Genomic DNA, 112514 nt, shown 5'->3' on the forward strand with positions numbered 1-112514 from the left:
GGGCGGTAGCCGATGATCTGCAACAACAAAAACATCCATGCTGGTGTGAAATGCAGTGCCAAGCATGTGCTGCCTCCCTTCTCCAGAGCTTGAACCTTTCTGGGTGCCAGCCACATTGCTCAGGACAGGACTGTGTGTCCCTGCAGCCACCCCACACCGTGCAACCTGCCCATGGCTGAGGGCCAGATTGCTGCCTGACAGCAGGGGCAGAGCAGAGGACACAGAGAGGGTCCAGACCCCCTGGAGTAATACAGCCTCTCCCCCACACAGTTCACATCCCCCTATGCTTATTTTCCCAGCAGTGATCACTGAACCACCATGCTATTACACTTCAATTAAATTCTAAGAAAACTCCCATTATAAAACATCTGGGGTCTGGGGTGTTTCCCTAAATCTCAGCTCCTCATGAAGAAGGGCCTGGCAGAAGGCCCTCCAGGCACTAAGGCCTCAGCAAATCAAATGGAGCAAGTTTTATAGTGGGTTTTTTTACTATTTTCTAGCAGATTTGGCCTGCAGGTTTGGGGTTTCTAGTTCCCTTTTCCCCTGGGCCTAAGAAGTGAAGGAGTTTCAGCCCCTGTGTGTTCATCACACTGTGATGCCCCAAAGGAAGGAATGAAAAGAAGGAGCTTTCTCTGTACCCTGTTCATCTTCAGCAGGATGCAGGGCTGGCCTCTGGAGTAGCCAAAGGTTGGGTCCTGGATGCCAGAGCAGTTCTGCAGCAGCGAGCGCTTGAACTGGCACGCCTTCTTCTCCTCACTGTCACTCCCCCCTTGGATGAAGTACTGGCCTGGGACACACTCAATGTTCTTCTCCTCCTGAACTGTGTCATCATAAGCTGGAGGAGACCAACAGTGTTGTATTTGTGGGGTTCCCAGACAAAGGAAGGAATGATGAATCTGACTCCATGTTCTTAGAAGGTAATTATTTTAAGATACTATATTAAATAAAAGAATACTATACTAAACTGTACTAAAGAATAGACAAAGGATACTTACAGAAGGCTAAAAGATAATCATGAAAAACTCATGACTGTGTCTTCAGAGTCTGACACAGCTTGGCCATGATTGGCCATTAAGTAAAAACAATTCACATGAAACCAATGAAACAGCCACCTGCTGGTAAACAATGTCCCAACACATTCCAAAGCAGCCAAACACAGGAGAAGCAAATCAGATAATAATTGTTTTCATTTTTCTCTGAGGCTTCCCAGCTTCCCAGGAGAAAATCCTGGGCAAAGAAATTTTTCATAAAATTTGACAGTGACACAACAGACTTGTTAAACCCCCTGAGGCCTGCACACACTCAAACTCTCAGAGAACATCCTCATGTCAAGGGTGTTAGGAAGTCACACTTGGAAAGGCAAAGCTCCCATGACCTTGTGAGCCTCCCTTTCCAGATGTGGCTCATGAGGTGCCCAGGCGGAGCCCCCTGCACTGCATGCATGTGTCCAAGGACAAGAACCCCTCCCCATGGCTCCCAGGGGGACAGAGAGCTCACCTGCTAGGAAGTGGTGCATGCTGTCCACGTAGGGCTGCCACGTGCTGGGCTGGGACACGTTGAAGGCAATGGTGAAGCCATTCAAGTATGGTCTGATCATCACTCCTGAAGGAGACAGACCCTGGTAAGGCAGATGTAGGTGCAGCATTCATGGGCTTGGGCTCTGTGCTGCAGGACTGGTTCATGGGACTGGGCTGGGCTGGGCACAGGTGTGAGAGAGGCAGCACCAGCTCACAGATCAACTCTGTCCTCAACCTGCTGATCCCTCACCTTCATTTCGCCCCCAGAGAACACCATACACATCAAAAATATCCCAGGAAACCTGGGAGATATGGAGAGCCTCAGTAGTGTTGTGGGTTAGTGACTGGGGTTGCACAGAGAGGCTGCAGGTCCCCTGTGTCCCCAGCTGTGTGGGCAGTTCCAGACAAGAGCAGGGCAAGGGGCCCTTCTGTTCCCCACCAACACAAAAACATGGGGGAAATGCTGTGTCTGACACAGGGAGAGGATTTTCTGAACATTCTCTTGCCAGAACTCCCCCAAATAATAACGCATAAAAGTAACTCTTGATTTACATTTTATTTTGAAGGCATGCGGTATAAAGAGCCAGCAGTTGAAATGCATCAGCATCACCTATGAAATACCTAAACTTGGCTTTTGCCTTGAGAATAATGATAACAGTAAGCAGTGCAATGAGAATAGCAATTAGTATCATCAGGGTGATTGCTTCTCATGGGGCTTTTTAAGATGTCTGCTCCTGAGCAGAGAGCCTGCAGCTCTGCCAGTGCCCTGAGGTGAGAACACACTGTGCTAGGGAGGGCTGGGGGACTGTAGGAGGGCACAGCTCCTACAGGGCTTTGCCTGAGGCGCTGGCCATGCCATTTTGGTGGGACACTGGTGGCAGAGGTGCCTCTGGCTGGGTACATACCTGGTGGGGACACACGGTCCCGGTACCTGGGCGTGTAGGGGCTCAGCGTGAGCAGCATCACATACAGGCAGAAGGCAAACATTCCCGCCAGGCACGTGTAGAAGATGAAGTAAAACAGTAAGATCAAGCCTGCAAAACAGACAGGCACGTTGCTGTTAAGGCAAGCAGAGCACATCCCCTGGGATGTGTCCCACAGGGATGCACAGACGTGCTCAGCACGGCGTCCTCGGCAGCCCTGAGCCCGTGCTGGAGGTGGGAGCTGCAGCCCAGCCCTGCACACACACTCTGCTGTCTGTGCCTGCAGGAATTCCAGCTGCTCCAGAGCTGGGGTAGCTGCTCTTTGGGTCTGTGTCCCTTTTGCTGCATGGCCCTTCCCACAGCTGTGTCAGGAGCAGGTCTGTGTGCCCACCTGCCTCCAACAGATGGACCCAACATTCCCTCCTGCCCTTCCCACCCCCTCCTGGCATAGCAACATGCAAAGGTACCCCGTAGCTTCAGCCAAACTCCTGTTGGGGCTGTGGGGTGATGCTCCTGCCCTGATTCCTGTCCCCTGGTGCTGGCCTGAGCAGGCAGCCTGGCTCAGGGCTGCAGCACCACTGACTGTTTCATGGTCCAGACATTCAGGGAATGGGTTTGTTTTTCCTCTGGACCAGGCTGTTGGCTGAAGATGTCTCAAGAGGCCAGAGCCTATGAATAAAACCCAGCAGCTCAGAAAGCAAAGCGAAGCCCTAACCCAAATATTTCCCAGGAGAAACGTTCCGGCAGCTTGGAGGGAGCCCTGGGAACACAGATGTGCTCTCCTGCAGTGCCTCTGCCAGGGCCACCGTGCTGGGAGCTGCTGGGGCTGTGTCCTGCTGGGGCTGAGCTGGGCCAGATGGGCCAGCACTGTGCTGGTGGCACAGGGGGACAATGCCCAGCCCTGCCAGAGCGATGCTGGATGGTGCCTCTGCCCCAGCCTGGCTGCAGAGCTGGTGCTTGCTGGGACATCTTCCCACTGCTGCTCCCATTTTTGTGTTTCCTGCAGTGCAGCAGGGAGTGTTTCACCAGCAGAGAGGGGGTGCAGCCCTTCCCAGGGGCTGGGGCCTGCAGTGGTGACCTTGTGGCCATTATCTCCCTGCAGCCGGTGAGTGCAAGTCCCCTGAGGCCCCCATTCCAGGGGACACCTTTAGAGCCAGCACAGGGGGGCAAATTCCCTCCTCCCCACCCATGAGCTGAGAGTGGGAAAGTTCAGCTCCACTCACCTCCAAATGCTCTCACTTTAAAATAAGTGTTGATTTTGGTAGTAGCTTCTCCTGCCCCCATGTTGAGACAAGTGAGCACACGAGTGTGCACCAAGGGCACATGGGGGGTCACATAGCACAGCACAGTGACCCCAGGGGACAGGAGGATGCTGCACCCACCCCAGTGCTGCCAGCACTGCCAGGGTCGCATCCACACCACACTGAGCAAATCCTCTCACAAGGAGCTTCTCAGGACCTGGAGGAGCCTCCAGAAAACCAAACCTACATCACCAAGGACTCACCCTACTGCTCCCACACTTTGGTCTGTGCCTTCCCACCCAGCAAAGAAGCAGAAAAGCTGCTCTTCCTCTGTGGCCAGCAAAGGGCACAGGAGTGCAAACATGAATATTGAGGTCTGTCCCAGACTCATGCTGGCAGGTTTTCAGACTCCTCTGGTGCTGCTGGGCAGCTTCCTTTGTTCTCCCAGCTGCCACCACAGGCTTTGCATAAGACCCAGAGCTCTTGGCAGGGGCATGGGAGGGCTGTGGGGTTTGTGGTGCATTGCCAGTGCCAGCCAAGGGCTGCAAACACTTAGCAGCAGCCCCTGGTAGTTCAGCCTTACACTGATGGATGTGCAGGTGCCTCTGGATCAGGCTGGGATTTTCACTCTGCCAAGGGGGCTGGGTGCTGGCAGAACAGGGCTGCAAAGATGGGTGGCACCTCGTGTGCTTGTGGCACCTTGATATTGGGCCAAGCCTGCAGCAGCACTCACCTCACAGGCTGCTCTTAACCACCCTGGGCACCCCCAGACTCAGCAATAATTTTTGCAGGGCACAAGGGTGTGGATAAAGCAGCCAGGGCACTCAGAACCATCAGAGCTGGCACATCCCAGTGCACTGGCTCTGACACCCTGGGGGCCATGGGGTGACAGTGCTGACCAGCCCTTCCCTTCCCCTCCTTTCCAGAGCCAGGCTGGCTCAGGCAGGGAGGGCTGCTCTGCCCCAGGGTGTGCACCCTGCACACAACACCTGCCACAGCCTGGGCACCTTCCCCACCAACCTGATGGCACCAGAGCCACTGTCCCAGGGGTTACACAGGCAGGGCAGGAGTGCTGGTGGCAGCAGGGTGCACAGCTGCAGCACACTGACCTGCAGCTCCCATGCTTGCTCAGGCTCTACACTTCTGTCTGGGACACAGTCTGGGCAGCCTGAAATCTCTGCTTTCAAACTCGCCCTCAACATTAACCTCCTTCTGCATGGTTTTCTGCTTGTCCTCCTCACTGGTTATTATTGCACTAGTTAGAAACATTAACACTAAAGAAATGGGCAGGGGTGGTCAGTCCAGGCTGTCAAGGACAATCACAGGCAGGTGAATCTCTTGTGAAGCAGAAAAGGCAACAACCCCCAAAAGTGGGGCTTGAGCAAGGACCTACCCCAGCTCTTGGCTGTTCTCCCCAAGCATGTTCTCTCCTCCGGGTTCCACAAGAATATCTTCATCTCCCCAGCCAGGTCTGCCCAGGTTTTGCTCCCCATGTCTGCCTTGGGCTCGTGCTTCTCTCTGTCAGGATCCTGGACCTTCTCCTCATGCTTATTTTCCTGGAAGAGTTGCAGAACACAACCCCCACAGGCAAGCTGAACTTCTCATTGGCCAAAAATAAATGCAAAAGCACTTAATATCTGGAAAAGTTTCAAATTTCCATTTTCCCATCATCACTCTTGAGTTAAAGAGAGGCAGTTTTGGCTGTTCCAACTTAAGATCACTCAGAACCCAGCATCCATTTTTCCATTACATGTACGTCACTGCTGTCACACTGGGCACTGTCTCCTTGTGCTAGCACTTACAGAAACTCATCTTTTTCTACCTGCATGAACATGACCAGGGAAAACCTGTGGTCTGGGAAGGCTGGGACTGTTCCCACACTTCTGCAACATCTCTGAGTTCAAGTGCACATTCTCTGTGCTGCCACAGACGATAGCAGGCAGCAGTATTAAAGAGATCAACCAGCTTGTTTTCCTTGGCGTGTGAGCAAGAATTCAGCCTTTGAAGAAATCCCTGTGTTGTTACTCTTTTAATTACACCGAGTTCCAGGGAAAAGCATCTCCCCAGGTTGCAAGACTTTGTATTTTGCCTAGGGGGTGAAAACTTGTTTGTCCAGAACTCGGGAACACAAATCCTGTGCCTGGGCCAGAGCCGCTTGAGACACGGAAGCCGGGAAGCCGTCCCTAATTCCCCTGGATCCGGGCAGGTCTCCAAAGGCAGGCGGGTGGGAGAAGGTGCTGACCTTGCTCTCAGCCCGGGTCACGGCGGGCACCGCCGGGGCGATGCTGTCCCCGGGATGGCCTCGGCACCTCCGGCGTTCCAGTGCCTTCTGCGGCCAGCGGGGCTGAGCCCTCGGGCCGGTCCCGGCCGCGCCGGGGCTGCTGACCGGGCACGGAGCCGCCGCTCTGTGGGACCGGCACCGGGCACCTCCCGGAGCCGGGATCCACCGGTATGGGATATTTGCAAGCCGTGGGTCGCCCTGAGAGAGCCGGGATGTGGCCAGCAGCTTGGAAACTCCTTTGGATTGGGGACGAGAAATTGAACTCTGCTCAGACACACAAATAGTGCAGCACAGTGAGAATGGGGGACAATACTGACCCCAATAGGCTGAGCGTGTCCCCTGGGGAGCCTGGGCAGAGCAGGGGGTTGTAAACCCACCCCATGCCGCTGGCTGCCTTGATGGGCTGAGTGAAGCTCTGTGGGGCTCTCTGGGAGCGCTGCTGGCAGAAAATGCCCCCGGTGCCGGCAGGGCCGGGGCAGCGCCTGGCACAGACCCAGAGCCCGGGCTGGAGCCCGACCCGAGCAGCTCTGCCCGGCTGAGGGGCAGGGAACGCAGGGAACACAGGGCACAGGGCACAGAGCAGCTCCTGCCCGGCCTGAGGGGCAGGGAGCACGGGGTACAGGGCTGAGAGCAGTGGGGTTTGGAGCCGGGGAGCAGCAGCCCCAGCATGGTCACAGAGGGACTGGGACAGGAGCTGCGGGGGCTGTATCTGCCAGGACATGCACAAGGGGAAGAGTGACCAGCAAAGAGGGGGAAGAGGAGGTGTTCTTCTTCCCACTCTCCCCATTAGATAAAAGAGCTACCAGGACATGTTTTGGAAACATTTCCTCAGACTGCCAGGGCAGGGGACACTGCCCAGATGAAGCCCACACTGGGGCTTAGTGCTGCATTGGGGAAAGGCCTTTGAGTCTCATGCCAGCTTCTCCTGGAGGCAGCAAGAGCCCACACTCAGGAGCTGCTGCCAGTGCTCAGGGCTGTGGGGGGATTTGGGGACAGATTCCCCTGTCATGGGGCCTCAGCCCAGGAACTGAAGGAGGCTTCTGTAAGGAGAGAAGTTCCCAGCTCTCCTGGCTCTGTGCTGTGTGACCCTTCACCAAGTGAAGGGTTCTGTCCTGCTGGCTGGGAAAGGCCACGAGGGCTCCATGGCAGCCCAGGCAGGCTGAGGAAGCCCCAGGCTCACCCCATGGGTCTCTGTGGGGTGGCTGGGCAGGATGGGATGATCCCAGCACCAGATCCCTGGCAGATGTCTCTCATCTTGGGAGCTAGGTCAGGTCTGGCATGGAGCACAGGTGGTTTCTCTTTGCAACCCAGGACAGAGATGGTCTTGTTACAATCCATTGCACCTGAACAAGGGGCAGAAGGAGTGGCAGGAGCTGGGACAGGAGTGCAGTGGGGTAGGGAGAAGGCAGAGCCACAGCAAGCTGTGTTGGGACACTGGACAGCCCTGAGTCACTGCATGGTGTGACAGCTTGGGAAGCAAATCTGGGGCTCATCTCTGGCAAAATCGTTCTGTGCTGGCTGTTGTGGGTGGCCTGGGGGAGGCCAGGAGCTTTTCACGATTCTCAGTTCGGTCCAGGTCAGCTCTCAGTGTTGGATTCCTCCTGCTGAAATCCAGGTATGCAGAGGGTCACCCTGCCCAGGTGTTCCTTCTATTCCCCCTCACCACCCAGCACCACTGGCCAGACCTGGCACAGCCCTTTACCCCCCTCCCATACAAAGTGCTTTGCCTAAGAGACAAAGCAGCATTTCCTAAAGCAAAGTAGTTATAAATCTATCAGCCAAAAAGCAGGTCCTTGCAGCAGCTCCCACCTCAACAGGTGAAATGAGGCCCCAAAATACTCACCACCTTCTGGCTGGGGCTCCTGAGCTGGCCCTCCACATCACTGGTGCTGGCATTGCTGGCCATTCTTGGGTGGGAAACACAAAAAAATGTGAGTGTTAGCACAGCAGCACTGTGGGTGTGGGTGCTGTGTTGTGCTGGCTCTGAGAGGTTCACAGACAGAGAGAATCCCCTCCCCAGCCCTACAGCACCCCTAAAACAGCAGCTGTGCCGAGGCTGTGGGGAGCAACGCTGCTTTCCCTCCCTACCCTGCAGAACCTTGCTGTCCAGGAGTGGATCAAAAAATAACTTGTTTTCCTAAGGGGGGTAAGCTCCAGGCAGCAGGATCCTATCTTGAGTGCTCTGGCATCTGGTGCCCTTTGCAGCACCCTCACCGCATCCTGCCTCACATTTGAGCTCCCATCTCTGCCAGCTAGCGCCCTACATGGGGAAGCCAGGCTGTTCCCCCAGGAGACCGAGGAGCTGTGAATAAACATTAACAAATCGCTGGGGCTTCCGATGGGAAAAGCGTCAATGTGTGCCTGTCAGTCACAGCGGGGCCGGGGTTAAATTGCGAAATCTCTTTCGCGGTGGAAGGGGTATGAGAGGGGCAGGCGGGTCTATATTTATCCCCGAGAGCAGGCGGGAGTTCACAGCCCCAGGTTTGAGAGCTGCCCACAGCCTGTCAGACACAATCCGGAGGCACACCTTGCCGTGCCACGCTCGGGCCGGGGCTGGGGATGCTCAGGTTTTCCTCCATCAGTGAATTACGGGCAGGAGTTGATGCACTGGGGGTCGGGGTGGGCGCTGCGCTCCTGCTGCTGGAGCAGCTCCGGCGTGCGGGGCCGCCCGTCCCTGGCCGTGTCCACGCAGCTCTCGAGGAACGCTGGGGCTCGTTTTACACCTCTGTCCCAGCCTCAGCTCGGCACCATCCGCCTGCTGAATTTCCTGGCCCCTTTCCAATGGGAGCGGTGACCCTTCCTTTGCCAGAGAGCCAGGCCCTGTTCCAGGGAGGGGAGAGGCTGCCTTGCCCCGGGCTGGGACCGTGCCCGAAGGCTCGGGGACATGGGGACATGTGTGCAAGCCCCGCAGGGCTGCACGGTGGCAAGGCACCGTTCCTCCCTGTCCTCTCCCGAGCGTGGCCGAAAGCCGCTCACCGGCTGTGCTGATAAACGGGCGCAGCGGGACGCAGAGAGCTCTGGCAGCTGCCCCGGGCTGGCCGGGGCTGCCGCTCGGTGCCGGGGCCGGTGCCCGCAGCCAGCCCGCCGGCAGCAGGGCACGCCGCCAGCTGTGCCCACAGCTGTGCCCACAGCTGGATCTGCTGGCCAGGCTGACGCCCTGGGGCAAGGGTTGTCTTGCCGAAGCTCGGCAGGTGGAATGGGATGCAGGCGCTCGCATGGCTGTCAGTGTTCACTTTCCCTTCTCTCCTGGGAGAAGCTGGTCATTATCCAGTGAAAGTGTGGGGGGTTTAAAGCAGAGATAGTATTCGTTTCTTTTAAGTTGATGAAATATGCTTGAAATAATTACATTACTTGTACTTAGCACCTCTCAGCCCAGGGCATTAGAGTGATTTACAAGCAATTACGGAGCCTGCTGGGAAGATGCTTTTATCCCCATTTTGCGGATAGGATGTGGAAAACAGAGGTTGAGGGCCTGTTCTTGCTCCTTGGCCATGGACAGGAGATTGCAGATGATTGCTGCCCCCATGGAATAGGGCACAGGCAGCAACAGGCATTGCCCCCGGAGCGGAGATCCCGGAGTGCCGAGAAATGCAGCGCTGGGCCGGAGGGGTGTCGGGGCGGCTGCCCGGAACCGTCACTTGCACCCCAGGGAGGAGGGAGATGGGGACAACGGGGCAACAGAGAGGTGCCAGGGAGATTTTGGCGAAGGACAGAATGTGCTGGAGCAGCTGGACTGGAGGAGGGTGGGAGCTGCTGAAGGCAAAGGGATGGAGAGAGGTGGGAAGAGAGGTGGGGGGAGAGGTGGCGAGCGGCTCTGGCCGAGCTGCCGGTGCGTGTGCCGGATCTCCCAGAGGCGGGACGGGACCTCTGCCCTCCCGGAGCCGGGGCGGGAGCTCCGTCCGTCCCTCCCCGAGCCCCCTGGGGACCGGGCTCTGCGCTGGTCCCGGCAGCCGCTCCGGCCAGAGCCGCCCCTCGCTGCTCGCTCGCTCCCGGGGAGCCGGGGCGGCCGCGGGCGGAGCGGAGCGAGGCGCAGGCGCGGCGGGGCCGGTGCCGGTGCCGGGGCTGTGCCGCCGCCGTGGCCCGCGGGCTGCGGCGGGAGCGGCGGCAGCATGCGGCAGTCCCTGACTCAGCAGCGCCCGGCCGGCGTGGCCCTGCCCGACTCCGTGGGTGAGTGCGGGACCGGGGGGATCCCGGGGGACGCGGGGTTGGCCGCGGGGCCCTGCGGGGCTCCGGGGACGATCCGGGGCTGCGGCGGCCGGGCCGGCCCCCGTTCCCCCGCCCGCCCCGCCGTTCCCGCCGGGCGAGCGCGGCTCCGGCCGTGTCCCCGCAGCCCCGGGCGCTGCGGCGGGACCCGGACCCGCGGCGGGGCATCCCGCACGGAGCATCCTCCGGAGCGCCGCCGCTGCCCCAGCGGGGTCGGGGACCCCCCGGCCCTCCCCGCGATTTCCCCTCGCTCCCTCCCAGCGGCCCCGAGCCCGCAGCCCCCGCCCGGGCCAGCCGGGCCGCAGCCGGAGCCGGGGGTCACAGCGAGCCGAGGGACGCGTTTGTGGCAGAAAATGGGACGAAAGGAGAGGGGCTGGGAAGGGGGAGGCTCGGTGCCATCTGCCTCCGGCTCCCCTGGGGTAAAAGTTGGAGCTGGCTTCTTCCTTGAACTGCTACCGTGTGTCCATTCTTCGCTTCTGGTTTTTCCCCCAAAGAACAAGATGGAGAAGTCGGTCGTGTTTCTGTGCCATCTTGTCCATTTTCTTCTAATAATCGTGGAAAAAAAAATAAAAAAAGTGAATCAAGGGCAGTTCAAAGATATGCATTATTGCAAACTTTTAAAGTAATCTGGAAAAACCTGCTACAACCTTGTCTTTAGAGTGGCTTGTAGGGCAAATATAACAAGAGGATGTTTCTGATGCTTAAAAGAAAAACGATCATTCTAAAACCAGTGCCTGTTTGGAGTGCCATGTTAGCAAAAGCAATAGCCAGGCTATGGATGGCATAAATTTCTTTACAGCTCCCTAACTGAGTTCAGCACAGTGTTTTGGATCACCTTGTCTGCTTATGTTGTGGTGAGCACTGCAAGTTTTGGGGTATCTGTTTGGGATAAATCCCAGAGAAAAGGCTATTACTGTCTCTTAAAAGCAGAGATGGCAAAGCTGCTGTAGCTCGGCTTCTGTGCATAAACTGTACCAAGCTCAGGAGCACACAGGAAAATGACCTGATGGGGGATACTTTCAGCAGAAATTAACGTTGAGGGAGAGGATTTTGTCAGAGCAGCCCTTCAGCAGCTATTAGAGAGATACTGGGTATGAGTCTGTATGCTGGAGCAGCTGCAGGCATCCTTACAGAAGTACAAAACCACTTTCTCTCTACACGCATAGCAAGGTGTTTTCTGAGAAGGAAAAAATGTAACTAATATCCCAATTTAGTGCTGAAATGGAGGTAGTCACATTATCTGCTCACTTTCATATCTCTTTTCAATATCAGTTTAGAAGATTATGGCTGATTTTGTCTGAACTTGAAATAAAAGGTTTTAAATATTTTTTTTAATCTTATGAGGAATATTGAAAAGCTTTGAGAAAATTTCCAGTTGAAACCTTATGTTTATGTTCTCTATTGAATGTTGGTGTGTGGCAGTCCTAAGCTGGGAAACAGCATAGAAATTGAGTGAAAAACACGATGGTGCTGAAACAAATACAGCATCTGTACATGGTGTTTCAAGGAGCTCCTTTTAGAGTGGTTTTCGTGGTAACTTTTTGAAGCAGTTGTGATGGCAGTGCAGGAGCTCTGGCTGGGGTGTGTGAGTTCCCACAGCACCCCCAGCCATGCCCTGCAGACATCTGCACCCCCCAGAGCTGGGTGAGGAACACTGGCTGGGCTCATTTACCCTCTGCTCAATTGCCACCCAAACCACAGCAGTAATCACAAGTTTGGTGATTCTGTGGAAGCAAGATGGATTAGTCCTTTCTCACCTTTCAGAACTCATCTGTGTAATAAACAGCAAATTTTCTCCAGTTTTGGTCCCACTGTTACGGATTTTTAAGATGTTTATGGGACGCTTGCATTTAAATGGTTACATTGAAACTGAAGTGTGGCACAATGATGGTATCTGTGAGGCAGTACATAGAGAATGGCTTCATATCTTAATGATTTTTGAGTGATTTAGAAGCCTACATTTTCTATTATTAACTTATTTGGCAGGTGTAGGAGAGTAACCCCAAATGTGTCCTGCAGCAAACAGTCACGTACCTTTATCTCCAACCTGTAAATCATGGCTTGAAAGACTAAGGATCATTGATAAAATACCCAGCCTGAATCTTGGTGTTCTCTAGCAGTTATTTAATTTTTTTTTGTTTGAAATTAGCAACTATCTAGCTATTTAATTTAGCTATTAGCAACTATCTAGCTTTTTTTTTTTTGTTTGAAATTCGCAACTATCTAGCCAGTTGTCAGGCTCCTTGCTCTTAGGACCAGTGATGTCCCGGTGGTGCAGTCAGACCTGTGCTCTGGGATATGAGCAGAAGGGTTGTTGGTAGAGAGCTTTCCTTCCAGAGACAGCAGGTCAGTCAGAAAGGATGGTGCTTTATTTTGTTTTATAGACCTCTCTTGCCTTTCGTGTTGGAATAGATGACCTCCAGTGGTCTTTTCCAACCTTACCCTTCTGTGATTTTGTGCTCTCCATCTGCTGGGTTTTTAAGCCCCAGGTTTGGCCCTTGTCTGTGATTTCAAGCTCATCAGTGGGTGAAATGACCCAGTCCTGTGCCCATGGCAGCCCAGAGCACGGAGAGGGAGGCCTGCTGCCATCAGCACAGCCCCTGGAGCTGGAGCTGGAGCTGCTGTGGAGGAGCAGGGGAGCTGCAGGGCTTTCCCTGCCCAGAGCTGTCCCTGGGGAGGAAGGCAGATCATTGGTAGCAGCCTGTGTGGGTTGGTGTGGCCGCATCATCGCTGGGTGAAAGGATCTGCTGGGCACAAATACACAGATCCTACAGAAGGGCCTGGGGGCACCTGGGTGTGCTTCTGTGAGACAGAAAGCTGCCCAGCAGGGCCTGCTGTGCTCCTCTTTCTGGAGAGCTTGGACAAGGACGTTGTGCTTGGCTGGGCCAAGCTTTCCCCCAGGGCCTTTCTGCAGGGGTTTCACCTTCACCTCGATGTGCCCAGGCTGCCAGGGAGATTCCCAGGGTGGTTTCTTTAGGGAATGCACTCTGCAGCGGTGAAAGCTGCTTCTCGCCCTTGGGACACGTTCCTGCTCTTCTCTGAAACCCCCAGAGAATTGCTGGGAGCTGGGAATATCCTTCCCTGCTCCCAGGGCCTGCTGGAGAGCCCCAGGCTGTGGGAATGGGATTCAGGGTGGCCCAGCAGCCCACAGGGATTCAGGCAGGGACCCCTACAATCCATTATCCCCCCAGCCATTTTGCAGGTGCTGGGTTGTATCTATGTAATATATTAAATATGATCAAAAGAATTGTTCTACAAAGTGGCACAAAGATGGCAAAGCACATGCAGACCAAACACACCCTGAAGATGTTGCTGAGTGTAGTGTCACAGCCAGCTTTCCTCTTGGCTGGTGGAATCACTCTTTTATGTTTATGCTCATTTGGGAGATCTATAAATATAGAAAAGAAAAAAAAAATCCCTCATCATCAGGCAGCTGTAGATGAGTTTTACTAATCCACAAATTCATTATTCAAGCATCTAAAAATACCTGGTCCTTGCTGAAAGTAGAGAAGTGGCTGTTAGTGGTGATGTCTTATTTGCATGGAAAACTGTGGATGCCTTATGATTACAGTCAAAATTCCCCTCTCAGAACAAGCAGCATGCAGTGGGGTTATTTAGCCTGATGCAAGTAGACAGATCAGAAAGTATATAAATGTCTAATGTGAATATTTCTCATTAGCTCAATTGCTCCAGGCTAGAGGGGCTGGGAGACTCCAGCGTATCTAAATGAGCTTTGCAGAGCTGCAGCTCTTAAGGCTCTCTCCATCTACGTCAGAGCAATGTTAGTGAAGGTGAAAAGTGACAGGCAAACCCAAAAATATTCTCAAGCCAGTAGAAGGGAAATTCACCGTGGCGTGGTTGGCAGTGGGAGGAGAAATTTGTGGTGCTGTGACTCTCCCCAGATGGAATCAGCAAATTCTGTTGTGTGTGTGTGTGTTTTTAGGGTCGTTCAATAGAAGAAAAAGAAATTCCCTCTACGTAACTGTGACTCTCCTCATTGTGTCAGTGTTAATTCTAACGGTGGGCCTAGCTGCTACAACAAGAACCCAAAATGTGACTGTTGGAGGTTATTACCCAGGGGTTATTGTAAGTATAGAACTCCTAGGTAGGTCTAGAAAACTTATTGCCTACAAAGTCCCTTGTAAAGCCGAAAATGTTGTCAAGGGTGATTTTGTCCTGAATATTTTGCTCAGCTACTTCATTACCATCTGATTTATTTGTTTTGTTATTATTTTGCACCTGCTGCACATTCCCATGCAAAAAACCCATCAAAGTGCCAGCTTCCTCTGAGCTTAGGTAATGACTTGATTTTGAGCTAGTGGGGAGACAGATAAATATATTATGTCAGCTGAAGCAACTTTAGAACTTCTTTGTTTACATAGATCACACTAAGACCAGGCAGAAGTAAGGCAAAGAAGGACCTTACTGCCAAAAGCAGTTGAGAGAGCAGGTTTTGAAATACTGGCAACATGAACTTGTGGTCATAAACTTTCCTTGCAGAAGTGTTTAACAAATTGGAGTCCCTGGATGAGGAGCTGTGGCAGCTTGCCAGGGGAGCATGTACATCAAAGCCACGAGCACATCCATTTCTTCTTTTTTTGTTACCAGCAGCTGAAAATGGGAAAGAAACATCTTTTAGCTTCACATGGCTTAATTTAGAGAAGACCACAGGTGTCCAGCCTTCCTTCCTGCCATTAGATGTATGCTGTCTTACAGAAGCACGAGGGGCAGGTATGTCACAACCCTCCTGGCAGGAGCAGAGCTCTAACAGGAGCTGGACAGCAAGTCCTGCTCTGTTACTGTGCATGTCTGAGACATGCTGAAAAAGAAGCACCGAACTGCAGTCAAATTAGGTGTCTCAGCAGATTAAATGCAGCCAGTAGCCCCAGCCAGAGGCTCCTGGTCTAACAGCTGTAGGATGCTGCACATTTGATTTGGAGCCTTGAATTTGGAGGCTTGAAACCATTCCAGAAAAGCAGGTGGGGACTTGTTCTTGTCTTATTGCTGCTTGGTTTATTTGCCATGCATTGCTGGTCTCAGGGAGGTTTATACTTTCAGTGACCAAGTTTTTTCTAAAGCCCCTTTACAGCCATTGCAGTGTGGAACATGCTTACAGGTTATGTTGGGCCTCTTTGGTTTAGGTTTTCTGGCTTGTCCCAGTATCTCCTGCATTTAGGCCTGATCTCTTTTGAAGAGAAGTTTAGAAGGAAGGTGTTGGGAAGGATGACAGACTGGGTCCAGACTCTCCCCACCTACTCTGCACTGTGCCAGCCTGAGCTGAGCCTCGTGCTCCAGAGCAGGTCCTGCAGATGATGCAAATGGGCAGAGTCTGCTGCTCACATCCCCCTGACATCTCTGAGCTATTTATGGCCCAGGAACGTCAGCATCCCTTTCGCTTTTCTGAGGCTTTGTCTGCTCAAGGAATTAATGAAGTCCTGGGCTTGGGAAGGGCGATGAGTTTCTTTATTCAGAGGCACCCTGGCAATTTGTGTTTGTCACCAAATTCCCCACCTGGGTTCATTAATCTGCTCTGTGGAAATGTGTGATGACCTCACCTGTCTCGCTGCACAGGGAAACATTGCAGTGTGCTGCTGGGTGCTTCAGAAGGTGCTTAAAATAGCTGATGTTTCATAACAAGCTGGGATTTCTCCCTTTACTGGGGAAAAAGGGCTGGCTGCAGTGAGTGAGTGTTCCATGAGCTGTCCTCAAGCAGATAGAGCCAGAAGTCTCTTTGAAGGCTGGGTGACTTCTGTGTGTGGAGCAGTTCCATGGCTGGAATCATCTTGTGGAACACAGAATCATAAAGTCACATATACCCTGAGGTAAGACACCCACCAGAATCATCAATCCCAACTCCAGGACAGCTCCAGGAATCACACCATATGCTTGAGGCATTGTCCAAATTCTTCTTGAACTCAGACATCAGATGTCTCTTTGCTGCCATGCCTAAACCACCCTTCCTTCTTTCCTCCTTCAGCTTGTGTTTCTTGGGCAAGCACCTCTTGTGAGAGGAGGAAGATGCAAAGATGTTTGCTTCAATGCAGGGGATTATCTTCCCAGGCCTCTACTTCCAAGGAAGGGCAGAACCAGGCACTGGAGACCTCCCACACATCAGTAGGATTTTGTTTGATTGGGTTTTTTGAGGGTTTGAAGTTGTTTGGTTTTTTTCCTCTAGCAGCACAGTTCCTCATTGATAGAACTGGAGAAGCTGAAGCAGAGGGTTCAGTAACACCCTGTAGCCAGGGTGCCTTCACCCTCCTCCATGACCACCCAGACCTTCCCAGCTGCATCAGGGAATCCCTGAGCTGTGTCTGTGTGGGAAATGTCCTCACCTGTGCCTGGATGACCGAGCTGGACAGGGGAGCCCAGAGCACAACAGTGATGTTCAGCAGACGAGACCAATGCCCAGGTGCAGAAAACAAGGAGCCCTGTGGAAGTGAGACTGTGAGATCTGTTGCTGTCTCCAAGTTCCAGCAGCTGCCAGAATCTGTGTGAATTACTGACCTTTCTTGGGCTTGCACTGGCAAAGCTCTTCTGTGATGGTTCCTTGCCAAGGATGTTGGCTTGGGGCTTTACTCTGGAAAAGCACATTCACTTTGTGTCCTGTCCTCCTTTCAGACAGATATCCCAGGGGATCACATCTACCAGCAAATAAATGATGTATCTGAGGAACATTACTGAGATCTCTTTGTCCCATCCGTGGAAGAATGAGTAGTTCTTCCATTAGTGCAATGAGAATTCCTGTTGATGAGAATCCACCAATTTATTTGGTCTTCACCTGCTGGATGTACAGACTTGCTCTAATTTCTTCTTTTGAATTATCTTAAATTATCTAAAGCATTTCACTTTTTGTTTTGAGGCTGCTCTGAAACACCATGTTCTCTTAAAGCTCAAAGGACACAAAACATTTTTCTTGAGCATTTGCCTTAGGTGTGTGTTACCACACAAGTTCCTTCTGCTAAATATCACCAGATTGAAAAATACACCTGGATCCACATCACTGTTAATGCCTAGATCTCCCAATTTTTTTTTTTTTTTTTTTTTTTTTTTTTTTTTTTTTTTTTTTTTTTTTTTTTTGCTTGGACTTGAACTATAAATCTCTTACTTGAGGAAGGTGGGGGTGTTGTTTGCCTGAGCTAAATAATAATCCCAGGAGCACTGGCAGGTCAGTGTGGGGCAGTTCAGCAGTGCCCTGGGTCTCTGCCCTGCCTGTTTGCCCCCCCAGGGGTGAGCAGACCCTGGCTTCACTGTGCCAGGTGTGGGGACAGGGGTCTGCAGGGGCTAAGAGTGCCAGCCAGGCAGTGGGGGAGCAGCAGCCTCATCAGCTGCTCCACTTTAATCCCTGCTGCTCAGCCAGCTGCCTTCCCTGCCTGCAGCACTGCTCCAAAGGCTGCTGGGCTCCAGCAGGGCAAGGGGAGACTGAAGCCCAAGTTTACATCTTATCTGTGTCTGCTGATCTCTGCACGTGCCTCTGGCTGTTAGCACTGCATTCATCAAACCTTTGTCTTCTGTTCCTGCATCTCAAAGTACTGATTCCAGGTTAGTTGGCTCATTTTTGAATCACTACAGCTTGTCTCATGCCTTGTTTTCCTTCCTGGGGAGTTGGCCAGTTACTGGGCATTCTCTCATGGATCTTCACTGGCCCTTGCTCTGTTGTCTGGATTTGCCTCTCTTTAGTATGACAGATCCAGCTGTAGGACTTTTCCAGTGCTTCTCATTTTGCCAACCCATGGAAGTGGGGTTGAATGTGCTCTACACCAACCAAAGCCCTTTCTCAGTGTGACACAATTCTGTATTTGCATCTCCCCTCTTAGTCCATTGTTCCTGCTTGAAGCCCCTGTTTCTGTCCTGGCTGAGGTGTGCTCTGTCCTAGAAACTTCTTAGTGTGGATGAAGGCTGTGGAGAAGGGAGGTGGGGAATTGCTCTCCTGGCTGACTTCAGTGAGCTGAAATGAGTGTTGTGAGTTACAGAACAGATGATGCTTTAGCTGCAGAGCCTTATTCTGTTGGGCCAGTGTGAGCTCTTCTGGTAGAACACCCTGGCTGATGCATTCTCACGCCTGGAAATGAGGGAGGAGTAAGAGAAGACAGAAAACTGCTGAATCTTCCAAAGTACAAATTTCCTTTATTTCATGCTTCACATTGAGGAATTCTGAGTTGAAAACTGAGGTGGTTGCTCACAAGGTCAGTGAGGTCACAGAATCCTGGTCCTGCAGGTTTTAGTGCACTGGTCCTGCTAGGTTTGCATCTGGAGGCTCCTGGGTGTTTGTAGGGTTGCTCCAAGACACCAATGCACATCCTCATCCACCAGCCATTCCTCAGCACTGGGGGCATGGAATTCAGAACTCATCCTTTTGGTTTTACACACGCTTTTAATGTCATAAGTGGCTACACCTGATAGTTCCTGCTAGTGAGAGACTCCACTGATTTCTTGCTGAAGGAAAAGAGCTCACACATCAGCAGAATGTTCTTTTGCTGCTTCTGGATTTAATTGTGTTCTGTCTGTCTGAAAAATACGTTGAGTATCATCCTGAAGTAAATGCTAACACTACATTGTTTTTCAGCTTGGCTTTGGGTCGTTCCTTGGAATAATCGGATCAAACTTGATAGAAAACAAAAGACAAATGGTAAGTTCTTTATAAAAACTTTACTTAAAAAATGACAATAACTCAAATACCACGTGTAAAGAGTATTATTTTAGGTTTTCCTAACTCTTCCAGGGTAGTGTTGCATATCTCCTGAGAGCTGGGGCTGGTTCCTGGCAGCCCAGGAGCAGCTCCCTGGGCACTCTGGCTCCTGCCTCACTCAGGAGAGCAATCCCCCTGGCCCTGGCAGTGAGATCCCTCCAGCCTTGCTGCCCTGGGGCTGCAGAGGGCCCAGGGGCTGGGCTGTCCCTGCAGCCTGTCCTGCTGCCTGCTGGGGCAGGGCTGGAGGGGCTCAGGGCTCAGGTTAGCCCTGTGTGCTGCTGAACGAGGCCAAGGAAAAGGCAGATGGGAGAAATTCCTGTCCAAACCCAGAGTCTGCCTCGGTGCTGCTTTGCTTTGCACACAGCAGGCTCCCTGCATGGAGGAGAGGGTGAGGCAGACCCTGCAGGAGATGCCATTTGCCTGTCCCACAGTCAGACAGGGTGCAGGGCAGGTGGGTTTCCCAGTGGATATTTGTGTTGTTTTCACCCTGGCTCTGCAAGAGCAACATATCCCTGTTCTTTCTGTCCTAGCAGGGTTTCAGCCTCTTGCTCATCCATGTATTAGCAGTGTGTCAGTGTCTGTTTGAGCAATGACCATATTGTGATATTGTGCCAGTCCTGGGCTCTTCACAGGAGTGCCCACGAGTGACAGTGTGGCTCTGGCTTGTTTGATTATTCTGAAGAGCCCTGGGTGGCCTGAGCTTATTCTTTTCATCTCTCTGTCATTCTGTGTCCTAAAAAACATTCATGACCCAGCTTTGCCAGGATTGCATCACTGCTGCCTGGGCTGGCAGCGAGCTGTCTCCACTCTGATGGCAGAGAGGACACGCAGGAGCTGTCACTTATTGTCCCCGTGCTTTAGTCACATGTCCTCCTTACCCAGGAGCACTTCACAGTGGCAGCTTTGTCCATTGCATGTTTCCATGATACCACTGGCTGTGGAAGATTTATTTTTTTTCAACCTCTCTGCACTTCCCCTGTGTCCTGCTTTGCTAAAGGGCAGCCTTGGTCTGGCTTGTTGTGCAGCTGAAGGCAGAAAGGCTGCAAGCAGCTTGTGCAGCTGTGTTCTGGTACAGTTCCTGTCTGTGAGGTGACAGAACATCTGTCTGACCCTGGTGAGTGTGAGGGTGTGAGGAGTGGAGGGAGCCAGTGTGGCTGATGGGGAGAGCTCACCTGCAGGAGCATTTCTCACTCCCCCAAGGTGCTGACAGGAGCAGACCTCTCTGGGTTTCCCACCCAGGTGCACTGACTTCCATGCCATGCCCCAGAAGGGAAGGGAAGGGAGATCTTTTGTGCCCAGGCAGCTCTGGCACACACCCACTGCCCACTCAGCGCTTCCAAGTGAGGAGCCAGCAGTTTACACACCTTTATGGCAGTCAGCTGTGCCATGGAAGAGTAGGAACCAGCACCTTCACAGCCCATCTGGGGCTGTCCCATCACCTAAAGGGAACCTCAGCCCAGGACACTCCTGCTCTGTCCAAACCCAGTTTGTCTTTTGCTGTCTGGATGCTGCTGGGTGTTGCTGACTTCCTCTGGAGTCACACGAGTGAGGATCAGTCAATAATATCTCACAGCTTAGAGAGGGACTTCTGCTTGCTACAGTAACAGTGTTATCAACCCCAAATCAAAAATAATAATCTTGTTGGCAAGTTGAAAACTGGGATTTCTAAAATTAATTTTGTCAAGAAAATTAATCCACAAACAATAGAGATTTATGTCCAAAAGGAGACAGAGGAGTCCTGTAACTTTATTGAATAAAGGGAGAAGCCATGGGTAATTTCCCCTGGGGTGTCTCAAAATTTTTAGGGGACACAGCCTCTTTTGTATCCTCATTTCCCAGCCTCATTTCCCTCTCTCTTTCCCCATTGGCTGAGGAACATAACAGGTACAGACTTCCTGAAACACCTGATACATCCTTCTAATGAATACCCCCCCTGTTTTTCTTCTTCCTTGTGTCTCTGTTCTTTCTCTCTAAATCCAGAGATTTAGCACAGTCTCCAGTGAAGAACAGTCTGTGGCAATTAGTGGAATTCCTATGGAATTTATGGTTCCCCCGATTGCTTCTTTCTCCTCTCCATATCTGGCCTTATCTATCATCAGGCCCACAGTTTGTTTGTAAAGATATTCTTCTTAAAGACATTTCTTCTTTTTCATTCCTTTCCATTTGTATGTTTCTATTTGCTGTTTGATTTTTTTCCTCTACCATAAATTCACAGTGTTTGGTTCTCAGGCTTTTCTTTCTTCTTTCTACATCCGAGAGGGAGAAAACTGTGTGTAAATAAAGTGAGCATCAGATACTTACCTCTAGGTAGGGCTGTTATGAAAGTATCATTAACTTTGTATTTGTTTTAAACTACCATATTAGCTGCTCCTGTCCGTGAGCAGAGATGACTGACAAATTCCCTAATTGTGTATATTTAGTGTTTGGCTCACTTCCCATCTCTAAGGCTCATGCTATTTAGGGCAAATATCCTCTTTCATGTGTGTATGAAACAAAAGACAGTAAACCCTGTGTTTTCCACTAAAAGGGGACTTTCTGTGCCTGTGTGGTTTCCCTGGTTTGGTAGTGAGACAGTGACCCTGCAATGGATGGTGTGAGTTGGGAGCCAGGCATGCCAAGGGTGGGGCTGAGTGGGGCAGAAAGGCAGGAGTTCACAGCTGACAGAAACAGGGTCAGCGTGGGATCTGCTCCTGGAAAACTTGTCACCTGCTGCCATCTGCAAGCACTCTGTGGCACAGCATCCAATATTGCAGTGGCAGCCTGGTGTGGTCATGGCACCTTCACGTGGTGCCTGGGATCCTTCCACGGCCTGCTCTCTCTGCTGCTGCAGTCCAGTGAATGCTGTGCCTTGAATGCTTGCCTCATCTAGAAAACCACTTTATTTTCTCCCATTTTTAAGTAAACCATTTCCACTGCCTCAAGTGAACCCTCTGGGGTCTCCAGTCATTGTTTGAGCTGATCTGGTCTGTACATGAGGTTACTGGAACAAAATCTGTTCTCACCTAGGGAGATGTAGATAACACCAGGGTGATTAACCTAAAAATCCTGAGGTACTTTAAAAACACCGATAGAATCCTTCTGGATTGTATTTGTCTGGGGGGTTGGCTTGTCTCTCTGAGAGCTGGAGCCTTGGGCAGTGGCAGGAGCCAAGGTTTTCAAGCAAACTTAGTACCTGGATCTTTAAAACAAACATCCCCAAGTCAGGAGACCTGACGTATCTGTCAGTGCTGGCCAGACTAACTCTTAGCTTTGTATTTGGGGTGTAGAGATTTTTATTATTGCTTACAGCTCCCCCATGACCAGAGTCACCTTTGTACTCCTGGAGAAACAGTTCTTACAGCTGCCAGCAGCTGACACTTGAAGGTTTCAGTCACCAGAGTTGGAAAACCACTGGGGAGCTTCCCATTCTTTACACTGAAATACTGTCAATAGATTGAAATAATGTGTTTCAATAGATTCGAATTGATGTTGAAAGCTGTTCCCCAAGCTGCATTTGGTGACCCTGGCTGTGTGAATGCTGTGCTTGCCCTCCCCCTGCAGCCCTGCTGATATCCCCAGTGTGCTTTGGCAGAGGATTGGGATCAGTGCTGGGAGCAGCTGGGCTGAGCCCAGGTGTGGCAGGGGCTGTGTCAGCACTGCTGCAGGCTCCCCCAGCTGAGCAGGGCTCTTGGCAGAGGTGGTGTTTGGAGTGGCATGGTGGGAATAGACACTGCTTCTCGTACCTGGACTGGAGATTATTTCTGCTTTACCCGCTGAATGCTTTCACCCTAATTTTAATGGGCAGGATGGGGTCACTGGAAAAGGGTCGTGCCTGTGTGACTGCCCTTGTCAAGCTGCAGGTGGAGGGAAGGGTCTCTCCAGGAGCTGGATGGACTGTGCTTGGCACAGCCTGGCACCAGGAGCCCAGCCAGGCTGCAGTGAGGGTGTTCAGAGCCCATGGCATTGCCTGGGCACTGCCCTCTGCTCTCATGGCTCTGTGCCTGTGCCTGCAGCCAGGGGCTGCTCCCTGAGGGCACAGTTCCAGCAGAGAGGCTCACACTCTGCAGTCTCTGCATCCTCACAGCTCAGAAGTGCTCACAGAAGCAGCTCCCCACAGCCCTGCAGGGTGAGGAGAGGAGAAATCCTCTGTCTCTCATGGGGAGAGTTAAGGACAGCAGCAGCCAGAAGAGGAGGTGTATCCTCAGCCCAAGTTTAGCCTATTGGAGTGATGAAAAACCTGCATTACTCTATCAAGTCCCCAGAGAGCCAGTCTGGCACAATGCTCCTATTCCTGCCAGGGCAGCCACACACACCCAGTGCCTTCAGCCAGGGCAGCCAGGCCAGCATCTGGGTCACTGCTTGCTGCAGGGCTCATCACTCTGCTTTCCATAGCCCTGTGGAAGGGCACTGATCTCTCGGCTGTGGGAGGCAGGTGACTCTTTGCTTTGTTTTCCTTTCTCAGCTGGTTGCATCGATCGTGTTCATCAGCTTTGGTGTGATCGCCGCGTTCTGCTGTGCCATTGTGGACGGCGTCTTTGCTGCCAGACACATCGTAAGTGCTGCCAGGGAAACACGGCCCTGCAGTGCTTGCACTCTGAGAAAACAACTGATGGGTTTGCAAGCCTGGATCAGCCCACATCCAACCCTGTAAATGTGTATCATGTGCTGAGTGCTGCTTAAAATCACAAGCTTTAGAAAAAATGTATCATTTTAAAAAAAATATTTTTAAATGAGTGGAAAGCACTAAGATCTTAAAGCTTTGCTTTGGTTTGTTTTTTTTTTTTTGGCTTTATGTGTTTATTGAGTATGAGAACACTTCAAATGTAATGTGAATTACAGCTCTTGCCAAGGGACAAGATATGAGCAGTAGCATCTATTTTGTTTTAAATGTTGGCAGAGCTGGTTCTTAATGCAGAGGGAATCACTGGATGCTGTAGTAGAATGAAGAAATTTGATATGAAGCTCACTGAAGCATTACAGTATAAACAGGAAACATTTGCAGTAGGTTCTCAGTTTCCATTTGGTGACTTAAAAAATTATGAGCTACTGCTGTCATGACCAATCCCTAGTACAGTGGGCTGTGCAGAAGCTTTAGTTATTAGTATAGAAATAAAGACACAATTCCATTTCAGCTTTTTGATTGAAATTTGTGACTGCAAACGTTTTTTTGTCCTGCAGCTCTGCAGTTTGATGACTTTTTTTGAAATTTTTGGCTAAAAGGGATTGAAAAGACAGATTTAGAGTTTATTTGTATGAGAATGGAAAGGAATCTCAGAAGGTCAGAATTACCCATGAAATGGAAATTCCCTGTGTCAGCTGGCTGGCTATGCTCCTTGTGAAGCTGGCCCTTCTTTCCTGCCCCTGAGTATTCCAGTGTGGAAGGGTGGTTGGATGGCAGGATTTGCTGGCAGAGCAAAGGGCAGCTCCTCTCACGTGTGTGATGGGTGTCTGTCTGTCTGTCTGGACGAAACCAGCAAGTCTGGGCCATGTCTGGCCCCCTTTGGGAGGGTGTGACCTCGTGGGTTGGGCTGTGGCATGAGCTGGCATCTCCTCCTGGCTGGCACTGGGGGTGGCTGAGGCACCCAGAGCTGAGCAGAGCTGTGGTGACAGAGAGAGGCTTTGGTTTGTGCCTCTTGATGAACAGATGGGCTGTTGGCCTCACTTTACCACCTGACAGTCCTAAAATGTGACCACCTTGCTGAAACGTGCTCCTGCCATGCCAGCCCAAGGGGTTGTTCCTGTTGCCAGCTGCTGCCACTGCCCTGCCAGCCCAGGCTTTGGCTCAGACACCTGGAGAGCCGGTCTGGCTGCTCCTGGGAAGGGCTCGCTGATGTGGATACCGGTCTGGCATTGCTTTCCATGGGGCTTTGCCTTGGAGATACAGCTGCCACAAAGGGAGCCATTAATGCCTGCTTGCAGGCTGGAATGTTGATGATGATCCAGAGCCTTCCTGAAAGACACTGAAGAGCACAGAAAGGACAAATTTGTGGACAATTAATGGATTAAAATTGCTATGATTCAGCAAGAAGGGCCCTCAGAAATAGGTCAAGCAGACCTGGGATGTGTCTGTTCAGTTCAGGATGGCCACTGCCAACCAGAGAGCCCAGCTCAAGAGACTGCTCCTCCCGTGCTGGCTGTAAAGATTTCATGGCTCCAAGGACCAGGGTTAAACATCACCCAGGGCACTGGGGTGGGGGCTGCACAGCTCTGGCTGCACTGGGGTGCTGGTGTGAGATCAGGGTCTCTCTAAAGCCTGTTCCCTTGCCCAGCCCCTTTGGTGAGTTTGGTTTCTGCAGGGCTGAGCCTGGTGCTTTGTCTCTGCAGGACCTGCGGCCGCTGTACGCGGGGCGCTGCCAGTACTACTCCAAGAGCACCACCCCACCCGAGGTGAGAGCAGCTCCTGCTGTGCCCTGCCAAGGGCCCAGAGGCTTGGAGCAGGGGCAGGAACCTGCTCCGGTTCCTGGAGGGGGTGGGAGGCTGGGCCTGGGGTGGGAGCAGCGTGCTGGAGCACTCGGGAGGGGGGTTCTACATGTGCTGCCCAGTAGTGACAGAGCAGATGGACAGAAGGGGGTGTAGGACAGGAAAATTCACCAGTTTCTCTAGTTCTTCAGCTGTGCATCCATAGGAGCTGGGTGGTGGATTAAGGTTTCAGAAAGCAATAATTTCTGTGTACTTGAGCAACAAGTACCAGTCTCTGCACCTCTCCTGTTGTCTTGATTCTGTTGGGAATGGATGATCCTGCCACATACTGGTGGTGTATATCGATGTCTGCTGCCTTTGCTAAGCACTGATTGTCTCTCAGAGCTTTCCTCACAAGTCCACAGGTAGTTAGGTAGTTCTGAATAGCCATTATACACCAAATTAGAAGGCCTGCTTGAGGGTGCAAAGTTAAATGTCACACAGCAGTGTGGGAGTGGTCTACTCTCTTTTCAGGCTGAGGACTGTCCATGTGGACTCGGGTGTTACCTCACCCACAGACATGCACAATTAACACTTTGATCAGTTCTGCACCACTGTTGGAATCTGCTCTCAGTCTGGGCCATGCTGTTGACAGCTCTCTGCTCTGCCTTGCCCTGGGGTGAGCTGGGTTGGTTCAGCAAGGCCCTGGCTGCTGGCAGGAGTTGCAGAATCTCCTTCCTCTGCAGGCACTTGCTGTCTGTGAGCTCCCCACGGCAAAAGGAAACTGCTCTGCTCCAGACGAGCGCATCTCTGTTCCCATAGCAGGGCTTTGTGGGAGCAAGATAAGGAAGGAAAAATCTGCCTGGGGCTGATATGGAGATCACTGAGAATTCTACATGTAGAGCAGGCCAGACAGCAGCAGGAACTGTCTTTGGGGATGGTGTCGTTCTGTGCTTTATGTGGTTTTTTTCTGTGTTCACGCAGGCGGTCTGTCACCCACAGCGCCGTGCCCCCTGCACGCCGAAAATAAAAACCAACACCTGCTTCTGCTGTGACCTGTACAACTGTGGGAAGTAAGCCAAAAATGCCACTCCTGGCCTTGGGAAGGGGAGCAGTGGTCATGCTCCTTGCAATAGCTTGCAGCTCGTTTGCAGGATAGCATCAGATAATGGCAGATGTGGGAAGGGACCTTGAGTTGTGTTTGTTAGCAAGGAGGAGTCCCAGACAAAAGCTAACCAAGTAAAGATGGGTGTGAAATACACCAAGGCCGTCCCAGCTACGGGTGAGCCCAGCTGGAAAAATAAGAGCACAGGAATCTCCATGACTTTCATGCTTGGTGTCCTCCTCAGGTTTTCCACCTATTGAGTGTTGCTTAACACCTTCCTTCTCTGTAGGCACTGGGTGTTGTTTTTTAATTTCACAATATCGAAGGTGCAAAAAACCTGGGACACTGTTCTTCTTTGCCTTGTATGCATTCCATTCCCCGCTAGCAGAGAGGAGAGTTGGCAGCCTGGTGCCATCTGTGCCTTCATGAACCAGTGTCCCCTCTGCCCAGGAGTGTCTGTCCTGCTCTCACGGGGATGGAAGGTGAGCCAGCACTGTGCACTGAGGCAGAAGGTGGCTCCCAATCGAGAACCACTGCAGAGCAATCACACCACTGAGATCTGGCCACTGTGCCTAAGCCAGTCTAATTTACAGCATGTGCTGCCTATACCTTGTGAGTGTCCAATGTGTGTTAGCAAGGCATTAATAAATTGATTTTTTTACTGCTGGCTCTTGCCTAGGGCTGTTTCAGGCTTAGGATTTCTCTCAGTACTTAGCTGGGCTGGCCTCCACTTAAATCATTGATTGTGGTGGAGGAAGGTCAGAAGCTGCTGCTGGGAGAGGGTGTGTGGTTCCCTGTGCTGGGAAGCATGATCCTGGTCTCTGTAGGACTTTGTGTGTGTGAAAGAGGAGTGAAGTTCTTGCTTTCCTTGGGTAGTTCACAGATCACAACCCTTTTTACTGGCTGAAGGGAGGATACTGATTAGAAATGAACTGATTGGAATGGAATTGAAAAGCTTGAAACACTTCTGTATTTCTTTTTCTTTTGTTTTTTGTTTGTATTTTGTTTTTTCCACAGTCCTGGTTCTGGGACCTGCCCCTGACCCATTTTCCCCTCTCTGATGAAAGATAATCAGTTATTGTTATTTTAATCTTGCTTAGTACCACACAAACATCCTGCACAGAGGAGGTGCTGGATGGTGTCTCAGTAGGAGAGGCACGGACACTCCAGACTGGTTGGTGCACATGTAAAGGATGGAAATCATGGCAAACGTGACAGCAATCCTGCATTCTTTGGGATGTTGGGATCCCTGGCTCTGGCAGCAGGACAAGCCCCTTCCCGCTGCTCAGGACACGCTGAACCACGCGGGATGCTCTCACTGAGGGGTCCCTGCTCTCACAATCTTCACAGGAGCAGCACTTGCAAACAGCACACACAGGTTTTGTTAGAGGGCCATGGGGAGCTCAGTTCACACAGAAGTTGTGCCAGCCAGCACACAGGTTTTTGTGACCTGTGATGCCTCGATTCTGATTGAAATCCTCATCCCCTGCAATGGGCTCCTTAAATGAAATGTGGGAGTAAAAAGGGTAAAGAGGCAGAAGTTGAGTAATCAGCAGAGGAGGGTGACTCTTGTGCAAGGGGCAGTTTCCTGCAGGCCTTGTGGAGTCTGCTGAGGAGCTGAACCTGGATGTCCTGCTTCTTGCCCTTAAATAGGAGCCAGCTCTTCCCCCTTTCCTCAAAGCTCTCATGTGCTTTGAGCCTAACCCTGCATGTGAGCTGGGAGATAAGTCATTCATGAGCTCTTGGTGCTGTTTGTCCCTGATAAATATGTTTTCTGAAGGGCTATTTGCTGCAGGCCACTACATCTGATAAGCTGTGCTGAAGGCCAGCCTGTTCCACACTCAGCAGTCAGAGAGGTCATTCCTGAAGGATTCTGCTGCAAGACTCCAGCCCATGTGCTGCAGGAGTTGCCTTTCCTTTTCCAAAATAATGACCTAACCAGATTTGACCGAGTTTTCTCTCTCTTTTCTGTGTGTGGAAAAGGTTCAGAGTGTGAGCAGAAGGACGAGGTGCCAGGCTCCAGCCAGCCCAGGCTGTTGTAGAGCAGTGAGGGGCTGGAGCTGGAGCTGGAGCTGGAGCTGGAGCTGGAGCTGGAGCTGGAGCTGGGCATGGATCTGGGGCTGCCTGGTGGCCAAGCCCTGTGAGCCAGGCAGGAGCTGTGCTGGCCCCTGCATCCCACCCAGCTGCCCCTGCCTGGGGCTCTGGGGAGCAGCCAGCACTGCCTGGGGGCAGCCCCTGCTCCTCGGGCACGCTCTGATTTCCCAAGGTAATTCCAGGACCTCTTTGTCCTTGGGAAGCCTCCAGAACCTCTGTGGAGGTTTCAGATGAAAGAAATAACAGGCAGGTTCAGACACAAAGTCATTTGTTTCAGAACAGAGCAAGCAATTTGTTTCAGAGCTCCCTTTGTGCAGGGAGATTGTGGATGCCACAAGCACGGGATCCAGGAGGGTTTATCCCCATTCCCTCAGCAGTAAGGCCCAGGTTATCACTGAGCTGCGGAATGCATTTTACTGTCCAGCAGTACTGCTTAGGTTTTATGATATGTTGTGCATTTTTTTTTATCATTACTGTTGGTTTTTTTCCCTAATCTAGCAGAGTAGAGATTTCTGGAGGGTACTATGAGTACATTGATGTCAGCAGCTGCCAGGACATCATCCACCTTTACCACTTGCTCTGGTCAGCAACAATTCTGAACATCGTGGGACTGTTCCTAGGGATCATCACAGCAGCAATACTTGGAGGCTTTAAAGACATGGTAAGAGGATATCAATTTCTCAGTGCATTAAAGAAAACAAATCAGGCAAATTGCCTTTAAAAATGATCATGGAAACTATTGGTGTTTCAAAGCAAATTATCTATGCATTACATCAGTCAGGGTGGGAAGAAGGGCAAGAAATAACTATAATAAAAAAGTGGAAGTGATTCACTTTTCTGATTTTGTCACTATCTGAGCACAGTTAGAACATATTAACAGAATTGGGAGACTGTATTTTCAAAAGGAACCACCAGAGAGGCATTGGCAATACCAGGATGATTGAAAATAATCTCTCTCTTAAAAATTGATCTTCCTTTTCATAGTGTTCACATTCTACAAGGAAAAGTGTGGTGGTTGCTCATTAATTGTTGATTTTGTAGTAGCAGTCTGAGCTTTACAGACTGTGTTAGGCTGAAACTCTCCATCTAATTTCATCACGGTGCAGAACCTGAGAGGGTGAGCTAGGGATCAAAACCAAACTTCAGATAATGAAGAAAATACTGTTCTATCAATGTGAAATTTGAAATATCTTCACTTAACCAGGATGCCTGTTACCTTCCACATGGTTTTGTTCTAAACAGCACAAATGAAGGGGTAGAACTGAATGTTCAACAGATACATTTGGGGCTTTTTCAGTCACTTGTGACTCATTTGGAATAACATAAAAACATTCACACAGAAAAGATATTTGTTGTCCTGGCTATATGTTTTTCTTACAAAGAAATCTTGGGTCCTGCACTAAGGCTACATTGTTTCAGAACTCTGAACTCTTTTCAGACTCACCAATATCTTCCCAAGTAAAACAGGAGACACATTCCCAGCTGTGCATCACAGCCCTCTGAGATTTGATCCACACCAGAGAGCCTCTGCAAACAAAGATGTATGGAAATGAACAGCAATGCATCAAATAACAGAGTAATTTTGAAGTAATGAATAATTTCTCCTACTTGTGAACAAGTAAATCTGTTTTTTGTGAGTACTGGTGTGCACTGGGCTACTGCCAGCTTGTTTGGAATCTGAAACAATCAGTGGCTGTGGAATGAGGTGACCTTAGAGTGTAGCTGCTGCCTGAGAGGGAACTGGATTGCCAGTTCCTAATGCAACAGGGTTGACATATAAAGACACACAGTGATCCTTTGAATAATTTCGGCTTTCATTCAGCTCTCAGCTTTCTGTGACTGGGTTTGCAGCCTCATACTCTCTTCCTTTTGTTTTGACAGACTCCTTCCCTGCCTACGCTGAACTGCAGTGTTGAGGATGCACACCCTTCAGTGACCTACTACTCCAGGCCACAGGTGACATCCTACAACTCCTACTACCACAGCACTCCTCACCTGCCTCCCTACTCTGCTTATGACTTTCAGGTGGGCAACTTTACAGGATGTTTCCTTGTTCAGCAGCAAGGTTAAATCCAGGCAGTCTGCAGGACTCTGGGGGCCTGTCTTCCTGTCATTCACACGGTTTCATTTTCTTGGTCCTGCAGAAAATACCAAATTTTTCCTACTAGGCATTGGTCCTTGGCAGTGCTCTCTCTAAGGCAGTGTTTTCCTGAAATCTGTCCTTGAAGTGAAGGCAAGAGGGAGGATCTGCTGCCTGCCTGCCTGCCCATCACTCACTAGTAGAGATCACATTGAAAACAGGCACTGCCCCTGGCTCTGCAGTGTTCTCAGGAGAGAGGCAAAGCCAGGTGCTCAGGTACTAGAGTTTATTAGGCCAACTGTTGTGTCTGAGAGAAATAGAAGAGCTTTTGGAAACAAGCTATTTGAGCTCCTGAAGACTCATGATGCCTGAGAAGCTGATTTGTTGTGGTTATTTTCCACATGCTTCACTGGCCTAAGAGGGGTCCCTGCAAACATCCCCTCTGCTGTAATGCATCCCTTCCTCTTTGAGCTATGGAGCTGTGCTGTTGGAAATGGGGATTTCATGTGAACCTTGCTGTCAACATCAGCTTTCTCTTGTTGTAGCTGAGGACATTTCCTCCCCTGCTCTTCTGGCAGGTGGATGTTACAACAGGGGTGATGTGAATTAACACATGCACAACCACCACAACAGGAGACTTTTTTTTTTTTTTTTAATTAACAAGAGTTCAAGATTTTGGTCATCAACAAAGAGGTGTTCTCTGTGATAGCCACCACATCCCTCATCTGAGCCATGCATTAGAGGTGACAAAAATCTAAACCTTCCTGGGTCTGCTGCTACTGCCACTGGACAATGCTGTTGTCAGGGCTCCTAAATATAATTGAACACTTAAGTCAGAACTTTTAGGGTGTATTTGTGAGTCATTTTTGAGATTAATGAAACCTGGGTCGGTCACTGGTGCTGTATAACTTCCTGCAGTTACAAAAATGCCAACGTCAGTGCATGCCAAACCAAGCTTGTTACAAAGTCCTTTTCTCAGTTTCTCAGCAGTTCCAAGCTCTGTCTGACCCAGAGCTCGCCAGTGTGGCAGCCCCAGCACCCGCAGGAGCTCAGCATGGGTGATTTCCCTGCTTTGTGACTGGAAGCACTGCTGGGCTCTGTTAGCACAGCTCAGCCAGACAGATCAGAGTGTCTGGGTCTCACTGCTGTGAGCACAGGTGCTGGCTCAGGAGATAGCACAAAAGCTGGGCATAAATTCAGCTCATCTAAATTTAATACAGCCAAATCCCTTTTTAACATGAAATTCCAAGTCTGAGCCTTGCATATCACTCTGCTCCAAGCAGTGACTGAACCACCCTGGCCCCTCTCCCCTGACAACACGTGGAGCAAGCCTGGCCCCTCAAACCCCTTCCAAAGGATGCACTCCCTCTGGTGCAAGAATGCTTCCCACTCATTCCACACATTTTTCACAGGACAAAAACGACACACCAGAATTCCTAAGGAAGGCTTGGCCCTTGAAAAACCTGGTTTTTACACACAAATCTAAAATGGCAGACCCATTTCTCTGGTTTTTGGAGCAGCTCATTCACTGTTGCTACTGGCTGGTGTGTGACACCCAAGATTTGAGAGGAACTCATCAGTTTTCAGTTGTCCAGTCTTTGTGAAATGCAACAGGCACACAGAAGTGATGAGAATTTTTTAAAAATATCTTCAGTTTTGGATCTAAGGAGCCTCATCTTTCAATACCATTACTTACAGGCTGTGCTTACTTTGAATGCAACAAGTTATCTGAAGTGTTATTTGTGTGTGGTGAACCTTGAAACGGTAATTTTGAACTGTTTGGTAATGAAGTATCACTTTGATACAATAATTTCCATTAGGAAATGGTTACATTGCAGCCTTTGCTGTCTCCCTGCAGCATTCCAGCGTGTTTCCAGCCTCCACTCCCTCTGGCCTCTCGGATGACCCCCAGTCCCTGTCACCATCCCCCAGCTATATGTGGGCCTCCAATGCACCCCCTCGTTACTCACCGCCCTATTTCCCACCTTTTGAGAAGCCACCACCTTACACGCCATAAAGAACGTGGGAAAGAAGAAACAAACATATTTGCCATCGAAATAAGTGTGAACATTTTGTATTTATATTTTACTGTGGGAGGGAGCAGGAGAATCCAGAAGATAATTGCAAATAAAAATATTAGATTGGACTGTCCTTTTCTGCGAGACTTATTTCAGAAGTTTTAACGATGGCCTGTGACAAAGGGGACAGACTTCTGATGTTTTAATGAGTCACTGAGCAGCAGGTGACCTAAATTTCAGCCTCTTTGGTTCATGTAGTCCTTGATTTTTAATCAAGTGATCCAACACAGATTCTGGTCTGCCTTACTCCATCTTGTGCCAAGCTGAAGTAAGGGTAGCCAAGATCAGTAGTTGCTGGAGATTATCAGTCTGTGTGAGCTGAGGGTGCTTGCAGACAGCACCACTCAACACTGGTTTTGTTTGGCCTTTGGGCTCCAGTTGCTGGGATCCTGGCTGGGAGGACACAGGACCCAGCTCACATCACTTGTTGGCCCAACACACTGGAAAAATTTTGGGGGGAACCATGACAGTGCCTCAAAATGTAACCTTGTTGAAAAGGATAATGTCATAGGATAGCTTCATGCATGTGCAGCAAAATAATCAGAATATTGCTTTTTTGAGGGGGGGGCAAGCTGGTTTTATTTCAGGTTGCTTCTTAAGATAAAAGATGGAGTTGTCTCTGTCTGAATTCTGTGTAAGTAATGCTGAAGTCAAACAGTTTGGGTGGTTGCACTGCCTAAATTTTCCTTGTATTCCTATAAAAAACATCAGGAACCGTCTACAAGTCACTGAAACAGTGCAGTAAAAATATTATTTATTTATTTGTTTGTTTGTTTATGTTTTCTGTGGTTGGGAATTTCTTTTTAAGCCTGTACTTTTAACTTTTTTAATGGACTGAATCAGCACCCTGAATAAGCACTGGTTTAGTAGCTGTATTATGAGCTGCACATAAGGAATATCCACTACTAGTTCTCCAAGATATAAGTCTCACACAGATGAAATTCAACACCCTGTAATATAGGACAAAACTGAGGAATTTGCAATTACTGTTGTGACTTTCATTTAATCTTCAGCTGATGACTGCGCTGATTGATCTAGATTCCAGCAGATTTTGCATGCATCTTGCATAACAAAGGTCAGCTTTGATATGTGACACACTGACCTCTAAAGTGTGGTTCTACTGCAGGAAGTGATTTCAGATGACAGTGTTCAGATCTGACCTGCTCAACCTGAGCCTTCTCAACTGCTCACTTCAGGGATAAAAGCAACATTAACATTTTACTCCTTATTTCCTAAAGATATCATTTCCTTGGCATCAGTTTGTTGACCCTAATCCTCAGTTGCCTTCCTGTACTTGCAACTGATGCAGACAAAAAGGTGCCTAAAAGTTAAATGCGGCTTTCAGAATCAAAATGGAATACATGCTGGTGGGTTGGGGGAGAACCCAGGTGGATTTTAAACTGTGGCACCTACCTTTATTCTATAAAAAAATTCAAATGCTGTCAACATGAAAAACAAACACTGAAGTCTCTGATCTCACTTTTCAAAGTACACCCACACTTTATAATGCTGTTTTTAATCCTATGCATTTGCAAAGCCTTTAGGCTAGACTATGTATTAACTTTATCATCTCCACTGTCAAATACTAATCAGTATATTAGTTCATTTAAGGATGACACTTTATTCAGAAGCAAGCGTGACTTTTCTCCAGTAAGAAGGGAAATTAAAAAAAAACAGCTGGAGAAAGGAATGCAGCTCACAGGATTTAAAGCAGTAGTGTATCATATCCTGGTGGCATTTTTTTTACTATAGAATGTTGAAGTGCAGCTCCTATAAATTTGTGTACTGGAACTAAATTTATATACTGGGGCATCCTCCATTTTATATTATATTTCATGAAATTAAAGAAATGTAAAGAATCTCTTGATGAAGAGATCGTGGGCAATTTCAAAACAGACAGTACTTCTCTTGATAAAGCTCCCCACAAAACTAGAATCAGAAGGGCACATTAATTTAGTATCAGAAAACATTTTATTGCTTTATCTTTGAAATAAAAGCCAACAGTCCTGTCCCACTTCTGACAAACACTGTACCATTTGTGCCTGTCAACTAAATAGGGCTAGAAGGACTTAGGGACACCACAGGACAGGACTGAACATCCTGAAGAGAACATAACTTAGTGGGATGAAACAATCAGGAGATGAATTGTGTCACTGGTTTTGAGTTGAAAAATACTAACCTTAGGAAGTTATCCAAATTCTCTTTTTTTTCTAAGGAATATTTTAGCAAAAATTACATTGCTGCTTTAAATTCACTATAAAAGGACAAGTACATTTTCACATTTAAAAACTTACTGGTGGTATTTTCTGTTGAATTACCTGTTTCATTCTGCTTGAGTAAAACAAAGCATTTAATGTAACTGCAACATCTGCACTGTATTTGTCATTTCTTATGAGAATGTCAAGTTTGTGACTCATATGTACCCTTTTATTACTTTGCCAAAGTAAATAAAATTGTGTGACTTTTGTAAACATTTACCACTTCTATTTTACATTTTAGCAGCCTGATTTACAAGCATCTTTAAGGTTATTTTTAAAAAGTGAGTAAAATTTACATTTAAAGAAATCAAAGGGAAAAAAAGCCCAACAAACAAACGAAAAAACCCCACAAAACCCATCTCTGTTCTCTGTATTTGAGACATATTTCTACTAGGATTAGCAAAAAATTCCTTAAGTTCTATTTTTGAAGGCACTCATGACCCTGTAGTTGATAATTCTGCAGTTTTACCATAACATGGTGCCCTGATCTCAAGCCCTCTAAAATTATTACTGCTAATTTTTCACTTAACACAGATCTGAGTAATCCAACCAGTGCAGTCTTGGTGTCTCCTTTGCTTACTTTGGGCATATTCTGTGCTGGTGATGTCAGCAGAGCGAGGCAGAAGCCCTATGCCAAGGAGAAAAAGGCATCTAGAACATAATTTGGTATGTTATCTATTAAATTGCATTCCTACATGCAATAAGAAGTCTACACAAAGTAAGTGAGTATTTCCTGTTGGCCCCAGGTCACCAACAATGGAACTCTCACAAATCACAAGCAGTCAGCAGCTGGAAAGGAGAGCCCAAACCACGAATGAGCTGGAAGCACAGCACTATCACTGTGTACAATTTACTGGTCCCTAGGTAGGGGTTTATTGACTTTGAACCCATTTGCAGCACCACAGTTGGTCAGAATGTTGCACAGCCTCAGAGTTCCCGTCCACCCCATCTATCACAGCACTCAGCTCACAGCACACCGGGGCTGTTGAGCTAATTTGCTTTCTTGGAAAGTGTTCAACAAAACCAATTAAACAGCATCAAAACAAACAAACAAAACTAAAGCCCAAATAAAAACACCTTGCCCTGTTCCCCCCCTGTGGGGACAGGAACCAGTGGGTTCCCTGCTATTCCCAAAGACATGCAAAAGGAAGCTACAAATGTGTTAGACTATAGAAACTGAGTTGCCACCAAAAAGAAACATACTGCACTCACCTTGAGAATTAAACTTTTTTATTTTTGCCATAGAAAGCTCTAAAAACTAATATCACGTGTTGATTAATGAAAAGTAGAACACAACTTTAAAAAGGATGTTAAGGAAAGACTGTACAACTATATACACCACAGACTGGGGAAACCAAGGAATGTTCACACAGAACATTTCCTAGGCAACAGCTGTACATCTCAGAATTCAATGTATATAGTTGTCAGCCTCTGCATCTTTTTATAAGCTGCATGCCTTAACAGAACAAAATAAATAAGCAGTAGATGTTATTCAATATTCATTTAGTTCACAGAGTGGAATGTTATGGTATGTATCCCCAAAGAAACCAGACAGTGAGGATGCAGCCACCATTACCATATTCTGCAGCAGATCTGTAAATGGTTTTATATGCATAACAAATGACTGTGAGGTTTGCTACCTTAGTCTGTTGAAATTTTTCATTTCTATATAAATGCTTTGTCAGATTCAACCTTTTTCTTCCATCATCCCAAAGCCAATTTCTTAATATTTACATAAGTTTTTTCATTAAGTTAAACTGGAAGTTAAATGCTTACAAAAACAAACAAAAACACAAATGTAAGTGCAATAGCCAGAAATCTAAATATAAAAGCTTACTCATGGCCCCATAAAAAGTTTTCAAAGAATGAATTTAACATGTTTCCAAACCAATAAATACTGGAAGTGAAATTAAAGAAATGCTTTACATACCTCTGGACTTTGGATATCAAAATCACTTCCAAGGAAAACTGAAGACCCTGAGACACATGCAAGCACGAGTCTTCTAGCAAAAATAGCTACAAAGCCCTAATTTTCCAGTTTTCCTCCAAAAAGAGACCTTTACTAGGCACAGTTTAATTTAAGGTTTTAAATATATCAGCAGCAAATAGTGATAGCCATTATGTTTAATTCTGCACTCTGTAATGTATGCTTAATTCCAGATCCCAACACAGGCCATTTACTTAACAGCTGGGCTCAATGATCCTTGTGGGTCCCTTCCAACTCAAGACTATTCTGTGACTAAACATGTGTCATGTCAATAACAAAAATAACATTGCATTTGTCTCCACAAAGTTGAGGAAGTGCCACCACAGCACCAGTCAGCTGTGCAACACGGGCAATCCACACTCACATCCATGAGGAAAATGTGTGCCTGCAGAAATGCCACCTCAGTAACACCCCACATTTAAAGCATCACCCATCGTATTCAAAGGGGTCAGCAATGTGATCTGGAAATAATCAGGTATATCATGTTCTTGGCTGGCAAAGAAGTGCTGAGCAGCATCACATGCACCACACAAACAAATCCTCCTCCCAGCAGGGCTCACGTGGATTTCTGGTATCATTTTGGTAGCTCAACTTAGATTTGAACTGTTTCCCATTTAGGTGCCTTTCTGTGAAGAGTGCTGTATGTCTAAAACCTTTGAGAGTCATAAAATCAAGATACTAACTTGAAACATGAAAAAGAAAAGAGAAACCTGTAACTGCAATTTAAGCAATTAAAGGTTTCCATAACTAGTACTATGCACAATAGTCTTTCCCAATCACCTCTAGAACTTGAGGATTTTCATATTACCATTTACAAAAATTCAACAAGTCACTAACTCTGAAATGCTAAACTAGGACTCCAGCAAACAGCTGTTTTTCTCTACCATTTCCTGATCAAGGTGGACATCTAATTCATCTTTTAACTGTTGTAACAGGCACCAAATGAAAGGAGAGTAAAATGGCAACATAATAAACCCAAACCTGGAAACACCTGACAACTAGACAATTGCAAAGAAATTATACTTTGGGTCATGGTGAATAAAGGGTATTTTCTGGTTGTTGGTTTAGTCTTCATCTTCCAAAATGTATAAATGGGGGCAAGTGTGGGGTGAAATCCAAATCCCTGTTACACTTGAAGATCTAGCCAAACAGGCATACAGGATCTACAGCAGCCTCAGTGCTAAACCAATATAGCACTTACATGAATTCATAGATTTGAGAAATCTTCAGCTAAAAACAAATGATATTTTTATAATTTCAAAATTCTGGACTGAAGCCCTTCTTCTTGAAGTGAAAAAAAAAAAGGAACAGCACATTATATGAAACTAATTACTGGCATTTTTTCCAGCAGTAAAAAAATGCAACAGTATTTCTCAAGCTGCAAGAAGGTAAAATTATCTCCTTCCTAAGTGTTCTAAGCTTCTTCACTATTCAGCTTTGTGGGGTTTGGTTTTTTCCCATTGCAAAAAGAGTAAAATAACAAGGTCCAGGACACTGAATACTTAGCTCACCACACTGCCAAGTGTAAGTAAAGTTTGTTCAAGTTAGCCCTAAATGAGTATTGCTTGTAGACAAGACTTTTTGCATGAAGACAGATGATTCATAATATTTATAAAAGCAGAATTAGGATGCTAGCTCAAAAACAGATTACTCCAGTGTAGTAGGGGATCATGTATTTTGGCCCCTTGTTCACAAATGTGAGTTGTGGGATTATTTTTTTTAAATGGTTCCATGACCAAGAGACAATGATGAAAAAAATCTTACTGTTTTCTTGGTTAACATCTAAACAGAATTCAGCATTAAAGTGCTAACATGAAAGAAAGGGCTTACATGGTAAATATGGGTACAGGAAATACCTCAATTAGTTTAGAACTATTTCTAGCTCTTTAGAAGGAATTGTACATTTTCAAGCCACAAGTCCTCATGTTTTGATCAAATTTAACATATCTGAAAACTCTGATAGCGCCTTAGAATGTCTCACTCTCTATTCAAGTAAATTTTCTGATTAATTGCTTCCACAAAGCACTGCAGTTAACCTGGTCCATCTAAGTGTTACCATTTGGTTACTCGGTAGTACAAGTTAACTTCTTTTGACTTTAACCTTTGATTTTACAGCAATTTCAACAGTTCAGTTAAAACAGCTGCAATGCTCCTGCACAGAACCCTTTTTTCCAGCATTTCAAACATTTCAGTAAGATTCTGGTATCACAAACTCAAATTCAGTACTTCCTTCTGACGGGTTTTGTTTAAAAATCGTTTCATTTCCCTGCGGAACGAAAATGTCATCCCAGGTGATTTGTTTGGCCGGAGAGTTGGACGCTGCTCCCTCAGTGCCATCCTTCCCTGAGCCCACTCGGTACACAACTCCCCCCTGGCTGATGCCCGGGACGCTGCTGGGCCGGTCGCTGATGTAGGCGTACTGCCGGATCTGCAGGGACCTGCAGGGGTGCAGCCTGTACAGCTTGGTGTCCCCGGAGGGGTCCTGGCTGTGCACGGATCTGATGTGGGAGACGGTGATCTGGTAGTTGATGAAGGATTTGCCGCACGTCAAGCACTGGTACCTGCGCTCCCCGGTGTGGTGCAGTTCGTGCTTGGTGCGATACTCTGCCAGGGCAAAGACTTTGTCACAGTAGCGACAGGGATACTTCTTCTCCCAGGAGTGCACGTTGAAATGCCTCCGCAGGCTGGTCAGGCACGCGTAGGACCTCTTGCACACGATGCAGATGTAGTAGACTCTGCCGTCCACTATGAGCTCGTAGTGGTCGTCGTGCTTCACTTTCATGCGTTTCCCCTTTGGAGATTCATCGTCGGACTTTTTGGGTGCGTCATCGGGCTTGGCTTCCCCTTCCTCAGAGTCGCCCTTCACAGGGATGACTATGTCGTAGGTGTCCTCACCGATATTTGCATACACCTTACAGCCTGTGGATAAGCCTCCTATTTCAGTTGCTGTATCCAATGTTATGATTTTCTGCCCATCTGCCGCATTCTTCGATGTTAGACCCGAACTTAATTCCTTGTTGTTTCCAGAAAGGACATCTGAGATTTTTATTTTCAGCTCTCCAGCTTTAGTAGATGGCTCTTGGGAAAATGTAACAACCTGTTTTTTCTGTACACCTGATCCTTCAGTGCTCCCTGCCTTAGGAACAGAAGATTGCTGAACCAAAGAGCTGCTGCTGACCGAACCAGGACTAGAGGAGCTAATGATATCGACATCATCTTCAACAACCTCCTCATCATCAACAGCAGTTGCTTCCACTTCAGTTACAGAGCCATTATTGGATGGCTGCTGGTTCTCCTCAAGTAAATTAATTGTAGGAGTCACATGTGTTTGATGCAAGGAGCTGGCACCAAGTGAGGAGTTAAGCAGAGGCTTGTTCAGCACGATGATATTAGGAGTAAAATGCTGCGGCGTTGCCGAGGCGAATGGTTCAGCACCTGCCTGTGTCTGGCTCGGGCTCAGCTGAGTGGCAGACAAAGTGAGGTTCTGAGGCGCTGTGCTGTTTGTCACATGGGGAGAGCCACCACTGCCACAGGATTTTTGGTCAGAAGCTCCAGCTGGACTTGAGCAAGGCTGGCTCTGGCTTGCAGCATTTTTGTCTTTAGTACATTCTTTTGGAGGAACAATCTCAGAACAAAAAATGACATCATCATCCTCCTCATCCGAATCACTCACTGTAATTTTTGTAGTCTCATATTCTATGCCATGTAAGGAGAATGACTGTGTTATAACAGGCATCCCATCTGCTGCCTCCTGGCCCTCTGGCCTGATTACAGTCACCTGTGTTTCAGCATCTCTTTGATTTGGACTAGAAGCTGAAGTTTTTGAAGCACTGTCTTTGACCTCGCTGGGCACATTCTTGCCTTCGGCCGGAGGGATGCCCAGATCAGCTATGAATTTAACACCCAGCTCCTGCCCTGATTTAATCAGTTCATCAAGTAAATCAGATCGGATGCTGATTATTTTGGAACTATAAATATAATTAAGAATTTCTGCAAAAATTTCTGCTCTTACAAAGCTCAGTTCAACCACTTGACCAGCCACTGAGAAAAGCTGGTGAAAATATGTGCTTGAGGCTGAAAGGATGTTTCTGTGAGCTCGAAATTTCCGGTCCTCCACAATGACTGTAACATCACAAAAAAGTCCATGGCCACGTTGTTCATTCAAAGACTGAAGGAGCACGCTAGAATATTGTGTGTCTGTTGCAGAAATAAGTTTTTTCTCCTCCATTCCTACAAAAGGAAAGCAAAAGATATCAAATCAGTAAAAATGCAGATTTACAGTTTTAACCGCATTACAACACTCACATATTTACTGTCTACTCCTTCTTTAGGAAAAAACAAATCTGAGATGCTGTTCAGAAGATTATGTGCCACTGCACTCCGCAAATTTGTTTCTTATCGTTGTTTGTCCTTTCCTCTTTCTCCACAAGGTAAGTGGAATTCTGATTATATCCTCTGCTCTTACAAGGTGAGGAAGAAAGAAGCAACACCTCATCCTAAACAACAGCAAGTAAGGTTAATTGTAAAACCAAGAAGATGGAAGTTTTGGGCCCCAAAAGCAGCTTTAAACTTTATTAGTAATTTCTTTTTAATTGTGAAATATTCCATAGATTGTTATGAGAAAGCCCAATAGCGTGAAGTTATTTATGGCCAGACACCAGAATCTGTGTGTCTGCATATTACCAGTTAACTGAGTTAATGAAAACACTATGGATAGTGCACTTCCTTCCCCAGAAAAATAAACCTTTCCTTTCCCAAAAACATAAACTTTTTTGAGCCCTATGTCATATATTTGCAAGGCTACGTATGTCAAACCGAGACACTGAAGCAGCACCATAGCAAAACAGATCTGCTAAGTCAAAGTAACCTATCTGCCATCACTGCCCAATCAAAGCCCCCCAGTAAGCCGCAGAAAGCAACATCAAAATACAGAACAAGGAGCCACGGGCTCTAATTTTATCCGTAAAACTTTGATTTCCGCAGGCCGGGCCGGGCCGGGCCGGATGAGACACCGATGTCGGAGTCCCGCGGCCGCCGCTCGCCAGCCCGGGGAGCGCGTCCCGCCCGGCTGCGCCGCGACCCCGGGGCCCCGGCCGGGAGAGCCGCGCTCCGAGCGGAGCCGCCGCCGGGGCAGCAACGGCCGGTCCGCGGCCGGAGGCCGAGCGGGAGCGGCGGCGCTGACAACTGCAGGCCTGGAGAGCGGCCTGGCAGCACCGGGCCCGGGCTGACGGGCGGCCCCTCCGCCACTCCCCGTTCGCTGAGCCGTGCTGAGCCCCCAGCGGGGCGAGAGGGGCAGCCGAGCCCGCCGTGCCCGCCGAGCCCGCGTTACCTGCGCCGCACTCCCGCCGCGGCCCCGCCGCCTCCCGCACCTCCGGACCCTCCGCACCGCCGCTGGAGGGCGCTGCCGCCACTGCCCTCGGCTCTGACCCGAGCGGCCTCGGGAACCTTCGGGCCGGGGCGGGGCCGGGCCGCGCTCCCGCCGCTCCGGGCCCGCCCCGCGCTCCCGCCGCCGGCAGCAGCCCCGAGGCCGCGGGGCTCCGGACTCTGCCCGGGACGCACCGCCCGCACTCCGCCCCCCGCCTGCCGAGGTGCCGGGCGTGCGGCCCCGAGCCCGCTCCAGCGCAGGCCGTGGGACGCCCCGAGTCCCGCACACGGGCCTTGCTGCGGCCTCTGCAATTCCCGCCGGGATCCCGGCTCCCCGCGTCCCGGCGGAGGCAAAGGCCGGCACCTGCCCTACGGCTGAGCGTGTGGATAGCGCCGTGCAGACGCTATTTCCCGCCGAGTGTCATTTCCTTCCCGGGGGCACCGGCGCTGCTCTGCCAGCGCTGACGCAGCCGGCACCTCCGCCCGGCACCGAGGGCAGCTCACAGCCACACCTGAGCCCACACCCGCCCCAGCTCCTCCTCCGGGAGCGTTTGTTTGGAATCCTCTGCGCCACAGGCACTCGTGTTAGACTCTGCCAGCAGCTGTACAGACATGCACGGCTTTGACACAAAGTACCTTTGACCAAAATGACTCAAATGCACATTTGACATGTGGCCACCAAAGTGACACATCCACACCGTGGCCTCTTGGAAACTCTTGCTGTTCAGGAATGCTCAAAGAGCACCAAGATCATAAATGATATTTTGTGTCTTTGGTTACTGATCTGTTCCTTTCCCCCCCCCCCCATGCATTCTGCGGACTTGAACCACAGGGGTTCCTGATTTTAAGATTTTTTAAGATTCAAAAACTTTGACAAGAAGAAATGGCCTGTCAAGTTCAACGAAAAACGTAACAGGCCACAGCCACCGGCAGACATGACCGCAATCCTTCACCTCATAAATCAGCAATGAAATGGTCCTGCCCAGGTTTATGAGCAAGAAATACATAATAATCTTTCTTCTAGCAAGAAAATCACCTGCCAGGCTCCCTGTATTTGTATAGTTAGTAACAAAAGTTCCTTTTTGAAGTGAGCCTTCAGATTTTAAATGTTAGAAAAGCAGTTTCTGTTTATTTATAGGCTTTACCAGAGAGTCAATTGAATGAGGATAAATAATAGAAAACACTCATCAGGGAAAACATAGGCTTTTCTTCCTCATATGACCCTTCAATTCTTTTCTCCTTTGATACAGGCTCTTCATTATTTTTACACAGGAGGCTATATTAAATGAAAACAATACTGTAGTTGTTTTAATATTTAATTCAGTGCTTTTTTTCTCCTCCAAAAATGTGTGATGGCCCAAATCAAACGATTTCTTAGCCTTTCATCCTCCAGCTTTAAGGACCTGTTTCCTCACTGCCTCTTCCAATACTAAATAACAGGAAAATTTACAGCTACAGATGAGCACTGACTTGAAAGGATCCCTGCTCCTGAGGCATCACCAGATCTCAAAAATCAGGTTAGAACCACTCATTCAGAGGCACAGAAATGCTGCCTGATTTAAAAGCTGCTGGGAGAGCACCACCATCTCCTTGGCTTTTACCTTTCTCACAGCAGCTTTTCTCTATGGCAACTCCTTCTGTCAGACATAAAATCTGAACCCCCTGTCACATTGCTGCAGTCAGGGCACAGATAATGCCCTCCCCAGCTCAGCAGGTTTCACTGAAGCTGTCACCATCTTGCTGCACCCAAAAACTGAATTTCAATATGCTTTTTTTTTTTTTTTGTCAGCATGCATCTCCTATTTTAGAGGTTGTTTTTTCCACTTTTATATTTAGATAAGCCAAGAAAGTGTTTGGTGATTCAAGGCACATAAAACCTTACAATATAAATACCAATATAAAAGAACCATTTTATCCAAGATATTGATAAGAAACATCTAGAATACAGAACTACATGTGGTCTTTTTGGAACTGAACAAATAAGAGACCCAATAGCAACTTTTATCTTAATGTTGCGAAGTGATCAAAAAAACTTTGGGATGAAGGCTCTGAAAATATGAAGTACAAATTTAAAGAAATTTATGTGCAGGCTTTTGCCAGAAGACAAAAACGTAAGTTTTCAATTAAGCAATTTAAGATGCTCTTTTAGTTTTAAAAAATGCACTGTGTGAGAATAGAAAATTCTTTTAAAGAGCTGACAAATTTGAGAGACAAAATAACATTCTTCATAATGAAAACACATATTTTACATTAAAGTAAATTAAATTTTATAAGCAGAACAGTTAAGGGTTTTCAATAAAATTGAAATTCAATATTATCCTACCTAAGACTACCTTTAAGGACAGAAATATTCTTCCACAGTGGGAATTTCAAATAAAGCATCACTGCTTCTGAAAGACTCTAAAATACAAATTTCCACTATTTGTGCCCTGAAGAAATCTCTGAGAGTATTTCTCCTGCCAATCCCATTATATAAAGCCTCATATAAATGAATTAAGAGTCCAGTGATCCTTTTTATTGACATTAGTAGTTGTTGTAGATGCTGTTATGTACTGCATGACATTATAACTTGTGCACTTCAAGTCACCTAATAATATTAGCTAACACAGGTGCAGAGTGCTGCTGAGGCAGATGTTTTAGTCACCATTTAGTCAGATCTAAAATAATTTAAAATTAGTTTTTCAAAATAATCCAAAGAAGGGAGAAACTGTGCTGTCCTCACACAGACACAGGCGACAGTAATGCCACACACATGGGCAATCTCTGGGAAATCTTTTCCCTCCCTGTTCTGCACGTGGTTCCTTGCACCCAAAAAAATACACAAATAAATAGGCTTCTTCCATCTTGCAGGATTTTTTATGCTGCTTATGGTAGGTTTGAGAGCTAAAATACTGTTTAATTTGTGAAAAGGAACTGGTATACCCTGACATAATTTCTAGACAGCATAAACCAGCATGGGTTTCCCAGGGTGCAGCAGCTGTCCAAAATGTCCCATTTACCCAGAGCTGCCCAGACCCGGCCGTGTTACACTGCACTGCCAGAGCTCAGCACAAACTCGGGGCTCATTTAAGAAAGCTCCGTGGCAACGTGGTCAAAGCTGAAGAGGAAGGGCCCTCACAGAAGAGTGGGTGTCTTATCTGAATACATAATTTGTATCGTCTTTATAGATAAAGGTTAAGGAAAAGACTTAGGATCATCAACTCCAACCGTGAGCCCAGCGCCAGCACAGTGTTCACCATCACACCGTGTCCTCAAGTGCCATCTCCGAGGGGTTTTTAACATTTCCGGGGATGGTGCCTACCCACTTCGCCGGGCAGCCTATTCCTGTGCCTAATAACCTTTCCCATGAAAACAATTTCCTAATACCCAACCTAAACCTCCCCTGACGCAACTCGGGGCCGTTTCCCCTCGTCCTGTCAGCTTTGCCCCGAGCCGCCGCAGCGGAGCGGCGCCAGCGCCGTGTCAGGCAGGCCGCGCTGGGAGGCGCCGGGCGCCCCAACACCGAGACCGGGCCTTGCCGGGCCGGGCCGTGTCAGGCGGCGCCGGGCCCGGGCAGGAACGGGGAACCCCGCCGGGCACGGTGAGCTGTCCGCGGGGCGGTGCTGCTGCCGGCCCGCCCTGGACAGCTCCCGGGGCCGCGGCCCCGCGCCGGTGCCCGCGGAGCGGGGCGGAGCTGGGCCCGCGCCGCCACCGCCCCCCGCCCGCGGCTCGCGCCCCGCCGGTGCCTCACCTTCCGCCGCCGCCGTGCGCGCGTCCATCGCTGCCGGGCGGCCGCCACGGGGCACAAAAGGAGCCGCCGCCGCCGCCAACGCCGCCGCCGCGTTGCCGGCCGGGCGGGTGGGGCGGTGACCCCGCGGGCGGGGCCGCCCCGCTCCCGCCCCGCTCCCGCCCCGGTCCCGCCCGGCCGGGAGGGCGCCGGAAGTCGCCGGAAGCCGCCGGAAGCGCCTCCGCTTCCGCCATGGCGCCCGCGTCCCGCTCCCGCTCCCCGCCCGCCGCCAGCTCCGAGCGCCGCGGCCGCCGCAGCCGGTCTCGCTCCCGCTCCCGCTCCCGGTCCCGCGAGCGCAATGGCCCGAGGCGCCTGAGCCACCGGCGGAGCCGCAGCCGCTCCCGCAGCCCCGGCGCGCCGCGCTCCTCCGCGCACCACGGGCACCACCACCACGGCAAATGGCCCGAGTACTACGAGAAGGAGAAGGAGGAGATCCTGCGGCAGAGGTGAGCGCGGGTCGGGCCTGCCCTGCCGGGCCCCGCTCCCGGGATGGGCGGGTGCCGCTGGGCCTGGTTCCCGACGGCCCCGTCACGGGTCTCGGCCCCGTCACGGGCTCTCGGTGCGCTCCCCGCAGGCAGGGCCGCCCGGGGGGACGGGACGGAGCTCGGCTGGAAGGGGGTAACAGCTGCTGCCGCCGGTCCTCTGCAGTGTGCGGAGCTCTGCTGCCAGACTGCCCTTGCTCCGAGTTGTTTCTTATCCTTCCTGCAGCTGATTCAGGCATTAGAAACACTGACGTGTAGGACTGAAAATATTTGTGTACTGGGTGTTCCAAACTAGGTGTCAGTGACGGCGTTTTCCTTTACAGGAGACTCAATGAGAGAGAGAGAATTGGAGAACTGGGGGCACCTGAAGTCTGGGGGCTGTCACCAAAAGTTCCTGACCCAGAGTAAGACATATTCTTTCTTCATGTTTTTTATAATATTAATTACATATCAGTTCAGTTTATAAAAATGCTTTATCCCTGCATTAGTCATGGTGTCACAATACTTATTGTACCAGTTCCTTTCTGAAGCAGCATAATGAGATTAGTATTTTTTCAACCAATAATACCAATTATGCAATATGTGATTTATTGTAGATCAGGTGACTGTTGTGTTGTGGTTCTGACAGCAGTTCCCAGGCTAAATTAGCTCTTTAATATTTTACTCCCTTGCAAGGATTGACTCAAAATGTCTTTGGTTTTATGTACTTTGATCTTGAGTACAGCAAAACAGATTTTAAGTAGGAAACTGTTATTTTATTCAGTTCTGATGAGCACACACCGGTAGAAGATGAAGAGGCAAAATCTAAGAGTAGCTCTTCAGATTCCAGCTCAGAAGGTATTTTGTTTGGCTTGCACAGCTTTTTTGAAAATGGGAAGCTACTGTGGTTTAGAATCTGCTGCTGCTGCTTGCAGGAGGTTCCCTGGCTTAGATGGGTGGAAGTGGCTGGGGCGGGCTCCAGCTCAAAGGAGAGCATTGCTTGGGGAAGATTAGGGAATATATATGGAACTAGATGCTCTTTGTTCTCTAATGTTATGTTTGAAAACATTCCAGAGGAAAAGAAGAAAAAAAAGAAGAAAAAACAAAAGAAGAAACGTAAAGCATCCAAAAGAAAGCGCAGGAAACATTCTGAGGACAGCGACAGTGACTCAGAGTCTGAGCAGAACTCCAGTGGTAAGACAAGAGGGTTTCAGCTTGCAGTCTGGCCTGGGGAAGTGGGATTTCTGACTTTAGCAGCCACTGGGCCTCTCATGCCAGAGATGTGTTTGATATGTTCTCATATGACCTGTACTGCAGGGAGCTTTCTGCTAATGCTTTCCCAGTGTAAACAAGTCCCATCAGGGGTGTACTGGGGCATTCTGGTGGAGGCAGTCAGTGCTGGGAATGGGTTCAGGGTTAGGGTAGTGCTTAGGTTAATTGGTAGAGGTAGTGGTTAGTGTAATTCTTAGCAGTAGGGTTAGGGGAGTGGTTAGGCTTAACTTTGAGAGAGTAAAAGAGCCTATGGCTCCAGGATCACTGGGACTGGAAAAGGCATGCCAAGGCAATCCCAGCAAGGCCCCAGCATTGCTGTTCCTACATCTTTCTGACCTGGAAAACCCATCTTACTGAGTTTGGGTTAGGGCTAGGGCTTAGGGTTAGGGTTGAGAGAGTCAAAGAGCTCACAGCTCCATGAACACTGGGGCTGTAAAAGGCATGACATGTTATTCACAGGGCAGTAAGCCACTTAGTTAAAACTAATAATTTATTTTTGATAATACATACACTTTTTTTTTTATTCAGATGAAGATAAAAAGAAAAGCAAGAAGAGGAAAAAGAAGAACAAAAAGTAAGTGTCATGGTTGCTGTGTCATTTTGGCTTCTGTTGGCTGGAGGGCAGCTCAGTTTTCTTTGCAGGCCCTGAGGGAGCCTGAGGACCTTGGGTAATTTGCAAGAGCAGGCAAATAATATTAATTTGATGGATTTTATTTAAATCTACACAATTGTGCAGCACAAGCAACTTCCTGTAGAGCTCCTTTCTAACACTCTATGAAAGTCAAAACAGAACATATATATTGTCTTGGCTTTGCTGTAAAGTGTTTTGTATGAAACAGCAGGCAGCCATTCTTCCTATAGGTGGAAGTTGTCTTGAGAAACTAATTATTTGAGTATGATTCCAAGCACCTTCTTTAATCTTAAATTTTGATAAATAGCATGTCTGTCTGGCTTTATCGCAGGAAGAAGTATAAGAAAAAGAAAGCTAAGAAGAGCAGGAAGGAATCCAGTGATTCAAGCAGCGAAGATTCCGATGATGAAATGCTTCAAGGGGATGATCTCTGGATAGAGAGGTCAAGTAGGTTCACCTCACTTCAAACTTGGGTGGAAACTTCTTGGTGTCGTTTTTGTGAATTCCTTGTTAGGTGTTGCTGACCTGTGTAACCCTTCTGATAACAAAGAACAATGGACACAAGAATAATCTTCCTCATTATTTGATTGTTGCAGAAAATACTGAAGCTGACAGTTTGATTGGACCAGAGGCTCCCAAAACTCACGCATCTCAGGATGATAGGCCTTTGAAGTGAGTAGCCAGTTCTAATGGTACTTTGATCAAATCAAGTAAATCAGGTGTGAAAGTTATTATTCAAAACGGCTGTTGCAACAATAATGCATGCAGGAGTAGCCAGTTCTAATGGTACTTTGATTAAATCAAGTGAATCAAGTGTGAAAGTTACTGTTAAAAAGGGCTGTTGCAACAATAATGCATGCAGAGGGAAAAATGCTGTGTCAGAAACTCACAGACAGAAGTTCTAATGGTGCTAGGCTTTCCCCTGGCTTGAATTTGGGTAGAAGAGTCTGGTTTATGCTTTTTAGCCTTGATTCCTAGAAAAATCAATTGTAAGTGCCTTTATTCTAAAGATCTGCAGTATTGTGACTTCGTAGTGTCATCAGAATGAACTCAGCTGATAATGTAAGATGTTGTTGCTAGTGTTGCCATAAGGAAGAAAGAGGCCAACATGTGGGACAAAATAAGAAGGTGTTTAAAAATGCAGCTGTATATAGTAGTGAGGAGGGAAGTTGGATGTTTAGCTCAGGCTCTCTCTATCTGAAGCTACTGACATCACCACTTTTGTTTTTTAGCTATGGCCATGCCCTCCTGCCCGGGGAAGGGGCAGCCATGGCAGAGTACGTCAAAGCAGGGAAGCGCATTCCCCGCAGAGGCGAAATCGGCCTGACCAGTGAGGAGATCGCGTCGTTTGAGAGCTCTGGTTATGTCATGAGTGGCAGCAGGTATGGCTTTGATGATGGCAGTGGTTCAGTGGAATTTTCAAGAGCTGCTTTCTCTGCTGGCTGAACAGAAGACTGCTTCAAAGCTCTACTTGCAAGCATGGAGGAGGAGGTGCTCTGCTTGCAATAATCTACACTAAGCTCCCCATTGCTAGGGATGGGTAGTGAGTTTTTCAAGGACACTTTGTCCTCAAGAGCAGTTCTTCACAGGCAATACTCTTCTAATTATTTCACATGAAGAGGTGCTTGTGTCAGATGGCTCAAAGGTGCTCTGTTTGGACAGCCCTGGGGATGTGCTGGCCCTTTGTCTCCCACAGGAGACAAATCAATGTGTGAGAGGTTGGCTGCACTTTTTTCTCTATGACCAGCAGGAATCTCACTTAAATTTTGGTGAGCCAGCAGCTGACACCCTGGGGGTAGGGGAGGCTTCTGGCTGACTGCCTGAGAACAGACATCCCCAGAAATCAGTTCCTTGCTCTGCCACACTCCTTCCTGGGAAGGTTAGTGTGCACTTTGGATTATCTAGTTTTTAGATATCTGCCAGGTTTTTTTTTGCCAGTTGGCAGGGTAAGCACAAAAAATTCAGATACCAACTTCAAGGACTAAGTATAATTTGCTACAGTGCAAAACTGCAAAGAATTACAAAGGATAAACTAAGTAATGCACCTAACCATTACTGCAAAAGATTGCCTAGAGTGATTAAAAAAGATACATCACCAGTTACCCTATACTTTACCATCATCAAGATCTGCACATGAGCTGGGAGCCCCAGTCACAGCAAAGGATTGGAGAAGCATTCCTGGGAATTCCTACATGGTGTGTCCACCTGTAGGCAAGGCTTCCATCTTCACTGTGGAAGGGCTCAGCTTTTAGACTGTAGAATAAACAAGCTTACACGACTTCTAGTGCAGGAACATTTGGTTTCATCGTCCTCTTGTGCTCCACCCAAAGCCTGGGCAGGGCTTGAGGAGGAACCAAGGGAGGTGGCATTGATCATATACCTTCAAACAAGGCCAGATGCCTGATTTCATGCCTTTGTCTGGCTCTAAATGCAGAAAGACAAGTATATTTTTACCACTACATGTTTCACTAATGATCATGGATATTACCTTAGTGAGTGGATACAAATATAACATTTTGTTGGAAGGTTCATCTAGAGGCCAACTTTGGCTCAGGGGCTGTTGTTCAGGCCTTGGTACTTCAGTACCTTTATTTAAAGCCCCTGAAGACATTGAGGGCAGTTGATGGCTGGAAGCTGTGCCAGGGCACTGCTGATGTACCCCTGTCCCCCCACAGGCACCGGCGCATGGAGGCTGTGCGGCTGCGCAAGGAGAACCAGATCTACAGCGCAGACGAAAAGAGAGCTCTGGCATCCTTCAACCAGGAGGAGAGGAGGAAACGAGAGAATAAGATCCTTGCAAGCTTTCGAGAGATGGTCTACAGAAAGACTAAAGGCAAAGAGGAGAAATAATGCTTCATGTGAGCTGTACACCATAGCTTGCACTGTGTGGCAGCTAGTGCAGTCCAGCTGTGATTTGAAGAAAGCTGCAGGTGCTGCAGCACCTTTCACCCAACAGGCCCAAGCTCAGGAGTGGATTACTTGTGTCAAGGAAACAGAGTTATTTTCATCAGATTTTCTTGGATGGTTTGTTTACCATCTACAAGGAATCCCTGCAAAGAGAAAGGCTGCAAGGCAGGAACAGGTGGGGAAGATTAGAGGTGTCAGTGTTCTGCACTCGCTTTGAACCGACAAGCCAAAGGATCCCATGGGAAGGTTTTGTTACCTGAAGTCAATAAGTGTGATTTTTTTATTCAATTTATTTTTATTAATCATAGGATCATTTAGCTTGGGAAAGACCTTTAACAAGCTACTAGCACCGGTAGCAAAAATGAAGGAACTCCTGAGTTCCTGTTTTAAGATCCAGGACAGTCCACTATTTTTTCACAAGTCTTTTAAATTTAGGTTTTTCCTCAAAACAGTTGAGTTTGGTTTGTGATTCAAACCAGACATGTACATATTTGTAAATTTCATTTGTAATTTAATACAGATGTGCTTCAGTTACTTTAGAGCAAGCAGATGGCAACTGAGGTGTAAAGCAGCAGTAGTAGGAGGGTCTGATATTCAATCACTGAAACACATGGAGAAGAACTGAGTTGCTTGCTTCTTTTTCTCCTATGTTATACATAGGCATCAGTGCAGTGGGGTGCAGTGATTGGAACCCCTGGATGTACACAGGTGGGAACAAGGATGTATCTTTCAATTTATTTGAAATGTTTTCATTTATGGAAGTGTTCTAGATTAAACCCTTGTTTTAACTCCTGTAGTATTTTACTTTGGTCTGTTTCAGCAGTATTACATGGCTTGCTTTAAACTCTGTGCTTGGAGGCTTTGCTCAGGCAGTGCTTATGTGGTGGTTATCTTTGATTCAATTGCATATTTCCAAACATCTCTCCTAGAACTTCTTTTTCTCAAATGTTTTTAAAACAAAATGGTTTTGAGAGATGGGTTGTTTCTTTTCTGTTCTCCTAATTTATTTTTTTTCCTCTAAGTCTAGCAACAGAGATGTCTTGTATATTTATATGAGGAAAATAAAAGTCCTAAAGTCCTATAATGTTTTCCCTGGAGTTCCATAAACCTGGCAATCACAAACAGCAAATCCTGCCCAGCTGCCTCTTCCTATTCACACTCTGGAGCCTGGTTCCATCCTGCTGTCCCCACCTGCCAGGGACTGTCACCCACAGCCAGCTGCCATGGCAGGGCATAGATGATTTTGCACAAGTTCAATGCTTCTTATCTATTCACAAAGTAGAAATACTGCTAAGGAAGAGCTTTTTTTTTTCCATCATGTTTATTTGGTTCTCCACAAGAGAGGACTGGTAATGGTGAATTGGAGCTGCTCATCGGGAAGCAAGTCTTTCTGCACACAGTACTTTATTTTCAATTATGTCATGAAGCCACTTTTCTCTAAACTCACACTGTTCTGGCCTGGAGAAGGGAATTAAAAAAAGGTAGATTGTAAGCATAATAGTGAATCCAGGTTTGGCCAGGTGAGAGCTGGCCTCTATCCACCATGTAAGGCTATCTGCTGCAATAAAAACCAGGCAAAGCAGGACAAATTTCTGAGAATGCAGATGCCCACAGGGTGGCTGTTCATGCCTCTGGGGGTGAGGCTAGTGATAAGCAGGGTCATTTCATGGAGCAAGATTTTGACAGTTTCCACTCCTCTGCTATTATTGCAAACTTATTTACATCGAGCTCCCTGTTTGGTTTTGGAATGGAAAAGCTTGCTAAAACAGAAGAGTAATAACATTTACCTCCGAATCAGCCTGCTGGACTCCAGTCTGTAGAACACCTCCACAGGTGCAGTCTGCAACACAGCAGAGACAGGGCAGAGGCCAGGTGCAGCCCCTCAAAATGCAGACATTGTAATTAAGTGAGAGCTACTGTTTACTTTAAAAATAACCTGGATATTTGGGTGGGGCAGAAGGGAAGATGCTGCTCAGGGACTGGCTGGACATTGGTTGGTGAGTGGTTAGTAATTGTTTTCATTTGCACCACTGGTCTTTCATAGTGCTTTTTTCTCTGTTTTTGTTTTCCCAATTTGTTACTATTATTCTATTTATTTTACACTTAAAATTCTCTCCCCCATCCCATGGCGGTGGGGAAGGAGTAAGCAAGCAGCTCTGATGCTTAGTTGCCATCTGGGGTTAAACCACAGAATATTATTTGTTAAGTAGAAACACTAAGGTTCAGTATGACTTAAGCCTGGAGGTAAGCAGTCTACTCAGTGCAATTTATTTCATTTTTTTCTCTTGATTTGCAAGAGTTCATTTTACAGGTGCAAAATTCAGGCTGATCAGGAAAGGGATTCTGAGACACCTTGAAGAGTGAAGTGCCACTCCCTCTCTATAGAGCCCTCGTTCTGTAACTCACCTCTACTCAGCCCTTCTTACAACTGCCCAGAGCACTTGTTGCTTGGAAAGGGAAGATGGTAAGAGCAGGAAGGCCGATGTAGGATCCTGCCAGATTCTGTTTGCCAAGTTCTGTCAGTCAATGATTTGGGAACTAACCCAGCCTCCTGCTCTGTGCCTTGCTCCTCTTGCCAACCAATGCCATGTTTCTATTGGGCCACGTGTAAATCTCCTGCCATTGTTCTGGCAACGTCCAGGCCTTGTCAGCATCTTCACAAGAGCTGCTGGCTCCTCGCCAGCCTCTCCCCTGTCCTGGCACTTCCCTGCCTCAGGAATGCCCCTGTACTCTTGTCCCTTAAAGGACTAGTGCATCCCCACCATTGCTGAGTACTTACGTCAGGTTTGAGTTTGGAGATCACTATAACGAAGTAGACACTCGCTGTTGCTCGTGGGATGGGTTTTCTGCGTGTTGGGAGGCCCCAGCAAGCTCTGTAATGGTACCTCTTGCTGTCCTTCAGTTCTTCTTCCTCGAGAAATTCTGAGTGGTGAAGCCAGCTTTCATGAATGTCCCATGTCTGTTGAACAAACACATCACACTAAGACTCCCTATGTCGAGTAGAGCTGACTTGTGTGTGGTGCTAAAAAGGAACAGAGGTGCTTTGCTTTTATTTTTCATACTTCTTAACAGTGAGAAAGTGTGGCCTTCCTGAGTGGATGGAATTGTGACTCACAGAAATTAGTTCTTCAATTTGCTGCTGTCCTATCTCCACTGTGAAGTTCTTAGCTGTAGTCCACGGGATATTTTTGATGACATGCTTGCTTTCTGAAACAGATAAAATGCTAACAAATCCTCCTGAAAAGATTCCAGCACTTTCTAGTAGAGCAAACACAATACCTTTCTCTTTTTCCTCGTCCTCTGGGAGCCATTCCTCTGTGCTGCTGCTCTCATCTTCCGGGGGGATGTGATCTTTTTGCTCACTGCCTTCCTTTTCCTCCTCCATTGGTTTCACCTTTAGAGAGATAAACGCGCAAACATGGAGCGAGCGCTGCTCTGAGAGCTGCAGGCCCCGTCTGAGGCAGCAGCGGGCAGTCCCTCACCGCGGGCAGTCCCTCACGGCCCCTGTTCGTACCCCGGCCCCGCTCACCCCGCTTGGCACTCCCGGGCCGGCGGCTGCTTCTCCCCCGCTTCCCCGGCCAGGCCGGGGGTCCCCAGGCGCGGCGGGGGCCGGGCCCCGGGGCGCTGCGGTCCCGGGGTGGGTGTGGGAGCCCGGGGAGCGGAGCCCGGGCCCGGCGCTGTCCCCGCCGCTGAGCGCGGCCCCGCGGGCACGGGCGGCGCGCGGTCACCATGGCGAGGCCGGGCCTGCCCCGCGGAAACCGCCCGGAGCCGCTGTCCCCGGGGAGGAAGGGCGGTGTGAGCAAGAAAACAGCTCTGGGATCCCGGCAGGTTCTCTGTATTTTTGCCACTCTGGGCGATTCGGGAGCTAAAGCAGCCTCCAGTCTGTGCTCTGTCCAGCCCGGTGCGATGAAGCGCTACAGGCTCTGAACAGCAGCGCTGGTAGCACAGAGCCAGAGCCCCTCAGAGGGAAAGGATCACCGGGACTGTGCGGGAGAAACCAGAAATGTTTTAGCAGACCACAGCAGATCACTGCATTCCCAGCTGCTCCTCTTCCAGAATGACAAGAGGCCGTGGGGCAGGGGGTAGGAGCAGAGATTGCCCTGCAGCCCGTGTTACCAGACCACAGTGAGCTGTGTCCCGGCAGGTCCATGAGGGAGCAGAGATCTGCCTGCACCCCAGGAACGAGCCACGCTGGAGCAGGGGGATGTACCCAGGCTGTGACCCCAAGGAAGCCCACACTGGAGCAGGGGGATGTACCCAGGCTGGGAAGCCCCGAAAGCTCATGCTGGACCAGAGGGACGTACCCAGGCTGTGACCCCAAGGAAAGCTCATGCTGGAGCAGGTGGATGTACCCAGGCTGTCATGCCCTGGAAGCCCATGCTGGAGCAGGGGGATGTACCCAGGCTGTGACCCCCTGGAAGCTCATGCTGGAGCAGAGGGATGTCCCCAAGCTGTGACCCCCTGGAAGCTCATGCTGGAGCAGGCTCTGGCAGGACCCTTGTGCCCATGGAGAGAGGAGCCCACTGGAGCAGGTTTGCTGGCAGGAAATGTGACCCTGCTGCAGCAGCTGGTTACTGAAGGACTGCACGTTATGGGACTGTGTGGGACCTGTGCTGGAGCAGTTCATGAAGAACTGCAACCCATGGGAAGCACTCACACTGGAGAAGTTAGGGAAGGAGTCTCTCATGGGAAGGACCCCATGCTGGAGCAGGGGAAGAGTGTGAGGAGTTCTCGCCAGAGGAGGAAAGAGCAACAGAGACATGGGATGACATTGACCACAACCCTCAGTCCCCATCACCCTGTGCAGCTCAGCAGGGAGGAGGGAGAAATATCATGAGTGAGACTGAAACCAGGAAGAAGGGGGGAGTGGGGGGAAGGTGTTCTATGATTTGTTTTAACTTCTCATTATCCCGCTGTTATCTGACAATTCATTAAATGAATTTCTCTAAGTCAAGTCTCATTTGCCTGTGACAGTAACTGATGAATGGTCTCTCTCTCTCCTTGTCTCAACTCACAAGCCTTTCAATGTATTTTCTCTCCCCTGTCCAGCTGAGGACAGGAGTGACAGAGTGGCTTTGGTGAGCACCTGGTGTCCAGCAAAGGTCACCCCACCACAGTAACACAAATACAAGGGCTGAACACATGTATAGCTTTATTTAACAATTAAATCATTTTCTATAGATAGATGAATTTTTCAAAGTGTTGACACTTTAGTTTATGTTCTCCAGACCCTGAAAAACAAAAAATAACAGCTATATTTATGTCATTCTTGCCACTAATGTGCAATAGGGCATATCTGAAAATTCAGATTTTCAAACTATATTTAATTACTCAGATCTTAATTAGAACAAAATGAAAATGCACATCCCCAGAGGCAGGCCAGCTGCAGGCACCGAGTGAGATCTGACAAGAGGACCGGTGCCCACCTCAGCGGCCATGCCAGAGCTCGGGGATGGGGGAGCAGCCCCAGGGCCCCGCTCCCCCCGCGGTACCTGCCCAGCGCCCCAGACCTGCCTTGGACACGTAGTGCTTGTTGACACCCGACAGCCGCCGGTCCCTTTCCAGCAGCGTCCACTCGTAGGGATAGCGGGCGATCCTCTTCTCCTGCAGGTACAGAACCGCCCGTTGAGGGTCGGGCAGGGGCTCCCGAGGAAGGCGGGGTAAGGGATCCCACAGGGATGCAGGGACTGGGGGATCAGGGCGGCCCCGGTGGGGAAGCGGAGCCCCAGGGTCCCGGATCCCGGGACGTGCCGCCCCGCCCCGCGCTGACCTTGCCGCCGTTACACAAGCGGTGCATGAAGATGGTGGCCATGCCGGGGATGGTGAGGCAGACGCCCATGATGGCCATACCGGGCAGGATCTCGTACCACATCCCGCCGGTGGTGGTGTCGGTGTCGGTGCCGCTGCCCCTCGCCGAGTGCCGGAGCACTCCCGGCCTGCCCCGCGCCCTTCCCGGCCTGCCCCGCGCCCCCTCACACCCTAGCGGGCCCGAGCGGACAGCGGGAGCGACGGCGCTGCCGGGGAGCAGTCCCTGGCAATAAATGAGGTCGTGTTTGTGTTCCGGCTCGCCCGATACCGCTCTCGGTCCCAGTCGCGGGCGGCTGACCCCGCCGGTACTAGCGGCGGCGGGCGCGGTGCACGCTGGGAGTGGTAGTCCGGCGAAGGCAGCGGCGCCTTTAAGGCGCAGTCTCGCGAGAGGCGGCGGTGACTGGGCGCGCGGGGCGCAGCCCGGGCCGGAGTCGGGATCGGGATCGGGATGAAGGAGGACAAGGAGAATGCCAGGCCCAAGGAGCGGCGCGGGGCCTCCGCCGGGCCGGGCGTGCTGCTGCCCGCCGGACCGGGCTCGGGCCCCGCCGCCGGCACGGACGGCAGAGCCGGCACCGCCGAGCTCGATCGCCTGGAGCGGCCCAAGGACAAGAAGGAGACGCTCAGCAAGGTGGGGCCTGCGCGCTGCCGGGAACGGCGCCCTCCCCGGTAACGGGGCTCACCCTCTGTAACGGGCCCCTCCTCCCTCTGTAACGGGACCTTGCCCCGCTAACGGGCCGCTTGCGGGGCCCTCCTGGGACGGGACGTGTCGGGGGAGGCGCGGTAATGACTCGTCCCGGGCGCTGCCGCCGCCCTGAGCGCCGCTCCTGCCGTGCCGCAGGTGGTGATCCGCCGGCTGCCGCCCAGCCTGACGAAGGAGCAGCTGGAGGAGCACCTGCAGCCTCTGCCCGAGCACGACTACTTCGAGTTCTTCGCCAACGACTCCAGGTACGGCCGCCTGCCCGGTCCGGGCGCTCCCGGGAGCCGCCGCTACCGCCAACCGGGCCCCAGTGGCGCCGCCGCCTCGTCAGCGCAGCGCTCTCGGTTTGTGTCTCTGCAGCTTGTACCCGCACATGTTCTCCAGAGCCTACATCAACTTCAAGAACCAGGAAGACATCGTCCTCTTCAGGGATCGCTTCGACGGCTACGTTTTTGTCGATCACAAAGGTAAGTGAACGGCTCTCGATGGATGCTGCTGCTTCCCTGCTGTCTGTGCTGTCTGCTGGCTGAGCTTTGGAGGGGTGGGTGTGAGCAGCCACGTCGGACTTGTTTGGGTTTAGTGCCTCAAAACCAGTTCCAATACCTCTAGAAATACATACATACACAGATCTGATAACATCTAAGTCCTTTAAATGAGCTGGTTTGCAGTGTAACAGCACACTGTGTTTGCCATACCCAGCTGCATTCGTGCAGCCATAAATCTTCTTGTCAGAAGATAAAGTTTTAAAGCCTGCTTGTAATGTGTTGCATTGTACTATACTTTGTCAAAAAATGAGATTTGCCTCAGTTGTATTCACTTAAAATATTCTTTATTGCACAATGAATGCAGAGGCTGTAGGATGAGGCCATTACATGGTGTGGTGCTGCTGAGGTGTGGAACTGACAGTCATGGGCAATCTTAAATCTAGTATGTCCTTGTCAGCCTGTGTTTGCTGGTTTATTAGTATAGTGACAGTGTTAAGGTAACGAATTCTGCTCTCTGTAGAGTGGTTTATTTTTTTATTAAATGGTTTTCTAAATACAATGATGTTTTTATGCTGTGTAAGTAGTCTCTTCTAGTATTGCATATTTCTTGTGAGACTTACCTTTCTGCTTTAGATATGGACAATATAATCGAATTTATATCTGTTTCATCTTTATTTTAATGTATTTTTTTCTCTCAACAGGTCAGGAATATGCTGCCATAGTTGAGTTTGCACCTTTCCAAAAAGCTGCAAAAAAGAAGAGCAAGAAAAAGGATGCCAAAACTGGAACTATTGAAGATGGTATAACAGCAAGCTAGTTTGTTTTTGCATGTGTAGACTTGAAACTCTTAGCAGTAATTTAAATGTAATGTTTTTACTGTGACACTATAGTTCAACCAATAGATGTTTGCTTAATATATGTGAAGTTTATGAGCACTGCTTTGTCAGCTAGAAATCCATTAAATATGATTGTCCCAGACAAACATAATACAGCAGCTCATTTGAGCTGCTGACTTATGAAAAGGTGGCATATAAACAGCCCAGCTGAAGTAAATGTAACTGAGCAGTGCATCATGTAAATACTTTTCATGCTACAGTATCTCTTCTTTTTTTCCCTCCCCTTTTTTCCCTTCTCTTCTGTGTAGATCCAGAATACAAGAAGTTTTTGGAAAGTTACAGTGCAGATGATGAAAAATTAACCTCCACTCCTGAAACTTTGTTGGAGGAAATAGAGGCAAGAAACAAAGAGCTAATAGGTATGGAAATCTGAGTACCATAGTTACATTTTCCTAGATCACAAAGAAACAAATATGTTTTGTAATTTGAACCTCAGCCTGGAGGAGACTGAATTCTTTTGTGTGCCTGCTTACTATTTGTTAAACATTTAGGCTAATATTATTGTGTATTTTGTTTTGTTCCCATGCTATAAATTCTTCTGTAGGCTTAGGTTTTAGATGACAAAGTTCCTTCCTGTTGCAGATGTTTGTTAGCCAGAGCAGGCTGTGGAGGGGCTGCATTTCAGTGAGATGCAGTGGTGTTTAATGCACAGTGCTGTGATCAGTGGTGTTCCATGCAGACACAAGTTGAGATAGTGTGGTTGGGTAAAATACCACCAAAAAGTGACCAGGTTGCTCTTTTTAAGTATCTTACAGGGATCTCTTTAAAAATGGGAGTGTCTGAAAAAGCCTAATGCAGACTGAATGAAGAGATAGATGTAAGGGATATCCTAACAATATCCTAAAGAAATTTATAGAATCCTAATAGTTGCCACTGTTTGGAGATAGGTTTGGAATATTTGTGTCACTGCTGTGTTGCTGTATATGAGAGAAGGGGAATGTAAATGTCAGGCAGGGGAATGTGTAAGGCTGCTTCACTTTATATAGGGCTCTGTTGTAGGTATTGCAGTATTGGATAAGGCAAGATATTTATATTTGTTTTATCTGTTCTCCAGCTAAAAAGACTACTCCTTTATTGAACTTCTTGAAAAATAAACAGGTAAGACTTCCAGAATTTTCTTGTTTGCCAGTACAATTTGCTCATTGTATATTGATACATTTCTGCCCTTCCTTTTGAAGAAGGCGCTTTTGACCCAAACTGTCAACTTCTGGTTCATATATTTTAAAGGAGTAGAGTGTTGGAATGGTGGTGCTTTGTGTACATTCTGGTCACAGCAAAACACCTCTTTTTGCACTGACAAAACAGATTCCATTGTAGTGCTTCCATTTTTAGTGCAATATGGCTGAGGTCCTTGTAGATGATCTTTCTCCTAGCACATAATGTTATTTGATCTTCTAGTAATGGAGAAACTCAGAGGTGGGGCAGATTTAATTAAAATTTTAATGATAAAGGCTGAGCCTAGTGATGTATTTGAGTTTTTTAAGACAGTACAAATTAAGGCTTATGAGTAAAAAAAAATACTGCTGCAACATGTTCAGGTTCACAACAACAGACATGACAGGACTTTTTTTTTCTTTTATAATGGAGGCAGCATTGAGTGAGTTGTTTGATGGCTTAAAGAGATGTTGTATGCTGTGGAGAGACACTTTCTCTTTGTTTTTACATACACAGAGACTGAGAGAAGAAAAAAGAGAGGAGAGAAGGAGGAGAGAATTAGAAAGAAAAAGACAAAGAGAAGAAGAAAGAAGAAAATGGAAAGAAGAGGAGAGAAGGAAGAGAAAAGAAGCAGAAAAATTGAAGAAAGTAGACAGATGCCCAGAAAAAGAAAGAGACAGATCAAAAGAAGAACCAAAGATTAAGGTCTAGAACAGTTCTTTATTATAAACTGTTACACTCCCTTTCCCCTATTATTTGTATATCAGTCTCAAAATGTACTTTGGGTATTGTGTGAAGAATCATATGAGTTTGGTGTTAGTAAATGACCAATTTTTTGTAATATTCAGTAGCAGGCATTGTAAAGGTTTACATGCTGTATTGTTTCATAGTAATATTTAAAGTTTTTGTCATGTGACTGTTGTACATGCTGCGGTAAACAGGATTGTGAATTCACTATGGAATGGAGACTATTTTTAAGCTTTCTAAAACAGCCTGGTTTAGGAGAAAAATCCTAGTCTGCTCTGTGAATAATGCTTACTCATACACTCCAGCTTTTAGAAATACTGTGATTTGCAGTAATATTTCTTTAATGTTTACTTCTTACTGGCCTGTGGTTCCTTTGATGCAATTTCGGTGTTGTGCCAGACAATATGTGTTAGAGTGAGCTTTTTAGTTGAGACTTCTGTTTTCTTTGTAGCTACTTAAGAAGCCTGAAAAAGATGAAAAAGACTTGGAGAGAAAAGAAAAGTCCAAGAAACTGGAAAGAGAGACTCTGAGGGAGGAAAAAAATGCGAGTAGTGCATCTGCCAAACGATCTGATGGGGAGACAAAAGAAGAGAAGGCAAAAAAGTATTCTAGTACTTGCTATAAATATATATGTATCTATAACTTGTTTCCTGATTGTACTGAGGCTTAGGCTGCTCTGCCATGACCATATTTTGAAATTCCTTTCAAATGCTTTTTCTTATATAAGGCATGAGCTGTGTTCTCTATGCCAGTGCACATCCCCGTGATTACAGAAAGCTTTGTGATTTATCTGGAAATTCTTCATTAGTGGACAGATTTTAATATTTTTACAACTTATTATAGGAACTCCACTAAGGAAGTCCATGTGTAGGTGAATGCAGCAGGCTGTGAGCACTCTCCTTGCAATGAGATAATTATTATAACCATGGCAAGAGGAGAGGTGTTCTCCACTTACCAGTTCCTCTAACTCTTGTAAAAAGTCAAAGTGGAAAATGTAATTCTCAACAGCTCCATGATCTGTTTGAGGTTCAGTTCTGCCATGTGAGAAATACAGATAAGACAGACAAATTCAGATGTTTTTTCAAAGCCAGAAGAGATTAGGCTGGGAAGCTCTAGTGGTCAGTGTCCTCTCTGGCTGTCGTGCATGACTTGGGCTATCACAGCCTCCCAAGAGCTCCCTAGTACCTGCCAGTGTGTCATCTTCCTATTGCACATTTACTCCACTATTACATTGATCTCCCAGCTCTGTTTGATGAATCTTTTGAGCTTAATTTTCAGTTTTGTTTTCATACAGATCAGAAGATGAGTGTGTAAAGGACTACAGGGACCGAGATAGAGATTTTGACAGAGACAGAGAATATGAGAGAGCACAGAGAGAGAAACTGAGGCGCCAAGAAGAGGAGCGTCGGAGGCAGAAAGAGCGCTATGAGAAAGAGAAGGTTTTTAGAAGAAAAGAGGAAGAGGTGAAAAAGGAGAGAGACTTACTCAGAGAAAAGGGAAAGAAAAGTGATCTTACAGACTTTACCAGCAGCATGGACAAATCTGAGAAAGTAACCAAAGATGATAAAAAAGAGGATGCAATTAAGAGGGATCGTATCAGAAACAAGGTGCTGGATTTCTTTAAATTCATGTGTTGATTCTTAGGGGTCTGTGGTTTTTAGGATAAAAGCACTTAAAGGAAATAACCATATGGTTTCTCTGTTGAAACTTCTCCCTGTTCTGCAGCAAACGCTGCCATTGCTAGAAATGTGCACTAAAATTTGCTTAACAGTGGTATTTCTTATCACTATGTAAGAACTAATCCAAGAAAACATGGGTGAAGCTGTAAGACACTGATCCCTTTTTTATTTGCTGACTTGTGCCATAGGCGGTCTCTTTAAGGTGTTGGTAGAGTATCAGTAATCTGTGTCTGCTGATCTTATGATGCCTGAAAATGCATCTCAGAGTGGGAGTGTGATTGAACAGGTTCCTTAAAATAGGAAACTGCAACTTTTAGAATATGACGTGTGCTCTAGGTTCAGGAAATAATGACTTGAGTGTAATTTTATGTACTCTACAAATTCTGTTTTTGAAATATCTCTGTGCTTGTTTTCTGTATCACTTAAGACATTGTCAGGTCCAAAAGAAACTCAAGGTTTTGAAACTTTGGCCTCTCTTCTGAGAGGATGAGAGCTGAACTCAGCAGGAAACTCGTTACAAATAACCTCAACTCTGAGCAGTGTTCATTGTGGTTTGAACAGGGATGTTGCTTTTCAACAGAGACAACCTTGATTTGGGACAATTGAAGTTACTTTGCCACCACTGTGGAATAATTAAACTTAGCCTGAAAAGTTTGAATTTGAGCCATTTCTAATACCATAGAAATGATGCCATAATAACCCTGAGAGCAGGGAGTTTTGAAAGAATCTAAATAGTTTTGATTTATTTCAGGATCGCCCAGCAATGCAGCTGTACCAGCCCGGGGCCCGAAGCCGGAGCAGATTGTGTCAGTATGAAGACAATGCTGCAAAACCCCCAGATCAGGGAGTGGAAAAGAAACAAGAGGGTGAGAGCAGTCACACGAAGGAAGAGGAGTGACTGATGTGCCAGCCTTATGTGTTCTGACTGTCTGTGCAGCCAAAGAGCATGTACTACGCAATCCAGAAGTGCCTTCGGAGCGAACAAGGAACAAAGGAAGAAAAGGGGGCATTGTGCTGTTGGATGTTTCTGGTTAAAGAAACTCAGTTGTAGATTCCAAATTTGAAATGTGTTCTCATTGTAATATTTTCAGTTATTTGAACTTATTTTCCCAGCATCTAACTACAGCAGAGAAGAGAATCTTTGCGAAATAGAAAGACTTTATGGCCTTAAGTTTGATAATAAATCAGTTGTGGTCAGGAGGAAATGACACCTGGATCAAAAGCCAGAGCTCTACTCTAAGGCAATTAGAGCCAGTGTTGGATGCACTTAAGCAGAGCAAGCTTGGAGTTGCCTGGAGTTAACACAGGTGTTGCTGTGTCCTGTGGTGCTCCTGCGTGAGGCAGTGAAAGCTGAAGTGTGTCAGTCTAGCACTGAGACACAAACCCAGGCTGGGGCTGTTGAGGTACCAGTGGATAGGAGCCTTTTGGCACACAAGGAGCAGAACATCTGGCAGTGCAGTAACCATGTTAGGGAGGGAGAGACCGTCCTCTTCAGTGGTTCTCTGGATAAAGTAACTTAAGTTGGAGTGTATGAATAAGCTGGCTTAATAGTTGAATATGACTTGATAAATTCTCATGTAAAGTCTCCCTACATTGAAATGCTTATTTTTCATCAAATGTAGCTGGTTTGGGCATCCTGTTCTTTTCCAGCATCTTCCCTTCACTCAAGTCTGAAACGTTTCTGAACTCCTGCCCTCTCGGAACTGCTGCCTCTTCCCTCATAACTTGAAGTATTGTTTTACAGCCCAGAACGGGACTTCGCCAGTAGCAGGTCCTCCCAAGCTAGCGAATTTTAGCCATAGCTGTTTTTTGTACTAAACCCAAATAAACTCGCACAAACTCGCTGGGCCGCCGCCGTCCCTCTGTGCGTGCGGGGCCGCCGGGCCGGCAGGGGGCGCTGCGCCCGCGCCGCCGCCGCCGCTCCGCCCTTTCCGCCTCCTCGGACGCCGCCATCGCCGGGACGCTGCACCGCTCCGCGCCATGGTGAGACATCCGCCGCCATCCGCGCCCTCCCGCCGCGCCCCGAGCCCTCTCCCCGAGGCCGCTGCGCTCGGGGGTCCCGGCGGGCGGGCCGCGGGGCAGAGGGAGCGGGAGGGAGCCGGGGGCGGCGTTCCCGGCTGGCCGAGGCCTGGCGGCTGTGCCGGGGCCGGGTGAGGCACTGACCGCTGCGCTCTCTTGCAGTCGTCGCACAAGACGTTCAAGATCAAACGCTTCCTCGCCAAGAAGCAGAAGCAGAACCGGCCCATTCCGCAGTGGATTCGCATGAAAACCGGCAATAAGATCAGGTGAGGAGCTCGGCCGGGGCTTCTGAGGAGCTGCGGCCGCGCAGGCTGAGCCGGCCGGGCCGGGCCGAGGGCGGGAGCTGCTGGCGCTTGTGCCGGCCGGAGAGCAGTGTGTGCCGGCCAAGGCGCTGTTTGTGCCCGGGAGGCCCTGCAGGGATGGGAGGGCAGCCGAGGCTTCCGTGCCATTTTTTTCTGTAGCGGTTTTGCACCGGTGCTCTGTGGGTGTCCACACACGTTCAACAGCGCTATGTGTAAAGTGGAAACCTGAACTGTACGTGTGGATGATTTATTCCAGATTTTGTTCCCTGGTAGCTTCTCTGTTCCTGACGTTCCCTTTCGCAATACCTGTCTTCTCTCAAAGGTGCCCCTTTGGGTTCCTGCATTTTCAAGGAATGGATCCTGAGCATGGGTGCTCTGGAGTTCAGGGAGCAAAGGAAGCAAAGGACTTGTTGGGTGTATGGGAAGTCAGATTGATAGTATGAAATGCTTGGCACCTGACTGTAGAATTAGTTTGTCATAGTTCCTTGCTTTCCTGTTGTGTTTGTTCTCGAGCACTGTGCTTAGGGAAATGCTGAGTGCTGTGACACACTGGGTGCACATGTGGCATGCATGGTCATGCTTGTCCAAGCCCTCTGGTTGAAAACTGCAGCATATTTTTATTTCATACACACCTTCATCTGGGCTTTTGAAGGCAGCAGATTTCCCTCTTTCTCTCTTAGTCCTAAGCAGTGAGGAGAGCAGCAGCAGCAGCACTGGCTGGCACAGGCAGTGACCCAGCACAGCATTGCTGGGTTCTGTTCTGTAGCTGCTCCCAGCTTGTTTCTAGGTGGGATCCTTGGTTCTTGCACTCAGCTGGATGCTTGTCTGCCACGTGCCAGGTTACAGCTGGGTTCTGTTTCAGCTGAATTGCAGTACTCTGAAATACTTGACCATAGGAAAAAATCATGGATTTTTGTCTCCTGGCTTGAGCAGCTGGGCCGTGGGTTCTGTCCAAGCTTTGTGTTAAAGCAGGCTGCAATTGCAGTGCTTCCTGCTGTGGGAGTGCTGCCATTTTCCTGCTGAGAGCAACTCTGTTAACACTGTGCTTTCACCCACACCCTGGTGAAAGCATTTGTTCTTAACATGGACAAGTACATGCTCAGAAGTTAATGTGCTTTCATGGAAGAGACTTCTTCCATGTGCTGTTCTGCTTTCATGTTTAACAAATGTGTGTGTGCACTTTGCTAATTCACTCTGCTTTTGTCTTAGGTACAACTCCAAAAGGAGACACTGGAGGAGGACCAAACTGGGCTTGTAAGAGAGACTGTCCCAGGAGCTCTAATGAACATTGGTCTTTCTGTGTCAGATCCATAACAGCCTCAAGTCATTCCTTCTGTGGTGCTGGAGTGCAGTCCCCAGTGTGGGGTTTTTATAAGCTGGTCTGGGATGTTGATGTTAACTGGGAAAATCTTTGTATCTGAAACATGGAGACTGTGTTCTATTAGTGTTCTTTCAGGCATCACCGTGAGCATTGGCACTGCACAGGCTTACTAATAAATATGGACCTGAATGACTTTGGTTTTGGAAATTATTTCATATGGATGTGGTGGGATCGTAACAATCAAATTAATGTTAATGTTAGTTATAGTCTCACTTAATATGAGGAACCTTGGTAGCTGTTCAGGTAGAGTAGGCTCTGTCTTCCTTTTCACTGACTGTAAACCTTCAGGAGCAAAGTACCAATTTTAAAAAAAGTCAAAATCAGACCTGAAGAAAATCTCTTGCAAAATGCAGTACTGTAGAGTGCAGTGCATAATGTCTGTGTACTCCCTAGAATATTAAATAACATGAGTTTTGTTGGGGAGTCTGTGTTGGTTTGATAAATCAACACCAACCACAAGTGCACCTTAGTATGAAACATTCTCAGCAGACAGGTAGAAATTTAAGATGGGGCTCAAAAGGTAAGTTTGCAGCTGTTTAAAAAAAGTGAGAGGAAAAAGAGGATTAAAGGTCTCTGGCACTCCAGCTCCCCTGTGCTGGTATTCTCTGCTGGGGCCTGTGAAATCAATTTACTGCAGGGAAGTGGAGGAGGAGCTGTGGCTCTGCACCCAGTCCTCTCTGTACACTGCTCTGAGCTGGGGTGGCTGCTCTGGTCACCAGGAAATCCCTGCTGCTGTGAGCCTGTCCTGGGCTGTGGCCAAGCCCATCCTGACACTGAGGGCTGCCAAGGTGCTGCTTCATTCCTGAATTCTGCCCCAGCCTCGTGGGTCTGTCCTGAGAGGCACTTCCTGAGGAAGCTTCAGGCTGCCATGCCTTCTGGGTTGCTGCTTTTCACACTGAGGGTAAATAGATTTATGCCTTTTGTATTGCAACTTTGAGCAAATAACTGGGTGCAGCATGTGCCAAACAGGAAAATGCTCAGAGAAATACACATCTCACTCAGAGGTCATGAGGTGCCTCCTTCCTAAGGTGTGCTGCAGGGTTCTGTAAGGGTGAGCAAGGCTGGGATTTTTACCAACCTCAGGATACTTCAGCAGTATCCTCTAGCTCCTTATCCTGTCTGGGAAGAGTCTGGGCTCCATCGTCAGGGGGAAGCAGTAAGTCACTGCAGCAGGAAAGCAGCAAGCAGCAGTGCCAGAGGTGTTGGAACAGAGGCTCGTGTGCTGCAGCCACTCTGACCTCAATGATTTTTAAAGCTTTTCTGCACTCTTTGAAGTGCGTGTTCAGGAAATAACAGCACTGCTGAGGACTGGAGTTCTGCCTTGGCATCCAGCTTACCTCCTCCAGCCTCCACATCACTGCTGGCAGGCAAAGCTGCTCACAGAGTTTCTGTAATTGTGCTATGGGGATCTGGCTGAGGAGGAAAACAGCAATTTTATGGGCTTGAGAATGGAAAGAGACAGTTTTTTCCATGGCATTTGTGGGAAAACTTTCCTGAGCAACAGATTGGACAATTTATTACTATTTATTAGAAAGTTTCCCTATTACTATCATGACTAATATTTTTATTAGGTGGAAGTAGCTTCTACTAAGGAACTGTTTTGGAAAATAACTCCTTGTATTATTTTCCCTATTTGAATCTGCTTTAAAAGCTGGACATTAAGGGATAACACAAAGTTAATTTAGTACAAATTGAACTTGGGTTAAAATCAATCCTCTGCAGAACCTTAACCAAACAAATATCTCTGGGTTTGAATGTTTTCTGTTGTCTGTGGCAGCTCTCTTTGCCCTCTCCTCCCTGTGAGGGGATCAGGAATCTCTGCAGAACTGAGCTAAGACATGAAAACACATCAACAGAAGCTTTAAAGAGAAAAAAAAAATTGGATATTGTAGTCCATTGATTTTGGTGGATATGCTTTGTTTTCTGAGTGAAAAGCAAAGTTGGAGCTGATTGTATACTTGAGGAATATTTTTCTAAACATGTCTCTGTATCCAAATCAGCTGCCTTTCTGTAGGTATGAAAATGAACCGAGTGAGACAAAGGGGTGGCTCACTGGAAGGAGTTTTTTTTTTTTGCTCAGTGGAAAGGGACCCACCCAGGGCAGGGGGTGACATGGTGAGGATGTTGTAACACATCTAGAGAAGCAGAGTTCTGGTTCTGCTCTGAAGTCCCCACCTAATTTGTCTCAGCACAGAATACTGGGTCAAACCCATGACCAAAGGATGAGGGCAAAAGCTTTCTTTAGGGGGTTTTGGTTATCTCTCAACAGGAGGTAATAACTGAAAATCATGTTGTGGTATTTAGGCGCAGCATTTGTCAGCCAAATTTTACTTGCAAATGGAACATTTAAGTCCATGTTTCTGGGTGGAGCATGACTCAGTCACAGGTACTATTGCCAAGGAAATGGCTCCTTCAAGGAAATTCTCAATTCCACTGTTTACTCTGTGCCTTACTCAGAGGAGGATGTAAGAGCCATCCTGTGCCCCTTCCCTGACAGCTGTAAAAGGGTAACAGAAGACTAATAGGTAAAAAAAAATATTTTGTCAGTCCTGTCTGTCTTATCAACAGCATTTTGGTTACCAGAGCTTGACACCAGTGCTGTTCATAGAGTTTGTGCTGGCATGAACAGACTGGTGGGAAGCCAGCCTGCTCTCCCATGGCATGGACATGGCCACAGCAGTTCCAGAAGGAGCTGCATTGCCAACATCTTCAATCTATTAGAGCTAAAGCATTGTAGACTGGGCATTAAACCTAGTTCCAGTGTGTTTTGTATGTATCTGCTACTGATCTCAGGGATTAAGATGTCCAGACACATCTTTATATCCACCCAGGCACCTGGACTGGGCATTATCCAGTCACTAGATCCCTGCTCACTCGTGGAGGCTGCTCTTCCACACGGCATTACTGTGGACTGGGTTAGTTTGGTGTCCAAGCAGCATTTCAAAACACAGTCTGAATAAAACTGGAGTTTGCTCAGGATCTGTGAAAGCCCCCAGCTCTAGTTCCCCAGAGGAAGTCACCTGTGTGTCTTTGTGTATCTTTCTGCATCAAGATGCAAATGCACCTGTGTAGCCAGGCCAGATCACCCTGAGTGCCTCAGTCACCCTGCAGGCCTCCTGAAAGGCAGCTGGAAAGAAAAGCACAACTGCCCCCCTAAAGGAGTTGTCCCTGCAAGGGCTGCCCTGGGGAACAGAAACTCCCCAGTTCCTGTCTGAGAACCACTTCTGAAACACAACTGCTATTTCAGGGCATAGGAATAGTCTCGTGCTGATTAGAAAGAGGAAGGGGCTGTTGTTTTTCTGAAGATATTTTGAAGCAGTACTGGCTTTTGAGAATGTAAAAAGCAAGTTGAAATCATCAGGGCAGAACTTCACTTGGTGAACAAAACACAAAGAGGCGAGCAGAGCCTTTGCCGTTTTAATGCAGTGACAGACATACATGCACTGTTATGCTGCTGCAGCAATGTTCATCAGAGTTTCATTTTTGAGCATGACCTCAGTAGCAATAAAAATAATCTCAATCTCACAGACTTCACATACCTTTTCCACAGTTTCTGAGGATGAATCATCTTTGCAGAGCTGTTCCTGAACTCTAATCCCCACAGGGGCCACCACGTGCAGCCTCCCTTGTGTCCTTCCTGCCTCCTTTGCTCTGGCCCCCATTCCTAATGAGGATGAGCATTTCAGGCTTCCTGGGAGGGGGATCTCAAGGGAAGGGCTGCCAGTGTGAGTTGTTTTGCATTTTGAAAGGCTTTTCTTGGCCTGGACTCTTCTAACAGGGCCCTTAGCCCTTACTCCACTGAGAATCAGCTTTATAATCAGCTGTCATAAATAAACATCAACCCAGAGAAGGTGCATATGGCAGAGATCAGGAGATCTCAGAGGAAGCTGGAAGGTGTTTGCAGCATGAAATCCACACATGGTGGGTCAGCATCCTCCTGACCATCCATGGTGGGCAAGCAGGGTGTTGGAGCAGCTCCCCACAGCACAGCTGACACGTGAGCCCCGACCATGGTGATCTGTTGGGATGCAGCAAGGAGTCCCCATCCATGGGGGCACAGAGCACAATCCCCTCTGCAGACAGGCAGTTTTTTGGAAGGGCTGTCCCAAGGTACTGCTCCCAATGGCCATGGTGCTTTGCACACCCACTGGAATGGCCCCAAAAGACCACAAGACCCAGGGTGGCCATGGTGCCATGGCTTAACCCTCACTTGGGCAGGATTTTGAGTAGCCAAGTTCTCAGCGCCCTGCAGGCTTTTCCAGCTGCTATCCAGCATGGGTTTACTGGTGAATGGAGGCAGGAGAGCTTCAGCGCTCATGGAAGAAAGCAAAGGCCTGTCTAACAAAGCCTCGCAGGGTCGACAGGCCCCAGGAGTGCTGGGCAGCTTTTCCCTCAGCCCCAGAGTCCACACAGTCCTGCCCTGCCCCAGCCTCTCTGGATGACTTACAGTTGTTGTTGGTGTTGTGAGAGTGCAGCTGGACCAAATCCTCCTCCAAGGCCCCTGCCAGCTCCTTCAGGTCCCTGGAGGTGTGTGCTGGCAGGTACTGCCAAGCCTTGCGCCCATTGTGGTCCCTGCAGGTGGTGTCTGCCCCGTAAGCTCCCACCAGCACCTTGATGAGCACCTCGTGTCCCTGCAAGGCAGCCAGGTGCAAAGGGGTGAGCCCGCCGCTGGCTGTGGGGATGTTCATGTTCACAGGGTAGCCTTTCTTCTGGGCGTGGGAGATGACCTGGATGAAGCTCTCATGGTGGCCATGCTTGGCAAGCCAGTGGAGAGCGGTGAAGCCTGTCACAAAGTCTCTCCTGGTCAGCAGGCTGGGATCCAGGTCCAGCAGCTTGATGATGCTGTCCGCATCGCCCTCGGCCACCGTCAGCAGCCACGCGTGCTCCAGGGGATCAAGGACAAGGGGCAGCAGATCAGAGCTCTGCTCAGGCTTCTGCTCTTGGTGCAGCCCTGCAGGAACACTGCTGCTGCTGGATGTCTTCTGGGCAGTGGCAAACCGCAAGGTGCTGCCAGGGCTGTTGCTCTGCAGGAGGATTTCCTTCAGCTCCTTCCTCCGGGTACTGCTGGGGCTAACGGAGAACCTGCCTGAAGCCCTACCCCAGCTCCCCAGGCTGTGCCTGCTCCAGTTGGTGCTTTTGTTGGTGTCCATCTTCTGCGGCGTATGGAAACGCTCCAGCGTGGCTGGCCAGAGATGGGAGCCGCGGGCCGGGCCGCCCGCTCGGGGCTGGGCGCCATCCAAGAAGGTGAACCTCCGGGAGATGCCAGCTACCTTCTGCTCTGCCTCGCCCCTGTCCCGCTCCTGCCGGGCCATGGCGGTGCCTCTCGCAGGGCTGTCCCCAGCTCCCCAGCCTGGCACGGCTCACACTGCCCGGCACTCACCCCGCGCTTCCCCCGCCGGTCCCGGGCGAAGGAGGAACCGATCCGCACGGCGGCGGCGGGGCATGGCGGCGGGGCGGCGCGGTGACCTTTGCCCGCTCACGCTGTGTCCGTGAGGCACGGCTCGAACACGGCTGGCTCTGCCCACACGGACCGACACGCTCCCCTGAGCCGGCCGCGAGCGAGCGCGGCCGGGCTGCGGGAACGGGTACGAATAGAGGGAAAATGCGGGAATACAGGGAACATGTAGGAATACAGGGAACGTGTGGAGATACAGGGAGTGTGCGGGAATACAGGGAAAGTGTGCGGGAATACAGGCAAGCGTGGGAATACAGAGAGGGTGCGGGAATACAGGCAAGTGTAGGAATACAGGGAACATGCGGAAATACAGGGAGTGTGCGGGAATACAGGGAGCGTGTGGGAATATAGGGAGCGTGAAGAACCGCAGGACCAGATGAAGGCACGGGGGTCCCGGGCAGCTCAGTGCTGACACTACAGCAGAAATTGCTGAACTGTATTCTCCTAGCTGAACAGTCTCCTTTAGCACTGCTCGTTCAGCATTAGCACCTGAAGCAGCCAAAGCTTTAGGCCGTAAGAGCTGACCAAACATAAACTTTTGATAAAATGATGCTGCTAACACAACAGTCTTGGAATTCAGCAGATATGAGCAGAATGGAGGTGATAAGGGCCAAGGAGACAATCCCAGGAGAATAAGGGAACATCAGAGGCAGCCAGCCCAGCTCCAGTGAAACCCAGCAAGAAATCAAGATGCTGCCAACCAGAATTTAGTGATTGACTTGGGTTGGGTGATGAGTGTCAGGGGTATAACTGAGAGGTGTGAATTGGGGTAGGGGTCCCTCTCTGGAAGCACCAGCCAGACCTGTAACCAAAGAACTAACAAAAGACTCATTGGAAACATTCACTTGAACCCAACATTCTTAGCAGGGTCAGACCATGTTACATTGTCTGGCGTGTGTAAATCCATGACACTGGTCCCAGGACACTTCCTCTGACCCCAGCAGCACCCCAAGATTGTCTCACTGAAGCAATTGCCTTACAGCCCTCCTGAAACAGCCCCCCATGGCTGCAATGCTTGTCCTCGATGCTGTGCTCAGGAAGGCCCAGGTTACTGCCCCCAGAGCCCATGTTCCAGCGGCTGGTGGGTTTCTCTGATGTAAGGGAAGCCCAGCCCGGGACACTGTTTGGCTCCTTGCCACCCAATGTTTCATCCCACTGGGAATTTGGCCTTTCTCTCTTGCCATAATCCCCTTTGTAGTACAGCCCATGCCTGGTGTTGCTGGCAGCTGCAGCCAGTAGTCTGTACCCTAATTTTGTTATCAATCAGGACCAGTTCTTCTGCTGCAAATTCTTCCCAGTCCTCTTTCTCTCCAGAAGTTTTTTATCCATGACTGCTCTGACACCCGTGGCTGAACTGTCATCAGGTGGTTTTGCAGCTGGTCAGGCAGCTAAAAGCCACAACAGCCCCTTGAAGCTTTTTTCTTTGCCTTCCCTAAGCTTTAGCCCTGCTCTGACTTGCCCTGAGCTGGTTGTCAGCCTTGAGGGCCTTTGCCTTTTTCCAACCACTTGGACCAGTTTTTCTGGGATGTGTGGGGAGTTGGCGTAGTCTCAAACCCCAAAGAACTGGTGGTAAAAGCATAATTGTCCCCTTGTTCCCTTTCTGGAGCTGCCTGATTTTGTCACTGGGTTTTGGTGGCTTCTGTGGGCTCAGGGGGGCAGAGAACTTGAACCACACAGCCATGAGATCCTGGTGAACAGTTGAAAACACTTGGGTGGCATCCGGGGAAAACAAGGAGGGAAATAAGGAGCTGCTCTTGGGAATGAATGCATTAATGGTGCAAAACAAGCCTCCCATTCAGGGCCACCGCGGCCATGACTGCATTAGGGACTGGACACACTGGTGAGCTCTGACCATGATAAAATCAGGGTGACAACCTCGGGGACTTCACTCGGGAGTCCAGGGGCCAGGACAGTTGTTTTGGGGAAGGACTGAGTTACCCTCAGCCTCGTTTGGTGCTTGTGCTGCCATCACATGAAGAGAAACCCAAGCGGCACCAGCTTTGTGCTGCAGCAGTGCTCAGACCGGCCGGGAGCTGAGGCTGCACCGGGGCCGGGCAGGAGCGGCGGTGCCACAGGAGGGAACCGGGCACAGCCGTGCTCAGCCGGGGCCCGGGCGGGCCCGAACCGTCCTGGGACCTGGGGCAGGGCAAGTGCGAGCCGCACGGACATTGCGCTTGAAACAGCAACCCTGCTGAGCCCCGGGGAACCTGATCGGACCCGAACCGCGAACCCCAGCCCAGCCTCGGGGCTGCCCGGCTCGGCCCCGGCCCGTGCTACCGTAGGGGCCGCAGGGCACCGGGACGGGTCCCCCTGGGCCCTCCCAAGGAGGCGGCGGGGAACAGTTCCCCGCGCTGGGAGCGGGCAGGGCCCGGGGTGCGGCCGGGCAGCCCGCGGGGCAGGCAGGGGACCCGGTGGGCCGGAGCTCGGTACCCCCGGGCCGGGGCTCGGCGCTCGCCTGGCCCCTCAGCCGCCGCCCCGAACCTCCGCCCGCCCCGCCCGCAGCCCGGGCTGCACCATCGCGGGCTGCTGCGGGGAGGGAGCGGCGGCCCCGCTCCTCACGGAACGCGGCGGCGGCGGCGGCGGGACCGGCGGGACCGGTGAGGCCGAGCAGGGCGGGGAGGCGGCGGGGCGGGGCGGGCAGCGCGGGCAGGGCGGGCTCGGGGGCGCGGCGGGGCCCCCCCGCGCGGTGCCGCGGTGGGCGCGCCCGGAGCCGCCCGCAGGCCGGGGCGGAACGTGCGGCGGGCGGGCAGCGATGGCGGCGGCCGAGGTGGCGCGGCAGGTGCGGGTGGCGCGGGGCCGCCGAACCGCGGGGGCCGGGCGGCACCGGGGCGGCGGGCCGGGAGCGGGGGCCGGGAGCGGGCAGCGCCGGGGCGGCGGGCGGGAGAGCCGGGCATGGCCGCGGCGGCGGGGCCGGATCAGGGGGCGGCGGGCGGGCTGTGAGGGCACCGGCCTGGGCCTCCCGCGGGTTCCGAGACTCGGTTCGGAGCAGCAGCGGCGGCGGCTTCGGGAGGGTCGGGCTTTGGCGGCCCACCCGAGAGGAGCTGGGGTCGCCTGGGGTAGAAGATGTTGGGGTCCCCCCCGCTGCAGCCCGGCCCGGCGACCTTGGGCTGCCCGCAGCGCGGCGGGCCGGGGGTCCTGCCCCCCGGTGCCCCCCGGTGCCCCGGGCCACGGCCGGAGCTGCCGCGCTGCCCGGGGCTGCAGCGCTTGGGAGGCCGGGCCGTGCATCCCTTACCCAGGGCTGGGTGCCCTCGGCATGGCTTTGGCATCCCTGCCTCTCCGGGATGCTGCTCTCCTCCCAGAGAAACCCTCGGGCTGGGTGATGCGGGAAAGGGAGCTCTCCGGTCTGGCACCGTGTGCCGCGGAGGAGCTGCGGGAGCCAAGCACCAGCCCCGTGTCCCCGCTGCGCTTTGTCCCCGAGGGTCCCCGGTCGTGGCACCGGCCGCTGCCGGGCTCGCCCGCCTGCCTGGCGCGGCACAAGATCCCTGTGTGTCTGTGTGCGGAGAATTATCCAGAAGAGGAGCAGAGGGAGTTGAGCCACCTCTGCGCTTGTCAGAGACATGCTAAGGAGGCATCTGTAACGCGTTTGCATGTGGAAGGGTTTTGTCTGTGGTTTGATGGGCTTCCAACTTTCATGTCCGTGTGTTAATACAGAAGTAATAGTTGAGGTGAATGCTTTCCAGTTTCGTCTTCAAAGCAGTATGTTTTAGCATGGACCTAATCTTGCTGAACGGGTAGATGTAGCCATTCCTTGCCAGTTTGTGATGTTATTTCCTCCTGGACATACCCATTCCCTTGTATGTGACTGCCAAAATATGTAAAGTGACTCAGTTGCTCCCCTGTCTTTTAGAGAAATTGAGTGTTATGCTTTCCTAGGACAATGTACAGGAGTTTGAGACATCTGCTTGTGGCCTGGAATGAATTTATGGTACCACACAGCCTCGTTTTGGAGGCAAAAGAGAAAACTGGCTGTGAGACAGACTTGAAATGAGTGTGCTGCAAATTGAAAATGTCCTTTTACAAACAGATAACTTGTCAGCCAAGGTCTTGGCATCTGGTCACGTCTGCTTTGTGGAGCAGTCAGCTGTAATGTCCCGGTGGTGCAGAGGGTTCTGTGTGTGCCAGCAGGGTTGAAGGTGTGAGAGCTGGGGCTGGGTTTGGGGTGGAGCTGGGGTTACCACCCTGCCATTGTCCCAGAGAGCCCTTGATCAAGCCCACACTCACTGCAGGGATAATCTGTGAAACCCCCTTCTCCCCAGGTGGGCAGGGTGGCCTTGTCACCACCAAGGCCACCTTCTCCTGTCCTCTGCCAGGGGGGAGACAGGGGCACAGGAGCCTCCTGCCAGGCACTGTCCAGCTCTCTGTATCCAGCAGAGGTCAGAAACATTACTGAGACTGCTGATAGTGATATGTATCTTCTAACTGCTGACTTCTCCTGGGAATGTATCCAGACTGCGTGGCATTTCTGCAGCCTTTTGTCAGGGGCATAAAGAAGTGTAATCTTAAGAGCTGTCAGAAGTTGAGATTTCGGAAGCACTTGACTGTTGGTGAATGTTGAATGGCCGAGTGATGCAGTGTGTCTGGAGAGGGTGGCTGATGGTCAGGACCTTTGATGAGACCCTTCTTGCTTTCCATGGGGTCTGATTCAAAACTATTTCCCTCCCACTCTTCTGGTGTTTTATATTCTTGATGATCTTGTATCAGCTGAGCAAGGAAAAATAACAAAGTCTTTATCTATTCCTGATTTACATTTATCTTGTAGAGGATGTTTACACTGTCTGCTGGATAATTCTTTCATTACATAGGAGAATTACATACTTGTACAAGTGAGAAATAATTGGTACAAGTGTTGCTCTCATTTGCTGTTTAATCAGAACCAAATGCTGTCTGGGGAAGTGAATGCCATAACTCCAAGGTCATGAGAAGGGATCTGATGTTGTTCTGGCTTAAAGGCGATGTGAAAAACTGTCGTGTGGAAACCTGAGTTCAGGTTCTGCCTTGCTTTGCCATTTGACTTCTTGTGCAAGAGCTGTCTCAGGTTTGGGGGTTGAGCCCCAGGTTTCAGCATTAAGGGCAGCAGAGGGGCAGGAGGTGGCTGCTGTGAGCCCTGGCAGTAGTGGTGGAGCTCTGTGAGTGTTGCTTTATTTGGTTTCAGTGCAGGATGGTGCTGCTGTGTTGGTTGTGGCAGTTTGGAAATCTTTCTGAGGGAGTCTCCAAGGCCTCAGGGTTTGAAGTGATTCTCATTTGGGAAGAGGTGAGAAATTGTGTCAGAAGTACTACGTGTCAGTTGTCAGTGTCCCGAACAGAAACACTCAAGATGAAGTATTGTTCTGCAGCCTCTGAGAGCAGTTTTGTTCTGTGTGGGCTTCATTGGGACACCGGGTTCAGAGCTGTAAAATTCTTTATTTTCTTTGCTGTGCTCTGCCTGAATATCACCAAGTGGAGGCTTTGCCTTTGTCTGGAGTCCTTTCTCATCATTCTTTAGACCTGGGCACAGACACAGTCCCGAGTGCAGCGCTGACATTTGCAGTGAGCAGCCCCATTGCCTGTGCTCTGCCCTGGCTCCACAGAGGCAGTGGCCTCTCAGGGCTCTGGGGACAGGAGGTGACACTGCTGTACCTGCTTGTCCTGCTAAGCAGATCAGGGCACTGATGTGCATTCAGCAACATTTCCCTCTAATCGTATTTTCATCCCAGGGACCCCGGAGTGATTCAAACACCTGAAGACTAAAACTTGTCCCTTTTATGTAAACTGATGGTTAATGGATGGTGCTTTCAGGCGTGGGGTCATTTATTATAACACCTTTGTGTTTTCTATATGATTTGGATAGTTTTCTGTAAGAATTAGAACAGGTGGTGGTGGGTTCTATGGCATGGAGAAGCCCTTACAAAAGGCTGTATAAGTCCCTCTGAGAAAGGAAAAAGTAAAATAGCTTCTCCAAGTGGCTGCTCCTTGCTCTCCTTACTTTCACTCTGCAATAGCCCTGCCTGCTAATACAGCAAGAGAATGTGTTGCTCTTTTTGTTTTTTAATCTTGTTTGTGACAAACACGCTTTACTTCCTCCCAAGCAACAAGAGCCCCTTCTGTCTAGGCAGGGGGCACTCTGTGTGTGTGGGGAAAAAAAGGCATCTGGTATCTTGGTGTGGTGCCAGTGTTCACACTGCCTTCCAGAGATTCCATCTTTGCCTTCGTTCCAAGAAGATGTAACCTTAAAATAAAGAGCACAAAGGGCTCTCAGCCATCCAGCACTCACTGATGCTCCTGGAAAAAGCATTCATGCATACAGTAGTTACACTTTGCTTACCTTGTTGGTGCCTCTCTATATGTTTTAAATTTGATCTGGTTTGGAAGATGAATGATGGAAGACAGTCTTGAACACCTTATCAGCAAAAAGCTTATAACATATTCTCCTTCAGTGTTGAACAAGGGGATCCAAACCTACATTGAATATACACCCAGGATGACTAATCAGTGTGTTCATATGTTGTTTATGGTGCTGCTGTTTATATATAGCAGTGCTCCTGCACAGAGACACCACTTGGTGCTCAAAGGCTGGTGACTTGCACTGTTTCTTGGTGGATCACACAGAAAATGTTTCTTTTCTCTCCACTGGTTTGGTAATTACTGTCAGCTTTCTGATGAGTGTCAAAGAGTGTCAAAGCCAGGCTGATCTTGAAATGTTATTTCTTTTTTTTTTTTTCCCACTGCATCCAGTCTCTTGATGCCTTGGCCAAGGAGGCTGTGGATTTTTAGGCAGAGTAGCACAATCTACCTTATGGCTGTGTACTTAACATGGAGGCTTAGCTGCTGTGACTGGAAATCCCATTTTGCAGTAGTTGTTTCCTGGCCTGTACCAGATGTGAACTGTGGTTTAGCTGCATTGTAAAACCACAGGTGACTAGAAAAAGAACCTACAGGAAATGACTTGCATGCTGAATTCTGTGTGATGGCAAATGCCTCCTCTTAGCTGAGAGCAGCTTAACTTCCACAATTTATTTTGTTCCATCTGGATCACACTTATATTTAGGGATGAGGGGATGATTTGTTCTTAATGAGAGCCCACACTCCTGCCCACGCTTCCTGGGGAGAGTAGTGTTCAAGCAGTCTTCCAGTGGTGTGGTTTTAGGGCTGGGTATTAAAAATACACTTGATATTTGTCCTTCCCCAGAAAGTGTCTTGGGTTGTTCTCTCTTACACCTTTGTGGACTCTGTCCCCCCTCTGTTCTTCACCAGGACCTGGGGCTGTCACTGCAGATCCAGCACTGCCATGAGATTCCCCAGGGCTGGGGTTTTGTTTGGGTGAATGCAGTTTAGGAGGGTTTGAGTCACAAAAATCTGTGTGTCTGGCACTCTCACTTTCTTCTGCTTTAGCTGGTTCTGCATTCCTGGGTCTCACAGCTGCACTGTCAGTAGGCAAAGCCAGAATGTGCTGGGCAGCCTGAGTGCCTTCCTCATGAACGTGTCATTAGGAGGGAGGGTGCTCAGGAATTAATGAAGTGCCATATTTGGTGAACATCTTGTCAAGAAGAGTCAGACTAATACACAAAATATGGCTGAGGGGAAACATATTTACACATCACAGGCTGGTAAATATGGTTAATTATTGAAGTGTATTTGGAGCCTCATATCTGAAAAAGCCAATCCAAACCCACAAGAGCAAAACAGTAACATGACAAGAAAACATACTGACAGGCTACTGTAGTAAATGTACTCCTTGGGGATGTTTTCCCAGCTTAAAATACCAGTGTCATTAGCAGAAGAGGGAAAACCAGTATTCCTGTCCCTATAAACAGGCTTTCAAGATATGTGGAAGAATGATTGTGAATGAATAAATTCAAAATCACACCCTATAAACTACTGCCTTTTGGCTGTAGTGTTTTTTACAAACTGATGGAAAGCTAGAGGGAAACTTTCTGATTTTCACCTTTAAATATGTTTTTAAGAAAAGCCTTTGCTTTAGAGAGGGAAATACCTTTTGGGGCTGCAGGAGGACAGCACTCCAGTACACACCAATCCAGGGGTGCAGCACTGGCTCCTCATTTTGCCTGGTGCCATTTCTGAGGCTGAGCCTTTGTGTGTTGTGTTTTACTGTTGGCTGGGCAGGGTTGGCACCAAGGGGGGTGAACATTTCTGACCCCCTCCCAAAGCCCGTGGCTGTTCTGGGCATGGAGCACCACATGTTCTGCTGGGCTGGGGAGACAGGTTGGTGGTGTTGAGCACAGGAGGGAGCAGGGTGCAGCAGCAGCTCCTCAGGGAGTCCTTTGGGTGGCTGGGCAGGAGCAGCCCTTGCCCCCAGCAGGAGGTTTGAGTGCCTCCACTCCCAAACCCTCCTTGCAGGCTCCTTCAGGCCTCTGGGGTTGTGAGCAGCTCAGTTCTGGGCACTCTGCTTTGTTTTCCTGTAGGTACACTTTCCCTTACTGTTTCTAGCTAATTTCTATAATTGCAGCTGTGAATGGGAATTACATGTGAGCTCCAATTCACATAAAGTGAATGGTAAGAGCCTTGTGGGAGGTGTCATTAATACATTGCTTTGCACAGAGGATTCTTTTTGTTGTCAGTATGAGGTGAGACTTGAGTTTCTGCATATTTTTTGAAGAAACAAGTGTTTTTCACCTCTTCATTTCAGCAGCTGGATTTGTGTACATGTTTTGCACATTTTAGTGTTATTCTGTCAGGGCTATCTTCAAACGTTTGACACATGAAATGTTCTGTTTGTGCCTCCTGGAGTTGTTTTAGGGAGGAGTGAAGCATGCTGACATGATTGATAGATCTGAGCAATTCCCTGCCTGGACTGTGCAATTGATTCCACTCGGGAGGTCGTGAGGGTTTATACAGAGAAGTGTGTTTTGCCTGGAAGTGACACAAGTGTTTCATTGTATTTCAGGGTGAAGGCTGTCGCACTGTCCCCCTCTCTGGACACGTGGGATTTGATAGTTTGCCTGACCAGCTGGTTAATAAGTCAGTTAATCATGGGTTTTGTTTCAACATCCTGTGTGTGGGTGAGTATTTCCATTTTGGGAAGTTCTCTTGCTGAAAAGTTTTCTGCAGCTGGATGTAGCTCGTAGCTTACAGCACTAACAAGGTAGCTTTGATTGAAATTTCCCCAACTGTTCTATTTTCAGTAACAAGATTTTCTGGGAAATCCCTACTGGGGTTCTGCAGTATGGCTTTCTACCAAGCAGTGAAATAAAATGCCTAAAACCACAGGCTGTTATTATGATCTTTCTTTTCCTTATATGTTTGAATTTCACATTCTTAAAAGAAAATAGGTACTCATGCCAGAGTACTTTGTTATGAGGTCTTGTTTGGTTTAGTATTGAATTATTATTGTAGTTATTTTAACAAAATACTAATCGTGCTTCTCTTAAATCACTAAAAGGTATTTTTTTCTCCTCCCTTCTGTGCATATTTGAATTAAGGTAGTGTCTGGCCAAGCCTTAACTCTTCTGACAATTATCCAAGCTGCCATGTGGTGTGGATCACAGCTGGGGGCTGGCACTGGAGCAGGACTTGGTGTCTGTCCCTGCAGCCCATCTCACAGGGTTAGGATCCCAAATAATCCCTTCTCTTGGGTAACAGAAGTACACCCCTGTATGGCTTTGGTACCATCGTTTAGGAAGGTTAATTAGGAAATTAAAAATGGTGAATTAATAATTGATGGGTTTGGTGCTGCTGGTGCCCTGCCCTGGGGATCAGGAGGCTGTGTGGCCGTGGCTGCAGGTGATGCCAGCAGTGCCTGGTGTGCAGGGGCAGAGCATCAGCTGGGGATATCTGCTGGGGGCTCAGCTGGTGGCAGCCCTGCATCCACACAGAGTTTTCTGTCCCCTCTCAGGAGAGAGGCAGCTCATGGGATGCACCTGGGGTTTGCCCAGGACAGGGTTAAATTTGAAATGAGAGTAGTGGAGCAAGGAGAGGAGAGCTGAGCCCTGTTAAATGGAGCTGAGAAGACAGTTTTCCTTACAACCACATCTTACATTCCCCTGAGATGATAAACTTTGCTGACAAGTGGAGGTCACTGTCAGGCTGAGTCTGTGGGTAATTTCCACAGTACATGAATGTGATGTGACCTAAGGAAACTCCTGTCCCCAGGACTGAAGTCTAAAAGTGTTTTCTTTTCCACTTTCTGGGCTGCAGTGTTTTTTTACAAGTTCTAGGTGTAGCAGTGGGTGCCTCCTGTAGTTACATCTTCACTTTGATGTGTGGAGCGGAGCTGAATGCCTGTGCTTTCTTCTTTGCAGGGCAGAAATTGAATGCAGTAATCACTTGTTGAGGTGAATAATGAGGATTCACCAAGATAAATGTACATTAGTTACTAATGTCAGTTTTGTATGAATAGTAATAACACAATCTTGAAATAAAGAAACTTTATATAGAAAAATATAATAAACTTCATTAGAAAAAGGTTTGCAAATCTTTGCCCCCACATTTAAACATCCTGGAGAAAGAAAACAAAAATTCCCAGTATTCATTTATTCTGTTGGATTTCACTTGTAGAGCAGAGTTTGGGATGAAAAGTTGAAAGAACAAGGAAGTAAATAAAGATTAGATGAGAATCCCATAGAGAGCCCACTAAGCATGACAGAAAGGGATTTCTTTCCCCCATTTTTTCAGCTGTGTGTGGCATCTGTTGGAGGAAAAATCCAATGATAATTCTACTCTGTGTCATACTGGATCTGAGCCACCAATTCCTGCAGCTCTTGCTGGAGAAGCCAAGGAAAGCTTCAGAAATGACTCTCAGCAGCATGTCCAGAGTGGAGCAGTTTTTAGCTCTTCTCATGCTGAAAGCTGTCTCCCCTGTGAGCCTAGAGCCAAAGCTAGAATGAATGAGAAAACCTCTCATTAAAAGTTAGGGGTTGCAGATGGCTTCTCTGATCCTTTATTTCTCAGCACAACCATTTTCTTCCTAAACTTTGCATGATAAATTTTTTAGTTTTTTCTTAGTTCAGTGCAAAGGAGAAGTGTTTAATGGCTGAGACTTTCTGTGCTGACTGTATTTCTCAGTGAGATAGGGGAAAAAGAGGAGGAACAGGCTGCTGGTTTGGTATGAACTTTCTCAGTTTTTGCCAGGGTGGACTGTAGTTGCATTAAACTAGTATCCCAATTTAAGCAGGATTTTGTCCCTGCCTCTGTCCCAGGATTTGCAGGGAATTTGTTCTAACTGGCCTGTTCAGTGCAATGAGAAAGGCTGTTTTGTGGCAGAAGTACTTCTGTCTCCCCCAGGACTGTAGCAAGACTGTTTGAGGTCACTGCTGTGATGTGCAGGGCTCTCAGCCTGGGGGAGGGAGGGATGAGCACAGGATTCCTGGTGCTCTCCAGCAGGCAGCTCTCTGGGGTGATGAGCTGTACAGCCTGGAAATTGCCCAGTGCTTGTTTCTGTGGTCACTGGTGCAACAGCTGAGGAGAGAACAGTTTCTCTAATCAAAATCCATCTGTCTCCTCAGCCTTCTCCTGCCCAGAGCCCTGGGTGGATGCCAGGGGCTGGGTGCTCCCCTGAGCTGCTGTTTCAGTGTATTTTGTGAGCCCTTGTTGCCCTCCTTGCCCCAGCAGCCCAACTTTTGCCTGGCTGTGGGGAACTGTGTGGTGTCTCTGCATGTCTGTCAGATGGAACAAACCATTTTCCCCTCTCTCCTTGAGACGTGGCCTTATCAGTCTGAGTTGCCTCAGGGCTTGTCTCAGCAAACCTGCTTCATTGGATTAGTTCCCATTTCCACACATGAAAAGGCTGTGCATGCATATACATTTTCTTTAAAATTGAATTATTTGATATCTGGAACCACGGTTGTTAATCTTGTGAGGGGCAGGTGCTGCTCTCTCATGAAAGGAAGCTCTTGTGGAAGCTGCTCCTGCCTTTGAACAGGGAAATACTCCAAGGACTGCTCTGTCCTCCCACAGAGTCGATTGATGATGATGTGATTGGGGTCTCTTAAATCCTGAGTGTTGTGGGAAAGGGAGGCAGTGAGCAGTTCCTTGTTTCACTTAGCACATGCTAGGGAAAAGCAAATTAAATTTCCAGGCACAAAAGGAGGAGGTGCAGCTTTTGTGGTGCATAATTCAGCTCACTGCTGCAGCTGCTTAGGATGCTAAAGGTTGTGTGAAGAGAAGCCATGACAGTTCATTCAGCAGGAAGGTGCCTGTCTTGGTTTGGGGAGTTAGGAGCTTGTCCCAGCTGTAGGTTTGCAGGTGGTGCCACCACTGTTCGTTCACTGTGGGATTTGGTGAGGGCTCCCCAGAGCAGTGAAGGTACCATGTGCATGTGCAGTTGGAGCAGGGAATGTCTCAGGAGGATGTGTGGGGAGCCCAGCACAGCCAGGCTGTTGGGCATTAAGAGTGGTTGGTGCTTTCTGAGCACTGATGTAGGGCTGCTGCAGGTCCAGAACCTGCAGTGGTGGCTCTGGCCATTTTTTAAAATGTCCTTGAAAATTGTCAGATTTAACAGCAAAACTCCATCCCATGATGAAAGGTACAACACTCGAGCTTTTCCATTGCTGTCACATCTTCCTGGTGCAGAACTCTCTCAGCAAAGGTCAGTCTCTCTGCCCTGTCCTCCCCAGAGAGCTTTGCCAGCCCTGTTTTGGGACAGCAGACCCTGTTGAGTTGCATAATCCCTAAGTACGGTTTTGGAGATAAATCACGTGTCCATAAGCCTGACATCAGGAAATAATCTCCCTGCCAGGGGTGCCTCTCACTCAGTTTGTGTACACTGCTGCTTTTTTTCAAAGTAATTCTGCCTCTTTTAATCCCTCTTTTCATCATTTCTGGTTTTTGGGGAAGATTCCAGTGCCATTGGCTGCAACAAGCACAGACCAGTTGTCCTTTTTTATCAGACCATCTGTTCCATCTGGACTTCTGTCCTTACAAGAAGCAGTTGGCACCATTCACTTCTTTCAGCCAGCAAAAAGTTGCCTCTGTGTGAGGCAGAAACTCACAGCAGATTCAAAAATTCTTCCTTCTGTCGATTTGGCCTTCAGAATAGCACTGTTCACTATCTCTGCTCATATTTAACACAGCAGAACCCTTTATTAGTGTCTTTAGTCTTTTACTATTTCATGTCACTCTGTCAGTGCTAACATTCTTTGTGCTGAAACAGTCTTTCCTCTCTACTCTGCCTTCCCTGGCAGGCTTTAATTCTGTGTCAGGTCAGTGGGGTTACACAGTGCAGGGACAGGGGTATCTGCTGGCTCAATGGGAGTGCAGGCTTCACATGAGATGCCATGTTAGTGCCTGGATGTTTTAATCATGAAGGTGTTTGGATGGGCTTCTCCCACCCGTGGAAAAATGCCCCAGTTCTGATCTTCCCCTCCCAAAAGGAAAAGCTCAGTGGTTGAGTTCAGAGTTGCCTTTGCTGGCCCTGTGTAGCTGGCATGAGGTGGGGTGTAGAATCATGTTCTGCATCTCTTAAACACTTCTCCTTCCCTGACAGTTCAAGTCACTCCTGCTGGAAAAAACACTTGAGATGGATTTAAGTAGGCAATGATTAACAGGTTCAGGATGTGCTTAAACAATAGACTTGGCCCCATGTGAACATCTTTCACCCAAAAGGAGAGAGGCAGAAATGAGAGGTGACTTACAAGGTGCTGTCTGTCCAGAAGCCAGTGTGGTTTACAGATGACCTTGTGTTCCCTGCAGAGAGCAGCTCCCTGCCCTGTCACTGCTGCTGGTCCCCTGTCACCCTGTCCTGTGGCCTGGGGGCTGCTCCAGGGCCTGCCAGGCTGTGGGGCAGTGCCCCAGGAGGAGCCTTTGCAGGACTGTGTGGGGTGAGGCTCCTGCCCTGCAGGGCTGAGGGGCTCCCCTACCCTGAGATGTCCCATCAGGGTTCCTGGCATTCACAGGCAGGCAGCCAGCTCACTGCTCTGTCCCACCCATCCCTTGGCAGGGGCTTTGGAAATGCTGCAGCCTTCTCAGGCTGTTTAGATTTTTGTCTGTTTTTACTCTGCTGTTTTCCTGGAATCCCTGAGAACGGCCTGGGAGGTCACACAGGCTGTTGCTGTTAACTCTCAAAATCCCATCCATGGCAGTGCTCTGGTCTGATTTGTGCACCTGCTCTGTTTTGGAGGCCAATGGTCCCTGGCAAGTCCAGGCAATGAGATTCCAGGTCAAGGAAGGGCCTGTTGGAGCAGCTTATTGTTCCAGTGGCAGAGGTAACCTTGTGCTTTGCTGAGTCCCCCTCCCTTGCTCTGGCCAGTGCTGTTGTAGGTGCAGCTGATGCATTGAGGTGGCACAAGGGACTGCAGCCACACCAGCTCCTGCTGCTGACTCCTTCTTCTCCCCTTTGGACTGAAAACCAGATGGGTGCAAAGAGCAACTGCCCTGGTGACTGTTCTGGCTGTAGTTGGAGTTGGTTGGTGATGGAGCACAAGGTCTCAGCTGGCTCCCAGGCAGTTCTGCAGCTCAAGGTGTACACTGACTTGGAAATGTTAATGGATCTTGCTGCCTCTGGAAAGGGACTGGATGTGTCATCCTGGCAGTCAGGGACTGCTCAGTTCCCAGAGCAGGGGACCTGGGGCTTGGAACTAGACAATCTTCCTTCCAACCCAAACCATTCTATGATTTTATAATTCTGTGTTTGCCTTGCTCTGCCATGTACTTCAGCCCTGAGTGAGGAAAATCCCTTCTGAGGCCAGAAGAGGAATTTGCCTGCTTGCAGGAGTGAGGCTTGCAGATTTGGACATTTGGACGGGGGAGGATGGGGAGGAGTTTCCCCTTCTTGAATTGGGCATTTCATGCAAGTCTGGATCTGTTACAGAGCTCTAAACCTACAAAAATAAGAAGCTCTTTTATTCTGAGCAAAGTGGGAAAATGGTGAAGTTGTTTTGGTTGGGAGCTGAGGGCTGGGGGAAGGAGGGGAATGCTCTTGCAGCCAGACACAGGCTGCCTGTGGTCCCACAGCAGGCTGGAGGAGCAGCCTTCACAGAGGGTGGGGTTCAGCTGCTCCTGAAGTTTGTCCAAAAGCCATCTGGGCAGCTCAGAAATTGCTGTTTCCCCAAAACACAGCAGCCCTCACAAGGCAGCAGACCAGACTGTGTAGGAAGTCAGGTCCTGTGAGCTCTGAGAGCTGGCTCTGTTGTCAGAGCCTGGTAAGGGAGGCTGCCCTGTGGAATGTGTGCACAGGGGATTTGTTTTATTCTTCCTGGGATGTATCTAAAACAAATTCAAGACTGGTCTCTGGGATTTGTCTCTTCCTTCCAGACAAGGGAGTAGTTGCCTGTTGATAAATGAAGTCCAAATAGCAGTGCAGTACTGATAGAATACTAACAGAATACTGACAGTACTAGCAGAACTTTTGGAAGCAGATTTTGCAATATTTTACAGCTTGTGTAGCCCCTAAGGTATTACCAAACCAGATATTACAGAAAATGCCCCCTCCCAGTGCAGAAGGCTGATTGTCCAACTTGTTGTGAGAAACCAACTGCACAACTTGCTGTGGGATCCAACCAGCTCTCAGGGTTTCTGCATGGAAGGAAGCTATTTCTGTGGCTGCTTATTAGAGACATTCATCTGGAGCAGCTTTTTTTTGGAAATGGCAGTGAGCCCCATTTCCTCTCCTGTTTTTTAATGAAAATAGCATCTTCTGTAGTGTAGCTGTGGGTTTAAGCAGGATCTGAACGATGCTTTCCCCTTCGCCTTTTCACCTCTTGCTTTTCATCTCTATTTTCTAATGACATTAATGGCCATTAGACTGTGAAATGTAATTTGCCCAGAATACAGAGCTCCCATTGTTCATGGCTTTCTGTTTACCAGACGCTCCCTTGGGAGCATGAGATCTGCTTTCATCTGCTACAATTTCACCCCTGTTAATGTTTGGAAGCTCAAAGGCCAACCCATATTAATATTCAACAGAACGTTTCAACTCTCTTTTTCTCCAACAGGGGAAACTGGCCTTGGTAAGTCCACCCTCATGGACACCCTTTTCAACACCAAGTTTGAAGGTGACCCAGCATCTCACTCACAGCCTGGGGTCCAGCTGAAATCCAGTACCTATGACCTGCAGGAGAGCAATGTCAACCTCAAGCTGACTATTGTGAGCACAGTGGGCTTTGGGGATCAGATCAACAAAGAGGACAGGTGAGTGTGGGGGAGAGAGGCTCTATTGTGACCTGGCTTTTCATTCTCCCTGTGCCCTAGTTGGGCCTGACTGCACTGCAGTTTTCCTGCTTGCTTCTTAGGAGTTGTCCTTGTCACCTCTTTAGGTTGGGGTGTGTAGAAGAGAGGATAAAGGCTCTGGAGTGTCAGCACTGCTTCAGCTATAAAACAGCTTTTCTCATGCTGTCAGAGCAGTTTCTGCCCTGCTGGCAAGCTTCTGCCCAAATTCATCTGGTGGGCACACTGAAATGCTCCAGGGCATCTGGGCTTGTTTTGGTTTGTGCTGACCTCAAGCTGCTGACCAAACCACTAGTGTGGTTTAGTGTCTGCTTGGCTTAATATCCACTTTTGGCAGGGCTCTCCCATGGGAAGAGCCAAAGGAAGCACAATAAATGAGCAGTGAGATACCCTGGGGGAGTGTCTGTGGCAGCTCAGATCCCAGAGTGGCTGGAGTGTGTTGGTTGAGGGATGTGCAGTTACACCAGGCAGTCTCCAAGGTGCTCTGCAGAGACATTGCTGATGGGATTGCTTTTTTGTGGGTCTGCTGGATATTTTTTTTTAAGTTTGCTTAAAATGCGCTGATGTCCTTTACATTATAGCTCTGGCACGCTCTGTATTTCAGAAGGCCTTGCAAGGGAATTGCAGGAATTTCCTGCCTCAGAGCACTGGGCAAAGGTGGTACTGAATGAAGCTGTGTCTCCACCAGCAGCACTTGGGGCTGTGAGAGCAGCAAGCCATTCACTCCCTGAGTGCTGCAAATTAGCCTTGTTTTAGAAAGTCTCTCACCCTCACATTTCAAAATATGAGAGTCTGCTTTCCCTGGAGAGGAGGGTGCATCTGCTGTCCTCTGCTAAGTCCCAGTGCTGTGTTTTGGCAAACAGGCTGCTAGAGTCTGATGTAGGACCATGTGTCCTTGTCAGCAGTGCAACTTTAAAATTTCTTACAGGTGGGGAGCAAGGGAGGTAGAGAGTATTGTCAGAAAGTGGAAAATGGAAAGCGAAATCTATCAACAGCTTGTTACTTAGAAGTTCACAGTCAGACAAGCCAGGGGCATTGTCCTATTTGTTTAGCTCTCTGACTTTTTAGCTTTTTTTTTTCCTTTTACCCAAGCTACAAGCCCATTGTTGAGTTCATTGATGCTCAGTTTGAAGCCTACTTGCAAGAAGAGCTGAAGATCAGGAGGGTTTTGCACAACTACCACGACACGCGGATCCACGCCTGCCTGTACTTCATCGCCCCCACCGGCCATTCCCTGAAATCCCTGGACCTGGTCACCATGAAGAAGCTGGACAGCAAGGTTGGCACAAGGAGCTCTTACTGGGCAGATTCACTGTTTGCATAGTGGAAAGGTTGCTGCTTTTCCAGAGGATCTTGAATAGCCCTTCTGGTGGAAATGGCAGAGTTGGCAGATAATTCTGTAGATTTATTGAGCACTTACAAGTTTTTGGAGGTTGTATTGTAGACTTAGAGAAACTCCCAGGAGCAAAGTTGATTACTTCATACCTCTGTTTTTTTCTAGGTGAACATCATTCCCATCATTGCCAAATCTGATGCCATTTCCAAGAGTGAGCTGACCAAGTTTAAAATTAAAATCACAAGTGAGCTGGTCAGTAATGGAGTGCAGATCTACCAGTTCCCAACAGATGATGAATCGGTGGCAGAGATAAATGGGACAATGAATGTAAGTGCCTCAGTTCTTCCTCTTCTCCCAGAACAGCATGTAGGGGTTGGTGGCCCTTATTGGAATGTTTCTTAAATCTACTTTCCCTTTCATTTTGTTTCTTAAAAACAGAGGATTTCACAAGAGTCTCGTCCTTGTAGTGTCATCCTAGGCTAGGAGAGCTTTGTGGTAGGCTGCTGCCTCTCTGGTGGGCTTTTCTAGTCAGAAAGCAGACTTTTAATACCCTCCTTGTCCTCATGGGTATCTGTTGAGGGACATATAAGAAATCACTGTTTAAATCCTTTTCAGTTCAAGGGTTTGTCATTATTCCTGTCCTATACATCACCTGATGGCATCCTACCAGTAAACTTCAGTGGCAAGGAATTGCACAGCTTAACCAGGAGGGTGTGAAAAACAGTGCACAACTTGGGCCAGACATGGTTCAGGGTGCCTGCAGGTTCCCAGTCAGGCTCTGGCCTCCCCATTATCGTGGGTGCCAGTCTGTGGCTCCCTGAGGATGAAATAAACTGTCCCTTGCCTTTCTGGCAGCATATCCTGAGCATGGTGCCTTTATCCAGAAGGCTTTTCACAGGAAATCAAGTAGGGGAAGTTGATTGCTTTACTGCTGTGGGTGTGGTAGAGGTCTAGCTGAGGTGCATATGTGCCACCTCTTGATTAAGTATTAATAGTTGTAGAGTGTTCTGCAGAGGCTTGAAAGAAACATGAAGTTTGTCCTGATGTTGGAGCTGTCAGTGGTGGTTTCCTGGTCACAGCAGTTCAGTGTTAGCCCTTCTGAGGGTGGAATGAACCTCTGCTTCTCTTTCCTTTCAGCCGTTTTCTTGTCTCCTGGGAGGGAACTGATGTCTTGGGTTGCAGACATTCTGGGCTGTGTCAGTTGCTGCACAGACAAATCAATTCTTACATCCTCTATTACAGTCAGAATTACCAGGTTTATGGGGACTAAGCAGGCCAGAATTTGACCAAGGCAAATTTGCAGGTCTGGAAAGCTTGTATCCAAATACTGATATTATTAGAAACATAAGACAGATATTACTCTTACTCTGTGTGTGTCACATGTGAGAGCAGGGGGCTGAGGAATACAGGGGGAGGAGCCCATCTCTGTGAGTGCTTTCTGGCAGTTTTGCTTTGTTTGCAGTTTGACTGTGTGAGCCACACTCTGAAAGCAAAAACATCATCTCTGAAATCTTTTGCTTGTACCCAGCTGTCATGAACTTGTCCAAATTTTTGGATAACCTGTGGAATTCACTTCCTGCTCCTGACAGCAATCCAGGGTCTCTGATCTTCCATGGAGTTGGCTTCCTGAGGCCCTTTCAATTGTCCAGAATTTGGTGCACTTTAAAAGCTTTGCCTAACTTCACAAAACTCAGCAGGAAGGGTTGCTGCAAGGAGCTGGGAACTCAAACTGCTGAAGCTTTGCACTTGACTTCCTTGCAGCTTGGCAGAATGCAGTATAGCTCTAGGAGAAAGGGAGGTAGGGAGAAATCTCACTCCCCCAGTGCAGGAAAGTACTATGACAGTGTCTAGGGGGTTTGCTTGGCTGCCTGAGTTTTGAAAATGTGAGGACTGTGAGATCTTCAGAGCCTAGATAGGTATTGGGAGGGTTTCAATTCCAATTTTGCTGAGTTTGCACTGGGCAAGTCTCTTTTTGCCTTCTGCAGAGATCATCTTTACTAAGAAGCGACTGTTTCTTATTTCTGAGTTTTTGAAAAGCAAATCCCTCTTGTTCTTAGTCAGCCTTTGTGTAATGTGGAGTGCATATCTCAGCTTGAAGAGTGTGACCTTGGGTGACACTGGACACAGGGTTGGGGACATGTTCAGCCCTTCCTCAGCAGGGCAGAAGCAAGCAGGGAGGACGGAGCTGTTACTCCAGGAGTGAAGGATGGACTTCCATCTCATGATCTGATGGAGCAAGGTGTCTTGTGCTCCAGCAGGAGCTGAAGGAGTGGTGGGGGGATAAAATCAAGAAGGCTCCAAGACCTCTTACTGGTTCTGTGCTTGTGCAGATGTTCTCCTGAGGCACGGCAAGCCCTGGGACAGCAGCGCAGTCCGAGCCGCAGCCCTCTGTTCCAGCTGGCTCTCTGATGCCAGTCTTGCACTGGCTCATCTCACCTGAGACTCTGTGGCTGGGAGGATCAGCCAGGTAGAGGATATAGAGTGGTAGCACTAACAAGGTTTTCAAAAAAGGACCCACCCTGCTACCCCTTGTCTTGGACTAGTGGCCAGTGACTAGACTCCCTGAGATTAGCATGTGCATAATGACTGTGTTGCTCAGTGGCTGTGCCCATCTCTGTGTGCTGCTGCCCAGCCAGCTGTGAGAGGGACTAACGTGGATCTCACCCAATGTGTTCCAGGCCCATTTGCCATTTGCAGTGATCGGGAGCACGGAGGAGCTGAAAATAGGAAACAAAATGATGAAAGCTCGCCAGTACCCTTGGGGCACAGTGCAGGGTGAGTTCAGCCCTGGGATTTTCATGGCATGAATGGTGACACTTGTGCAAGTGGGCTCTCATAAAAACAGCAAAAGCCTGCTGGATGTGATTATCCATGGGGAATTATCCTTTGTTAAATCCTTGTGCCAGGCCTATAGTGCCAGTTTTCTCTGCTTGGAAGGGCTGTTAAACCTGGAGGAGTAGACAATTGAGGAATATGGGAAGAGATCTCAGTTTCTGTCCCCATTTTCCTCCTTCCCGTGCATTCCTGCAGTGGAGAACGAAGCTCACTGCGACTTTGTGAAGCTGCGGGAGATGCTGATCCGCGTGAACATGGAGGACCTGCGGGAGCAGACCCACACCCGCCACTACGAGCTCTACAGGCGGTGTAAGCTGGAAGAGATGGGCTTCAAGGACACTGATCCAGACAGCAAACCCTTCAGGTGAGATCCCTGCAGGAGACAGGAGGGCTCAATGGAGGCATTGTTGGATGCACTGTGTGCCTCTGTGTGTGTGTGTCTCCTTGGGGGAGCACGGAAAAAATCAATGCAGCAAGAAAAACTGCCAGGTCAGATAAATCCAGTCTTCAGCAAAGCTCTGACTGGGAGAAGGTGAAATCACAGGGAGGATCTGCAGGACTGACTGTGAATCTGCAAGTATGGGAAAGAAATGTCTGTGCTGCAGAAAGACAGTGATGCCTGTTTTGAGCTTACCTAGAAACAGAGGCCAGGCAAAGTTAAAAGGATAAAAGGGGATATTTTAATGAAGGGCCTCCATGTACATTAAGGGCAGATGAAGCCTCCCCAAGAGGCTGCACCCAAAATGGACAATGGTCACGAGTTTTTCAGACAGATGTAAGTTTGGTCTATTTACATATCAGGCATTAATCCTCCAATTATGGCTTCAGGTAATGAAGTCATAAACCCCCAGTTTGCTCCTCCCCAATTCACTTTTGTTTGTACATTTTGGGACCTGTAGGGTGTTCTTGGATCCCAGGCCCATCGGGATTGTTTTGTCTGACCAAAATGTGAAGACAGTTAACTAACACTTTATATGGAGTTTAGAATTATGCACTAATGCAGTACAGGATTTAAAAATATAAAGGCTGAAACCTTAAGGCATCAAAGGCAGTGTTCCTCTGAGCTAGTGTTTGTTGCCAGCTGGTCTCTTTGAATTGCCCAACATTCAACATACAGAGAAGTGCCAAAAATCATTGGATAAAGAACACCTTGGGCACATTGGGTAGTGAGTAGCAAATGTGTTGTGTGCAAAGCAATAGTCATGGTGAGGGCCCGATTTCAGAGGGTCAGGGAAGGCAGTTTGTCCCAAGTCTTATCACTGGACTTCCTTTCCTTTTCAGCTTACAAGAAACTTATGAGGCCAAAAGAAATGAGTTTCTGGGAGAACTGCAGAAAAAGGAAGAGGCAATGAGACAGATGTTTGTCCAGAGGGTCAAGGAAAAAGAAGCTGAGTTGAAGGAGGCTGAAAAAGAGGTAAAGACTGCAGTACTTGTGTCTCCATCTCCGTGATAGATTCACTCCCAAGTAGGTGGTTGTTGCCAAAGCACTTTCTTACCAAGAAGTCTAACTTGGATGGGGATGTTAAGGTGTTCAGTCTGTAGGACAAAACTGAATCACAGTGCTTGTTCTGTACAACTTACTGCACCAGGAAAGGACCAGAGTCTTGATTCTCATGGAGAGGTGCAGTGTGGTAAAAGTCAAGGAGAGAAGCAGCCCGTGAGGTGAACTTGTTTTACAAAAAATACACCCATACAACTTTCATAGCATTGTGAAAAATCTATGAATTTACTGACCTTTAAAGAGGAATAAGGCAGAGACCCCTGAAGATGGATTAGGGGTTTTTTTACACTTATGCTCACCCAATCCTCTGCACTGTTCTCAGTCTGCACAATGATGCATTACTGGAACACTGCCTGTAAGTTCTTGTGGAAGGAGGCTGTTCCCTGCCCTTTGTCTGGTAGTGCCACGTCCTGCTCACCTCTCTCCTTTCCTTTCAGCTGCATGAAAAGTTTGATCGCCTGAAGAAATTGCATCAGGATGAAAAGAAGAAGCTGGAGGATAAGAAGAAGTCTCTGGATGATGAAGTAAATGCATTTAAACAAAGGAAGACAGCAGCTGAATTGCTTCAGTCACAGGCTCAGCAGGCTGGAGGATCACAAACTCTTAAAAGGGATAAGGAAAGGAAAAAGTAAGTTGCCAACCCAGAGGTATTTGCTTTTGGTGATGATTCTCCTTCACTATTTTTCTGGATGTTCATATCTCCCTCCAACATAGCCAGTCCTTATCAGGGGCAGGCTTGCAGCCAGATTTAAACCCCAGTAAGGCTGAGCAGTATCTGGAAGCATGTAACATCTGCTGTCATCCTGAAGAGCAGGGAGCAGTACTAACCTCCCTCTTTGCTTTCTGACAGCATGGGAGAGGATGAACTTGTTTTTATTCCCCAAGATTCCCTGCTCCTCCCTTGGTCACTCAGTGCTTGTAAAGAAGTGGAACCATACTAGCTGCCAAGGCTAGGGTGTGGGTAGGAGGGGTGTCCCGTTACCCTCAGAGAGGAGCATGTTTTAGCTCAGGTTCTTACTTGTTCAGCTTGGGAAAATAGTGGAAATTATTCAGGCAGACTAACAGTCTTGAATTCCGGAATCTGCAGAATGTAAGACTGCAAAATAAGGGGACAGGTCACAGCATCTTGTTAGCACTGGTAGTGTTCTCCCATCCTAAATCAGCTTTGTGCCCTCCCCAGCAGCAGTGGGAGATACTACATGGCTGTAGCAGGGGATCCCAGTGCCAGGGACTGGTGTGACAGGATCCAGCCCCTCATCAGGGGCCTGGGCTGTCTGCAGTGCCTGTGCTGGGCTCCTGCAGCTCTGCAGTTGCTCAAGAGCAGCCAGCAGTACAGTGAAACAGATCTCCCACTTGTCCCAGCACTGAGCAGTTCCCTTCCCTCTCACTGACCACATTTCCCAAAAGGAGCACTGTGCCACCTGTGCAGGTGTGCAGAGAGACAAACAGGGGTCTGGTTTTGCACCACTGCCATAATCCCCCCCTGCACAGCCCTGGGGCAGTCCTTGCCTGCTCTGTGCAGTCCTGAGTGCATGAAGAAGTGCTGTTAAATTGGACAGTATGGGGCATGCCCAAAGTGCTGGCGGCACTGTTTGTCAGGGAAAAAAACCTGTGACTGTTAAGCTTGGGATCAAATGAGACAGAGGAGGAAAGACCCAATTCCAAGAATGAGATCCTGGTTTAGTCTTTTAGTTTAAAGCTGAAGCTGCTTCAACATGAATGTTCTTTGTGCTGAGCAATTAGTGCTGCACTTTTCTCACTCGCCCATTCCTTTCTCCACTGCCTGTTTTGATTTGTTCATTTGAATCACCTTCAGGGGGTTTTAATATCTTTTGATACTGAGGAGTCTGAGACTGACTGGGGACAGACTTCTCTCTCCAGGCTGGACTGTGTGAGGAACACCCAGCTGAGTTCTTTCATGCTTAGAGCCCTTCCGCATCTGCTCTCTCAGGACTGCAGATTTCAGCCTTGAGATCAGTCAGGGTCAGGAATGCAGAAAAAGGAGGCAACAGCCTTATAGTATCAGCAATTAGTTGCTGTGTCCCAAGTCAAACTCTTGGTCCTTGAAGTGGTTCTCATCTCAGAACATCTCCTTGACACCAAGCATGTTGATGTGGAAAAGCTTTAGTACTGTTCTTATCAGTTAAGGACACAGAAAACTCCATGACAGAGATAGGTCAGTGCTTCAGTAAGGCTTGGGAAGATAATAGGAACCTTCTTTGGCCGCTGGAAAAATTGCTGTGCTAGAAATGGTGCTGCTTTCTTTGCTCTGTAACTGCTCCAAGTGTCCTTCATAGTGGATTTCAGTACTTAGATCATATTTTTTTCTTAACAATCCATGAATTTTGCAAGCTGGAGCTTAATTGTAGCTTGTTTACTACTGGCTGGCAATACAATAACCATTTTCTTTCACAGGTGACTTGTTTAAACCCAAGCTCTGTAATTTGCACTAATCATGACTCAGTTATTTTTTTGTTGTTGTTGTTACATCATTATCATCATCATCAGGCCTCACATGTGTGCTGTTTTACAGTTAGCTGCTGTTTGGCTGCATGGTGCATGAGGCACATTGTCCTGGTAAGCGTCATTAACTCATAGAGCCTCACAGTGGGATCACTTTTTCCTAAAAAAGCAGATCCTGTGCAAGTCCTGAAGCTTATAAGTATTATCTCTGTCTTCCCCTGCTTTCACCCCACTATATGTGCTCTACCAGTCACTCCCTACATGTGCAGTTGTAGAAAAAGTATGTAATTATCTTTAAATATTCTACAAAGTTTAATTCAGAGACTCAGGATATGGAACACAGAAAATTAAGGATTATATTTTCTTCCTTTTAAATCTTCCCAGCGCTTCATTGGCTCTGTTCTCTTTATTCCATCTCCCTTAAAAATAAATTATATTCTTTAATCACAAAGGCCATGTTGACACTATGGCAACGATTGCTATGGAGATGTGGTGCTGATGACACAGCCCAGCAAGCCATGAAATGTCTCTCTCTTTTCTTGCTCCTCCTTCCCTCCCACTCCTCCAAGCTGCAATGTTAACTTGTGGTTACAGTGAAGGTAGATGCAGGACTAGTTTGTGTCATCCTCATTAGGGTTATTAGTTAAACTGCTAATGACAGTGGTCTACTTACAGCTAGGTTGAGTGGGTTTAATTGAGCATTTTTAATTTGCTGATGATTCTCTGGGTGAGAGGAAGAGGAAACCTCCCACAGGAATGTCTTGCTTCTTGACAGAGCAGCAATACTCATTATCCAAGACAGTGCCCCAGGGCCTGAGGTGCACAGGCCTCTCAGAGAAGGGGCCCTGTTGGAAATAAACTATAAAACACCCTCAAAACTCATCCTTGAGCCCACCCTGCCCTGCAGACAAAGCTAAGACTTACATTCTCTCCTGGATAGTCCAAACTAAATTACAGTCTACCCTTCAACTGGGTGAAGCTGATTCCAGGATTCCTTCCCTCTTAACTCCACCAAGGGAAATGGCAAAGCAGGCAAACATTATGCTGCCAGTGAGAGGCATTGGAATGTCATTTAAATGGGACCTTCCACTTAACAGAAGAGCCTCAGAAGGGTCTTGCACTGCCTCAACTGGCACTTGCAGTCAGCTTGAGCTGCCCAGTTGAGTGAATGTCTCTGCTGCCAACGGTAACTGTAGAACAATGGGAAGAACAATTCTCTCCTTATCAGGCTCTGAATGTGGAAAAATAAGCTCAAAGAATAACAGTGTTCATTCTGGTGCTGAGTACGAAGGCACAGCTAAAGTGCAGCTAGAGTGAACATTACTGATTTTTGTTGGTTTTGGATTGCTTTTGGCAGTCCTCATAACTGTACACTGTTGTGTGCTGGGCTTTGGATCAAATGAAGTTCTTTGTTCCCACTACACAAATGCAGACAGTGCCTTTTTCAATGGGCATTTGTCATTGCTAAATTAAATATGTATATGTGGTACTTTTCCAGGATTTAGAAAAACACTCTCCATATTGATCCATAAAGTGTTGCAGGGCTTCACTGTTTTGCAAGGATACAAACAAGTCACAGTTGATGAGTCCTGTAGCTTGCAAAACTGTGAAAGGATTGTTTTAGAAAATAAATTTGGTTCATCCCACTGCTGAGAGAGTGTGTGTGTGTCTGCATAAAGCATGTTTTGTAGTCAGATTAAACCTTATTAACACTTAGCAACATTTTCTTTTGTGTGTGTGTGCCCATTAGAAAAACTTGGATTTTTATTTTGTTTTTTTGTCATTAATCCATAAAACCATTAACCTGCCTTTTTCTTTCATTTTCAGTTCGGGTTTCCTGTAGAACCTTTCCCTTGGCCCCAGAGGCGAATGCCCCACCCTCGGCTGTGCCTGTTTGCTCACCTTTCCCACTGCCCCTCCCATGCTCTCACACAGAGCTCTGGGCTGCTGGGCTGTTCCTGTGGGGGACCCTGCTGGCCAGGGGGGCTCTGCCAGCTCCCTCCTGCCCCTGGGCAGCAGCAGATGCCCCCTGCTCCTGGCCAAGGCTCCCTGTCCCATTGCTCAGCTTTTCCCTGCTCCTGCTGTCAGAGCTGCTCGGGGGTGCATTCAGCTCCTGCTGGGGTGGGATGTGCTCTCTCCAGACACTGGCTGCCCTCTCCCCATGGTAATTTGCTGTTCCTAAGCCCTCATTACCCCCTGTGCTGCCATGTGTGACTCAAATAACTTGCAAGAACTTTTTGTAAAACTTGACGTCCTCACAGGCATGGGCGTGAGTCCAAACCTCTAGTTCCCAGGCTTGAGGAAATCTCAAATTTGGATCCATGGTTTGCAACTAAGTGTTCTCTGAATGCTGCAGGGGTCATGAAGGATCTTTTGCCTGGTCTCCCTCTCAGTGTGCTGACCTGGATGCACATCCTGGATCCAATCTCAGGGAAAGCTGGTCACCTTGCTGTACATATCAGTGTTTCTGAAGAAAGACCATGCTGTTTCATTGACTTTCTTCTCAGTGATTCCAACAATTTCTGGTTTTAATGCAAAAAAACCACTTTTATATTTTTTTTATCTGACATCTCTTTAGAACTGTACAGATGTTGACAGGTTTCTTATATTTTCTATTCAGCAAAAGCCTTGTTTTTATTGCAAGATTTGCACTAAAAAGGAGGGGGTTTTGCTCACTGGGCCAGGAGCTCACTCTGGCCAAGTGCAACTGTGGTTTGCCTGCAAGTGTCTGCTCTCTGTATTTCTGGCTGAGTTTTGTTTTTAAATAAAGAGTTCATCAGACAGTGAATTCTGGTTAACATTTACTTCTTTTGTTTTTTGTTTTTTTTGCCCTTCTTTTTCAGTAACCCATGGCTCTGTACTGAGTAATTACCCCTGAATACAAGGCCTGGAATGGACCTTCATTTACTTGTTAAATCGGAGGGTCTAATAAAACATGACAGCATTTCAGCTGTGACCTTCCCAGGGTGTTATCCTTGCTCTCTCCTATGTCCTCGTTGTGATTCTGTCTTTACTATGTACTGGTGGTTATTGCTTTTATTAAACAATGTAAAATTAGTCACAACAAGTTCTGGATGCTACAACTTTAAATCCTGCCATTTCCCCCCCCCCTGCAATTAATGGATTCCCCTTTTTCCTGGTCTCATTCCACCCAGCTAAATAAGGGATATGGAAATAAGTTCTGTGAGTTATTTTTGCTGGCGAAATAACAGCGCAGTTTAGATATAATTATTGATGACATTAAAATGACAACACCATCTTAGTTTAATTATCACATAGTTCAGAGATAAAACACTCATTTCTCATTCTATTTGTTGTCATTTTCATGACATCATCTGTCTTTTTTAATTTGCTTTTTTTTTCTTTTGCTAATTCATGCTATCTGAGGACTAGCATGTAAATCCTGGTTCCCATTTCAGACTTGTTTGTTGTGGTCCCATCCTTCAGAGCTCTGTGTGTGCTGAACCCACCTGTGCTGCCCCTGCAGAAAGATCAGATGAGTGCTGCCAGCCAGCCTCCACAACCCCCCAGATCTTTCAGGAGATGAGCACACTCAGGCCTGGCCCTGGTGGTGATGCTGCTCAGTGCCAGCTGCTGCTGAGGTTTTACCTGTTTTACCTGCTCAGTAAAGCTGGGGCTTTACTGAGCAGAGCTCTGTGGTCCCAGGGCTCAGCAGCAGTCACAGCTCAGGCTCAGCCTGGTCCTGCTCACAGCAGCAGCCCCAGGTCAAACCATGGCTCCCCCTTCCCAGCAGTCAGGGCAGCCCCAGCTCTTGGTTGCAATTATTTTCTCAGGTATTCTGTTTCACCATAAATACCATTTCATTTTCCCATAGAACTCTTTGATTGCTTTGTGTTTCATTTGGCATTCTTTTTAGCAAGTTGAAATTATTTGAATATTTTCTTCTTCCTCTGCTTTTGAATGTTTCCCTGCTCTCAAAACCAGTCAATATTAATCTGTCAATGATTTCTAATTATCTGCTAAAAGGACAAATGAATGTGACATTTTTTTACCATACTGCAGGTCACTATCTGTTCTTCCTGACCATTTGCCTTATTAGAATGTTATTTAAAGTTATGTGAAATCTTTTTAAAGACTTTAAAGAAAGAAAGGTTTTTACTTGTGTGATTTTGCTGAAGTACTTGAGATACCACATGGAGGTTCCATCTCTCCTCTGTCAGCTGTTTCCATGTTGCATCTCTTTTTCTTGCTTTTTGAATGTCTTTCCCTTTTTTGCTAATCTTCTGTTTTTTCTCTTTTTTCCCCTTTTCTCTCTCTGTAGCTTTTTTTAATCTGTCTTCGCCAGCTGCACTGTGTCTGAGGGAGAAGACTGCCACTTCTAGAAGAGTCTAAGGGTCTTATGTCTGGGGAGGGGGGAACAAATCTTCAGTGTTAGTGTCTTGGAAAGAAGCTCTTTTACTGACTTGCATGATACTTAAAATTGAAGTGTCTTGTAATTTGTGTGACAAGACAGGGCGATGGGGGAACCGATGACCTGGAATTTTGAAGAGCTACAGAAATGTGATGTTGGGACTAATGATGTAGCGAATACATTTTCAAACGTTGTTATGGGCATATGTTTTTTCTAATGTTGTCTTTAATAATATAAATGTCACAGGCTTCCCCGAGGTGTGAAGCCTAAGGAATATTTTCAATATGCTGGTGGTTTGATTGGTTTTGGAAACCTTGCATTCAGAGTCAAAGCAAATACAAACATGGTGCAACTTGCTCTGTTGGCAGCCACGAAATATTTAATTTTATCAAAGAAATAAAGTAAGAACTGTGTGTTCTCACTGGTGTCCTGCTGTGTCTCACCATCCTGTTAACAGAGCCCCATTGGCTGGTGGATGTGAGTCAAGTGGTGCTTTCTCCTTCCTTACCCCACCTGCTCTTGTTTCAAGTTAGCGGCAGCCGGCGGGGCGGGGCGGGCTGAGCTCCGGGGCCGCCCTGAGCCCGGGCCCGGCCGCCTTTGCTGTGCGCACACGGAGAACAACGGCACCGGCACCGCGCTCGGCAACGCCGAGGAGCCTGCACTGTTCCGCTGTCACCTTTCTAACTTTCATGTACATTTGAAATAAAAAACACGAAAGCCAGCGCGGCTGCTGTGGTGTGTGTCTGTGTGTGTATGTGACTGTATGTGTGTGTGTGTTTTTGATTGTGCACTGCAGTGGGGAGTGGTGTCTCTGCCCTGGAGTGTTGCCAGTCTCAGAAGTGATGTGATTTTAGCTGGGACAGGTGTGTCCCAAGGGTAGTTGTACACCTCCATTTCACCCTATTTTAGCTTTTCCTCTCATTTTCTGTGCATTTCACTTACTTGGCCCTTTGGTATTTAGTTTAAAATTTGGGCTTTTGCTTGGCTTTCATGTAAGTGCATTGCAGGGTTGCAACAGGTGAGGCAGCAAACGGATAGGTGTAAAATGGGGGCTGAGTTTTGGGGAGCAGTTGTTCAATCTGAGATGATGCAGCTACACACATCCACGTGACCTGTCCTCTTCCTCCTCCTCTCTTCAGCTGCTCTGAACAGCAGCACTTTAACAACTCATCCATTTGTGTCTCTGGCTGCTCTGGGGTGTGCAGCACACGCTGGGCAGGGCTGCAGTGCTGAGGGTGGGGGGACAGGCCCGAGCAGGGGCTGCTGAGCGAGCAGGGGCTGCTGAACGGGCTGGGGGTGCTGAATGTGCAGGGACTGCAGGGGGAGGAACAGAGGAAAGGATGCAGAGCCGGGGGCGGGGGTGTGAGTGAGTGAGTGAGGGGGAGTGTAAGTGGCTGTGAGCAGTGTGCAAGAGTGTGAGCAAGTGTAAGCAAGTGTGAGTAGTGTGCAAGGGTGTGAGCGTGTGTGTGTGTGTGTCTGTCTGTCTGCGTCTGTCTCTGTGTCTCTTTGTGTGTGTGTGTGTGTGCCGCTCGCTGCGCCCGGCGGTCACGGGGAGGCCGGAGCTCGGTGGGGATGGCGGATCCCGGCCGCGGGCAGCGCAGCGCCACCCCTGTGGCAGCCGCGGCTGTTGGGCAAGGCCTGGGGCAGATCCCGGGGAGGGCGGCACCGGGCGGACACCGTAGGGCCCGTGAGGCCCGTAGGGCCCCGCTCCCGGCAGCGGCCGCCAGGGAGCGCTGAGGCCGCCGCGCCGGCCCCGCCATGGCGGCTCTTTCTCGCGGCGTCTCGCGCGATCGTGACGCGCGGCCACGTGACTCGGCGCCGGCCGGGCCGCGCCGTTCGGCCCCGCGCGAGTGACGGGAGCGGAACCGGGAGCGGAACCGGGACGGCACCTGCGGGGCGGGGCCGCCAGCCAACGGGGCCGGGCCGGGGCAGGTGACGGCGGAGCCGAGGCTGGGCCGGGCCGGCGCTTCCCGGCGGCCCGCAGCGAGCCGCGGCCTGGTCCACACGTGGGGCCTGGTCCCGCCGTTCGCGCCCGGGCCCGGCGGGTGCGCGCCCCTGGCGGGGTTGGGCCCCGCGGCCTTTGCCCGCCATGCCGCCCCCGGCAGAGCCGCAGCCGGAGGCGGAGAACGAGCCGGCGCTGGAGCAGTGGCGGCAGTACAACGAGACCGACCGGCAATGGGCGCTGCGCCGCCGCTTCATCCTCCGCCACCTCCCCGCGTACCCCGGCGGCGCCATCGACCAGCTGCTGGCGCTCTCCGTGCTCTGGACCAACCACGTCTTCATGGGCTGCAGGTGAGCGCGGGATCCCGCCGGGCTCGGGCGGGCTCTCGGTGGCCGCTGTCAGCCGGGGTGCCCGCAGGACACCGGGGCTCGGGGCGCTCGGCGGGACGGGCCGTGCCGCGGGCAGGAGCCGGTGAAGCGGAGCGGGACCGGAGCCCCCGCCGGGAGAACGGGCTCGGGCTCCCGTGGGAGCCAGACCTCGGCCCCAGATGCGATTTGGAAAGGAGCCGCAGGACAGCTAGGGTGGAAGGGGCTGAGGCAAGAGAGCTTCAGTCCCTGCCGGTTTTGTTCGCTCGAGTGTGCCGGTGTGTGTTTGTGGAGGGCAGCAAGCCGCTGGAAGAGTTGATGGGTGTTTGCAAGTAGTTCTTGATGTCCCGCCCCCAGGACTCGCTGAGCTTGCGGTGCTGTGTCATTTAAATGAGCAGAGAGCGTCCCTGGGAGCACAAAGCCGCCTGTGCAGTCCCCTGAAGGCTCAGCTTTTCGTGGGGAAGTGAAGGGGAATCCTTTCATTCAGCCGTCCCGGCCGTAGGCAGGCTGTGCATATCTGCACAAACGTCACCCACGTTCACAGACGCCTTTAATGATGAGATTGTTTTGTTTTCAGCTAGACGGAAGCAGTTGCTTAACCACCAACTTCTGCAAACTGTGGCACAGAGATGGACTTTTAATAATGTTCCATCCCGCAGCCTTGTGGGGAATACTTTGTGTCATCTCTACAGAGCAAAATCAGTATCTTTAAATACACATCTGCCTGTTTCCTTTTTTTTTTCCTGAGTCAAATTTGGTGCCCTGCAAGCACCAAAATTTAACATAGATTTTAAATAGTTTCAAATTCCAAAGCTTGAGCAAATGTTAAAATTGAGTATATACATATATTCTTCATATACAGTCATATACAGTGGTCCATCTTAATGTGTTTGTATGCTGTCTTAATGGGGACTTTCTCTGTGCCAGGGCTTTTGGGAATGGTGCAATAATCACCTACAGGGTGCTGCTAATAGAAGTGAAAAACTCTGTGGGAAGGTTTCAAATCCCAAAAACCGCTGCAGTTTAAGCCTGTCAGTGCACATACTTTCTGTGATGAACTCCTTCACCTGCAGCTCTCAGAGGAGATGAGATTTGGGCAGGATGCAGTCTGAAGCCATTATCAGTGAAGATGTTTCCCCAGAGCTCGTGTGCCTGGCTGGAGCACTGCAGGGAACATTCTGTACTGTTAAAACAATTCCAGCTTTACTTACAGTTGCCTGGGGCAGGAAGGGACCTGCAGCATTCCCTGCAACTGCCTTTGGTGTTTGGGAAGAGATGTTGTTGATTTATCAAGTAAATATCTTCAAAGTTTGAGAGATTTTTGTTGTTTTTGTTTTGTTGGCTGGTGTTTGGTTTGGAGTTTTGTTTTGTTTTGTTTTCCTAATGCTGGTTTCTTGCCAGCTGTTTGTCAGAGCAGCTCAGCTGGTTAGAGCAGGGTGCTGATAATGACAGTGATGTGGGTTCAGTCCCTATGTGGGTCATTCACCCAAGACTTGGACTCGATAATCCTTGTGGGACCCTTCCAACTCAGCCTGTGGCTCTGGGAAGAACAGATCAGAGGCTTTGCTGTGAAATCAAACTGAGTGTTCTGCTGGGAGATGATGTGGAGAGCATCCAGAAGGCTCAGAACACATAGTCTGTGAGGGAAGGGTTAAATAAAAGGCTTCATTAGTTCAGGTTTAGATGAGAGAAGGTGCTCCTGTTCCCAGATACGTTAAAGGTGGCTGAGAATGGGGGCAGTGGTGCAGGAAAGCGTTGTGCTCCAGAGTTACAGGATCAGGACAAGGGGTGACTTGTGAAAGTCACAGCAGGGAGACTCCAGTTAGCTAAGGGAGGCACTGGGATCCTCTGGCCAGATGAGACAAACACATGTTGAGACTGGCTGATCTCCTCCCCACCCCCAGCTGAAATATGAGCCCCAAAGGTCTCCATCCTTTGTGAAGGATGACAGGTGTCAAATCTGACACTGCTCTTGCACCCTGCTGGAAATGGACACTGCCCATCACAGGTAATGTCACCTTGTCCCTGTAAGTCAGGGGGAGAAACACATTCCCACTGCTCTCCCCTTTGGCTGCGAGAGGACAGGGGATGTCCTGGTTTGAAGGAAGGCAGGAACCTCCCTTGGAATGGAAAATATGACCCCCATCCCTCTGAATTATTATAACTTTGAAATTAAGGGACTTTCAGCAAAGGTTTGGGGAAGGGAGCAGCAGTTCTTTACTAGAATGTGTGTGCACATCCCAGACTGTCTGTGTCCATCCCGAATGTGTGTGCACACGCCAGACTGTGTCCATTCCCAGTGTGTGTGCACACCCCCGACTGTCTGTGTCCATTCCCAGTGTGTGTGCACACCCCAGACTGTCTGTGTCCATCCCCAGTGTGTGTGCACACCCCCGACTGTCTGTGTCCATCCCCAGTGTGTGTGCACACCCCAGACTGTCTGTGTCCATCCCCAGTGTCCGCACTGTCCCTGTGTCCCGCTGTCACAGCCGAGCCCGCCCCGGCCGCGCTGCCCTCGCTGCAGTTCCGGACCCGGCCGGCAGGGGCGCTGCTGGCTCCCGGCCTGTGGGGGAGCGATGGTTCCCGCGGGGGGCAAGGAAAACAAAACAAAATAAAATAAAATGTAACAGAAACTGTGCAGCCCTAGCGGGAGCTTCGGGGTTGGGTGACGCGGAGTGCAGGGTTAAAGTGTAGCAAAAAAGCCCCAGGCAGCGCAGAAAACACCGGGGCTGGGCTGTCCTCCTCCTGTGCCGACAGCGAGAGAGGGAGTGAGAGGAGCTGAGCCCAGCCCCTCACCCATGGCCAGAATCTCATGGTGTCTTTGCCCTTCCAAAGAGAAAACCCCCCAGGTAAGAGAGTGAGCAAGCTGCACACTTCCCCCACCTTGGCCATTTCTTTAGTCTCTCTTAAGTACTGGTCATTATTTTCTCTTAGTAACAGATGGGACAAAATTCCATGAGAGAAAGAAACAAAAGGAAAAATCCTAACCCCCAGCAGGGCATCACCACTATCCCATCTCCCTTTGATCCCTCCTGGAATTTTCTTCCCATTCCCGGTTCCACTGCCTCCACTGAGGGCTGAGCTGTGCTGGTGAAGCAGGGACTGCAGTGTTCTGTGCTCAAGAGTTCTCCCAGGAGTTTATATGGATCTAATTTCTGCTTGGTCCTCTAAATCAGGAGCAGAACAAACCTTTCCTGAGTGGAGCTTGAGTAGGTTTCCAGAGTCCTTGGAAGAGCAGTATTTAGAAGCCGGTGCAAATAAATCACTGCAGCCCTGGCTGTTGGGACAGCTGTGGGCTCCTGTCTGTGGGCAGTGCCCAGAGATGCTTTCTGGCTTTGGAAGGTGAACATACCATGGAACAGGTGCAGCATTGCTCTTCCTCCTTTCTGAACCATGGTGTGAAGCTGTCAGAGGCTGGTGTCAGGCTGTGTTTGTGGGCTCTCCTTGGAGAGAAAGGTTTGGGTTTCTTTCCTGTTCAGCCTCACCATGCAAATGGCTTGAAATGATGTGACAGATCCCCAGAGCAATGGAACACTGAGCTGGTGGGGGGTGTAAGGCCTAGAGGGATGGGACAGGGCTGTGCCATGCATGTCCTGCTTGTGTGGAGCTGTGGGTCCTGCAGCAGGGCAGGGTTTGCTCTGAGCCTGTCACAGCCACCTCACCTCTCTCTTGGTTCAGGAACCTAAAACATTTCAGTTACAGCACCCAGCCAGAATTTAGTTTGGCTTTTTAAAGAGTGATCAATGAAGGCTGAGCAGTGCCTGTGTCACCTGACATGGCAGTCGTGGTGTTGGTGATGTGCAGGCTCTGCCTGCTGCCCCACACAGGACTCCAGTGCCACTCTGAGCTCCTGTGCTTGGTTCACTGAAGCTGCTGCTCCTCCCTCACACCCCAGTGTTCAGTAGTGCTCCTGGCAGCTCTGCCAAATATTTTGTCAGATAATGTATTTAAATTTCAGTTTAGAACACTGTCAGTGTGGTGGCTGCCTGGCTTAATGAGAAGTGGGTTTGTGCAGAGCTGGTGTGTGGCTGTGTGTCCGTGGCAGGGGGACAGTGGTCAGTGCTGTGCTCTGCTCCAGCAGGAGCAGAGGAGCATCTCCCTTGCACAGCTGCTGTGCCTCAGGCAGCTTTAGTTCTTGTTGTACACAATAAAAGCTCGTGTGTGCCTGTGTGCTGCCCCTGGGGCTGGCTCTGAGGTCCTTCCTGCCCTTGGCCCCTCACAGGTACGGAGTGCAGGTCATGGAGAAGGTTCTCAAGATGGCTGAAGGCATCGACATCGGGGAAACGAGGTGCTACGAGCTGGTGCCCAGCAAGAAGCTGAAGAGATACCGCTCTCCATCGGACAGTGAGTACACCTGCAGTGCCACTGACCCTTCCCTGTCCCTGTCTGGGGGCAGCCCTGGGAGCAGGGGGACCCAGTATGCCACAGGGCCGCCTGTGGGACAGCCAGCACAGCAGACTGGAGGGAATTGCCCATGGTGGGCTCTGCTGGACTGCAGAGCAGTTCCCTCTCCTCTGCCATGTGCATGATTCACACACATTCTGTCTTTGCTTAGGAAAATACCATTTTTCATTTCAATTATCAGGTAGTTGGTTTTCTCTAGGACTGGTGTCTGGAATCAGATACCTGTGTGGCTTTGTGTGCTGTGGTGAGCTGTGATGTTCTGACCCTAGGAAGGGTTGTACATGTACATAGTGATGTTCAGGTCATTGCTTTCGAGTTAGAGCCTGTTTGGAGCTTTGAGGGGATGGGGAGTAGGCACGTTGTGTAGTTTTGGGGTTTTTTCCCCCTTCTGGGCCTGGAAGAGTGCTGTATGTCAGCCCAGTCCATGGTCTCAGGGATCAGTGTTCCAGCTGTGGCTTTTCCAGTGGAGGACATGCAGCAGGCAGGGAGTGCTGGCAGGTCGCTGGCTGCTCCGTGGCACCTTCAGAGCTCTGGAGAGGGCGGGATCTGTGCAGGCCCCTGTGTCAGTCAGCAGTGCCTGTGGGGGCCACAGATGGCCTGGCAGCACAGGACTCCTCTGGGCTTGGGTAGAACTTCTAGCTCTGCCAAAGTTGCTTCCCTTACTTTGCCAGCCAGGAGTCTTTCTGTGCTTCCACGGGCCAGCTGCAGAGCTGAGGAGATGCTGTTCTTGTGTGTGTTGTCTGTCACAGGCAGCAGCCCTGAGGGTTCTCCAGGGCTTGTTGCACAGACGGCACAATGAGCTGTTCTGCTGGCAAGAGCCTTTAGGTGCTGCTGCAGTGCAGCCATCAAAAACAGACAGGGGAAGAAATGCAAACCTTGCCATAATTCATCAAAACTGATGGGCAAAGGATTTAATGTGTAAGAGCTTTGTCACCTGATTTCAGTGGGAAGGAAGGAAGGGCTGTTTGAGCTTTGTCACCTGATTTCAGAAGGAAAGGAAAGGAGAGGAGAGGAGAGGAAGGAGGAAGGAAAGGCTGTTTGTGCTGTGTGCAGGTGTTGTTTTCACCTGTGCTGTGGTGGTTGGTGTCTAGACAGCCTGACCTACAGAAGGCCAGCACATTGGCACTGGATTAGGCAGCACTTCCCAGCACTGAGCTGGCCTTTTGCTCCTCCGATGAAATTACACACATGGACCATGTCAGCATGTGGGTGCTGAATCTTCCACAGGAGAAGCCTTGTGTAACCATCTTTTAGATGTAACATATTTGCTTGTCAGCTATTTGATTCTCCCCCTCTGCAGTAGCTGTGCACGCCAGGATAGTCTGTCTCATTTGCATTTCTTCTGGTGCAGAAACAAGAGGTCAGTCAGTAATGGGGCCCTCAGTCGCTGCAGCTGTCCCTTGAGGCTCAGGCAGATTTCTTCATGTTTGCTGCCCTTCAGCCCAAAGCAATTACACTGAGAGAAAATGTGCTCCTATTAAGTCACTAACAGCCCCGTGTGTTTTGGAAAGGAGGGTTTGGTACCACTGTGTTCCACCAGATGAGGAGACAGGATGATAGAGTAGTTTATCTGACATCATCCTGCAACCCTGCAGCAGAGTCAGAGCTCAGGTTCTAGTCCTGCTCTGGTGTTCTGTCTTGCTTACCATAGTTTTACTTATTTTAGTAGATTTGAAGGGATTCACTTCAGAAATTACCAGATGGGTCAGTGGGCAATGCTGGAAGGCAGCATCACCTGACTAAATATGTAGAGATTTTTGTGTGGTAGCTGTGAAAGTGGAAATACCACTGTAGTGACCTGCACAAGCATGACTGGTTATCTTTTATGAGTTGTGAATGTCTTTTGGAAGGAAACCTTTTGGGTTTTGGCTATGGAATGCAAGTCCTGTGTTCAGAGCCTGCAGGTTCCTCTTGCAGATCCCTTTCTGAAAACAGTCTCCCTGTCATAGCACATATTGGTAACTGTGTAATATTCTTCCATCTCATAGGTCCAGAGCCAGAAGCGACTCCTGAGCCACCCAAAAAGGTGGTGCCCAAGTTCCGAGTGCGGCCCCGCTTTGAGCCCATACATTTTGTCACCAGCGGCGAGAAGGATGGCAAGAAGGACAATTCTCTGGATAACCAAAGGCAGGAGGTGAACCAGGAGGCAAATACAAACAGCATGGCACAGCCAGCTGAAAACTGTACAAATTCTTTTGTGAATGCACGAGAGGCGAATCCCCAGCTCTCCAGCTCAGCTGGGCTTGGCTTTACAGGCCCAGCAGCAGCAGCAGCCAAGAAGGCTGTGAATAGTGTGGACTCTACCACAAGCAACGCCGTGCAGGTTTCTGTTTCCCCTTCAACTGCCCCGCCTGCATCAGAGACTTTCCCTCCATCAGCAATAATGCTGAAGCAGAGCTTTATGGAGAAACTGTCAGCAGCTGTCTGGAAAAACCTTACTAATCCAGATGCAAACACTGGGACGGATAAAATTAACTTCACGTATCTTTTGACGCGTTCAATTCAGGCATGCAAGACAAACCCTGAATATATTTATGTTCCTCTGAAAGAGATTGCCCCTGCTGACCTGCCCAAGAGCAAGAAGCTCCTGACAGACGGCTTCGCTTGCGAGGTGCGGTGTCAGAACGTGTACCTGGCCACCGGCTACGCGGGCAGCAAGAACGGCTCCCGGGACCGCGCCGCGGAGCAGGCGGTGAAGCTGCTGAAGAAATCCGTGGAAGTTCGAGTCGTTCAGCGCAAGTTCAAGCACACCTACCACGAGGACCTGGTGGTGTGTGAGGCGGGTGTGTGTCGCCCAGATTTCCCTCCCGCTCTCAAACCTCACGAGGAGTTCGTAGTTGCCAACAGGGACTGTGTCCCCATGCAGCCCGGTACTGAATCCATGAAGGGTTCCGCAAATGCCAACAAAGATTGGACTAGTTTTGTCCTCACAGAGAACGCCAGCGATGCAATAGGAATACTTAACAATTCTGCCTCATATAACAAAATGTCTGTTGAATACAAGTATGAATTAATGCCCAACCGCTCGTGGCGTTGTCAGGTGTATCTCCAAGATCACTGCCTGGCAGAGGGATTTGGCACAAAAAAGACCAGCAAGCACGCAGCAGCTGAGGAGGCACTGAAAATCCTGCAGAAGATGCAGTCAAATATAGCATCCCTCAAAGTGACCCAGGTGCAGAAAGTGGGCTGCTCATCACGGGGCTCTGGGAGGAAGAAGGACCTGAAGGACCTGGTGATCTATGAGAACTCCACTAACCCAGTGTGCACCCTCAATGACACCGCCCAGTTCAACAAGATGACGGTGGAGTACGTCTTTGAGAGGATGACAGGCATGCGATGGAAGTGCAAGGTGATGCTTGAAGATGAATTCATTGCAGAAGCAGTTGGAGTGAAGAAATCTGTCAAGCATGAGGCAGCAGAGGAAGCCGTGAAAATCCTCAAAAAGACTCAGCCAACTGTTGTTAATAACCTGAAGAAAGGCACTGTTGAAGACGTCATCTCCAGAAATGAGATTCGAGGTCGATCAGCAGAAGAGGCTTTCAAACAGAAGATCAAAGAAGACAACATTGGGAACCAAATTTTAAGAAAGATGGGCTGGACGGGCGGTGGCCTAGGGAAGGATGGTGAAGGGATTAGGGAGCCTATTTCAGTAAAGGAGCAGTTCAAAAGGGAAGGACTTGGGCTTGATGTGGAAAGGGTGAACAGAATTGCTAAGAGAGATATTGAAGAGATCATTCGAAACTATGCACGTTCAGACAGTCACATTGACTTGACTTTCTCTAGAGAACTGACCATGGATGAGCGGAAGCAGATACATCAGATTGCCCAAAAATACGGTCTTAAAAGTAAATCCCATGGGCAGGGACACAACAGATACTTGGTGGTGAGCAGGAAGCGGCGCAAGGAGGATCTGTTAGACCAGCTGAAGCAGGAGGGCCAGGTTGGGCATTACGAGCTTATCATGCCCCAAGCAAACTGAGGTGAGGTGTCCCCTTTGAACAGAGACTGAGTTTCCTGGACACTCGACTAAAGAAAGAGATGCTGCATTTTTCTTGTGGGTAATAAAATAATGACATTAAAGTCTTTTACTTTGGCAATATAATTTCTAAAATGTTGTTAGGTGTTTAGAACCGACCGAATTCTGTTCGAGCGCATTAGCACAACCCAAAAGCAGTAGTGCTGTTCCCGTATGTGTCTTTGATATTACTTGTTCCTTCACATTTTACTAGTTTTGTAATAGCAAACACACATGTCCAACACGAAGGAATTTGACATCATTTAAAATTATAGGTCCCTTGCTCTTCTTGAGCAAGGAAGGAGAAAAAAAAAACCTTTTTAAAAAAAATAATTAAAAAGCAAAGGAAATGCAGTCTGGGGGCATAAACTTGTATGTAAAATTGGTATTAATTACAACAAAAATAAAGTTTTATTTCTGGAAAAAAAAGGTTTTGTCACACTTTGTATTAAAAAAGTGTGCAAACTGATTATTCTTGAGAAATACATATATCAAGGTCTTGTCTCTGCTGTGTTTATGTACAGTATGTAAACCTTAACCAGTTTAGTGGTAGTTTTATTCATAGATTTCTACCTTGAGTCTCCCATTCTGAGAGTCACTGACGGCGCCTTCACTGCCAGCGAATGGGACTGAGAGAATTCCAGCGTTCCTACCTTGGAGAACGGTTGGCATGTGCAGATACCATGGTGAAGTGTGAAATATAAAAACTGGAGGTAAATGCAGAGCCCACGCTCAAAGATGCTCATGTAGCTTGTGGGGACTGTTATATAACTTATTTTTTTACTTGGAATATCAGCTCTTTAATCCTGAACAAAACTGAATGTGTGCCTGGTTATTTCTCTGCTCCATCCCTGTACCAGTGCTTGTGTCTGGTGAGGGGGATTCCCCAGGAAACTTCTGGCCTTGCTCTGACCACATGTGAGTGTGGAAGCTCTCCAGGACTGGCTTATGTCACTGTGAGGGCAGAGCACTCCCTTCTTTTATGGGGAAACAGCCTCTGACCTCCATCTGCACTGCCTGCTGGCAGGGCTACAGGACACGGTGCTCTGTGAGCCTTGGAGAACTCTCCCTTCATGCTTAGGAAGGTTAAAGGAGAGCAGCTGGCCTTGGAAGAGCCAGCAGTGAGGTGTGCCTAGAGATGCTGCTCATTCTGGCAGCAGAGGGTCTGCAGATGCTTCACTAAGCCAGCCCTAAGGCAGTGGTTGTGTCAGGTCTCCTGTTGCCGTGTCTCAGCCATCACCTGGTGTTTTCTGCTCCTTGTATTTGCCTCTCCAAATCATGACACCCTCCTCTACCTTTTTTCCCACCTCTTGTTCTCTTTTGTTTTTAA

The 112514-nt window shown here is 48.9% G+C and overlaps 10 protein-coding genes and 1 non-coding gene across 13 annotated transcripts; 7 read left to right on the forward strand and 4 right to left on the reverse strand.

Moving 5' to 3' along the window:
- Positions 1–10025: 10025 nt before the first annotated feature.
- On the forward strand, positions 10026–35057 carry TMEM255A (transmembrane protein 255A). Of its 2 annotated transcripts, none has more exons than XM_054289604.1 (9): positions 10026–10129; positions 14109–14251; positions 18729–18791; positions 23293–23382; positions 25155–25217; positions 26214–26302; positions 28927–29089; positions 30310–30453; positions 32367–35057. In XM_054289604.1, the coding sequence occupies exons 1-9, from the start codon at positions 10072–10074 to the stop codon at positions 32523–32525; spliced, it is 972 nt and encodes a 323-aa protein (XP_054145579.1). In that variant the 5' UTR covers positions 10026–10071; the 3' UTR covers positions 32526–35057. The 2 variants fall into 2 exon arrangements, with proteins under 2 accessions (XP_054145579.1, XP_054145580.1); XM_054289605.1 differs by having other exon boundaries at positions 28930–29089.
- A 1188-nt stretch (positions 35058–36245) lies between these two features.
- Positions 36246–45982, reverse strand: ZBTB33 (zinc finger and BTB domain containing 33). 2 transcript variants are annotated; one of them, XM_054289588.1, is made up of 2 exons: positions 45926–45982; positions 36246–41061 (listed from the first exon to the last, which is right to left on the reverse strand). In XM_054289588.1, the coding sequence occupies exons 1-2, from the start codon at positions 45951–45953 to the stop codon at positions 39020–39022; spliced, it is 2070 nt and encodes a 689-aa protein (XP_054145563.1). In that variant the 5' UTR covers positions 45954–45982; the 3' UTR covers positions 36246–39019. The 2 variants fall into 2 exon arrangements, with proteins under 2 accessions (XP_054145563.1, XP_054145565.1); XM_054289590.1 differs by lacking the exon at positions 45926–45982 and adding an exon at positions 42560–42581.
- A 171-nt stretch (positions 45983–46153) lies between these two features.
- On the forward strand, positions 46154–51398 carry NKAP (NFKB activating protein). The gene is made up of 9 exons (XM_054289600.1): positions 46154–46407; positions 46767–46847; positions 47207–47280; positions 47497–47616; positions 48223–48268; positions 48657–48772; positions 48922–48997; positions 49558–49707; positions 51001–51398. Exons 1-9 carry the CDS (start codon positions 46154–46156, stop codon positions 51173–51175), a joined length of 1092 nt encoding a protein of 363 aa, XP_054145575.1. The 3' UTR covers positions 51176–51398.
- A 1151-nt stretch (positions 51399–52549) lies between these two features.
- Positions 52550–54839, reverse strand: AKAP14 (A-kinase anchoring protein 14). Its single transcript, XM_054289610.1, has 6 exons — positions 54762–54839; positions 54512–54626; positions 54348–54439; positions 54012–54191; positions 53020–53072; positions 52550–52690 (listed from the first exon to the last, which is right to left on the reverse strand). The coding sequence occupies exons 2-6, from the start codon at positions 54615–54617 to the stop codon at positions 52603–52605; spliced, it is 519 nt and encodes a 172-aa protein (XP_054145585.1). The 5' UTR covers positions 54618–54626; positions 54762–54839; the 3' UTR covers positions 52550–52602.
- A 1528-nt stretch (positions 54840–56367) lies between these two features.
- NDUFA1 (NADH:ubiquinone oxidoreductase subunit A1) lies at positions 56368–57308 on the reverse strand (the record flags this gene model as incomplete). Its single annotated transcript, XM_054289913.1, has 3 exons — positions 56368–56463; positions 56747–56836; positions 57003–57308. Coding segments are annotated over 3 exons (417 nt in total), but the record flags the coding sequence as incomplete, so codon positions are not given.
- A 165-nt stretch (positions 57309–57473) lies between these two features.
- On the forward strand, positions 57474–64140 carry UPF3B (UPF3B regulator of nonsense mediated mRNA decay). The gene is made up of 10 exons (XM_054289597.1): positions 57474–57668; positions 57879–57985; positions 58098–58204; positions 58924–59022; positions 59367–59477; positions 60173–60216; positions 60790–60978; positions 61472–61623; positions 62315–62627; positions 63451–64140. The coding sequence occupies exons 1-10, from the start codon at positions 57489–57491 to the stop codon at positions 63595–63597; spliced, it is 1449 nt and encodes a 482-aa protein (XP_054145572.1). The 5' UTR covers positions 57474–57488; the 3' UTR covers positions 63598–64140.
- Positions 64141–64572: 432 nt separating this feature from the next.
- On the forward strand, positions 64573–66533 carry RPL39 (ribosomal protein L39). Its single transcript, XM_054289612.1, has 3 exons — positions 64573–64682; positions 64881–64984; positions 66230–66533. Exons 1-3 carry the CDS (start codon positions 64680–64682, stop codon positions 66276–66278), a joined length of 156 nt encoding a protein of 51 aa, XP_054145587.1. The 5' UTR covers positions 64573–64679; the 3' UTR covers positions 66279–66533.
- Positions 65986–66113, forward strand: LOC128946009 (small nucleolar RNA SNORA69). The gene has a single exon (XR_008483916.1). It is a non-coding gene; the product is annotated as a small nucleolar RNA SNORA69 (small nucleolar RNA).
- A 3289-nt stretch (positions 66534–69822) lies between the features above and the next one.
- SOWAHD (sosondowah ankyrin repeat domain family member D) lies at positions 69823–71713 on the reverse strand. The gene has a single exon (XM_054289603.1). It carries the CDS (start codon positions 71711–71713, stop codon positions 70709–70711), a length of 1005 nt encoding a protein of 334 aa, XP_054145578.1. The 3' UTR covers positions 69823–70708.
- Positions 71714–74571: 2858 nt separating this feature from the next.
- SEPTIN6 (septin 6) lies at positions 74572–100879 on the forward strand. The gene is made up of 10 exons (XM_054289598.1): positions 74572–74635; positions 80738–80852; positions 87720–87915; positions 89044–89230; positions 89453–89614; positions 91966–92062; positions 92318–92486; positions 93404–93536; positions 94061–94251; positions 100369–100879. The coding sequence occupies exons 1-10, from the start codon at positions 74609–74611 to the stop codon at positions 100376–100378; spliced, it is 1287 nt and encodes a 428-aa protein (XP_054145573.1). The 5' UTR covers positions 74572–74608; the 3' UTR covers positions 100379–100879.
- A 1668-nt stretch (positions 100880–102547) lies between these two features.
- On the forward strand, positions 102548–111987 carry NKRF (NFKB repressing factor). The gene is made up of 3 exons (XM_054289586.1): positions 102548–102750; positions 106988–107109; positions 109158–111987. The coding sequence occupies exons 1-3, from the start codon at positions 102548–102550 to the stop codon at positions 111146–111148; spliced, it is 2316 nt and encodes a 771-aa protein (XP_054145561.1). The 3' UTR covers positions 111149–111987.
- Positions 111988–112514: the final 527 nt, after the last annotated feature.

Source organism: Melozone crissalis, unplaced genomic scaffold, assembly GCF_028551555.1.
Source record: "Melozone crissalis strain CALT ecotype California unplaced genomic scaffold, PUWL_Pcris_2 ptg000068l_1, whole genome shotgun sequence".
NCBI classification, from domain to species: Eukaryota; Metazoa; Chordata; class Aves; order Passeriformes; family Passerellidae; genus Melozone; species Melozone crissalis.

What these genes read in the sequence shown, in the direction of transcription:
- ZBTB33 (XM_054289588.1), bottom strand. Translation starts at nt 45,953, where the DNA reads ATGGACGCGCGCACGGCGGCGGCGGAAG. An exon ending in GCGCACGGCGGCGGCGGAAG is followed by an intron (nt 41,062 to 45,925) that starts GTGAGGCACCGG and finishes TTCCTTTTGTAG; the next exon opens with GAATGGAGGAGAAAAAACTT.
- SEPTIN6 (XM_054289598.1), top strand. Translation starts at nt 74,609, where the DNA reads ATGGCGGCGGCCGAGGTGGCGCGGCAG. An exon ending in CAGATCAACAAAGAGGACAG is followed by an intron (nt 87,916 to 89,043) that starts GTGAGTGTGGGG and finishes CTTTTACCCAAG; the next exon opens with CTACAAGCCCATTGTTGAGT. An exon ending in TGAAGGAGGCTGAAAAAGAG is followed by an intron (nt 93,537 to 94,060) that starts GTAAAGACTGCA and finishes CTTTCCTTTCAG; the next exon opens with CTGCATGAAAAGTTTGATCG.
- NKAP (XM_054289600.1), top strand. Translation starts at nt 46,154, where the DNA reads ATGGCGCCCGCGTCCCGCTCCCGCTCCCCGCCCGCCGCCAGCTCCGAG. An exon ending in CAGGATGATAGGCCTTTGAA is followed by an intron (nt 48,998 to 49,557) that starts GTGAGTAGCCAG and finishes TTTGTTTTTTAG; the next exon opens with CTATGGCCATGCCCTCCTGC. An exon ending in TATGTCATGAGTGGCAGCAG is followed by an intron (nt 49,708 to 51,000) that starts GTATGGCTTTGA and finishes GTCCCCCCACAG; the next exon opens with GCACCGGCGCATGGAGGCTG.
- NKRF (XM_054289586.1), top strand. Translation starts at nt 102,548, where the DNA reads ATGCCGCCCCCGGCAGAGCCGCAGCCGGAGGCGGAGAACGAGCCGGCG. An exon ending in CACGTCTTCATGGGCTGCAG is followed by an intron (nt 102,751 to 106,987) that starts GTGAGCGCGGGA and finishes GGCCCCTCACAG; the next exon opens with GTACGGAGTGCAGGTCATGG. An exon ending in ATACCGCTCTCCATCGGACA is followed by an intron (nt 107,110 to 109,157) that starts GTGAGTACACCT and finishes TCCATCTCATAG; the next exon opens with GTCCAGAGCCAGAAGCGACT.
- SOWAHD (XM_054289603.1), bottom strand. Translation starts at nt 71,713, where the DNA reads ATGGCCCGGCAGGAGCGGGACAGGGGCGAGGCAGAGCAGAAGGTAGCT.
- RPL39 (XM_054289612.1), top strand. An exon ending in AAAACCGGCAATAAGATCAG is followed by an intron (nt 64,985 to 66,229) that starts GTGAGGAGCTCG and finishes CTTTTGTCTTAG; the next exon opens with GTACAACTCCAAAAGGAGAC.
- TMEM255A (XM_054289604.1), top strand. Translation starts at nt 10,072, where the DNA reads ATGCGGCAGTCCCTGACTCAGCAGCGCCCGGCCGGCGTGGCCCTGCCC. An exon ending in GGCCCTGCCCGACTCCGTGG is followed by an intron (nt 10,130 to 14,108) that starts GTGAGTGCGGGA and finishes GTGTGTTTTTAG; the next exon opens with GGTCGTTCAATAGAAGAAAA. An exon ending in GACCTGTACAACTGTGGGAA is followed by an intron (nt 26,303 to 28,926) that starts GTAAGCCAAAAA and finishes TCCCTAATCTAG; the next exon opens with CAGAGTAGAGATTTCTGGAG.
- UPF3B (XM_054289597.1), top strand. Translation starts at nt 57,489, where the DNA reads ATGAAGGAGGACAAGGAGAATGCCAGGCCCAAGGAGCGGCGCGGGGCC. An exon ending in AAGAAGAACCAAAGATTAAG is followed by an intron (nt 60,979 to 61,471) that starts GTCTAGAACAGT and finishes TTTTCTTTGTAG; the next exon opens with CTACTTAAGAAGCCTGAAAA. An exon ending in GGGATCGTATCAGAAACAAG is followed by an intron (nt 62,628 to 63,450) that starts GTGCTGGATTTC and finishes GATTTATTTCAG; the next exon opens with GATCGCCCAGCAATGCAGCT.
- AKAP14 (XM_054289610.1), bottom strand. Translation starts at nt 54,617, where the DNA reads ATGGAGGAGGAAAAGGAAGGCAGTGAGCAAAAAGATCACATCCCCCCG. An exon ending in GGACGAGGAAAAAGAGAAAG is followed by an intron (nt 54,440 to 54,511) that starts GTATTGTGTTTG and finishes TATCTGTTTCAG; the next exon opens with AAAGCAAGCATGTCATCAAA. An exon ending in AAATTGAAGAACTAATTTCT is followed by an intron (nt 54,192 to 54,347) that starts GTGAGTCACAAT and finishes TTTGTTCAACAG; the next exon opens with ACATGGGACATTCATGAAAG.